The sequence below is a fragment of the Pleuronectes platessa genome, chromosome 5, assembly GCF_947347685.1.
Source record: "Pleuronectes platessa chromosome 5, fPlePla1.1, whole genome shotgun sequence".
In the NCBI taxonomy this organism is placed as follows: Eukaryota; Metazoa; Chordata; class Actinopteri; order Pleuronectiformes; family Pleuronectidae; genus Pleuronectes; species Pleuronectes platessa.
Window position 1 is genome coordinate 16,966,929 of NC_070630.1, and position 119,415 is coordinate 17,086,343.

At 40.6% G+C, this 119,415-nt stretch overlaps 2 protein-coding genes and 1 non-coding gene across 4 annotated transcripts in view; 1 reads left to right on the forward strand and 2 right to left on the reverse strand.

Annotated features, from left to right (window-relative positions):
* LOC128440340 (uncharacterized) overlaps nt 1–707 on the reverse strand; it is an 8,557-nt gene extending 7,850 nt beyond the window's left edge. For both annotated transcript variants that reach the window (XR_008338517.1, XM_053423028.1), the window contains exon 1: nt 639–707. Coding sequence is in view for 1 of the 2 variants with exons in the window: in XM_053423028.1 (XP_053279003.1) it covers nt 639–668 (30 nt within the window). In the remaining variant the exon portion in view is untranslated. The remainder of the gene's footprint in view (nt 1–638) is intronic.
* Nucleotides 708–4,706: 3,999 nt separating this feature from the next.
* Nucleotides 4,707–108,742, forward strand: LOC128440342 (cytoplasmic dynein 2 heavy chain 1). Its single transcript, XM_053423031.1, has 96 exons — nt 4,707–4,817; nt 5,548–5,737; nt 6,123–6,296; nt 6,594–6,732; nt 7,135–7,253; nt 7,622–7,766; nt 8,108–8,253; nt 8,378–8,464; nt 9,150–9,284; nt 9,608–9,721; nt 9,817–9,928; nt 11,437–11,561; nt 11,743–11,918; nt 12,012–12,207; nt 12,318–12,413; nt 12,567–12,728; nt 12,865–12,963; nt 13,214–13,353; nt 13,628–13,856; nt 14,579–14,706; nt 15,394–15,509; nt 15,712–15,839; nt 16,212–16,361; nt 16,537–16,742; nt 17,301–17,456; nt 17,561–17,675; nt 19,707–19,877; nt 20,508–20,666; nt 21,967–22,035; nt 22,250–22,404; nt 22,907–23,039; nt 23,128–23,245; nt 23,326–23,438; nt 23,546–23,659; nt 23,934–24,084; nt 27,111–27,316; nt 28,088–28,270; nt 28,567–28,749; nt 29,022–29,245; nt 29,521–29,636; nt 33,286–33,485; nt 33,641–33,772; nt 34,244–34,376; nt 34,603–34,810; nt 34,889–35,018; nt 35,140–35,295; nt 35,463–35,722; nt 36,088–36,334; nt 36,507–36,658; nt 36,841–36,985; nt 38,447–38,549; nt 40,785–40,949; nt 42,366–42,490; nt 42,887–43,135; nt 43,488–43,596; nt 43,919–44,032; nt 44,530–44,672; nt 45,033–45,099; nt 45,629–45,792; nt 46,279–46,416; nt 47,485–47,598; nt 48,110–48,270; nt 48,703–48,826; nt 48,972–49,093; nt 49,291–49,377; nt 50,318–50,444; nt 51,774–51,915; nt 53,154–53,263; nt 54,311–54,409; nt 54,577–54,700; nt 58,776–58,939; nt 59,278–59,397; nt 61,043–61,177; nt 62,508–62,651; nt 64,467–64,556; nt 68,068–68,133; nt 68,969–69,019; nt 69,112–69,165; nt 69,320–69,451; nt 70,473–70,545; nt 75,942–76,102; nt 76,917–77,042; nt 81,251–81,361; nt 84,198–84,267; nt 84,492–84,577; nt 88,170–88,245; nt 88,560–88,786; nt 89,630–89,734; nt 94,792–94,908; nt 97,519–97,626; nt 98,250–98,351; nt 103,181–103,270; nt 105,672–105,781; nt 105,886–105,967; nt 107,506–107,622; nt 108,096–108,742. Exons 2-96 carry the CDS (start codon nt 5,555–5,557, stop codon nt 108,261–108,263), a joined length of 12,906 nt encoding a protein of 4,301 aa, XP_053279006.1. The 5' UTR covers nt 4,707–4,817; nt 5,548–5,554; the 3' UTR covers nt 108,264–108,742.
* trnam-cau (transfer RNA methionine (anticodon CAU)) lies at nt 71,358–71,430 on the reverse strand. The gene has a single exon. It is a non-coding gene; the product is annotated as a tRNA-Met (tRNA).
* Nucleotides 108,743–119,415: the final 10,673 nt, after the last annotated feature.

Genomic DNA, 119,415 nt, shown 5'->3' on the forward strand with positions numbered 1-119,415 from the left:
ATGAGCGTCCGGTCTTTTTAATGTGGTGCCATTTCATGTGGGTAACATCTTGCAGCACAGCTCAAGATTTACTCATCACGTGCGGTCTTTCTCTTTCCTTTCTCATATTGAGTGATGTCAGAGGCAAAAAATGATTTACTACAATGGTGAGATCACAATTATAGTTAGATATATCTGAAATATATGTTTCCTTACATCTAACCACAGTATGTTATCTTGTACACCCGAGAGCACATATCTGCTCAGATATACATTTGATAAACCAGATAATCTTTTAGTGATCGAGGGGATTTCCTCATATTTGTAAGGGTATTAGTTTACTTGCAGATAATACTTGATTAATTGTTCTGCTGAATGATATAATCTAGCAAAAGGCACACGTGTGAAGCAATTGAAACCACACTGTCTAGGAATGTTTTGAATTTGTTTATACACACACACACACACACACACACACACACACACACACACACACACAAACACACATGTAGCATTCACGGGCAACTGCTCAATGGCGCAAGAGAGATTCTCTGTCACATCAGTATGACTTTATCAACTAAAAGTTAGCCTTAATCATGGCAATACAAATAACTGTTAGGATTGATAAGACAAGAGAAAAGAAAGTCAAACTCTCTCACCATGCGTGCGTCCTTGCCTCCTCTCTTCATACAAATGACTGACTGTGTGTGTGAACGACTTCCTCAACCGTAAGTGAGGGGTGCGGCACCGTGCATGCGTCACAGGCTCAGTTAGTTTTTTTTTTATCAGGGCTTAACCTGAGCATTTACACAGTGTATGTAACTTATTTTGCTGAGGTCAAACTTGTTGACCTGTGTACTTTGAAGAAAGAGGCCTCCACAGATTTATGTGGTTTGTTAGTGTGTCTGTCTGTCTCTCTCTGTCTGCGCGCACGTGTGTGTATGTGTGTGAAAGATTTGCATTTGTGTCTTCATTAGGATGATGACGCACACAATATGAAACCCCCGCGTCAACTAAGACTTATCAGCACATACGCAACTGGAAGTGATCCCAATCATTTACCATGACAGAAACGATACAGTCGCATCCCTTTTTCTATTTGTATAGATCCTATATTCTGCTGTATGTTGTTGTTTTGAAATCATGTATTTACATTTGTACGACTCACTAAGACAGTTCAGAGTTAACCATAGTTTAATGACCTCATCTCATATATAAGCCACAAGAGAGGACACACCCTCTTGCTATGAGTAAAATGTTCATCACTAGTTCAAATTTTACCTTTAGATATGAGTCTTTTACTAGTACAACTGTCCCCTGTTTTCTCATTTTAAGAAGTTGCTTTGAATAAAGCAGAGCATGGAAAGAGGAACTAGTCAATTTCCTTCTTGAAAAAACAAACCTTTCAAAGTCTGGTTATGCAGTCAGTAAAGTGATACATCACTGAAGACTGCATGAAAAAATGTGAGATCACACAACATGCAGTTTAGCCATCACAACCATGTCAATGACCCCGTCCAGACCTCGTATTAACATTCGATCACAAGTGGTCAGAGCTAGGTTTCGGTGTGAAAGCACCCAAACGCGTCCTGAGATCCTATCACTATCACACTTTATTGTGTGAATGCAAATGCCACCCGGTCCACATATGAAGGACCTCCTATGCTCCTATACTCAGCTATCGTCCTATGTCCCACTGCACTATGAATCAAACCCATTTTGACAGTTTGCATTTTGTATATGAGTATAAAAGCTATACAGAATCTCTAATGCATTGACATTTGATTTGTACTTTCATATTTGGCATTAATAAAGTCTTGCACCATGAACTGAAGTGTGTCCTTTGGATGATTCACAGTTCATGTGAGGCACTAGTGTTTCAGGGAGATTCTCATTTCAGTTCATGACTTCTCCTTTAGTTGTTTTTTCCAACTGTCACTGTACTCTCTCTTTTCCACTGAAGCCAAGGAAAGGTGTTGTGACCATGAAGAAGTAACCTGGATGGTTCAGTATTGCACAACCAGCTGGTTGGAAAAAAAAGGGAACAGCCTGAACGGATCAACCTCAGCCTCTGACACAAACACACACATGAATAAATCTCTATTGCATGTGACTTTTGTGTGAGGCTATGACGAGCATGAATCAAATACTTTGTGGGGGAAGTGCTTACTACTGGCAGCAGCAGAATTGAAGGAAAGTTGTGTAATTAAGGATTTCCAAGGATTTTCCATGTGTGTCCCTGATCAATTTGAGAAAACTGCCCAGAAAGTAAAGCTTTCTCTCATCATATGCCTTAGTGTCATTCGTTCATATTGAAATTTAGACTGTCACAGCACTTTCTATTATACCAGTGTAGCTGCTGGGCTTCTGAATTATTAGATTGCAAATGTTACCAGTAATCATATTTATGCGCATTTAAAGTTAAATAGCTAGGTACCGTAATGTGATGTAGGGCACGCTGTATTCTTCTAAATGGGGGATTTACTTCAACCTAAAAGGGAGTTGTGTACCTCATCAGAATAGACTAGCGAGAGGTGGTGTGAGTGTTTGTGTGAGAGGCTAGAGTTTTCAACATAGAAACATTTTTAAGATCCAGAAAAACTACACAAGGAATTGCAACTGAACAGCTTGCATATTTTCCACAAAACATATGTTTCTGTGTTATCTAAAACCACAGGTTGACCTACACACAGCCATGTGGGCAGTATGTGGGAGGAGAGGCTATGAGACCGTATTTCCAGTAACAATTTCTAAAACAGTTCATAAACAAATCAGTTCTCATCATTCGGAGGGATTCAGAAATTCAAGAGTCATTTTAACGCCTGCCAGCCAGGTGTCTTCTTTAACTTCCTGTCTGAAATGTGGAGGATGTGAGGTCATGTATTCTTCTGCAAAGTCTGTAGCTGCTGTCTGTCACAAAGCTATTAACACTCGAGGACCTGGATTGAGTTGCAAATATAGTATGTTTGAGTGTGTGTTTTGCTCCAGAAATGAGCTTGTAACCAACTGAAAGTTCAAGAGTTATGAGGAGAAATAAAGAAAACAGCTTTGTGGCACTTTGGAGAAATACACTGGCTCCAGAAAGTATTCAGACCCTTCACTTTTTACAAAGTTTGTTGAGTTGCAGATTTTGTCTTAAGAGGATACAATTGTGACTTTGACTCACCTATCTGGTCTATGGTGAATACATGTTTTTAAAATGTTAAAAATGGTGGTGCTGCTTGAAGATATGAAGCTGTGAGGAGATTCTACATGGAACTGAATTTAGGGTCTGAATATATTTATCATTAAGAGATGTCAGATTAGATTTTTAGGTCGGAGACAAATCTGGACACATTATTTTCACTGCGTGAACGAGAATGAGTCACAGATCCACACACATTTTGATGTTACTCGGAACCATACATTTACTCTCACATTTCGAGAAATTAAACTACACATACGTATGAAGTGAATCACTGTTTCAGTGGTTTTTCACAGCTTTGAAATATAATAAGCACGATATTGTAAACAGGGCCCGGTTTTTGAAAACACTACACAAAATTAGCACAACCACAAACCCAATTAGCAGAACACCTCAGATCCTTTAGAAAATGAAACAACTAAACAGTAATTTATCAAAACAATATTTTGTTACCGTAACATGTGTTGCATATGACCTCATTCTGTTTGAACCAGTTACACACTGCTGTTGCTAACCTAAAACACTTAGCAATTCTACTTCTCAATGGTTAGAGTACTGTTAGTGAAATACACAGAGAAAGAGCAAATATACAATAAATTCACCAAACACTACACAAGACCAGTGCCACAGACTGATGAAATTATAATTTATTTCTCTCCATCTCCCCAAATCAGTCAACATGTCGACATGGAGAATCACAACAGAACATGTCCCATTTTAAATGCTACTACAGGAGTGTAACACTGTAAGCTCAGCAAGTATCAGACAAATAGAAATGCTGTATCCAGAACAAGTTACAATGACAGATTTCACTGTATATCTGCTAAGATCTGGCTGAACTCTTAGTGCAGCTTCCCTTAGCGTCAATCCGTGGTTCATGACATGGTCAACTAGTGTTTCATTTGATAAATTTGGTCCTCTTCTTCTTTGAGCACGTCTTCCTCCTGCTTCAGGTCTCCCTCTTCCTCTTCCTCTACCTCCACCTCTGCCTCTGACACGACCTCCACCTCTTCCTCTTCCTCTACCTCCACCTCCGCCCCTGGCATGGCCTCCGCCTCCTCCTCCTCCTCCGTAGATTCCCCCTCTCACGATCAATCTTCTTCTTCTTCTGACTCCTTCCTTTTTGGTTGAAGACAGGTGAACTCACCTGCTGCACTGTTATAGTGCTTAAACCTGATTGGTGTGTCTACAATTAAGCAATCATGTGGGGGGGGGGTCATTTGACAGTCGGTGCTTTGGAATTGCAAGGAAGTGACATCTTGATATACGTCTGTGTCCAATGTATACAAGTGTGTTTAGTGTTTTGCTAATCACTGTGTGTATTGAGTCTGACCTTGTGCTTATAGTGGTGCAGATCTGGGCCCATGTTTTGCTCCTTGAGTTTAATGTTTTGATAATTGTGTAATACTTTTGATTTGAGTGTTTGTGCAATCGAAGAAGGGGCTGGTTGCTCCTCTGGCCTCTGAAAGGCTCGGCGTTAAGTAAATAGCGTAGATTGCTAACGCTGCCGTGTCACGTGATACAAGAAAACGGCGTAACTGCCTGGTAACCACGCAAGCATAGTAGACACGGCCACTAGCAACAGGCTGCTGCAGATCCTCTCCATGGAGTAAGTCTCCAGAAGCTGCAGGAGACGAACACTTGCCAGAAAACGGTAAGAAGCCAAAGTTGTCATTGCTTACCTAGCATGCTAAAGGCGAGCCCGCTAGCTAAAATGCCAGCGCTTAACTCACGGAGGCGGTTAGCTAGCATTAGCTTGCTAGCTGCCCTGAGCTGTAGCCGTCGCTAAGGTTCGCTGCGATGCTGCAGCTGCTCCATAACTTTGCTAACAGTTTAGTCCCGTCAACGCAAGAGAGGCAGTTCAATATAGATAGAGTGATGAGACGGTAGCGAAGAGTTTAGCAACGACACGAGCACTGATAGCACACCGGTGTATTCATTATAAAGACGTCAGACTTCACTGACTTGAAAGCTCGTAGAGTTTGACCAAAGCTGGTCCATTCCCTCGTTCCTGGCTCGACACAGTGCAAACCTGTACAGCCAAAATGGTGCTTTTAATGGGTTATCAGGATCTGACATTAGCATTAACTGGCCAAGTTCTAGGATGCTTAAACATTCAAAAGTCCTAATCTGTAGAAACAGCCAAGTGAGATGATCTGTATTTGTTATACACCACAGCAGCTCTAAGCTTTACATGTCCCACACAGTGTTGCATGTTTGTCTTCTGTTTTCCTCCATACGTTTATTACTACCTCTATGGTGTTATTTTATTTATGTGAAACACTTTGTGACTTTGCTATCTGCTTACACGTAACAAATATACACACACATATTAATATATTACAGTGTATGTACTACAGCTCCCTCACTGTCATTGCTTCCAGCTCAAAGATGCCCCATGGGTCAGAGGATGCCCGCAAGAAATTCATCCTGACCACAACTGGAAACTTCTACGGGATAACGCCGTCGCCGTCCCTGGCTGACAGCTCCGAGCTCAATAACTTCTTGGATGATGGAAATGAATTTGTCCTGTCGGTCAGCAGACACGACAATGATCTTCACCTGTCGAATAAGGTGACGCAAATGCCGAACGCACCATCACACCGTTAAAATGAAAAAAACATTCCCTCAAGATTCAAAGGGCAAAATCCCATTAGACATTGGTTCAATGAAAATAGGTTTTAAAGCACCACATCTATAATTTATTTCATCAATAAACACAAAATGAGGTATTGCTCTTTGGTAAATTTGAAAGATAATAAAGACCATCTAAAATTCTCTAAATAACAATTCCCTGAATGATGGTTTGTTAAAGGTCCTTGTTTTTGTCACTTATATATTATATTTGAAAGAAAACATTATAATCAAAGTGCTGTACAATGCACGACCATATGCTAACTTTATGATTCCATCAACTGTATTTTGTGAATTCCTTGATCGTCTTATCCTCTTTTGACAGGTTGAAGCCTCTGGCGGCAGCAGAGAGAAGGTGTTGGTGTTCTTCAAGCTGCAGCCCACAGTGATCACTGAAGACAACCTCGACAGGAGCATCCTGGTGTCGTCCATGCTTGAGTCTCCCATCAACACCCTCTACCAGGCAGTCAGACAGGTCTTTGCACCTGTACTGCTAAAGGTGAGCCCATGAATGTGTACTGAAGAATTCCATATATGCTTTTTGGAAAGATGTAGGCTTTGTCTATCACATTAACCACAGTGAAAGGTTCTGATAGATGAGCATAATCTACCAGCAAATATGAATTTAGAGTGAATCAAAATGCTCCTACATTTGTGATTAGGAAAATAGGCTTGCTAACTCTTTGAATAAATACAAATTGCTTTCTCTTATATCGTTTGATTTAGAGTTTTGAGTGCCTAAAATGGTTTTGCAAGCAGGAGCAGAGAATATGTTATTATTTTTTCTTCTCCCAAGGATGAGCGCTGGCGTTCAGCCTTCGACCCGAAGTTGGCAGACCTGCTGAGTGAGCTGGAGCTTGGCCTGGGTTCAGTGGTCCGTCAGTCTGGAGCACAACCCTCTGCTAAAAAGGGCCGCGAGGAGGAGGATGTCCTTGGTATGCGTGAATATGTTGTAGTAGTAATCCACAGGTCAAGGCCTGCAGAGTGGTCAGAACTGTGATTGATGGTTTTTCAAATATTCCAAAATTAGAGGGTGATACCATTATTTATTCCATTTAGTAAAATATATTTCTAGTATGTTTATTATTGATGTTACTTTGATATACACATTACTCATGGAAAAGTTGTAGTGATAAGCTCAATTAGTTTTTTACTTTAATGAACAACTGCACTTGAGTAAAATATGCACTTTAACCCTTTGTCTCAAGACTATTTACTGTTTTAGACTAATGTATGGATACCAGCATCATTTTTATGCACCTCTCAGTTTGCTGGTATGAATATTGCTAAAAATCATTTGTATTCTTTAAATGTCATAATTCATCCACTCTGTGCAGGTATCCTGACTCCTAGTGATGAGTTCCAGTACTGGGCAGACCTTTCTGAATCTGCAGAGAAGAACAATGTGATAGAAAGGGCGACATTTTTCACCGAGCAGTTTAAACCCATACAAAAGGTATGATGGCTAATGGCTAACAATTATGTATCAGGATATTGTACATAAACAATTTAAATTAAAGGGGGGGAGTAGTATATTCCCTGTATAGTAAAGTATTGTACAGTTTTTTATACATCCTTGTTGCTGATGAAATTACAGTTATTGAGAAGTGAACTATAATCTGTACACAGCAAAGATTCCACAGACAAGTCGTTCATTTTGTTGGTATATTTTTGTATTTTAAGTTATGGGGTGTAAGTACTTATTGGTATTAACAAACATTGTTTCACTAACAGCTTTAAAGTTGTTTAGAGAAGCTGATATTTAAAACTATGAGGAAGAAAACAAAGGATTTAAGCTACATTGTGTCTCTGTGTTTCCATTAGGAGTATGGAGGACTTGATGGCTTGTCAATGTCTGATGTTGTGGATCTGGTGGAACAGAGCAGAGACGCTCTGGATGATGTGTGGAGGCAGACAGATTTTGAGCCTTATCCAGAAACACGCATGATTCGGCTCATGGATATTATTGGTGGGGCTCTCTCACACCCACTCAACAAAAACAGGAAATGGGAATTATTTTCAGCTGAAGTTGTTTTTATGTTTGAATGTCAGTTAGCAACCGGTTTTGATGAAACACAAAGTTATGAGAACTCAAACCAACTTTGATTTCCTAAGAATTTCTCATAATGTACACTGTGCATGTGGTTGGTTTACAGAAAATGTGGTATTTTTAGTCTTGACATCAAAGTAGCTATGCGTGCGTATGTATAATTTGTGTATATGTATGTTTGCATACACGATATATGGATTTATAGTAGTCATTTTGCCCCTTTTTCTTTTTTTTATTTGTTTTGTGCGTATGTTTACAAGGTGGTGCTCTGGGAAGATTTGTGCAGAGGAAGCTGAGCGGTGTCAAAATCTTTGAGGAGTCATTTGCATTGGTGAGAGAGAACCTGAGAGTGGGTGTTACCATCTGTGAGCAGTGGGTGGCGGCCTGTGATCATCTGACAGGACAGGTATGGAGTCGATCAAAATGGAGAAAACATTATGGATCAAGTTGTTTGAAAACCCGCTGAAACCCCCCCTCCATTAACTACAAAGAAGGTAGATCACCACAGAGATTTTGATACATTTTCTCAGGTGTGGAAGAGATATGCACCCCATGCCTGGAAGGGAAACAAGCACTGCCCGCAGACCCTTCACTGTCTTGCAAAGAGATTGGACGAGGTAAAATATGCTTCTAATCCAGGAGCAGAGTATAAGTAGACATTGCTTTAATTAAAATGTTGCATTATATTATGTTCTTAAAATGTATTTACAAGTATTATTTTCATTGTCCTTGCCTTTTACCTACATCTTTGTAAATGAACAAACGTTGCATGTAATATTAATAATAATAGTAAACTTTTCTCATGTATGAACCGCAGCTCAAAGTGCTTTACAACAATACATTTACATAAAAGAAATGAAGACATACAATGAGTGCAAAATAAGATTAAAACCCATTAAATAAAATGTGAGTTGAAACTTTATATATACAGTCTATGGTTGAAACTAGAGTCTGTAAGTTGATCTAGTGCACTGCCTGTCGAGCTTGAGTGTTACCATGGTATCAGCCACCATTTTGATAAACTGAATAATAAAAAAAAAATCTTAAATGACTTGATAAACTATCTCTCCCTAGCAGTTATATGTATGCATGACGATGATCATTCTGATGGACATATTTGTACATATTGTCTTTAGATCATCAGTCTGTCTGTGACGATGACTGCCACTACCTTTATTCACAGTATCTGAGTTACTGCAACAGTGGAAAATGTCACTGTCAACATTTCTGATGCATAGATAAAACATAGCTATTGGACATAGACAACATGTGAATACAGTCTCCTTGTTTTACGGCGAACAGGTGGTGACTCTGCGTATGGTTCACGAGAAACTGCTGCGTTTGCTCCCAGGAGGGAAACAGCAAGCTCTGACTCCAGATCGCGTCTTTGAACCCTTCTCTGGACTCAACCCTCTGCATTACAACCCTTATACTGAGGTTAGTTTTGTGCTATTTCATGTGCATGTGCCCTGTGTGTGCGGTTGTGATACGTCTGAATTACCTATTAACTGACTGCTTAACCTCTGCTCGGTTATTTGCAATGTCTTCATGGAGGCAGGATATGCTGTGTGTATGTTTTCATTGAGTGACTGCTTCCTGAATTGTCCTTAAGCCTGTGTGAGCACCTGGCCTACAGCTCCAAACTTGGAAAGCAGTAATTTTCTTTTGCATTTGTTCGTTCTGCAGAATCTATTTCTGTTTATATCACGGCAACTACATATTTTATACACTCAGACTGTAACTGTTGTATGTTTTTCTAGCCTCTTTGGAGAGCAGCAATGGCTCAGTTTGAGCGCCTAATGGCTCCGTCGGAGCAGGAGGTGGCTGGGAGACTGAAGAGCTACATTGCTGATGTACAGGATAACCCACAACAGGTAATAAAACATGTCTCTGACTCAGGTTATAAAATACTGTGAGTAGTCTGTGCTATGTTAACTTGCCGTGTGTGTATGTGTGTTTGCTGTTGTAGCTGCTGCAGGTGTTTCAAAAGCATAAGGAACTGATCAGACGTCCAACCATCAGCAAAGAGATCCAGTCAGAGAGAGAGACCCTTCTAGCCAGACTGTTGGATTACAACAAGGGTACAAAGCTCTGTCATGCGATTAATTCTCTGTGTTTATGTTATTACATGTAAATTAAATGTTCTCTTCTGATTTGGCCCACTATTCAACATATGTGTATACACTGTGAGTTGTGATGGAGGCAATTAAGGTACGTCTTATGACTGAGTCAAATCTGAACCCCATTCCAGAAAGTGAGATATTTTAGGATTATCTTTAGACACAGTCTAGACTTTGAAAAACTCTGGTCCAGACCCGAGACTGTATATAAGGATAGACGACACGTCTTGCCTTCATCCCACCATCCAGAAATTAAGCTAGAAATGTCCCAGATATGAAAGCTGCCATCTTGCACACTTGGAGCCAGAGTCTGTGCAGTAGTGATAGAGGGATGGAGCAGGGGTCCTGAGGTCCTGTCAATACACAGCCTTGAACAATCATGAGTCAGTCTCAGCTGTCCATCATGTTGTTTCAATTTGTTTTTGCAGCATAAGATGTACTAGAAAACAGAATACTTCTTAAAGTAACAGTAACCATCTTTGAGAAATCTTGATTTGACGTGTACTTTGACTATTTTGGCCCATCTCTCATTCATTGACATAGAGGAGGTGGTATTTACGACTTGTACTGTAGAAACCAGGTGACATTTGAGATGCTTTGGCTTCACTTTAAAATAAAAAGTGTCCTTTTAATGGGTACAATTTTAACAGAGAAAATAATAAACAGGGAGATCTCAAAATGTCCAAACTGAAGAAACCAAGAGCACCCAGGGGAAAACACCAGGAACTTACCAGAGACGGATATAGAGGATGAGAGGCACAGGAGACGAGGCATTTAACGACAACAAACCAACAAGGACAAGGGGAAGCACAGAGACTTATATACACACAGGGAAGGCAGCGGCAAATGAACACAGGGGGAACACATGAGGACTGGTGCAGGCAATCACAAAGACAGAAAGTGAAGAAAGAAAACTAGCAGAAAACTAGCAGAAACTACAAAATGAAACAGGAAACAGAACACAGGGAGTGGAAAACAGTACACAGAAACAGCTCACAAACATAAACACGGGGATAAACATGAAACAGATAATAATTAAATTTAAAACACTCTTCATAAAGAGGCGGAAAACAAACATTCAGATGACAAAACCATGACACCGTTTTTATAAACAGTCTATTTTCCAGACAAAATATGTTTTTCCAGATATCAAAATACCCATTGTCTTTATTTGTTATATTTAGAATTAAATGGCTAAATAAAATGTCGTAGTCATAGAATATATGTATTGTCAAGAAAAGGCTCTATACGGAAATATACAGAAGCATAACATAAATAATCTCCACCACTACCTGCTCAGTCATAGTAAGTGAGTGTCAGCTGAATAATTAATAGAAGGATGATTTCTTACTGAACAAAAATATAAATTATAAATAATTTCTTTAGAGTCCCTGGATTTATGTAGGAGTAATATTCAGTATTGCCACATTGTTGCTCCTCGTCCTCACTGGTTTATCGATTTACTTTAGGCCTGAAGACCGACTTTGAGAGTCGTTGTCATGGAGGACCTGGAGAAAAGTCTGGACCGCTCATTGGCAGGAATCTTCCTGAGGTTGTCAACAAAATCGTGTGGGTTCGACAGCTCATACACAAGGTAACTAAGTTTTTTCACTATGTTTGGCTGAACATGCTTACATGGGGATTGGGCACATAGTTTATATGTGGCTGATCATCAAATAGTATGAACTTTATGATATATCATTGATTTGCCGTCAATAATAATCAAGGTTTCTGCTTATGTCACATGTATTTCTGTGCTTGTATTCTACCATCAGGTGGAGGACTCTGTCCGTATCGCAGAGGCTCTACTCTCAGACCTGTCTGCATTCAAAGGGTTCCTGCATTTCTGTGATGACCTACTGGAAATTCTGAGAGTGTATGAGCAGGAGCAGTTTGAGGACTGGTCCAGAGATATACTGTCTGGACTGCTTGACTCAAAATCAGGGATCAGGTTGGAAACAGTGGACATTGTTTGAGGATGGTTTATCCTCTGCTAGGTGCTATATTTAGTTTTTCACCACTTTGACCATCTCCATTCTTGCAGTCTCCAAGCCAGTAACCGTGTGATGGACCTGGACCATGTGGATGGCACGCTGAAGGTCCAGTACTCAGACAGACTGATCAGCCTGATCAGAGAGGTCAGGCAGCTCTCCGCCCTGGGTTTTCCCATCCCAGCCAAAATACAACAGGCTGCTAATACTGCAGATAAGTTCTACAGACAGGCCGTTGTCCTAAAACAGGTCAGAGTGCAGGTCACAGCACAAAAACCCTGACACATTTTCTCTCTTCATTTATCTATTTCTAATATTGGCTGTCTCAAGCTAATGCTGTATTAAAATGGTGGTTGCAGGTGGCCCATTTCTATAACACCATTGACCAGCAGATGATTCCCTCTCAGAGACCTATGATGCTTAGTCTGGCACTGGCCTTTGAACAGGTCATCAAGGTATGACTTTAAGCTTTAAACAACTGTTTTTACTATCGCTGCTTGCATGTTACATACTGTAATATGCTGTTAGAGTTCTTCTAGACTTATACTTGTGCCTGATGTTGATTTCTTTCCTTGCACTGGAGTAAGCTTTCTGATTTTCTTTGTCAGAATCCTCGCTCTCAGTCGACAGAATCGGGGGGTAAACTGCAAATCACCTGGGACAACCCTAAAGAGTTGGAAGCTTACATCGCCAAGCTGCAGTCTGCTGCTGAGAAACTCTCCACGGAGAACAGGAGGCTACGCAAATGGCACATGGACTTCATTGACAAGGTTGTAGCTTGCCGACTATGTTTCTCTCAGTTATTTAGCCATATGACTGAATTCAAAGAAGAACCACATTTTGTAAGAACATTTCGTTTGGAGCACAATCTGGGATTAATAAATAACATATCTGTGCATTTCTCAGGTGGTGACACTGATGAATGTGGACTTGCTGAGACATCCGCAGCGGTGGAAGGACGGACTTCAGGACCTGCGCACAGGCTTTGCCACTCTGGAGGCTCAGGTATCAATTACAGTCAAAAGCCTGTGTGTGTTTACCCCTGCACTTCATATAATTTGTTTTACATACAGTTTATTCTATATTCTATTCTATATGAACATTTGGATGAATCCAGAAAAGTCACGCTGAGTACTGTGATTAGCATTGTAAATAACCATTTTAGAAAAATATTCTAATGCTATGATGTGTGCAACCTCTACAATACATTTGATTTCTCTTCCTTGGAGGCTAATGCATGTGTGTGTATGTACAGGGCTTCAGGTCTGATGACATGCAGGCATGGCGTCAGCACTGGAACCATCAGTTGTACAAGGCTCTTGAGCACCAATATCAGATGGGACTGGAAGCTCTGAACAAAAACCTGCCTGAAATACACATAGACCTAACTTTCAAGTCAGTACACAAACACACAAACACTCCCTGTCTCTTTTTTCTTCATTACACTTTTTGCGTGGGCTATCCATTTCTCTTCCTCAAACATTCTGAAGATTTTCCCAGGAACTTGAACTGCTTACACAGACTTTTGTCCTTTCCCCCCCCCCATCTCTTCTCTCATATTTGACCTTTGTCGATCTATCTTTCTCTTTCTTTTTCTCACCTACAAAGACAATTCTGATAAGAAATCAAATTTAACTTCCTTTATATCTCCTGTCCTTCTTGCAAATAGACAAGGCCGTTTGCAGTTCCGTCCTCCTTTCGAGGAAGTGCGAGCACGCTACTTCAGGGAGATGAAGAGGTTCATCTCCATCCCAAACCAGTTCAAGGGGGTCAGTGCCCAAGGGGAGGAGCTTATCTTCAGCGTCATGATTGATAGAAATGCCTCTGGGTTCCTCACCATCTTCAGCAAGGCCGAGGACCTCTTTGGCCGCCTGCAGGCTATACAACACAAATTTAAGGTGCCTGAACAGATTTTTCTAACATTAATACTGATTTATGTCTGTGATCACTAATAACCTTCCTGTAAAAAGTTTGTAAAATGTTAAAAGATCTAGTTTTCCTTAGTAGGGTAATGATCATTATTTAGAAGGAAAGCTTTCTCTAGAAAGGCTGTTATTCCTTGACACTAGAGTTGACATTTATAATCATTTCTGACACCTGTAAAACATGAAATCATGAATAATTTGCTCTAGTGGCTCAGTATTTAGTTTTTCTAACCGTTATAGCTCAACTGTAAGGCTGTGTTTCCCCTGTATACTGGCTGATTGACCTTTTGTCACAGATTGTTCAGTGACGCATTGCAATGAGTCACTGCTGTGATGTTTTCTTTGAAAGAGCGTGGCTTTAATTAGTCTCATTTCTCTATTTTCAGACTGTAGCGCTGTTGTTTTTTTGTAGCAGTCTGCCCTTCATACTACCCTGATCCTCTGCAGCCATGCATGTCTAAAATACAGGGGGAAGCCCTAGGCCACCACCCGACTTCTCTTTTGTCAGCCCCTTTCTTTAGTTCTCTTTTCATTTAGTCATCTACTCTGTGTCATTATGAGAAGTTTACCATTGACAGGGATACGTTTTGAAACAGAAATATGAACTGCACCCAGCATTTAAACGACTTTTGGGGTTTTTGTGTGTGTGTGTGTGTGTATTTTGTATTTTGTATTTTGTATTTTGTATTTTGTAGGAGTGGGTGTTTCTGGGCCAGGTGGATTTAGAGAAGTTGGTGGAGAAGCATTTGATCTCTGTACATGACTGGGAGAGAAACTTCAAGGCCCTAAAAGCCAGAGGAAAGGAGTCAGAACGTCTGCCCAGGTGCACATCACACATTCTAAACATGATTAAATATGATTGAATTATACCCACTCAGTAGAAAAGCAAAGACATCCAACAGCCTTTCTTTTAGAGACATGATCAATATTTACTTTTTTTTTTTTTAAATAAAAAAACATTAATATCAAAACAGAAAGATTTCTAACAATAACACATTTTATGTCATATCCCACATGAATGATTAAGGTGAAACCAAATGTTAACATCAGACTAAGAGATGCAAACTCCTATAAATAAAACATATGTGACCCAAGAATAGATAATAGGTGAAACCAAGGTTGAAATGAGGGTAAGAGGAAGTCACTTTACATTACATTTCATCGTATGTGAACCTTTTAACCAGGATGACAAAAGATTAATAAACCCTTTAACATTTTGTTATTAACACAATCTGGTACTGTTGACACAGATGACAATGTAACAACATTCAATAGTTTGTGTAGTAGTTAATGGCGCTGAGAACCAGACTTCAAAACTTGACATTGTTTGCAAAGCCCACAGCTTTTAAAGGCTCAGATCTTGTCTTTAGTTCCCTGTGATGATTCAGATTCTGTTGAGGTCTCAGAGCTCTGGGTTCCTAATTTTAAAGGTCGTAAATTGAATAGGCCTCTTGTTATTTGACACCACAACAACTCACAGTCACCAACCCTCACCCTCTTCCTCTGCCAGTCAGGAGAAAGTCGACTGTATTACAGTCAACTGTGAGCCAGTAAAGGCCGCCATTGATGACCTGATCCAGAGGCTGTTTGACCTGCTGCTCTTATCACTCAGGAAGTCAATAAAAGGTAAACACATAAATCGTCTATTTAATTTAAGATTCATTGATATTATTGTTTGTAGGCTGATATATATACAATATATATATATATATATATATATATATATATCACAAACCAAATTCAGTCTGTTTCCATTTTACTTTCCTTTCTTTTGGCCTAATGCCATCACTTTTACTCTTGTATATGTCTTATTCCTCCTGTCATCCAGGCCACACTCAGGCCATAGAGAGTTTTGTGTCAGAGTCAATGGAGGCCTTGTCCATTCGACCAGACAACATGGAGGAGATCGGTGCGGCCGCTGGCAAATATAGTAAAATACTAGCCAGCAAAATTGAGGTAGGTCAAACATGCACCTCATGGGTGACCTATTGAATGGCGGTATTAATGCTTCAAATCTGTCCCTGATTCAGTTAGCATTGTGTTTTTAGAAAAACAGATAAATTATCCAACATTTAGTTGAATCGTTTGCTATATTGTCAAAGAAAAATAAATCAAGTCTTTGACATTGTTGCATTTGTTTTTTACGTTTCGATGGAGGTGTCTTTACAAATCAGAAAGTAAATTATGTTAGTTCCTGTTCCTCATTAGACTGATTTAGTTAAATGTATGGGAATTCCTGTTGTACTGTTATAACAGTGCCTGTCATCTCATGTCGGATGGGCCAAAGGTTGGACCTGACTTCAAAACTAAATAATTGTTTGCTTATAGATCTTAGCTCAGTTCCAGTGTGTCGAAGAGAAGAACCGCTTGCTGCGAGCGGTGGCAGGATCAGGCCTGGACTCACTGTCCTCCCTCAGAGCCAAGTGGGACAAACTAGAGCTTATCATGGAGAGTCACCAGCTCATGATCAAAGAACAGGTAACACAGAATTACAAACTCACACATCTTGGATCACGATTTAAAAACTTAACATCAAAAGGTTTTTCGAACAGTAACTTTCTGATATTAATTATTTACCTGAATGCTTTTCTCTCTTCTTTTCATTCTAACTCTGGCTTTGCTCTTATGTTCTTTTGCCTTGTTCTTCCTGTAGGTGGAGGTAATGCGAAGTAATGCTGCTGGTCGCATCGACATCTACCGGGCAGATCTGCAGCGGTTTAAGGCCCGCTGGGACCAGCTGAAGCCTAAAGACGAGGCGCTTGAGAGTGGTGACCATGCTGCTCTACTCGCATGCCTCCAGACCATCAGGGACAAGCAGCAAGAGTTCCAGGAGCTGGAGCTTGTTCGCAGTAAACTGCTGTAAGTAAATTTTTAATAACTGAATTCATGCCTTCACGCAGCAATTCTTGTGTCCAAAGGCGTTTTCAAGTTGTCCAGCCATCTGCATGTCCATCCCATCTTTTAATTTGAAATTTGAGGAACCCTTTTAGGGATTTCTTCAAATTTGGCACAAACATTCACCGAATCCTTTTTCTGTTTAAATAATTTTTAATAATTTTACAAAATCTGATGTTATAAGATTGAAAAGATGTAACCATTTATATTAAAGGCACTAGGTTGACAAATTGATACAAGTTTTTCAAAGGAACCAGCATTTAAAAAATATGTTAATGTTCTTTTGGTTAAAATGTTCTGTTTTCTATTCATGTATTTTGCAAAGCTACTCAGCCTTATTATCGACACATTTCATTCTACAAACACAACCACGAAACAACGAGAAATACTTTATTATTCATGACTTTTATAGTTCAATAAAAGCTTACATGTAAAGTCTCAGGTTTGACCTTAACTACACAATCAAAGAAAGAAAAAGTGTTTCTCTTAATCCAATAATAATCCTTCCTCTCCTCTCCTTAGTGAGGACTGTGGCTATTTTGACCTGGAGGCTCCAGACTTCTCTCTGGCGGAGGAGACGAGGATAGATATGGAGGAGTGCGGCCAGATGTGGGGTCTGTATGAGGAGTGGCAGCAAGGCTTCACAGAGAAGGCCCAGGAGGACTGGATCACATTCAGGTAGAGGGTCAAGAGCTCACTATTAACTTTTAGTTGTTTTTGCGGTTTGGTCATTACTGTGTTTTCACTTAAGTGGTAATATATATGTTTCTGTTATTTTACAGGAGTAAGACGTACGTGTTTGAGGAGTTTCTGTTCACGTGGCAAGAAAGACTTAGGAAGCAGGAGCAGCCAACTGCCATGTCGGTCAAACTACAAGCCGAAGTGGACAAATACAAGGTAGACAGTAGAGTTACAGGAATCATTTATCATGGTTTTCTTTTTACTTTTATTGTGTTTATCCTGCATACTCAATAAGAAGACTCTGGGCTAGGTCCGGATGGAAATAATAATCTATTTGAACCTAAAGGATATTTTTATTTTCAACTTGACTTGGACACAGTGCTGTCATGATCATGTTACCCTCCACACTCATCTGATAGTTGGAATCAACAAGAGCTAAAAGCTTCAACAATAAAAGTGAAACATTTATTTTTAGGAATGCACCGATTTATCGGCCGAACATCGGTAGCGGCCGATATTCGCCTCGTTTACTGATATCGGCTTATCGGTAATAAACTTGACTTTCACCGATATAATTGGCCGATGTTCAGATTTGTGGTAAAACCGCTGGGCACGTGCCGCGGCTGGGGGAGCAGTCGCTCCGTCGCCTTCCTCTCCGCGCCGCCGGAGGCTCAGTGTGCGGCACCGGAAGGTCCTCATCTGGTGGCACCTCACGGCGTCGCTGGTGCGAGGGCTTTCTTTCTCTTGGACCGCGGGGCGGTGTCCATTGCCGGCGCGGAAGGCGGGCCGTTGGAGGGGACTGGGTACGGAGGTCGGCGGCGGCCACTCTGGACGCGTGTCGGGCCCTTCTCGCGGATCACCTCAGCTACGGCGACCGCTGGGGGAACCCTCTGTTCGCGCGGGGGGGGCACCCTGCGGTGCGCCTCGGCTGGCGCCTAGCAGCTGACTGAGAACTGGTGCGGACCAGGGGAATCCGACTGTTTAATTAAAACAAGCATCGCGAAGGGCCACGGTGGGTGTTGACGCGATGTGATTTCTGCCCGACACTAAAAACAGGTCAAACTGAGGAGGGCTTGTTAAGTTATCTTGACTCACGCAGTTTAACTTGGCGTAGAAAATATGAGCGTAGCGTCTGTTTAAGTACTTTATTCTCATGTGCATCGGCTCTATTCATCCGTCTCATGCACAGGTAACAAGGGAATTGACAACATACGTCATACACACAGAAGCCGTAACACATCTAATAAACGGGCAATACTGCTACCGTAAATCAATGAGAAGAGCGTTCTCTATAATGATACTTTAACAGGGCTGTTTTAGACAGGGTAAAAAGGTGCTGTTTTAATTATCCTTGTGGTATTTTGACCAAAATATGTTACAGTCATTTCATTAAGATCCCAAGGAACCATTTCAACCTGCTGTAAAATGGGTACAATATGTCTCTGTTAAATAAAGTTTAGTTAAATCAAAGATTGTTTCATAAATCTGATTAAATTTTTGCTCATTAACAGATAAGAGTGATGAAGGGCTGAACATTTTTTAAATAGTGCTTTTTAAATAATGATTTAATTATTTTTCTGGCACAAAAGGGTGAATGAATAACAACAAAAAGAAAATAAACAAATATCGGTATCGGTATCGGCTATCGGCCAGATTGTTATTTTAAATATCGGTATCGGCCAAGAATTTCCATATCGGTGCATCCCTATTTATTTTAGTTTGGGGAAACCCCTTTGCTTAATACGGCGTAAAACTAACACATAACAAGCCTAAAGTAATATGCAATTTCAACTTCAAACCTCAATCATAGTGAAAAAGCACAGGAAAGTTTAAAAACATAGTTACACTATGAAGGTAATATCTCTCCAAGAAATATGTATAATTTAATTTAAATTCCTGTATTTGAATCATAAGGTCCTCCATCAGTGCTTGGAGGTAACAATTTCCATTGCACTCAACAAGATAAACATTTAGGAGAATATGACAATAAAACAACTGGCAATGCTGAGAAGATTGTTAGAAAGACTAAACTGTTTTTTAAAAACTAAAAGGTTGGTCTTCTCTGGATCATAACATGCACTGATAATTTCATGGTACCAAAAATATAAACCAAAACTAAAACAAAAAGTATTGTAACCAGTGTAGGTGCAGGACAGTGGTCAGAGCATTGCATTTGAACTAAGACGGAATATTTGATCTCATACTAAAGCTTTGGTTTTTCATACCTGTTTCTGTTGCTATGTCTAGAACATGGTCCCAGTGCTGAAGTACGTTCGTGGGGAGCACCTGTCCCAGGACCATTGGTTGGATATGTTTCGTCTGCTGGGTCTCCCACGAGGGACAACCCTAGAGAGACTCACCTTTAATGATCTGCTCAGTGTGACAACTACCATAATAGAAAAGGCCTTGGAGCTCAAGGTTTGTAAAAACACACATATGGAAGTGCATGTACATACTGGGTGGAAGCACACAACTCTTTAAATGGTCTATATATATATATATATATATAAAAAACATTGATCATCCCATACCTAATAATGATATTTTTTTAGGTTTGGGATGATAGTTGATATATATACGGATAAAACCATGAATATTGCACCAAGTGACAATGGACATCAGAGGGCAGCAGCAAGTCAGAAACTATGAATACAGTATATTGTCATTTGAAAGGCTTCTATTTGTAAGTTACATTTGTCTGTAAAGATTTACAAGCATATTCACATACAATGAGTGTTCATAAAATAATAATTATGCAAGTACTTCTGAGCTGATCAGTAAAACAGCATTGGAACACAGTGATTTTATTGTCTGACAACCAATAACTTTAAAGAGAAATTAAAAATTATATTGGTCAGCACACTATTTTGTTTTGACTTGGATCTTCCCTGAAAATGTGGGTAACCATGACAACATAGTTTGTGCTGAGGAAAAAGTTCTTGCCATCCACCATAGAAAAATGTATCTTATACAATATTTTACTGGTTTGATAAAATGTATATAAAAGTCGTAAGTGTACAAAAATGATCAAGCTGCACTTGCTTTTAGGACCTGAACAGCCGGGCCCAGGCTGAGGTGACGATCAGAGAAGCCCTGAGGGAACTGGACTTGTGGGGAGCTGCAGCCACCTTCAATCTCACTGAGTACACAGACAGCAGCGGCCGCACTCTCACCCTCATCAAGGACTGGAAGGATATAGTCAACCAGGTAGCAAATATTTACTCGCATATATAAACACCGAACACAGACATTTAGTTTGTGTTGACCCAGTGATTCAGGTTTTATCTTTTGCACTTGAAGGGTTTTATTCAGTAAAGTAAAATACAATAAACTCTAAGTGGTTATAGTACTATCAGCCACACTTTGATAATGACCAACTTGTTCAAAGCAGATAATGGCATCCACCCACAGGAGAGAGGTTTGATGCTACTGGGTTTTTAGGTTTTGAGGAGAGTTTTGAATTACTTGTTTGATGTCAGTCTGTTGTAGATTTACTTTGACATTTATGGTCATTGTTCTTCTGCATCTCCCAATGTTTACTGATCCTGAGCTGGCAAACATCCACCCTGATGTTATCCTGTAAGATCGTCTCTGTTTGGAAAAAGTGTCTCTTACTGGACTGATGAATATCAAAACTCTTTGAGATGACTTTATAACCCTTTCTAGTTTCATGTAAATCCACCTTTCGTGATTATATAAGTCTGAGATGTCTTTTTAGTGACGCATGGTTAATATCGTGAATATCTATGATGAACATCAGACCATATTCAAACATAGTTTTATACATGAATGCAGGTAATTCCAAGCGGTGCACCTTTTCCTTGCCACTGTACCTTGTGAGAAATGTAAATCAGGGTTTAGAGCTGATCATGGTGCAGAAATTACTTTTCACAAAGTTATTACCGATTCACTGCTGGAAGCTGACTCTGCTCTATCTTCAGGTAATTCTTTTGGATGAAGGAATGAGGAAACATGACATGATTTTATTACTGTTTTTACACCGGCTGCCTTTGGGTTGTTGAAGTAATTTGAAAATGTGACATTTGAAAATGAGGAAAGCAAAACTGTACCTGTTCTCTGAATATATATATTTAGGTGTTCTACCCCTCACTGAACATATATGCATGTGCAAAGGTTTCTTATGTCTGAAAAGAAATGGCAAAATGTAAAATGAAGGTAGCATAACAGATAAAACAGTTACAGTTATGAACCTTATTACTGAAGGAGGTTTTTTTCGTTGAAATGTTATATTTAGTATTTATATATTTGTTTGTGTATATATATCTATTCAGCTGTTGTCAGTGTTTGGTCTGCACATCCTCTTGCCTCATTACTTTTGTTAATCATCATTCCAGGCAGGTCATTTAACTTCTATCGACCGCTCTGTAGATTTACTCAGGAGGAATGAAAATGTCGTGAGGAAAATGCAGACATAACTGAAGGCACATTAAATGAAATCTTAAGGATTAGCAAACCTTGGCTTTATCACCGCTCTATCCTCATCCAGGTGGGAGATAACCGCTGCCTGCTGCAGTCTCTGAAAGACTCTCCCTACTATCGCAGCTTCCAAGACAAGGTCAGGTCAAAGCCTTGAATCTATGAATACACATTTTTAATCTTTAAGTTGTTCACTTCTTTTTTTGGAAAAAGTCAATTTCCTTTGGACTTTTATGAAAGATGCAACTAATTTAACTTAATACTTTGTTTGTGTTTTACCCACATGTCAAGATTTCTTAGATTAATGAAGCAGCACGAACCATTGTTAATATAATTTGCTCTTGTATATCCAGGTCAGTCTGTGGGAGGTTCGTCTGTCAGACTTAGATGAGTATCTGCTGAGTCTGAATGCCATTCAGAGACGTTGGGTTTATCTGGAGCCTATTTTTGGACGAGGGGCATTACCCCGGGAGGAGGCCCGCTTTAAACGGGTTGATGAAGACTTCAGGTACTGTGTGTGTGTGTGTGTGTGTGTGTGTGTGTGTGTGTGTGTGTGTGTGTGTGTGTGTGTGTGTGTGTGTGTGTGTGTGTGTGTGTGTGTGTGTGTGTGTGTGTGTGTGTGTGTGTGTGTGTGTGTGTGTGTGTGTGTGTGTGTGTGTGTGCGTCAGTGAGAGAAATACTATCACATCGAAGCAGCTCTTACTCTTTACTGTAAATTGGTTTTGCAGATCAAATATAGATTTGCTGAATTGTCCAATCCATCAGATTTTAATATGAACATCCTCAAAAGCAGTTTCAAATTCTATGTATATTATATATAATGGTATTTTTTGTCATGCTGCAAATAACATAATAGCAGATGTTATTACAGTAGCAATTCTATTTTCTTACATATCAACCAACAATATATTGGCCATATGTAACACCAAGATTGGGAGAATAAATACATTTTATTTTTCATTTATTTTAATATTTATCTTAACAAAACATTTTCTTACTATGTCTAACAGGTCTATAATGTCAGACATTCAGAGAGACAACAGAGTTGTTTCTCTGAGCTCGAGGGCCGGCATCAGAAACTCCCTGGTCACCATACTGGACCAACTGCAGCGCTGCCAAAAGTCCCTCAATGAGTTCCTGGAGGTATGCACATGCATTTTTCTGTGCATGCATAACATGTCGAGGGCATTGCAGCTTCTTTTAATCATGTGTTTTTGTGTGGTTACTGCAGGAGAAGCGTTCTGCCTTCCCTCGGTTCTATTTCATAGGAGATGATGATCTGTTAGAGATTCTCGGACAGGCAACCAACCCGACAGTCATCCAGTCACACCTCAAGAAACTATTTGCTGGTGAGAAACCTTTTAAATTTAAGAGCAACCTATATTCTCTTGGACAGGGAACGTAATCTGTGTATGTATTATCTGTGTAGGCATCCACAGTGTTGTATTTGATGAGCAGAGCCAGCACATTGTCGCCATGTGTTCTTTGGAGGGAGAAATAGTGCCACTCAGGAACCTCATTCAAATCTCCAGCCTTGTGGAGGTAAATCAAATATATATTTCATGTTCTGTATTCCATCTGGGTTAAGTTTGGACACTATATATTCATGTTTGTTATATCAGTGTAATTAATGCAGAAGGTCTTTCCAGGTATGGTTAAGGGACCTGTCTGTAGAAATGAAGGAGACTCTGAAGCACCTGCTGTATGAATGTGTGTCAGCAGGGAAGAAAGGGGGGGTGGACCCCTCACGCTACCCATCACAGGTACACATGCTATTTATATTAATTGTTTAAATAAACATACAATATGTTTTCTCCCTATATATTCCCAAAGCCTTTTGAGGTACCGGTAACTGAATGGAGTCTGATTTTTTTTTTTTTTTTTACCACAATACCAAGTTCAAGTTGAGATCCAGGACCATATGTCGGTATTTACTCAGTTATAAGACCGTGTGACTCAGGGTGTGAAATAACTTTTTCTCTAAGAACATTTTGTTAAATACCCTGCAGTGTCTGAACTTAAGTGCTTTTGTTGTAGATTCTGTGTCTGGCCGAGCAAATCCAGTTCACTGAAGATGTGGAACGAGCTCTAAAAGAGCAGAATCTGCAGCAGCTGGAGCTGGAGCTCCGTGCGAAGTTGGAACACTACACCACAGTGGACACAAGCTCTGAGGATCAAGCTAATACAGGTAGGTCTGTGAGTGTGTGTCTGCATTGGTAAATGCATGCGTGTCCTTTCAGACTCTCACACAAATACTCTTCACTAACTAAAACATCCATACCACCTTTAAAATTTGCCTTAAATTTAGTCTGAACACCCTGAGTATGGGACGTTTTTGCTAAAATATTAAAATGTAAAAAGCAACTACATAAGCTTCTCCCCATCCCTAAATTAGCTTAGCCATGTTACCTTTATTTTCCTGTCAAATTGTGATCATAATCTGGGACATCATGAAACATAGAGATCACAACAAATTTTGACCTCCTTTCTTAGTCCTTTCTTATTTCTACAGCAGATTGTTCAACCCTGTCCTTTTCCCCCCCGGTTTCTGTTCACATTCTTCACGACAATGACCTCTCTTTGAAAGTCCTTATAAACTGCTACTACTTGACACTTCGTTCCACTATCTGGCTCCCTCTCGTGTTCTTCATGATTGCACCCTGATCATAATCTTGGGTTGTTACTCAGCACTGAGAGATTAATGCCAAATGCCTGCTCTTGTCTGAATCTCTTGATAGCCAGTCACACACTAGAGCCTGCAGAGTGCCGGTAACCTTTAATGCCACTAACACAGTAGCTGGCAGGCTAATTTGATGACCTAGGGCTGAATATACAACTATATAGACTTATAAAGCCTTTATGTATAATATCTAAATGTCTTTCAGATTTTAATAAAGATGTATTCATGCTTGTGATGAAAAGATCTTCAATAACCCTGTTTGAGGCATCATTTCATGGGACATTGCTGCCAAATTCCAAATGTCTATGCCATGTTGTGCATGTATATACATATATACATATATATATATACATATATATGTGGGCATTCAGGAAATATTGCACACAAAGTTATTCTGGGGCCAAATTTTTGTTTTTCATTATTTTAGCAAGTCAGTCACATTTGTAGAATAGACAACCAGAAATTTCACCGAAGCAATTTTATAAGGACTGTTATATATGTTCACGTGGAGCTTGTTTCCATGATATAATCTAGTCAAGTTACTGGCTCCCTTAACACAAGCAGGTAGCCTGAAGAGGCTGTAGACGACTAGTACTGATTAAAGCAGCTAAAGTAATAACAGGAAGGATAATCTCATTACCCAGTCTACATAATTGAGCCATAAAAACACTCAGGCAGTGGGAGCTATCCCCCTGTTCTGGCAGAGAGATAAGACAGGATGAAGAACATTTGACATTTTGTGAGCCTCTGGGTAAAGACTAATGTCAGTGATGCCTTCCTTCATCCAAGAAATAAAAAGCATGTTAAGTACACAGGAGATGGTATTTGAACACATAATAATTAAACTATCAAGTCCCAGCTTTAGAGAGGGAGATGGCAAAACTGTGGTACTGTTTTTTTGTGGTTGTAGCCAAAGTTTGGCAGTAAAAATAAATTCTGTTGATTTTGTATATATATATATACAAAATCAACAGAATTTATTTTTACTGCCAAACTTTGTTGATTTTGTAAATTCTGTTGATTTTGTATATATATATATATATATATACAAAATCAACAGAATTTATTTTTATATATATGGACTATCAAACGAATCATTTTTTTTATGTGTATCTATATGAGTCTGTGTAGTTGCATGTGCTCTGCCTTCCTCCTACAGATTGAGGTTAGGTTGATTGGAGACTCTAGATTTAAGTCATTGTACAGTGGGTGTGCCTGTGGGTGTGCATGTGAGTGTGCATGTGAGTGTGCATGTGAGTGTGCATGCGAATGTGAATGGTTGTCTCTTTATGTTTTTGGCCTATGCGATACACTGGAACTGGAAAGCTCCTACGAACCTTAAATAATAAGCAATTTGGAAAATGGATGGGTGGATAGTTATATAAACTTAATCTATCATTCTTAATATAATTATTATAATCATTTCATTTTTGCTCAGCTGTGAAACCCATCCTCTGCCCTAACTACAGAGAAACTAAATTATAATGGATGCTGGACAAGTTAGTACAATGATACTTTCATAAATTGCCTAAAGTGTTTTTTTTTCCTGCATTTTGTACAGCCATAAACCATGTTTGTTGATGATATTGATTTTCCAGGATAATAGTGTGGTTGCTGCATTCATGCCAGTCAAATGGTACCTGTTGTTTAAAAATATCACCTGGCATGTTGGGTATGTTTACACAGTAAGCGGCTCCATTTATTCTTCTCACTGATCAATACAATACTGCAATTTCTTACTCGACAAGAGCTGATGCTGTTTTGTGGGAACACAGAAGCTATTGTTATTCTCTCTGCTTACAGGGAAGGTCTACCATCCTATTCACAGCCAAGCAGCCTGGCAGGGTTATCTGTCTAATTATCTAATGACCTGGGGTTAATATCATGTGCAGAACACTAAATAAAATTGTGCCAGTGTAAAGAAGAATAAGACTTTTTAACATTCAACGTAACTGATCAAGAATAGGGAGAAAGAGAAACTAATGTTACTTGTAGTGTATCATTTAAACCAACAGGACTATTAATGGGCAGAAACAGCACTGAGTATTATATAGGACAATACAAAAGGTTAATATATAATAAGATTTGTTGAATTCTGTGAAATCCTCTTTTAGGATTTTATGAAGCTTGTTTCATGTGGGTATGTTACAGCCACAATAACACTTTTGACCAGCAATATATAAATATAAATAGAAGATATTTTAATTTACAAACCATTACAAAAATTCATCTGGAGGCTGGCCAAAAAAAAAACGAGATGTAAGAGGTGTGCGGCGGCTGCATAGGTAAAGAGACGTAGGACCAGAGCAAGCACCTAAACTAACCAAAATAAAAAAAGTGGCCAACACAACCTGCGAAAAGATAGATTGCCAGAAGAGAAGAAAGAGATCTCCCGGTCCCGCCTCCCTGATTTAGGTTCCACTCCTATTGGATCAAACGCACCTGAAGAGAGAAGAACCGGATTGGCACGTAAATAAGTGTGATTTTCCTGCTGTCCTGCTATCCTGATACTCATTCATATCTCCCTTTTGCAGAGTCCAGTGTCCTGCAGCTGAAGCTCAAGGCCCTAATTCTGGACATCGTCCATAACATCAGCGTCGTGAAGCAACTTAAACAGGCTCAAGTTAGCAGTCCTGACGCCTGGGCCTGGAAGAAGCAGCTGCGCTTCTACATGAAACCAGACAAATGCTGCCACATACACATGGTGGATGCACTGTTCAGCTATACATATGAATACCAGGTATGTCTTTCTCTGTAACTGATTATGAGACAAACATGCATAATGTTTCTGAGGCTGCATCTCAACTTTATTTTCCTAGAAGGATATTTCTGATTAATTTATAATATTTTCAAAAATACACAAGGTTATATTAATACCAAGAGGTTATATGCTTACTTAGCATGCCTTTATTAATGGAAGAAATGTGTTTCTACAAAATTAGATTAGATTAGTAATTTTCATAACTGCATTAAATTATTATCTGTAGTTTGAATAAATCCACCTGATCAGTCAAGTTGAATAAAGTGCAGTTTATTAACAATATGCTCATGCATGTCTGTCCTGTAAAACTATAATGAATATAAATATATACATCATAGTGCCACCAGTAGTCCATACACATTTGTAAATCATTTACTTTAATCATTACCCCGGTACAGTGAAGGAAACTTGAAAATTCAGGTCTACTTGAATTTTCTTATTTCATACCTATTGGGGGCGCTGTGAATGCACAGATGAGGAGCACTGACACTATCTTGCTGTATGTCCCTCCTCTGCAGTTTCCTTTAGAAAAGTCCTGCATTCGGCCACATCAGTCATTTTCATTTCCTTTTGCTTGTCCTTCATTTGTTTTTGCAATCCTCACTTTTTAAGCAAACATCTTTCTGTTTGACTTGGCTTCTTTCTCTGTCTCTTATGCCCCATGATCTCTCACTGCGTTTTTATCATACTCTCTCTCTCTCTCTCTCTCTCTCTCTCTTTCGTTATCGCTCACTTTCTTCTCCATCCCAGGGGAATGCAGCTAAGCTGGTGCACACGCCGCTGACTGATAAGTGCTACCTGACTCTGACCCAGGCCATGAAGATGGGGCTCGGGGGAAACCCCTACGGACCTGCTGGCACAGGGAAAACCGAGTCGGTCAAAGCCCTTGGGGGGTTGTTTGGACGCCAAGTGCTGGTGTTCAACTGTGATGAGGTATTAAGTTGCTCTCGGAGATTATATGAAGGGTTTAACTTTGAACACTCAATTTAAGACGACACACTATTTTCTCGGCCAAAAACTTTATCACAGCTAATTATTCTGGAAGCAAAACACATATGCAGATCTAGTTATTCACATTTGAATGAATATCTCTGTGGTATAGAGAAGACAGGCACAGGGTCTTTGAACCCGTGGGTACACACACATGCACATGCACAACAAGATTGGTAAATGAAAACAAATGTCACTGAGAACGCATCTTTTCTGGTTTGCATCCGTCTGTCTTTCAGGGCATTGATGTGAAGTCAATGGGAAGAATCTTTGTGGGCTTGGTGAAGTGCGGAGCATGGGGCTGCTTTGACGAGTTTAACCGCTTAGAGGAGGCAGTGCTGTCTGCAGTTTCCATGCAAATTCAGGCCATCCAAGACTCTCTCAAACATCACAAGTACACGTGTGACCTGCTGGGGAAGGAGGTCAGGAACACGAGATGCAGAGAAACACTTTTCAGAAGCCAATTACTCCTTACTTCTCAAGGCCACCTTATGTCCAATTACATCTACATTATATAATATTATGTTATATATGTTTATAATGGCTATTTTAAACTCATACGTAAACACATAATTGCATTATCATCCATCACGAAAAAATTTGGTTGGGTCAATAATCATCAGCAATGGTTCAACCTGTATTCATGTCAGTGTAAAACACGTCATCACTTTTCCTTCCTCTCTCCGTCCTTCAGGTGGATTTGGACCCAAACTCTGGAGTGTTCATCACGCTGAACCCGGCAGGAAAAGGCTATGGAGGCCGACAGAAGCTTCCAGACAACTTAAAGCAGCTGTTCAGACCCGTGGCCATGAGCAGGCCAGACAACGAGCTCATTGCAGAGGTCATTCTGTATTCAGAGGGTTTCCAGAGTGGAGAAATACTGGGACGCAAATTGGTTGCAATTTTCAACCTGGCCAGGTAGAAATGTCTGTGGTTAAGTCGGTTTCTGATTTGGTTTAAGGTTGGCAATATTAGGTATAGCAGTGTATTTCACTGTCTGTGTGGTTCGCTAAGTGGTGTTATGTGTTTCAAACAGCATCATACTCTCTGTTGAATTTATTTTAAGTTACCTTAAGTGCCACTTCCGTCTATTACATTCTATTGATTATGTAGATAATTTATCCTCTCCCCCCCGAACCCTTAATTCTGCTACCACTGGAGGTTTTTGAGATTGTCTGTTTTTGTCTGTCCAGGGAGCTGTTGACTCCCCAGCAGCACTATGACTGGGGTCTGCGTGCTCTGAAGACGGTGCTGAAGGCCTGTGGCAGTCTCCTGCAGCAACAGAGGAGGAGTCACGACAAGGACAAGAGTAAGACACACCCACCCCACGGCTATTTGTTTATTGAATTTTGGGTGCAACAAAGTAGGTGCATCAAGGTTGAGGTCATGGCCTCGAGTCACATTCATAGCTGCTGAGTTTTCTTTTTACTGATATCAAACTTTTCTTTTTTTTTTTACAGAATTAACAATTTTTTGCCATTTCATTCATTGTTATTTGTTATCAATTATGGTTTAACTGTAAAATATCAAGCCTCAAATACATTTCATTATCTTCTATTGTTGATATATCGGCAGATTCATTGGGATTGGAAATGTTTAATCTCCTAAAATCAGTATCGGCATCGAACCTCAAAATTCCATATGAGTCGGGCTCTAGACACAACACATTTTTGCTATAGGGAAACAAAACTACACAACACCAGACACATTGTACATCCAAGAATGGGGTGTGTTTTTTACATTTGTTGATATTGCAGAGCATGAGGTCATACTGGCTGGAAATCACATTTTACGGTCTACAGTTAATCACAGACCATCACAGTCTGAAAACAGACAGGCTTTCATTCTAGGCCAGGGGTCTGCAACCCGCGGCTATGCAGTGACTTTGTTCTGCATGAATATTGATATTTTTCTTGAATGATGAACTGAACAAATCATCATGGTATCAGGCCATCATGTGAAAAACCAGAAGTAAGAGAAAATGTGTGTGCGTATGCTCCTAGACAGCGCACACGCACAAAGGCCCCCATAAAAATGACAACACATCTTGTACTGCTGCATCGAGTTTGATCTTCTCTTTTTATATTCCATCATAAGTCCCATATGTTATAGGATCACAGTGCAAAATTCATGGGGCACTGTTATGTACTGTCTCGTAACAAATTTCATTGACCCTGCTTCACATGATTTATGTGTTTAAAATTAGGCAGGACACTTTTAGAGATTTTGGTGGGAATATTTTTGAGGCAAGATCTAGAAACTGATGTGTTCTGTCGCTAAACAAAACATATTCAAGCTATCATTCTAGATAATTTATACAATGTATGCAAAGTATAACTATCCATATGATTTTTGTAAGGTGTTTGTAAGAGGGTAGAGAATGTTGCCCTGATTGTTATTATGTGACATTAGGTAATTAATGTAAATAAGGATTTCAAGGATCTTAGGTATCTTAAGGATTTTTCAGTGTTAGTTAACACATTAAGTGTTTAGGTTTCTGTATTGGTGTCTGATGGTGGAAAGTGACTATAGTTTGCACTCCCAGTTTGATACAACTCATCAACTCAATATGAGATTTTATTCATGCTTCACAGGTGGAAAAGATTGTAGAGTCAAATCCATCAAGTAGCGCAATTAAGCAGAAACGACTAAATGACCATTTTACCCGCAGCAATCTCTCTGAGACAGCCTAACTTTGGGTTGTCATTCTGTGCTATTTTTACTGTCTCAGAGGATTTGAAAACAACTATGTGTGTCATAATTCATGGCAAAGAAACACAAACAAGCCCAGTTGAGATGTTTGAAGTCTAAATGTTCTAACCCACAGTTGTGAGTGGAGCCAATATTAAACTTCTGCCTTATAATTGCACAGCAAATGATGATGGTCAGAAAAGCAGGAGCACTCAATTAACACACACCTGTTTTACTTGTATGTGCTAAGAGCTGTTGAATTAATTCCAATATAATAATTGAAAAATAATTAGCAGAAAGGTCAGTTGTACTGAACTAGCATTTTACAGATAATTTATAAAATCATTGTTAATTGCTCACTGATAAAGAAATCATATATTTTTTTAATCAATAACTAATTTACATAATCATTATTTACCACTTACTTTAGTATAGTTATATAACTTGTAAAGTCCCTATAGGGCATTATAGTTACGATAAAAAGTTGTAATGTTTCCAGCTTATGTTTTAATATCTCTGTGTCTGAGACAGCCTGTGACTGAAGATACTATGTTTTCAGCTTGTCCATCCGTTCTTCCCATTCTTGCGAACATGATTTCTCAGGAACACCTCCAGGGAATCCTTTCAGATTTGGCACAAGACTCACTGATTAAAGAATCCGATTTGGGAGGTCAAAAGTCAAGGTCATGGTGGCCTCACAAAACATGTTTTTCGGCCTCTTTCAGATGGTATCTCAACTCTGCCTTCAGGGAATTTCAAAAAATTTCGACCAGTTGTCACTTGGACTCAAAGGTTAACTGATAATATTTAATGGTCAATATAACCAGGGGGCAGTTATTCTTGTTTTCCACATTAAGTCAATAATATGAAAATTCACATTTTGTCATTTGGTTGAAGCGTCTTTAAAGGTCCAGGGTGTAAGAAAGGGATCTATTGGCAGATTGCACTAGTGTGTAATCATTGACATTTTAAGATTTTTTCTTTACCCTACAATGGGCCCTTTATATTTAAACACTTTATATTAACATCGAGAGTGGGTCCTCTCTATTGAGGTTGCCATGTTTTTTTATAGTAGCTCAAACTGGACAAACTAAACATCTTTTGAGTTTTTATGACATGTTTGGAAGGGGAGGGTGAGGTGAGGGGTATTCAGCTGCAACATGAAACTTCACCACTAGATGTCACTAAATCCTACACACTGAACCTTTAAAGCATTTCTCCTGGGAAGACTGTGAGCTCCTGACCTGGAAGACAGAGAGTTACAGCGTTAATGAAACAGACAGTACGAGCATGTGATGAGTGGACATTCTTCTGGTTTGTTGATGCTCATCCTGCAGCCAATGCACAATGCAGAGCGTTTTGTTTATCTGTGTCTCCCTGTGTGGATATCTCTTTAATGCAGTTTGATCAACACTATACATGAGTGAACTCGAACATCAAAAGGCTCTTTTGAACAGCACTTCTCTCCTTCTCCCCTGCCTTCGTCCTTGCCCTCTAAATCCTCTAATACAGACACATCAATTGACATTTAGCCCAAATGCTCCCTCCTGAAAACTTTCCCTCCCCTGGGTTTTCACTCGTCTGTACTTTTGTCCTTCTCCATTCTCCTGTTCCCAGACACTCAGAGTTCTGTTGTTTACCGCTTCTGTACGCCCCCCCCCCCCCCCCCCCCCCCCCCCACACACACTTCCTTTCACGTCCTCCTGACCTCTTGTCAGCTCTCTATCTGATACCTGGCTGTCGATTCCACTCTCGCAGTTCCTGCTCACCGCTCTCCATTTCTCATCTCCCCATCTTCCCTTCATGTCTCTGCTTTTCAATATTTTCACTGCTATCTTTCTCTTTCTCATTTTCCTCTCTGCCTCTTCTTGAACCCATCCCGCTCTCCTTTAAATCCTCTTGTTGTAACACCAGCCCTTGATCTTGCCAACGGACACCACATGGAACCCCTGTCTATCAATGAGTCCCCAAGGTGCTGTGTTTGTCACTCTTTGTGTGTAGTCTGGGCAAGTGCTCCTCTCTCTGCACCACGGTCGTGCTTGAGGGAAAGGCGAACATCTTTGGAAAACAGAACAAAAGTATTGACAAACCTAAAAATAATGAACATTTTTGGTAATTATCACTTTTACAACAGGGAAAGGTTACATTTCATAACCCGGGTTTTTGTCTTCTCTATCAAGCCTGTGTTTATGCTCCTCTGCATATAGTCTGTTTTTACAGTGGTAAATCACTCTGATGCTAAATCAATCTCTTTCCTCTCCATTCAGTTCAGGAGAGCAGTCTGGTGGTGCAGGCCTTGAGACTGAACACCATGTCCAAGCTGACATTTGCTGATAGCTCTCGGTTCGACGCTCTGGTCAAAGACGTCTTCTCTGGGGTTAATTTCACAGACGTGGAAGACCATGTACTCATGAATGCACTCGAGCACGTCTACAAGGAAGCACGACTGGAGCTCATCCCCAGCCAGGTGTGTGCGTGCAATTAGTAGCTGGATATACACGTTATTGTCATGATACATGGTTTGAACTGGGATCACTCCATTAAAACAATCTTTGACATGAATTGATTTTGATGGTGCACAAATCACAGATCAATCGCTAATTGTTTTTCCAATCTGTGTAGCTGAAGAAGGCACTGGAGCTGAATGAGCAGCTGAGACAGCGCATGGGTGTAGTTATTGTCGGGCCAAGCGGAGCAGGGAAGTCGACCCTCTGGAGGATGCTCAGGGCTGCTCTCAGCAAGACAGGCAAAGTGGTGAGTAAGAGACGAGCTGCCTACCTGCAATTTCATTCATTGATTCAGCATGTATTCAAAATGCTTTTTATTATATAGATATGAAGGAGCATACAAATAATTAATGTGAAAGTTTATTGATCATTTGAAAAAACGTTCCTAATCAGGATTCCTGCAGGTTCTTAAATAGTCTCAAATTCAATAATCTGGATGAAATTCAGAGTACGTTTAGGTAGGTTTAAAATATGTTAACTTTCATTGACCACTAGTCTCCGCTTGTGGTTTAATACATAAAGTGGCTTTTTCCTCTAGGCTACCTTACCTTATCTTTTATAGGGAGGTGTAAGTAATTCTGACACTGATATTCCTTCATATCTGTTGTACATAAATTTCAGTCATTATAGTCTTAAATAGTCTAAAGAGTACCTTATAGATACCTGCAGAAACCCTGCTAATGTTGTTAGCCTTCTTTCTGACCATGTATTTCTGTAGGTGAAACAGTACACAATGAATCCAAAGGCCATGCCCAGACAGCAGCTGCTTGGACACATAGACATGGACACCAGGGAATGGGCTGATGGTGTCCTCACACACAGTGCCAGGAGTGTGGTCAGGGAACCACAGGGTAAGAAGGAGACACCTTTCAAATTCGAAAACCAGCATGAGATTTATTCCACAGTATTTTTTAGTTTAACTCGAAAAGTTCTTGCACTGCTCCCAGTACTCTCTACAGGGCCTGAATATAGTGAGCCCGAGGGAAGCTATACTTTCGTTATGCTCTGCACTGGATGTATTTGGATTGAGGTGTGTATCTACAGCATATGAATGTATATGTATGTTGTTTTTTCCAGAGGTGAGCTCATGGATTGTGTGTGACGGCGACATTGACCCAGAGTGGATTGAGAGTCTAAACTCTGTGCTCGATGATAACCGACTCTTGACCATGCCAAGCGGAGAACGCATCCAGTTCGGCCCCAATGTGAACTTCTTGTTTGAGACTCACGATCTCAGCTGCGCCTCACCGGCCACCATCTCTCGTATGGGGATGATCTTTCTCAGGTCTGTGAGCCTTTCCACACATCTAATTGTTTATTTATCACAGATTTTGATTATTCTTATTACGACTTATATGTTCAGCGATGAAGACATTGATGTGGGGGCCTTGGTCAAGTCGTGGTTGAGGGGTCAGCCAGAGGAGTGTTGCAGCAACCTGGAAAACTGGCTGGGAGACTATTTCCAGCGAGCCCTAGACTGGGTTGTCAAACAGGTAGTGTGTAGAGGGTGGTGCTATTCTGCATCTACTGTGTTTCCTCTCACTTTCACCGTAGGTTATTCCAAAATCCTTAGTTAGATTTCTAATTCGCATAACCCCTTCTCTCCTTCATCAGAATGACTTTGTTGTTGAGTCCAGTCTGGTGGGTACAGTGTTCAATGGTCTGTCCCATCTCAACGCTGTGACAGAGAGAGGTCAGTTTATTGTTGGCCTTCTTAGAGGTTTGGGTGGAAACCTCAACTTCAAAACACGACAGGAGTTTGCCAAGGAGGTAAGGACTGCTGTCTTTTTTATTTTGTTTATTTTAAGCATGGGAAAAGGGCGACAGTAAAGAAGTTACATTTTAAGATTTACATTCATGATTCCACTCAGGGGGGGAACCACTGGGGTACCACACCAGGTCCTGATGTGTGCTCTTATGTCTTTGTACCTCTGCAGTTGCTGAGCTGGGCCAGGGAAAGTCCACCAGACGTCAGAAAACCACTTGATACCTATTATGATACGGACAGCGGCCAACTAGCAGCCTATATATTCCAGCGTCCTGAGGGTCTCACACTGGAGCAGCTTGCTCATACTCACACCCTACCTGTTATAGAGACCGTGGACATGCAGAGAGGTCTGCACTGTTTTTCCCCATGGCTCACCGCTCAGCACAGGCAGCCCTTCATGGTGGTGGGGCCAGAGGGCTGTGGAAAGGGGTAATGTCCCATTTGCAGAAAATAAACACACACAAAGGGCACAAATATTTGCATAATCATAAATGTTATAAACATATATGTTCATGATTGCATGTGTCATATATACACACTTGCAAATTATATATATATGTAGATGCCTTGTATACAGGTATACCAGAAATTACACACAGAGCTACAATGTACATCAAATCATAAACTCATAATGTAGAGATTGATGAACAACAAAAACAGCTTTTATTTCATGGCGCCTTTCTGAGCACCTTACAACATATTATAAATAAAGCGGCATCTGTCTCCTATAATAGGACATGTTTATAATAGGATGTTTTTCTTGACGTTCTTTCTCTGCGCTTTTGTGTGTCTAGCATGCTGCTGCGCTACGCCTTCTCTCGGCTGCGCTCCACCCAGGTCGCCGTGGTTCACTGCAGTGCACAGACCTCTTCCCGCCATGTCCTCCAGAAGCTCAGTCAGACCTGCCTGTTGCTGAGCTCTAACACTGGCCGGGTGTTCAGACCCAAGGACTGTGAGAATCTGGTCCTTTACCTGAAAAACATCAACCTGCCCAAACCGGATAAGTGGGGGACAAGCAACCTCACTGCCTTCCTGCAGCAGGTAGAGCCGATACACTGACACAAGCTCAAATAGGCAAATAATGAATGTGTGAAGGGAAGCTGAGACTTTGATCATCAACATTGTTAAAATATTACAAACTCCACACACAAAGAGTTTGTGTTTTCATAATTTAATCAGACACATCTAACCTCACTCGATGTCACTCCTACAGGTGTTGACATATAAGGGATTTTATGATGAAAATCTGGAGTGGGTGAGTCTCGAGAACATCCAGGTGGTGGCCTCCATGTCAACAGGGGGTGCTGTCGGGAGCCATTCGCTCACCTCCCGCTTCTCCTCTATAGTACGCATCTGCACCATTGAGTAAGTATGTTGCAAGAACTCCAACTTTAAATAATTCACAAACATACCTTAATTCTCATGTCCAACATCGGCCCTCCTCTCTCTCTCTCTCTCTGTTTTGTTTCTCCATGTTGCTGTTGCTAACCCCAACCCTGACTCACCATCTTGTTTCCTCTTACATTCTCCTCCGTCTCTGCCATCAGCTATCCAGACCGGGAGCAGCTGCAGACTATCTACTCAGCGTACCTGCAGCCAGTTCTTCAGCACAGTCTTGGCGGCCAGGCAGCCTGGGCCAGCACAGGGAAGACACACCAGCTGGCTGGCTCTCTGGTGCAGCTCTATGAACAGGTAATGAATTGGACAGAGTTTTCATTCATGGTCATGTTGTGGCGACAGATTCCTGCTTGAGTTATTGAAAGCATCAACAAGTCACCGGAGACTCCAGAGGTTGAATTTGAGAAAATGGGAGGGACACATACTGACAGACGATTGTAAACAGGAAGAAGTTATTACAGCCATTTTCCGCAAAATAGCACCAACCAAGTCATTGTATGCTTTAAAAACTGGGCTTTTAATTCAATAGAGTGGTTTGCATTCTTCATACGAACACAAGTATAATACAGGTACATACATTTCAGTATATTTAACATCCTTCATGGGCCGTACTAAATTATTGGACACATATATCAATCTTAACTCTCTCCGATGGCTGTAACCACTAGTTTTCTGTTAGGTGTCCGAGGTCGGATGGTTTTGATGCTAGGAGCTCCCTCCTGGTTTTAGCAAATAAATCAACAAACTCAAACAAATCATCGCTTTTGGTTGGGACAAACATGGCTTGCAAACAGAGCCCTTACCCCACTAGACAAACTTAAACTTTGGAACTCAGCTCACAGTGATAACGTGGTTCTATTGTAGAAATTCTTAATGCGGATCCAACTTCCGAGCTATTAGCTTGCTCACCAAAAAACTTCCCTGCCTCTTTGTCATAATTTGGTCTTGTGACATTTGTTTGTCTTACACCCAAATCCAAGTGCATTTGTCCTTGTAACTCATCCAGTTTATCATGTTTGAATCTGTGATGATGCTCCAGATCAGGCTTTTTCATCACTATAGCTCGTCTCTGCAAATTAGGTACACTGTTTTATCCTTTATGTCAACAACAAATAATTGTTTGTCCGTTTCACTGCATTTACTTTCCAGACAGTGATGGTTTTTGGTTTCATGTGTGCCTTTCACTCTGACTGGGATCAGACAGGCATACAGTCAAAAAGATCTGAGCTGTAAAACCTGATAGTCTTCTTTTTAATGTTTTTTTTATTTGATCACAGAAAAAAATCTGTAGCTGTTGTAATAGTATTCATGAATTTTCTGACAGAGCAGATTAAATAGTCTTTTATTCGGCCCGGAGGCTTCAGGTTCCCCTCTCCTGGTTTAAAGATTGGATTACAGAGCAAAACGTCTGTGTTGTCACATTCTAGCTTTTCAACCAAACTAGAATATAGGTGTCAGACAATTATAAACGCATATCAATGTAATCTGTTACAAAAAACTAGAATGGTGTCGTACAGTAGAGTTGTTTTGTTCTACATGCAGGCACAGACCTTCAGTGACTGAAACACCATGATGCCGGTTCTAAATTACAGCTATGGCGTGAACCAAATATGAACTTTTTCAGTTATTTATCCGTCCTATTTAATGCTCAGGGCAGGAATCAACCAAAGTTTGGCTAAAGATTATTCTTATCATTGAATTATTTAATTAATTCTGGTCCTGTTTGCTATCATCCATGTGTTTCTCTCCTCTCAGGTGAAAGCCAAGTTTACAGTGGATGACCACAGTCACTACCTGTTCACCCCCTGTATTCTCACTGAATGGGTCCTCAGCCTGCTGAGATACGACCTCACTGCAGGTAACTAAACACATGCACAAACATATCAATGTCTATGGTTTAGAGAACTTTTTTAAAATGGGTTTAAATGCTGATTTATGCTGCCTGTATGTACAAAAAGTGATGCGTCCCGCTCAAACAATATAACTGCCCCTGCCCATTTACCTCAATGCATCCTGCACATTGGCATGGCACTAGAGGGCAGCGCAAAGATTTTCCTGATAAACTCCTGTTGTTTCTTACAAACTAGCCAAGTCTCTCCTTAAAGTCTTTCACCATTATTGAATGTTCTTCGTCGTGGCTTATGGTCGTCTCACTTGAACAGTTGGCTACACTGTTTTGTGTGTGTCGTCCTTATCCCAATACTTACAGAGCACAAATATGGACGAAATGAACGCACAGTACGGACAGAAGGCTCTTGTTTGTTTTCATATCCGTGCCTTAAGATGGATGCAAAAACCAGGCACATCCCACGCTTCTCCAAGTCAACATTTTCTGGCTTTATTGGGGACCAGATGGATTAAAAATATGTTATTACTTTTGTAATATGAGAAGTATTTAGAATCAGACCCATGGCCCGTAAGGTACTCAAGTCAATGTTTTCAGAAGCACTGCTCTATGCTCTTTGATTTAATGACTCACTGGTTTCTGCTTATTCTTTAGAGTCCACATGTACATTTCAGCTGCGGCTGAGGAGCATGAAGCTTTAATAACTCTGTCAGTTTTGTTGACAGAATCAAAAAGACAGCAGCAGATTGCTTAGTTTCTTGTCAGTATTCTTTTGGCTCAGAGTTACTGTCTCCAACTCTCACCTTTTTTAATTCCATCTCTCTCTCCTTCCCTGTTCTCTCCACTCTTCCCTCATGTCCTCTGTCACTAGTCTTGTCTTCTTCCTCATTCTCCCCCTTTGCCGTCTTTCCATATCTCCCTCCGTCACTCTCTCTCTACAGTGTGTTGCTGTGGTGATAGTGAGTCCGATCATTTATCTTAATTAACTAAGTCAGCAGACAAACCTCTCTTTTCCGGTGCTCATAATTTTTTTACTGGCCACTAGCTCTCATTGTTAACCTTCATCGGGGCTCCTGTAAAAACTCTTCCAATCTGGATTCTTTCACTGTGTTGATGTTTTAAATGTTGAGTATGAGTGTGTAATTGCAATAACTATATTTACAATATATATTTAAAAACATTCACAACCTTACTGTTTGCAATTCAATCTAATTTACAGAAAAATATAATAAGAGTTAAGTTTTATCATCTTTTTTAATTTAACATAGTTGACGCTAAGATTGAATTTATGCCCACTACCAAGTGTGCTTGTGTATTCACATATCAAGGTGGTCATCTGTAATGAACTCTAGCTTGCCGCCTTTGTTGTGTTGCACTCAAATTACATTAGGAACATAACCTTTTTTTTCCGCCACCAAGGAGGTTAAGTTTTCATCTCTGTAAGATTACACAAAAACTACTGGATGGATTACCGTGAGACATGGTGGAAGAATGTGGTACAATGGGCCATTAAATTTGAATACAGATCCAATAATCTGGATCTAGTGAATTTAGATGTGGTTTCATAAAGGACTGCTGGGCGGAGGTATGCACCAAACTAAATAACATTTTAGTTTACTTTGTGTCTTTGAGAGCTGACTAATGCATTGTGATGGCGGATTTCATCAGTCTGTTTAAGATGATCAGAGATGGTTGTGACTGAGTCTTTTTCTATGTGATTATTTATGCCTGTATGTTTTTTTTAAGCTGTAGAAATATGAAATGCGCAGCATGATGACTTTTGTGTTTCTTCTGTGGTTTTAAAATGTTTGTATGTCAGGAAAACCCCTGAGTGTCAGCTGTGTCTCCACTAGATTCTCTTCTTCAGCTCTTTCAATATAATGTGACAGAAACTTTTGAAGCCAGGGGCCTCTGAGACCCCAGTTAAGGCTGGTCCCTCTGGCGCTCTCTTTTTAGCTTTGGTGCTTTGGTTACGTCTTATCCCATCAAAAACAGACCTTAGACTAATGGTGAGGTCTGAGTCAGGTCGTAATTATTCATCTTTTTTGTTCTTTTTGAAACTATAAAATACTCAGCCTACTTTGAAAAAAGGAAAAGTTTCCTTTGCCGATAATTCTCTGAAATGTAATGTGTGACCAGCTGTCAGTCTTTATGCTAAATATTTAGTCAGTAAATCTCTTCCTGCATTTCAATGCCTTATGATAACCTATTGAGTATTTATCCCCCAAAATCTTGTTTGGTTTGCAGCTCAGTCTAATGTGACTGACAGCGTGTTGGAGGTGGTGGCGTATGAGGCCAGGAGGCTGTTTAGAGACCGGCTAGTTTCCTCCAAAGACCTTCACACCTTCGATAACATCCTCTCCTCCATCATACGTGGCGACTGGGGCTCTGACGCTCTGGACAACATGACTGGTATGAGATAGATCCACACTCACACACCTATTCCCTAATTCAAATCCTGAAAGGCTGTTTGCAGGCTCATATGGATCCAACAGTCAAAAGAATGTACAAGATGTAGCTCTGGGCTGCCTGATGCCTGAATGAAAGCAACATCCGGAGACATGTTTTGGCTCTGTCCTTTAAATCTGTTTGCTTGTTATAAACTGACATGACATGAATAAATCGTTTCCTTTTTCCAGTTAGTTTGACAGCTCAAACCAACTTAAATATTACCTAACAATGTGGGTTAGTACATTTCTTATTCACTCAGTGAGAATATAGTATCTCCCACTAGAAATAACATTTCCATTTCTTAGTAATAGCAGTGTTGAGATGTTGGCAACTGGCTTCAAATCCTAGCCCAAGCTGTCAAGATTCAAGCGACACTTCCGAGTCTGCTACCTCAGAGTGTGAGATAAATGAGAACAAGTCAAGAATCAAGAAAGCTGTCTAGTGTTGTTAACATGGTACATGTCCCCTTACGAGTGTTGGAGAAATAAGACAAATTCAGAGTTTGTCCTCCTTGCATATAAAGGTACACACTGTAGCACTATATGCACTCTAACATATATCTAGCATCTGCACAGCATAATGCAGAAAGGCTGGGCCAATCCTGAAACAAAGCTATGGTCAAGGTTTTATTAGAAACTACTAAAAAGAAAAGATACAAAGTTAACTACCACAACTGTAGCAAAAAGTGTTTTACAATGAAGAAACGATGACAATAAAATAATGGCACATAAGCAAAGTGGTAGAACAATAACATATAAATACTTATATAAACAAATAAATACATTGGATTAGTCAGGTTCAATAACCACCAATGTTAATCTTTTGTTAAAATCTTTCATAAGAAGACAACTTTTAAAAGAAGCTAGACAATGAGTCTAGGTCACCCTTTACAACGTGAGACCTGGGATTAACTAGCAGGCATTCATCTGCAGCTCTTAGCAGGCACTTACCAGGTCAGTTACTCTGACAGATACAATAGCTCTGTTTTTATCAGCCAGTCGTCTACACACCTTGCTCCACCAACTTGTTGGCTGCATTGGTATCTAATGTGTTAAAAAGCATCAGTTAAAGTCTGTTGCTTTGTAACCTTAGTGAGAAATGCCTCTTCCTTACTGTGGCCAGATGTGCATTCTGCTTGTACAACACCTGCCTGCTTCTCTACAATATCTGGTTTGTTAGCTGTGGGATTTGAAATAAAGTCAGTATATCTATAGGTTTAACGTTGAGACATATATTTGATCCGATTTCACATTCATTTGACTGGTGTCAGTTTATTTTTGTGACAGTTCTGCCCTGGCTGTGCTCAGTTTGTGTGCATTTTGTAACATACAGCATGTGTATGTATTACTGACAGTGCATGATATTTCTTGTGTGCAGAGGGTTTCTATGTGACATGGGGAGCCTCTGAAGGGGCTGTAATGGCTCCAGGCCAGCCACTTCCTCCTCATGGGAAACAACTGGGATGTCTGGATTCTGCCGACTTAAAACAAGTTATACAGAAGGTACTCAGTGAGGAACTGTTGTGTGTAGTCACACTTGGGGGTTGTGTGTATATAAATGTTGGAAATTGTTTAGGAGCTTTATTTTTTGAGAAAGTTGTGTTTTTGTTATATTTCAAGTTTATTCTCCTTAATCCTTCTATTAAATTACATTTTGTATGAATTGTGTTGACTGTAACCTTGTATATACTTGTAAACACTTATATATTGAATGCACTGCTTATTATTATGAAGGTTTTTTCCTTTTTAGTGTTGTAACTTAGCAAGTTAAGGATCTGAATACATGTAAAAGCAAAGATAACTGCTGTTATCTTTGTATCTCATTTGAGATTGTGTTCGTTTATGTGTTCTGAGTTGCACTTCCTCACGTGTATCGGTTCCTTCCCATTTCACCTGTAGGGAGTCGTGCTGTACAGTCGCGACAACAAGGAGCTGGATCTCCTCCTGTTCAGGGAAGTGTACGAGTTCGTGTCCAGGGTGGATCGGGTCCTGAGCAGGGCCGGCGGCTCTCTGCTGCTGGCAGGCCGGAGCGGAGTTGGTCGGCACACGGCCACGTGCCTGGTGTCGCACATGCACGGATACACACTGTTCACACCGAAAATCTCCCGTGCTTACTCTCTTAAGCATTTCAGCAATGATCTCAAGACGGTAATGGAGGATTGCCTTTATACGATTTTTATCTGCTCAAATGGCTCACATCATTCCAACCACTCTTTTAGCATGGGGCACTTAGAGATAATAGCATTCTACTGGCAAGCACTTTCATTGTCTTCCCATTAGCAGTCTATCAAGTGTTTTATTTCAGATTTAAATCGACAGAGTGATTGTTGAATGACACCTGTATTCAACCATTAAATAGTATATGTACCTACAGTGTCTAAAGAAAGTCTGATGTCTTCTCGTGTCATTTATATATATAAATACATACTTACTGATGATATACGTGTTACAAATTCATAATGTGTGTGTGTGTGTGTGTGTGTGTGTACTGTGTTTGTAGGTGATGCAGCTGGCAGGTCTGGAGGGTCAGCAGGTGGTACTGCTGTTAGAGGATTATCAGTTTGTTCACCCAGCTTTCTTAGAGATGGTCAACAGTTTGCTGTCGTCAGGTGTGTAATTGTGTTATTGAGCGTGTTTTCTTATCTTATTTACATCTTTATGAGAACCTATTTGACTAGTAGTGCCTCAGGAGGTTACATGTTTTACTGATAAGAGTAGAATTTTGAATTACCTAGCGGGCTTTTCAGTAGACATGATTGGAATATGAGCAATGCAGTAGAGTGAGGCATAACTATAATAGTGCTGTACAACCAATCATAGTTTGCCCTTTTGATGCATGCTGGCCCTCCGATCTTCAGGATTTAGTTCCCTCTTTGAGATGCTACTATGTCAAAAAACACATATAATTTTATTGTGCGTGTTCTGTTAAAGGTGAAGTTCCAGGTCTGTACTCCCCAGAGGAGCTGGAGCCTCTCCTGTCCTCCCTCAAAGATTCTGCCTCCCAGGATGGATTCACAGAGCCACTCTACAACTACTTTTCCCACAGTCAGTACTGCAGATTCTCTCTTTGTTATTCATTGTTCTTCTATATATCTGGAACTCTGGTCGTCTTCTCACTGTAAAACCCGGCTACATGTGTCATTCCTATCCAGGGATTGTTCTCACTACAGTATTTCTATCTGTCTATACAGTATTTCAGTTTATCCTCTATGATTGTATCTGACTCCGTCCTTCTGCCTCGCTGCTGTGCAGTGGTGTGTGGACTGCAGATATCTTCCAGTGTCACTGAGGTTAATGTAACTGCTGGAGAATCAAATCAATAGCTCTGTTATTGTCAAAGTAAACCCACTAAAGAGCTCCCTGCTCACCCTTCACTATTCGATTCTGTCAGGGAGATACCAGCTACCAGTGAGAATATCAGAGATACAATAACTCATGCACATAATGACATTGTCCCTCACTGTCTGTTTCCTTCTCATTTACTGTGTCCTCATTCTGTGCTAAAAACCCTTCAACAGTTTTTTGTTTAATACATCTCTTAGGAATCCAGCAGAACCTTCACATTGTTCTGATCATGGACTGCTCTAACACTAACTTCACCATCAACTGTGAGAGCAACCCAGCTTTCTACCGCAAGTGTTCTGTCCAGTGGATGGAAGGATGGACCGAAAGCAGCATGAAGAAGGTTAGAGCAGGATGTTGAGTAGAAGAACGAGATAAGAACAAAAAATGGATATTAAACGGAAAAAAGGAATGACAAAGTACATGCCAGTGTTGAGCATGGAGATTCACGAATCTGAAAATGTTTAACACTAGCAGTCACTGCAAGAGCCTCGACACACTTGTATGACTTAGGAGTATCCAGGGCCTCGAGATCCAATATTAACCCCATACCCATGAGGCCTTTAAAGTAAATTTGCTTGCCAGTGGTACAGACCTGGCACATTCATTTTAAAAATGCAGATAAGAGAAAAACTGTTCTTTTTTTTATACATACAATGATTTCTGTCTAAATTTAACATCTGGTCTGTGTTAACCTGCTCAGATTCCTGAGCTGCTGCTGGCAAAGACAGAGGGAGGAGGGGCTGAGAATGAAAGAGAAAATACTAAAGGTGAGAGCGCATGTATGTGAAGCCAAGCATGATTTGTATTAATGAAAAGACTCATTTTCTTCGAATTACTCTTTTGAATTGAATGTTTTTGTCATTCATTAAGAATATCAAGATTTTTATTTAATGACTATTGTAATGTCACATCAGCTTTTAAGTCATCAGAGAATATAAGTTTGTATCAAGGAGTTATCCAATAGCCTAAAGTATACATACATAGAGACACGATTCCCTTTTTAATTTGAAAGACTTGAAAAAGCTGGAAATACAGTTATTTTGAGAGTGTGAATTTCAGTCCTTGTATAAAGAAGGTTTGTGTAGGAATTGGCAAACATTTTTATCTGTATATTGATCAGTACCTCAACTCTAATTTTTCACATTTGAAATACAAAAAATAAATCCTATACTGTGGAAACAATGAGATATTCAGGAGTTTATTAACGATATTGCGATCACATTTTTCAGTTTAATGTAATATGAAATACTTTATAACTTCGAACAATCTGTGCTCACACACTTCTTTGTCTCCCAGCAGGCTCTGACCAGGGAGACTTGTGCCGTTTGTTTCTGATGGTCCATGAATCATGTAGAGAGCACGGTGCAACACCCAGCCAGTACATGGCCTTTCTGAATGTTTACACTGCTTTATACAGCCGGAAGAAAAGTCAGCTCACAACGCGACAACAGCATCTGCAGGTAAAATATCAGCTCTACTAAACAATTCAAATTCACAAGAGAGTACAACTACTTCTCCTCGATAAAGATTTTCCATACTTAAATGTAGGCAAGGCTGAAATAATTAAAACTCACATATAACATAAATGCAGTAAATGCATCATCCACCAAGCCTGATTAATTTGCTAGCCTGTACTGTTCTTGCTAGCAAGCTGATAATTATATTACGCTTTATAACTGCTATAAAAAAAAAAGAATGATATTCAAACTATCTTTTGTTTCAGCCCTTTGCAAGCTGAACTAATCACGTTCAGTCATGTGTATGTCATGTCACTGTGGTGACCAGAGTTCAGGATGATAACTGACTGAATGTTGAGCAGTGATAAACCTATAACTAAACTTTCAACACTATTAAACTTGGTGTTGAATTTAAGGTTGTCTTTACTCATATACTGTATAAGTCTGATGTTATTTGTCAGACGTGTTATGTTGGACTTGTCACTGCAGGCAGGTGTGTCTAAGCTGAATGAAGCTAAAGCTCTGGTGGATGAGTTGAAGAGGCGAGCTGCAGAGCAGAGTGCACTGCTGAAGACCAAACAACAGGAGGCAGATTCTGCCCTACAGGAAATCACCACCTCCATGCAGGTGTGTATGTATATATGTTTGTCACTGAATGTGTGTCTGTGTGTGTTTGTGTGTGTCTGTCTGTGTGTGTCTGTGTGTGACTGTGTGTGACTGTGTGTGACTGTGTGTAACTTAGACACTCAGTGACCAGCAGGACAGTTGGGTCCTGCAGGGTTTCACTTCTCCTCTAAGTGATATCTCAGTCCTCCTCATGTCTCACCATGCCACTCTTCTTGTCTCTCCTCTCCTTCTCTGAAAACTTTTTCTGGATTCCCACAGCTTTCAACCCACTGCTGTGAACTCACTTGTTATTTTGTGGATGCAGTTGCATTTGTTTGTTCTTTGAATTTTCATCCAGTTTTCTATTTAGCAATTTGGGGTTATGGATGGATGGATGAGGAAAATGAAGCAGACGTTTGTACATTAGTTATTATATCCTTCTGTATTTCTCTCTGTGGGGAATCTGCTTTTTGAGTGAGATGGACGGAAGTAGGGAGCGAGAAGAAAGGAGAGAAAAAAAAAAGAAGAGAAAGCCAGTCAGTTTTCAGAGTGATAATTAGTAACTCCACTTATCCCTTTGGGCTGTGGTGACTATGTCTCCTGTAGAGAAGGAGACAGCAGGGAGGATGGGAGGAGATGGAGGAAGTTGGGCAAGAGAGAGAGGGTAAAAGATGCTTGGGGAAGAGGGAAAATACGATTTGGAGAGGAAACAAGAAAAGTGCTGCCGTATATGGAAGAGGTCAAGGCTTAACTGTGGGAGAGTTTGAGGGATGGGGAGACAATCAATGACGAGATTAGCTTGAAAGAAGATTTGATGCAACAAGATGGATAGATTTTAGGGGTAGAGAGGTGAGAGAGGAAGTGTGGGAGATAATGTTCAAAGAGAATCACGCCTGAAGCTGGTAAATTGAAGTACTGAGAAACAGGCTTATTTGAATTGGTTCAGGTTGTAATATATCCCGGTCAGGGGACAGGATTTCTCTGTGAATATCAGGTTGAGTAGAGGAGATCATATAAGATATAACAAACTCGAAGGCTGTCTTTTTAATTAAACAAATCAAACATCACATGATCCTTTTCATTTTCCAGAATGCTAGTGACCAGAAGACGGAGATGGAGAAGATAAAGGGAAAGATGGCTCAGGAAGTTTCCAAGATTGAAGAAAGGAAAGCGAAAATTGATGATGAGCTGAAGGAAGTACAGGTGAGTTGACTCTGTCCTGAGAGAATCCGATCACAAGTGGACAGCATTATATTTGTTTATTCAGACCTGACATTAGAATGCACCCTGAAGGGGTCTGTGGTGATCACTTTTGATCAGATCTCACTCCTTCGCTCTATATGCAAATATTTATAAGTTCGTGAAGACCAAATTGTGTTGTTTTACCCAGTCTGACTTTACAGATGAGTCCAATGACAATGTCACAGTCAGAAAGGTTTCACCCATTAGAAAACATGATCAATCATTCTGTTTTGGTCACTGAGAAGAGTGAAGACATGTTTTATTGATGCGTCTCAGACCACCTCCACATGTGGTATGAGTGATCGGATCTCACCACTTAATACCAGGTGTGAACAGGGTCAGTATGATGTTATCTGTCAGTTACTAGAGATACACACCTACACAGGCCCTGTACCTTTTCTATTCTTGCGATCCCTGCTCTACTTATCCTCCCTTTGTGTTGCTCCCTCTGCTTACCATTGCCCCCCTCTAGCCTTTGGTAGATGAGTCAAAGCGTGCAGTGGGAAACATTAAGCCTGAAGCTCTGTCTGAGATCCGCTCGCTGCGTATGCCCCCTGACGTCATCAGAGACATCCTGGAGGGGGTGCTGAGACTGATGGGCGTCTTCGACACATCTTGGGTCAGCATGAAGAGGTGAGAAAGGGAAAGGGATGGGAAGAATGGACAGAAGAAGAGTGGAAAAGAAGGATGGCTAGATAGTTACCACGTATTAACTAATTAAACTGACAAGGCTCTTCAACACTTCTCGGGTTACCAACGAGAGGTGAGAGGAAGTGATTAGATGTGATGGCAGAAAGGAGAGGACAGGTTTGACACGGTCAGGAAATTTAGGAGAAATGAATGAGAATCAATGTCTGTTCAAGTTGGACCTGTGTAAAAGATGTAATATTCAAACTTGTCATCTCTTCCCAACACTTAAATTCCCCCACTACATATTCATATGGCTTTATTTAAAAGCCTGCTTTCCAGTGAAGTGTCAGATTATTTAACACCATATAGCTTTTAATACCTCAGTCATCACTCTCTTGCTTATTGTTTTTTTTCCTTTACTCATGTTTTCTGTAGTTTTCTGGCTAAGCGGGGTGTGAGGGAGGACATAGCGACATTCGAAGTGAGGAACATCACCCCTGAGATTCGTCAGAGTGTAGAGGAGCTGCTCACCAGGAACAAGGCCTCCTTTGACCCCAAGGTCAGCTACCCATGGTTATAGAAAGATAATCTCTGTGATCGCATTAACCTTCTGATGATGTGTTCACTTGGTCTCATGATTGTTTTGGGGCTGTTGTTTTAACCGTCTTCTTTCTGCCTTGTGACGCTGTCATTGCTGCGGTCAGAATGCAAAGCGTGCGAGTGCGGCAGCTGCTCCTCTGGCTGCCTGGGTCAAAGCCAACGTCCAGTACTCCCACGTCCTAGAGAGGATCGAGCCGCTGGAGAGAGAGCAGGCCGGATTGCTTGAGTAGGAACCTGCAACCCCCACAAACACAACCTCACACCTGGTCATGAGCTATATTAAGGATCAAGTAAAAAGTTGCAAACTGAAGTTTCCAACTTTGCTCATATTAATTTTGTGATTTATGTAATGACCCCGTGCTTCAAGCTACGTGACACACATGTGAGATATTTTTCCGTTTCTGTGCGTGTGTGTGTGTCCAGGAACCTGAGGAAAACAGAGAGCAGGAAGAATAAGCTGGAGCACCAGCTCAACTCTGTTGGAGCCAAAGTCAGCGAGTTGAAAGAGAAGTATGTATCTTCCTCCAAATCTATTTTTCTGCCTCTGATTCTTTCCATTTCTGTCATATTTCACCTGGCATGGAAATCTTAGTTTGTTTTTTATTGTCATAAATAACCATTGTAATGTTTTTGTAATAAAACATAATTTCAAAACTACTGAAATAGAAAAAACTAAGCATAAAAGTATAAAGAGTAAAGAATCCCTCATTCACTGCCATTCATGCAGCATCCCTCCCTCTGTTCTGTCTGTATACTTCTAGCTTGCAGCTATATGAATAAAAGATGTAAATAATCAATACTGTTTTAAGGTCAAGTGTCTTCCACCACGTTTTAATGAATGGACATTGGCCAGTATGATTGTTTATCAGGTCAAAGTTCCACAAAGGTGTACTTCAAACTGCCCTAACCTTTTATATTCTCGATGCTGCCCTTCTTTCCTCAACCTTTGCTCTTTTCAGCCATGTGTCGTTTAGCTCTACCAACTAAAGAAAAATACATTTTACTTGCACCATCCTCCTCCCCCACCTCAATCTCTGAACTAAATAGCGTTTTTCCTATATTTACTATCTATTTAACCCTTAAAGTTTTTTTTTATACTTATATATATATATATATAAGAGTCACAAATATGAAGACATAATTTTAGGCTGATATAACATAAAGTCGTATAGGTTTAAAAGCAGATGTAATCATATACTATCTTATACGATCACATCTCTAGAGTCTCTAGTCAGCACTCCACCTGAAGTTGAAAGCACTCCAAGTGGATCTGCTATTAACAATGTGATGTAGTGAGTCGTGATTTGATCATGTCATCGGCAACTCCTGAGAATTAATCTATCTTGTAAATTAAGTTAATGCCTGAATGTTTCTCAAACCTTTAATAATCTTGCATACAACACATTTCTCTACTGAATGGTCTCTTTTCCTCCTCTTGCTCTTTCTTCAGGTTTCAGTGTCACACTGCAGAAGCAGCTAAGTTGGAGGCTGAGGTGAACAAAGCCCAGGATACGATCGCTGCTGCCCAGCAGCTCATTTCACAACTCGACGGAGAACACACACGGTGGAACACTCAGGTACCTTGATGTATGGGTGTGTTGATGTGTGTATTGGTGCGGGAGGTTATACACATTTATTCAGAAAGAGGCTAATTTACCACCTAAGAGCAACAAGAAGTTGGTGAAGGCGTGTGCGTGTGAGTATGACAGGGGGATGAATCCTGCTGTCTTGGGTCCCTTCTGGCTGTTTTTACTCCTCTCCACAGCATCTGTCTGCACCTTAATTAAAACACTCAATCTCTTCCTGACACACACACCCTCACGCTCACTGCCTCCCTCAAGGCTACCACCACAGAGTTTTGCTCTCTGCTCACGTACAGTATCTCCATATACTCACACATACACACACGTGATCACATACACACTCTGTCCCTATTTCATCTGCACAGTGTGCGGTAGATGAAGTTTACTATATGTTAATGTCTTTAAGATGCTTAAATGCTTCAGGGGAAGGTTGAAGCACATGGGGGTGGGGGGGTGTGTGTGTGTGTGTGGGGGGGCTTACACAACAATAGTGTAAGTGTTTCAAAGAACAAGTTTTGAGTCCCAGTTTGTTGTTCTTGAAAGACTTAAGATCGGTCATGTAATTAAGAGCAACTTCATCAGCATCCCATGGAAAAGTTTGCCTCATAGACTGGAGCGAATCAAGCAAACCCAGATTAATCCCGCCAGTACTGGACGTGTCCTGATCATTTTCTTGTTAAAGTGCAATGTGAGCGCAGGCCAGCGGAGGAGCAGGGAGTGACAGCGCTTCTGCTTCTGCTCTAATCCTGAAGCAGTAGTGATAATAAAATGTACACAGTGGAAGCCCCGAGTTTTTATCACACTTATGTTGTTCAAGTCTCCATGTTTCTGATAAAGTGGGATTTAATTGGTTGTTGTGCAGTGGTGACATGGTGCTGAAAATCTGCATCTTTATAGGTGTGAGTATTCAGTAATGAAGCTTGCCGAAGAAGTCTGATGTGCAGTTGTCTACCAAACATTAGTATCCTGGATTAGAACTAGACCACTCATCAGATCACATTTATCTCGAATTCTTGTCCAAATCAGGGTGGACATTTATTCCTTATTCTGGGCTGATAGTTTGGATGAGGAAATGAGGAGTCTGCCCAATGTGGCAAGTGCATGACTGCCCACATCTGTCAGACTCATCTTTTCTCCGCATGAAATAATTCACTTTTTCCTCCATCTTCCCCCTCTCTCATCACTGCTTCTCTTTACATTCCAGTCGTAATGGCTATTCCCTCATGGGTCTTTCTCTTTTCGTACTTTTCTCCCCCAAATCCCTCACCTGTCTGGCCCATCTCCATCCAGTTTCTTTCTTAACCGTGTCTCTCTTCCAATCAGATGTCTGAGATAAAGAATGAGTTGGATACGCTCCCAATGAGAGCCATGCTTGCTGCAGCCTTCATTACCTATCTGTCTGCTGCCCCCGAAGACCGGAGAAGACACTGTCTGGAGACGTGGATGGCTCAATCTGGACTTCAGAGTAAATATACAATTTAGGCAAAAGCACTATTGCCGGCAAATGCCAATTCCAACACTGAACACTTCTACCCACACACCTAACCAAGTGAACTGTGTTGATAAATAAGTGAGATACACAACACCTTCAAGATCATGTCTCTTGTAAATATGAGTACTGATTCAATACTTATAAATATAGAGTTTTAAGATAACCACTCCAAGACTGCTCTTTACTTCTTCTCCATCATGTTGATACTTTGTATTTAATCAAAGTCAAAAAGGATCCTTATGTCCAATCACATAATCAAAAAACCTAACAAAAAGTATTTACATTTTTTGTATAATTCTAACCCATAACCAACTATTAATCATTAACCGACAAAAATGAATGAGTCTCTGACACATAAAAAAATACCAATATACATTTTTACATCTGCAAACAGCAGCATAAACATGATGGATCCAAAACATCAATTTTTTTCACAGTTCTCAGCGTCTAGGGCAAACAGACGTCAGCATTACTTTCCGCTTAAGCTCTGCATGTTCCTGCAGTCACTCTAATGGAAATGAGAGTAAACTTCCTTCATGTTCAGTAGGCAATCATAGAAATCAACGCTCATTACCGGGCCTTGCTGTGGGGTCTGTCTGATCCACAGTTTGTTCACTTTGAGACTTGGGGTAGAGAATAATTGCTCAGATAGAACCTCTGTCCAAGGATCTTTTTTTAACAGAGCAACCCCAAATAGTAGTTGGTCAAAATTCTTGTTGTCGGTTAACGGTTAAAATGTTGGTCAAAAAGTCAAAAACAGGAAGGAGAGGATTGAAATGAAATTTCCCTCTAATCCCTGTCAGGAACATATAAGTAGACAAAATGTAGCATGCAACACATTAAGTACCCAACACAACATATTAAGTGTTCAATGCAACATACTAGGTACTCATATACATAAGTACCTAGAATACACAATGAACACCGTTAACCTAAATGTAAACTTTAAAATCAGCTATTAAATTGAGATATGTTTGATCCACATGAATAAGCTGTAAAATGATGCTATCTTTCCACATTAATTGCTGACTCATTACTACCTCCTATCATATAATTTGTCCCAGCAACCATTGAGATGTGCTTGAGAATTGCACGTGAATCCCAAACAGCTGAGTCATCCAAGTTAACTGTCAAGTGTTGAATTGAGATCTTTTCAGTCAACATATTAATACAACAAACAATCATGGGTATGTTGTGTGTCTTTGTGTCAGAGTTTGACTTGAGGTCATTCCTGTGCTCGGAGAGCGAGCAGTTGATCTGGAAGAGTCAAGGGCTGCCGTCTGACGACCTCTCCATGGAGAACGCACTGGTCATACTACAGGTCAGACATCAGATCACCTTTCAGTCAATCCATGTTAATCTTTCTACTTTTGTTTTAATCCCCTAAATGCATGGAATCATTGAATGAACCATGTTATTAAAGCTATTTATTCTCCTGTTTATTTCGTCTCTCTTCCCTCTCTATCTTAAAATCTGTCTTAGTTTTATGCTCATCAGTTAAGACACATCATTGTAACACCAGCATTTACGTCCGACCACCAGCATCTATATAAAGCATAATTATGCACTTGCCATTGCCATTTATTTGTCCTCCATTCGTCCTCCATTTGTCTGTAATGTGCGTGTGTGTTTCTTTTGCCTTCACTGCATTCAGATCAATGCTCTCAAGTTACGGGTAAGAAGTGATACATCATTCATCCTATTAGGCCTCACCTAGTTCATTTAGCATTTTTGTGCTTTTTTGTTTTAATGTGTGTTAGTTGTGTGTCTTCCCAACAAATAGTCATATGCAGAGATGTTTTAAATATAGTTAGTTTTTTTGCTTTTAGATGTCTTTAGCTTTTCTTTTCTGTAGTGTTTGACAGCTGACAACCAGGTTTATACAATGGAAATCAACGAAAATTCCAAGATAATAAATAATCACCTCAATGATAGTAGTTACTGAACATGTGGAGTTTCGCTGAGGGTTGATGTGTGTCCCCAACACACAAACACACACACACACACACACACACACACACACACACACACACACACACACACACACACACAAAAGAAAAAAAAAAGACACTACTTAAGTTACTTCTATCAGTACACAGTGTAAGAAAAGATTATGGATGAACTGAAAAATAAACGGGCGTAGAGAAGGTGAAGAGAATCCTTGAGCAAGAGACCGTGAAATAGACGAGCACCGGATGAAAGAAACGGTCGTGGGCTTTGTGTCTTTGCCTGGAGTAATGCTGATGGATGTCGATAAGGATGACAGCAGCACACAAAGCTCCTTTTCCTCAGTAGCTGAGCCTCTTCCTAAGTCAAACTATCCCGTATCAACTGAAACAAGGATCTTTGTTGTCGTTCTGTACTCCAGAGTGTTGCCTGTCCGTTCCTGATCGACCCGTCATCCCGAGCTACAGAGTGGCTGCGCACACATCTCAAACAGAACAGACTCGAGGTTATCAACCAACAGGTATATAAACACACACTCTGACACACTTTCACATTGCATGGATACAGGTGATATGTTTTGTTCATATTAATTCACCCTAATCTGGAAGAGAAACGTTATAGACAGCAGGAGCCTCTAAAGCTGATCATGTTAACAGTGCGTCTTGTTTGCGTCCTCGCTCTCTGCAGGACAGTAACTTCATGACATCTCTGGAGCTGGCAGTCAGATTTGGAAAAACTCTCATCATCCAGGAGATGGATGGAGTTGAACCTGTGCTCTATCCGCTGCTGAGGAAGGACCTCATAGCACAGGGTAAGCAAACACTCTCACAGGCACAAACACCACTCAAATACCAAGTGGGGATGGGGGAAATTATATTAGGTGTAATTTAGAGGCTTCACCATCCACTGGTTGCTCATGAAAAGTTTGACTACTGTCCTGTATGTGTCAGCTGTGTTTCAATTATAAAGGGCGATCTATGCATGGATTAAAGTTTTCCGTCGCTATGACGGATTTCCGTCAACTCCGCTCGCATAAGGCTAAAAATGAGATCGATGCAGATCATTGGAAATAAATCCCCATGCGTTGTGCTTGGTTTTTTTGTGTTCGGCGTTGTTATTGTCAGTGGAGCAGCAGCAGTTTAAACTCTCTCTCCGCCGATGCGGCGGGCCAGCTGGATGTCCGGCTCCCATCCACTCCCAGCTCTGTGCGGGTCCCACCGGAGGCTGAGGGGTCGCGCTGCGCCAAGGCTGCCTCGCGCCGTGCAGCGATTGTTTCGGCGTCGAGTCTATTTTTGTTTGCGCTTGATGCGAGCGTATCGCGCCAGTAAACACACTGAAAAATGATTTTAAACGATATTGATGACATATTTTATATGATATAAATGATAAAGTATGCATCCCATAGTTTGTATTCCCCTTCTGTTGTCCTGGAGTTTTAATTTTACCAATTTTACCAATCACATTATTAAATGCCCCCCTCTGCCCATCCACTACAAGCAGTCATAAAGATAAAAAGAGAGGGGGGGGGGCTCCCCATTGGCTTGAGTGGAGAGTACGTAATTTACCCTCGACACCCGACATTGAACGGAGCAAACAGCGGAGAAGTTCTTGACCAACCAGTTCCAACCAATTCTGTTGGAACTCCCTCTTCCTCCTCCTCCTCTGGCTCATTTAAAGCCACACCTGCAGGAAAACCCTTTTCCTCTCCTCCTGGGCCAAAAAAACCTCCCCAGAAACGGGCATCAGGTGTCCTGAAGTTAGATGACTTTGGATTCACCACTAAAAGGCCAAAGAAGTAGACCTTTTTATTTTCTCTTCTTGGGTCTCAGTGTTTTAACTTATGTAGTACTGTTATCTTTTAAGTTTTAAGTTATCTTTTTGTGTTACACCGTTTTGTTCAAACATTGTTCTCTTTAATATAATTGTTCTTGAAAGCATTGTGGAAATAAATGCTTGCTCTGACAACTTGTGCAGATGTTTTGTCATTTATAGCCCATTAACACGAATGGTGAAGTTTTGCAAAAAAATATTGGTTTTAATGCCCTAGCTTTAAACTAGTAAGTGATAATGGACCACGTGAAGTTCAAATATCGAAGCGGTAAGCAGCCACGACCCAAAGTGAGTGCCGATTTTTTTTTTCAGTCAGATGATTTTTTTTTGCTTTAATCCCTGTCTATGCTCTGTGCACCATGAAAAACCTTATGATATGTAAAATATTAAGGTAAATTGACACTGAGATATTGACTGTTTTACTGAATACCCACAGCACCCATGTACATGTTCATATTAAGTGTGATTTAGTAGAGACAAGACATGGTGGTCTTAATATCAATTTTTAGGATATTTTTCCACCATTTCAACTTGTCTAGTGTTGAGACATAAATATATTTTATTATCAGCTGAGACACAAGTTCAAAGGAAGAATGATAACTCCCACGACTGGGAGTAAAATGTCCAAAGATTCCACGATCTTTAAAAAGTCTGTGTTTTAATTTATTATTGTTTCGGGGACTTGATGAACCTACAGCTTGATGAGACAGTGGCAGCTTAGCAGCTTTATTAAGTCACAAATTTACAGATCAGAATTCTAGAAGGAATCCCTTGGTCCTATGATGGACGTAGGTATAAAGCTCAATCCTCCCTTTGTTCACTTGGGTCACAAAGATCACCTGGTCATAACCCGACTGGCTTGGTTAACTTTGCTCTCTGGACACAATTGGCATTTTCATTTCTCTGACCTCGACAAAACAATTGAAGAGAAACATGCAGTTTGAATTCGTGAGGACTCTCCTGCAGAAGGAGAACAGGAGAGAAATCTTTAAGGGTTATGCTGGAAGTGAACCAGTCGTGTTCAAGATAAAGCTCAAAAGAATGAAGAAGCATGGAGCTGGTTAAACCGAGCTGGTCGCAGGTGCTGCCTCCTCTGGAGAGCCGCCACAGGAGGAAGGTGGTGTTTAATCCACCCAAAAGCACTGAGGAGGAGACGCAGGCGATCAGCATCCAGACTGACTCCACTCTCGCTCTCCTGGAGGAGGAGAACAGGAGAGAAATCTTTAAGGGTAATGGTGGAAGTGAACCAGTTGTATCCAAGATCAAGCTCAAAAGGAGGAAGAAACGTGGAGCTGGTCAAACCGAGCTGGTCGCAGTTGCTGCCTCCTCTGGAGAGCCGCCACAGGAGGAGGTTGGGCCGGTTCCTGTGTCACATGTCGAACACAGGGAAGCTGCTGGGAGACGTCATGGATGCAACTGTTTACGTTGATGAGGATGTGCCCGATGTTCTGGCTCAGCCTCACTGAGGGGATCTGCCCAGAGTGTCGTGACTCCTCGACCGGCTGCAGCCATGACTCAGGTCAACCGTCACCTCCTGATCGACTCCCTACACCCCCCCCACCCCCACCCAAATACTCCTCCAGCCCTGTTCTCCTCCTACTCGTCTGTGTTCATTCTGTGTTCTTGTTAAAAATGTATATTTCAAATTAAACTGTCAGATTGAAGAGTATATCCTAACATCTTTTTTGTTCTTTCCTGTAAATTTCATAAGAAAAACACATATTTTGTGATAACCACAGGTTCCGTGTTTTTAATTTAACGCACATCATGATTACCTTGAGCCCTTGAAATGTTGTTTGTATAATGTAAATTTGAATTTGCATATTGGGCGTCTGTATGTGTGTCTGGTACCAGTTGAACTCTCCTGAATCTGTAAATCATTTTCTATACACTTTCAAATATGGATTATACTGAACCACAGGATCTGATGTCTTTTCCCAAATGTCAGCATTGACCCTTCATCAGGTCAAAGTACAGAAAGTGAAGAAATATCAGCTAATGGAGTGATTTAATTTCACACATTTTACTGTGGGAACAAAGTTTTCAGTTTTATCTTCAGTGTGTCATAATTAACTCACTCCAAAGCTCCTGTAGATTCAAGCTGCACCGAATTCCATATAATCTTAACAATGATAATACAGACTTGTCTCTACAGTGTCTTTCAAAACCAGTTAGCTTATTATAAAAAGTCAGATCTCACTCAGCAATGCAATAAAGCAACAGTGTGACTAAAATGTGATCTTTGAGTTAGTTTGTATCTCCATCTTGTTGTGATGACACTCATCTCAATTTGAAGTTGATCTGATGAAAGCCCTGGTACAATTTTTACTCAAAGTAAAAATGTGGAATATGGCCAAAATGGGCACTAGATGCAAAATAGCAATAAAGAAGAAAGTGAATGTTTTACACTGTCGTTGCTGATATGTAATACCCCTCTTTAGTACAAAAAAGTTTCCCTTTGAACTTTTAGAATGCAATTTTTTTTAATTTATTCAATTAACGGATTTAATTCATTTGAAATACTACTTGAAATGATCTAATGAATAATAAAGAATATAATTATATATATATATATATATATATATATATATCATTTAAAAGATATTATCAACCTCATCCTATGTGAATCTTGCACTTAAAGTTTTTATATAACTGGTGATATTTCAGTGTCTTTGTTTAGTATTTTCTTACCGAACAGAGGTTGGAAATGCACCTAACTCCGGAAAATGAGGGTGATTCATAAGAGTCTGGTTCATCCAGGGTGAGGTTGTTGTTATTTGAAGCGCGGAGAGAGTGGGCGCAGAGAAAGTGTGAGAAAAGGGCAAGTTATTCACTTAAAAGTTGTGTCGAACAGGATTGAAAAAAAGAGGCGAGACAAAGAGATGGCAGCACTGCATTGCAGACATCTAGAAGGCCGAGACGAGAGCCGAATGTAGACGAGTGAAGACAGAATTTAAAGTGGCCATTGAAGACAAAGCTACACCACTGTTTGATAGTGTATGTTGTTAACAGAGACTCCCTGTCTTTCTGTCTAACTTCCACACACACACACACAGGCCCTAGATATGTGGTGCAGATAGGAGACAAGGTTATCGATTACAACGAAGACTTCCGTCTCTTCCTGGCAACAAGGAACCCCTCTCCCTTCATCCCCCCCGATGCTGTTTCCGTGGTTACAGAGGTCAACTTTACTACCACCCGGGCAGGCTTACGAGGACAGGTAATGCACACCCACACCCACACTCACACATAAACAAATCTACTGTAACTGCTTGGCAGGAAATGTTACCATCTTGAGTCTTGGTTCAGTTTTGCTCACACTTTGTTGCAGAAGTGTTAATAAGACTTCAAAGTGTTTAAGGCCAAAGTCTGTGGTGATGTTTTGTTCAAATACAATAATGAAATAAAAGTTTGAACCAATTTTTTTTTTTTTTATCCATGTGAAACAAGTGTTTTTATAGTAGAATACTACAGTGCATATATATACTATATATGTGTATATGTGTGTGTTGTCATGCTTTGTGTCCACTCTGACCATGTCTTTATGCGTGTGTCTAGCTCCTCGCCTTGACCATCCAGCAAGAGAAGCCAGAATTGGAGACAGAGAAAACAAGACTTCTGCAACAAGAGGAAGACAAGAAAATACAACTGGCTCAGCTGGAAGAATCCCTGTTAGAGGTATACATGCAGACACACAGCATATACTGTTAGAGCAAATATAAGTAAATACTACAATTTGGGTACAAAAGCTGGGGCACGATCATCTACTGATATAATACAGTTCAGATATGTGATATAAATATACCTGATTCACTAGTGTGAATCAGTAGACATGATGGTCTTAATATTTAAGGGTATTACTAAATTGACATTTTCCACCATTTCAACTAGTCTCACGCGACATGACATTAGAGACACAAGTACAAAGAAAGTAAAAATGTCCAAGTCTGAAAGCCTGAGCTAAACACAGGCAGTTACTGGGGAATTCTAGTTATTTCCCCCCAAAATACAGTAAAGTTTTGTGACTAATAATATTTGGGCAAGGTCGATGTCACAGGGGCAATAGGAAATGACTGATGACATATATACATTGGACCAAGTTACCCACGAGGAGCGCTTTGTAAGTGTACTTTGGGGAGAATTACAGATGACTCAGGAAAGAAAAGTGTGAAGATATAAGTGGGGGAATAAATAAAGAAAATAAAGAAGAAAGTGAGTGTTGTGCTGTTATGTAATAACCCTCTCTGGTACAAAACAGATTCCCTTTAGGACGCAATTCAGCAAGTTCTTCATAATAGTCAGGTTTTTTTCTTCTTGGTCTAGAATGGTAGAACTTTTAGAAAAAAACGCTACAATACCTAAAGAAATCAGGCTCTGAGTTCATGGATGTGGTTCGAAATCCATAATTTGACAACCAAGAACTTTCAGATTCAACCCCCCCCCCCATTAGACCATTTGTCAATGTGGAATGCTCAGTTCTCGCTGTTGCTAGCTCCCACTGTTAGCCTAAGGAGCATGTCAAAGCCAGAATGAGATAATATGTACAGAGCATGCAGGAGGAGGAGGAGTCACTGTTGCATCAAGGATGTGATTTGTCACTGACAATTAAGTCAGTTGGCAAAATTGTCCCCCTTAATTATTCTCCAGAAACCTTAGCGTTTGAGTAAGAATGTTTGCAGTGAGTACAATCGCAAACTTTCTTTCATTGTTTTTCTTTTCACTTATTGATGCACGTCAAACTTCTGAAGAGAAATTCGCCAGCAGTCATTTTACATCCCCGGTAGTGAGTCTGTGGAACCAAACATCAGACAGGTTGTGGGCTCCCTCTAAGTCCTAAAACATACAGAGCTTTATGTATATATACACTTTCACAATGGAACACAGTGCCAAAGCAGGATGTCAGTGCCTCACTGCCACTAGACATGTAATTAATCTAGAATTGTGGGAGCATATTCAACTCGACATTTCCATGCTCCACTGCTTTCTCATCTATTTTATGTGAGTTTATTTGAAAACATTTTAATCAGTTAGTTTCAGAGAATAGATTCCTCAGGGTGAAGCGGGAAACTCGTGGGATTCGATGAGAGATTGAATAGAAGAATAAAAAAGTGTTCAGAATCTGACCATTATAAAACAGCATCTCTTGCCTCTGCAACTGTTATAAGATCACACTCTTCAGCAAATTGAGCGATACACAACAACCTACCTGTCCCATACTCCTCTTTTCATTTATCTAACTTATTAATGACACCCTCTCTTCCTCCTCGCTGGATCTTTTTGTTTGTACCTGTCTGTTCATCCGTCTGTCTGTTTCCTATTTCAGACACTGGCTACAGCTCAGGGGAATATTCTGGAGAACAGGGAGCTGATAGACAGTCTGAACCAGACCAAGGCGAGCAGTGCCCTGATCCAGGAATCACTGCTGGAATCTCACAGGCTGCAGGCATCTCTGGACCAGGTACTTGACCTCAGATATCCACACTCTCACAGACACAGACGAAAAAACTGGAAAATGTCATTTAAAGCCTTTGCTGCCTAAACTTGTAAGTAGATTCATTAATTACCTCCACCTAGGAAGTTGTGTGTTCACCCCTGTCAGTTTGATTGTAAGCAAGAAGGCAACATTTTCCGACTCTGTTGTGATTGGTCAAACACTTCAAGCAAATGTAGGAAATGTCGGCCTCTGAGCTTGCTTTACCTGGCTTTGTTTGTGTTTGTGCATTAGGCGAATGTTGGGTATTGTGCTGTCACATGACATCACGATAATATGGAAATATCGGCAAGACTGCTGATGAGGCATTTTTCTGGGGGAGGGGAGCTTTCTTCACCACACACTTTGTGTGGGGAATTTGAACTTTTACGTATGCAAAAAAAAAAAAAAAACACACTAAAGGACAGAAAAACTGAAAAAGCATAAAATGTCTTCTTTAGTGGCTCGTAAGCTTACATGTATGAGTCGAGGTCTTATACTTTTTTTAAACCTGGGTCAACCAGATCCTGAAAAACCAAGATATATTGTCAGTAACAATTTTACAATTAACCCTCTTCAGAAGTTTGGAAGCTCTCGGGTATTTCCCTTCATATCGACTGCTGTGCTCTTCTGAGTCACTGATGACAGAGAAAGAGAGAGGGGGCATTGAGACTGAAGGGTGTGACGGAGACAGAGCGACGGAGGTAGAGGGAGGCACAGATTACAGTTGTCAGAGATACTGTCTCAGTCTGAATATGTGGAATTTTTGGGGACATTTTATGCAGTCTGAGGCTGTAAGATGTCTCCACTTTTGTACCCAAGTATCATTTCTGGAACCAAACATCATCTTATTTTGAGCATTACAAAAATGTGAGTTGTTTATAAATACACAAACTCCACACACTGCGCTCCAATGTAGATGCAGTATATAACCGCCCTCTAGGGTGCAGTGTTACACCAGAACTGTTGATGTACTTTTCGCTCTGTTCTTTTTATGTATTTATTTTCTCAACCCTGGTTCTGTCTTCCTCTTATGCACCCCCTTGATTTTTTTCTCACATTTCCTATCTTATCACACCTTGTGCTGTCTATCCTCATCCCTCGCTCTCTCTCTCTCCCTTTCTCCTTCCATCTTGATTAAAATAAATATTAGCTTCTCTTCTGGTCTGGTCATGCATCTTCAAATAAATCCCTCTGCCTGCCATCTATACATATTTTGTATTTTCTTGAATATTTTGTGGTCTTTTTTCTGTTGCTCCTTGGTTCACTTTCATGACTGTCCTTTTCTATTTTATCTTTCTCTTTGTTTTTACTTTAGGAGCGGGATGCCTACTTACCTCTTGCGGAGAGTGCCAGCAAGATGTATTTTGTCATCACCGACCTGTCGAAGATCAACAACATGTACCGCTTCAGCCTGGCTTCTTTTCTACGCCTCTTCCAAAGAGCTCTTCAGGCCAAGAAGGTGAGGTGATGCCAAACAACTCTTAGTGGTGCTTTCATTTATTTTCAGCACGGTACAGTTTGAACACTTTCGAAATATAAATAAAAGCTTTCATGCAATTGGATGAATAACCAACCAATAGCTAAATTAAATGCTAATACGCATATTTTGAAGTAGTTTTCCCACTCATATATCTGAGTGTGGGTGAATGGATGATTGTTACTTGCACTGTAAAACGCTTTGAATGGTCAATAAGACAAAAAAAAGCCTCAAATAAATTCTATCCCAATGATGCATCATCATAATTAATTAAACACTGTTTTGTTCGAATTTTACATGTTTCCTTTAACATTAGCCAATTCAAACTAAGGTAGCACTAGCTAAATACACCTATCCACTCTCTGTTTGTTAATTATAAGACTACCGACAGCAACTTGTTAGCTTAGCATAGCACAGCTAATTATATTTTCTTGGGGGTTTTGTGCAGGACTTTTATTTGTGCATTTATTGTTTTTACTTCTTACATTTTCCTTTCAGTAGCTGTGTGCTTTGGGTTGGCACTGGGTCATGAAACACAACAAAAAGTGTTGGATATATGGAAGTTAATTCCATTTACTTCTAGATTATTTTTAGATGATTTTGTTTCAGTTGAGGTCGGCTTGTTTTTATCAGCATGTTTATCTCAATCTGACCTGTGCAGCTGGAGAGCTCCACAGAAGGTCCATCACACTGCAGTTCTCCATCTGAGCCCCTAAACGCTGTCTGATAACCAGAGTACACACACACACACACACACACACAGGGTTGAGAGAATGAGCACTAATTCCCCAAATCCTCTGTGGGTTGTTAGAGCCACTGCTGTCATCCAATAATGTCACCAGGCAGCAGCTGGTCACCACTGTTATGTACTGTATGTGTGTGTGTGCCTGTGTGTGTGAGAGGGTGTAATAAAAGGGCATTTATTCATCGACTCTCTGTCCCTTTGTTACTTTTGGCTGTTTTTGTATTGGACGAGCAAGTTTAATTTGCCATGAGTTACAGATGGTGGTAGAGATCTAAAGGCGAATTTTAATGTTGCATGTCTGACATGACAATATGAACATGTGCACACCAACAAATCAGTAGACATGCAGCATGACTGAGCTGTGTCCTATTCTTCTGGAATGTATCTGTCTGCTCCTGTGTTTAATTCTCTTCCTTTTGTCATGTCTCATTGTGTATATACATTCTTTGACAGTTACACACTGTGGTCTGATACCAGCCTCACAGACACGGTGCCCACGCTACCACTTGAGCTGGTGGGCTCCCTCTCAATAAAGGCAAAAGACCTTTTATTGACAGGACAGTGCAAGTGTGAAATGTGGAAAGAAAAGAGGGGCTGCAGACATGCTGCAAAGGACCGGACTCGAGTGCTCTTCAGAGGCTGAAGGTTTGGTTGCAATCCGGAACTTGCTGCGTGTCTTCCTCCAAAAGTCAAAGAATGTATATACACAATGTCAAAAAGGTGAAATGGAAAAAGATGTCTTCCCCAAACCTCTCCCCAGTTCACTCTTGCAATGTCCTTCAGTAACGGCGAAAGTCCCAAAATATTTTAAGACACTATAAGACAAACGTCAACATTCTGGTCTGATCTTTCTCTGGCAATTTGTGTCTCAGAGGTTAAAAAAAAGACAAATAAACAAAGAGAAGATATACAAGTTAACCATTTTTCATTGGGTCTGATTACCCTGATGTGACCGAAAGTCTGGGCGCTTTTGAAAAAAACGTTGCTGCTAACTTTTAACTTTTCATTTGTTTTTGCACGTTTGTGTGCGTGTGTGTTTGTGTATAATTTAGGAAGTAGAGAATACTGAAGCCAGGATTGCTGCTTTGGAGTCCAGCTTGAAGAATATGGTGTATGAATATGTCTGCCGGTCGCTTTTCAAGGTAATACACACACTCACATACATACTTGAACAAATGTGGTTTTGAGGATTTTTAAGCTTCCTGTCATCACTGCAGTGGTTGCTCAGTATAGTGAGTGGTGGGATGAGTGGGAAAATAAGGCATTTTGCTTATCAGTTTATTTTGAAAAACATTTTTATTTCATTTTAATTGCCAGGTTTATTTCTCTATAAATGATTCCTTGGGAGATCAGGGAAAATGTAAAAAAAAAATTGCCCTATCTTTATGAAAAATCCTTGATCTGCCTTTCGATTGAAACTTGAGAATAGATTTAGCGTAATCCACCTAAAAACAAACCATTTTACAAACAGACATGGGTGACAACAATTGAAAGTAGGTGCTTCTAAGAAATTTGAAGATTTATTCAACAAAATGCATTACCATGACATGTTTATTTCTTTACATGAATACTCCTACATTACTCCAATCCTCTTTTCCTCACTCTACCATCAAAATGTGCAATGTCTTCTCTACCAGCCATTTAAAAATGAAAGGTTAAAGTTGACATTCTTTAAGTGGTCAGTTTGGTGTTTAATAGAAACAAGGTTGGTTGTTTTCAACTGGTGCAGATCCACTAACTTTGTGTATGTACTAAAGCAAAGAAGTAGCATAGTAGTATTCTTATTGATCTTTTAGACCGAATGCACAATTAGAGGAACACACATTTACAGACTTATCCAGTCCAACCTCTGCCATTAACACACTGATTAAGTGTCAAATATTGACTAACACAGCAGTTGTTGCATCGATCAGGCAGTAAATAGTAAATGTGATTCCTCTGTCTTTGTGTGTCTGTTTGCATGGCTGTGGGGGGGCTGTGAACTGCTGACCACCTCTCACACATACCTACATACATGCAGACGCTGCAGCCCAGTTATTAGCAGACAGGAAACACTACACTACATTATCAGTGCTCTTGTTGACACCCCCATCTGTGTTACCAAAGAGGTAACTCCAGGGAGAGAAGGAGAGAGGTGAAGGAGGCGTCCAATGAAAAGATAAAGGTGGATAATTAGTGAGGGAGGACAAGAAGACGATCTCAGGGAAAAAGAAAAAAGAGTAGAGAGCAATTAGAGAGGGATAGATAATCAAGATCAGGATGTACCATGTACACCTTTTTGTAAATATCTGAGTTGCTGTTATGTCAGTGGGAGGCACCCCGACGACTGTTGTGTTTTTGTGTTAAACTCCACCACAAGCACAACTGATTCAGCTTAATAAGGTATTGATTGAGCATAGCTGGATACATCAAAGCTGTAATAAAGAAGCAGGGCTACTCAACTAAATATTGATTGTTGAACCACTCATGAAAAAATATATTTTGTATTTGTTCACTCTCAAGGCCTGAAATATTTTTTTAACATTGTGTAATTTGACCTATAATGAGATGTTTTATATTTGCAACACTTTTCATTTTCTTCAAATAAATGTACTGAACGAAACATGTGGGGATCATGGTTACTCGTACTGCCTGGATCTAATATTAATAGCTTGTGAATATCAGTTACAGCTATGTTATATTTAATAGTATTTTTGTAATTGACAGGGTAGTGTATTGAAATACAAATATATGCCATTAATTACCTCCGCCATGGATGGTTTGATTTTTTTCCCTGTCCATTGGTTTGTTTGTCAACAGGATTATGCAAAAACTACTAATTCAATTTCAACAAAATTCTGTGGAAAAATGAGACCAAGAAAGAATCCATCACATACAGATCAGGATAAAGGGGCAGATCCAGAACTTAGGGGACTGATATCAATGACTATGCGATATTTGGTGCAGCTTGATTAGATTTAAATTGTCCATAAAGTGTTGACCCTCCACGCAGTCAGACCTCAGAGTGTCAGCTTTAACTTCTCTCTCAAATGTGAGAATTTCTCTTTCGGTCGTTGGTGTGTGTACCTGACACTTGGGCTCAGTTGCGCGTGAGAGCGGACTGCGTGCACGTGCAGGTGAACCCGTGCTACTGACACAGATCTAATTAATTCTGTTGAAAACACTGCAGTGTGTATAATATTTGAATATTTGTCCATCTTTAGAAAAACAAATTAATTGTTCAATGAAAAACTAAGTACAGACGGAGGAAGACAGTGTTATTAAATTCAACCCTGATTCTGTGACAAAATAAGTAGATCAGATGCAACAGCCGTGGGCTTTGTCACTTCACTAAACTCTGCGTAGCACCCTAGTGAATCTTCCTACTTTGTCCATAGAGAAGATGCAACAACAACAACAACAATAACAACAACATTAAAGCCTTTCTTTTCAGCACATTGCTGCTCACTGAAGGGTTGTTCACTCAGGAGATTATATTTTTAGAGGATAAAAGTCGTTAACACTCAAAGATGGGTAGAAATAAGATTGTGCATTTGTTTATTGATTGGTGTATATACAAACCGTTATTTCTATATGGACTCAATGTGAGTGTGGTGACAGGTAAATCATTCAGGGCGTTGACTTTGTGTTTGAGCATATCAATACATCTCTTGTGCACATGCAGTAGTTTGAGATGTCGTGATGTGCTTAAGTATGACAAATAACAGGTTGTACTGTCTACTGAGGTTCCTGTCAGAGTGTCAGGATGGCAGCAGTACACACACACACACACACACACACACACACACACACACACACACACACACACACCGTCTCTCTCTGACACATATACATTCACACTCAACACAACCACACCTTGATGCACACAGACGCAGTTGTCTTATGATTTGATCAAATGAATTTTCAACAGAGCCTGTACAGAGCAGTGATAGCAGCTACTGTGGATGTATGAATACAGTTAGACAGTTTAACATGCTTGCTTATACGTATATGTTTTTTTTTTAAACATTTTTCTACTTTTCTTTCTAAAAAATGTCACCATATATTAGAATTGTGATTATAGAAGGGTTTAAGCTTGTGATGGGGAAAAACTGATTGATTAAACTCTTTCATGCATCATCATTGTGTTTGCATTATTGTTTGTGCGTGTGTGGACGTGTGTGTGTGTTTGTCTGTGTGTGTGTGTGTGTGTGTGTGTGTGTGTGTGTGCATAAATGTGTATATACTTGCTCTGGTTTCCCTGTTTCTCTCCCTGCCATATTTACTGGGCGTTGAAGTTTCGTGCTCAAAGTCTTCGTGTTTTCTTTCAAAGGTGGGGGTGGGATAAGCTTTTTTATTAGCAGCTTTTTTCTGTTATCACTCCTAAACTTGACCAGTAGATAAGAGAGAAAGATAGACAGTGTCGGGATGATACAGCAGCCAGTGTAGTTCTGGAAGTCCTCTGGGCTTTTTGTCTGGTTGTAGCAAACCCTTAAGATAAATTGGCTGAGCTGCTTATCATGCACTGGGAATATGAGGGCCTCATGGGAATAAGATGCTAAAGTTTAATTTTCTTCTACCATGACTTTCACTGTTGGTAGTTAGGCTTTGTACAAGGGGGAAATGTTATGTTCTCATATGTGTCATCCCTCTGTCTCCTTCTCTCTGCCTCAGGCTGACCAGTTGATGTTTGCTATGCACTTTGTGAAAGGCATGCACCCCGAACTCTTGCAGGAGAACGTGAGTATTTGCTGTATCTGTATTAAGGCAACCTTTGATGCTGATTTCAAGGCATTTCTTTTCTCCCAAACATTAAGTAATCTTATTTGTTGAAATCCTCCTCAGTTCCCAACAGCCATCAATAAATATAGTAATCAACAAAAAAAAAGAAGAATCCTACACTGTGGCCCTAACAGGACTGTAATAAATACGACCAATCATTTCATTCAGGACAGGGGGTGGACTAGTGGCAGAAATTTGGACTATGGGCAGAAAAGGTCTCTGGTTCGTCTCTGGTTCAACTTCACGGAGAAACAACAAAAAGACGAACCTGGATTGATCTGTCCAAAAATCTAAGAGGATTCTCCCTACCCTGTCTAGTGCCCCTGAGCAAGGCACCTTACTCCCCCAACATCTGCTCCCCTTGCGCCGTACATGGCTGCTCACTGCTCTGTGTGTCCTGCACCAGATGGGTTAAAAGCAGAGGCTAAATTTCCCTTCCATTGCATGAATGTGCCTTTGCATGTATGTGCATGTGTTTGGGATAAATAAATGTATCTTAATCTTAATCTTAAATATAATTTATTAGTTAACAAGCTAGTCATAGAAAAGTTGGCTTATGTCAGTTGTCAAACAGCGCACATTCACGTGTTTTGGGGGCCTAGCCTTGATCAGAGACGGTAGGAGAGGACGGGATTCATCAGTTGCATTTTTTTGTAGTGTAGCCTGCACCTGCTAGATTTTCCAATATTACCAACCTCAGCTTTAAATATAATAATGGATGCTTTGAATCTGCAAAATTTGAACCTTATCTTACCTTCTACTTCAACTTATTATCATTATTCCTTTGTTTTAGGAGTGGGACATCTTCACTGGGTCCATCGTCGGAGAAATGTTTAAGAAGGAGGTAAGAATGCAGCTTTTAAAAAATGTTTTTTTGTTCAACTGAGAAAACCAGTCAACGTTATTTCTGAATTTGACTTCACCCTCTCTCGGCAGGAGTTGCCTTCCTGGATTGATCTGGAGAGACATGGAGCAGTCGCTATTTTTAAAGTAAGCATCCATCCATCCATCCATTATCCTTTCAAAGAAAATGTTGACTGCAGTTTATAAAGAACACTAATAATTTATTCTTTATTGAATTGCATGATTACATGTTTTAATCTGTCAGTCACCTGTTTAAACGTTTGCCATCCTTCCTTCACAGGCTACGTTCCCAGCCCTCTACCAGTCTGTGTGTTTGAGTGACTCAGACCTCTGGATGTCCTTCTCGCAGAGCTCACAGTGTGAACAGGAAATCCCATCTTCCATTGCCAAGAAGATTACTCCCTTCCAGCAGGTCAGCTTTCAATCAAAACCACTCATTTCATTTCATCAGCCAAATTGAAAAAATCGTATCATTATCTATAGACCATTTCAGAAAACCACGCACACTTTTGTGTTAGCTCGGCCAAGAAAGTACTGCTTTCAGCTCAGTTAGATTCCCTGTCAATTTGCATATTTGAATAAAATTTGTCTCAAGAACATAGGTCAGAAAAAAAAACATGTAGTTAGCTTTAGTTAGTGCAACCATGTGGTTGGGGTTGTACATTTATAAAGCACATCACATTTCTTATCATACTTCTTAACTGTGAAAAAAATAAATTCCATTCTTTTCCCTCATGGATTTGTCGGTTAAGGATGAAATGTTGAGTACAGTTCATATCCATTTCTGCTTAAACATATTACCTGCAGAACAGTTTTTGATTAACTCTTAAAAATACATATATGATCTGTTGTGTTTTTCTCCATGTGGCTTATGTGATATAAACTCATTTGGCCTGTTGGGATTCTAAATGACCATAACTCAACTGTCATTACATTATCTTTTTACAAAAATACAACATCACTTACAGGTTCAGTGTTTAGAATGTAGTGACATCTATAGGTGAAGTTGAATGTTGCAGCTGAATATGCCTCACCTCACCCTCCCCTTCCAAACATCACAGAGAACCTGTGGCAGCCTTCAGTTGTCTTAGAAACTCAAAAGGTTTTTACTTTGTCCACTTTGGGCTACTGTAAAAAATATGGTGGCCTCCATAGAGAGGACCCACTCCCGGTGGAAATATAGTATTTAAATATAAAGGCCCATTCTAGAGTAAAGAAAACAACGAATCGTACAATTTAGGTGAAACATATTTCATGTATTGTGCTCTAACATATAGTAATTGAAAATCTACAATCTCACAATCTCTTACTTTAATACTGGGTGTGTTTCCAAATTAGGCAGTTTTTTGGGGGCTTTTATGACATGTGACGTTAGTCTTTGATATTTACTGTCACTTTTTTCCCTTCCTTTCATTGCTCTCCCATCTCCTTAGCTTTTATTGGTTCAGGCAGTCAGACCAGACCGGCTGCAGAGTGCCATGGCAGCATTTGCCTCTCAGGCTCTGGGTAAGTGGTTCATTTTAGAATTAGAGACTTTCTTCATTATTATTACTCATTGGTGTTGCTCAAGTCTGTTGGAGTTAAGTGCGGAACTGTTTCAGCAGTTGTAACCAGAGTACAACAAAATGTTAAAATTATTATTCACAATATCCTACTGAAAACTACGATAACACAAACCACATTCACAACATAGTGATGCAGCACACTCTGCACCTACCTACTCTGTACATGGGGCTCACCGTACAGTTATGATGTTGCTTGAGAGCGGTTAGTTCATTGTGCTTAATGAGCCCCGTTCATTCAGTTCAGATAATGCTAATGTTGTGCTGACTTCTGCCAGTAGTATCCGGGACACCGCTAATTAGTGTCAGGTGAAACTAAGATGCCTCTTTTTCTATAAATCTAGTATTCAGTTATATGTAATTTGTTTCTGCCTCTGTTAGCTGTGTGGGATTGTTTTACCTATAATACCACTTACATTAAGCTTTCCACTGATAGATCATCATTTGTTGTGTGGGCTTTTAGTGTTTGCGTGGTCTCTGGTTCTGAGCTGCTTGCGATCCAGTTAATCACTATTCCTAATACAGTCGTCATTCTACAGATAGTTAAACAGGCAAGTTAAAAAGAAGGAAAGCTCTTAATAATTGTAACTGCAAAAAGATTCATAAACATGACTTTAGTTCTTGAAATTGTTTTACAACATGCGACTTTGTTATGGATCCAACCAAACCCATTTGGTTTTTGTTTCCTTCGTGAACCTCTCAATCTTTAACCCTATATGTCATCATAGCTATGACTTGTGCTCCGTCAGAAAAGGCTGCCCCGTGTGAGGCTCGAACTCACGACCTTCAGATTATGAGACTGACGCGCTGCCTACTGCGCCAACGAGGCTTCTACAGCACTAAAGAATGACAACACTAATAATAGATGTTAAAGATGTACACAGCAAAAAGCTCGGGCAAAGCTTCTATTCACCTTTAAATGCTTTGTGAAATGGCCCAGGGCTAATCCATGCCAAAAGAGGGGGGCTCACATGTCTAAAGTGTGATCATAGCAAGCGTTTGTTTACAGCAGCAGCGTATTGTGCAAATACGTTAAAAGAAGAGCAAACAACATCAATAGAGGGTTTTCTCACTGGAAACTATTTTAACTCTCTCTCAAGAATGGTACAGCTTCCTGCATCATTCATAGCTGTTTCAATGTTAAGCTGTATATTTGCAAGGCTCATTTCAAAGCCATAGTTGTTGTCATTATATGGGTTTTCTTTTCAATAATAAAGTATATGTGCCCTGTGTGGGGCTTGAACACATGACTTTAAGGTTATCACACAATGCCCCACTCACACAATTTTATTTTATTTAGTGCTCATCATCTATCTACAATAAAAGTAAAATGCATGCTGGAGTTAGTTCAGTCTATTGTCAATGTGTGTGCATGGATGAATGTGAGGCATGTGAGAGATTTACACAGAATCGCATAAAACAAACAGGAGAGATGTTGGACTGCTTCCCTCGCTCACATCTTTGATTTGCCTTTGAACTCCTCCCAACAGGGATGTGAGCGAGTCACATGGAAAAGCTTTGACGAGAATGTGAGGACAGAGAAATTGCATTTTCCAAATAGGACATACTGAAAAAGTTTTTCGGCTGATTGAGTGAAGTTGCAAGTTTTTGTGAATCATTTATATATTGGCAGTCAACCTTTGGATTTGCTGCACAGAATCACATTTGATGAAGTCAGGATTAATTGTCAGTCTGTAGCATGTGTCACCCCTGACTCGTTTGTCTTCAATGCAGTATGGAACATGCCTGCCTTGTATGAGGCGCACAACAATCACATTATGACAGTGATGCGCTGCCTAATGCACCAACAAGGTTAAAACAGGATCTGATGTTGAAGAAGGAGACATTTATGTGCCAACAAAAATGCTTTGTCAGATGCTCTGATACGACCCAGCACTAAAGGCATGTCAAAAAGTAGTCGTGCAGATTTAGAGAAAGAAAAGATTGATACAGGAGCAGCCAACACTGTGATTTGATTTTGCTTCCAGATAGACAGTTAAGCTCTAGATGGACTACTTTTCCATCGTTAAACAACAGGACTCTACTAATGTTAGTGTGTGAGCTTTGTCTCCACTATTCTGTGTTGTTGTGACATTTGAAATAAGAAAACCACCCTGTGTTCTTGGCAATATGGGGAATCCATGTATTTTTCAACAGGGGCCCTTAGTTTATAAATGTTGATGTGTAAATTAAAGATACTTACAAAACCTTTAGGAATCGGTCCAGTAGTTTGCCTGGCAGCCATGTCATTGTGTCATTGGCTACAACAAAATCTTACGGAACAACTGCGACAGTTCATGAAACGTTCGGTTTTTCCTCAAATAAAAGGCTCAAGTTGTTATTCTGGGTCAGGGTCGGTAATTCACATTATTATAGTTGACCTGGTAGTTTGCAACACAAAATCCCTTTAGCCCCTTTTCCACTGGGCAAAAAAAAACCACAAACACCCACTAGGTTCAGGCTTTTGTCTGTAATGTGAATGCCTACGATCGGCATTCACTCCCGGGTCAAATGTCTCTGCAGCAGTCACAGGTTTATTTATCGGCTCTGGCTCAGATCGGCAGTGATGGACACATGAAAAGCAAGAAATCTAAAATCCTTCCACTGAGTTTGTAAGAGGGACTGACATATGAGAAATAAAAGTGTCACTTGTCTCCACGCTGCTTTCCTCTGGGGTTAGGGTTAGTTTTGTGTTTTTCCCCCGTTCCCAATACGTTGCTGGGGTTTAGATGAACATGTCTTACTGCGGGGAAAAAACCGCAGAGCTGAAATCAAGCGACATGTGTACTAGATGATTTGTGTAACAGAGGTATCACATTGCGGACTCAGCTCTGTGTGTGCTACAGTCTGAATAATCCTCAAACCAAACTAATCTAAGAATGTAATATTCGTTGGAGTTTGCTCTATGTTCTGGCACTTTACTTCCAACAACATGTACCACATTTCCCTCATCTTTATTTCTGGAACTGATTGGCAGCAATTTTAGCTGTAGCGGTTTTCTCAGCACTCAAACTGTTTTGCAAATGTTAGAAATTGGACACTCAATAGAGATTCAGCCAAAAAGAAGTGGATGCAAAAAGGGATGAAAGGGAGGAGATGTAGGCAGAGAGGGAAAGATCCCAGTCCACTGACTGCCTTGCTTTCTACTTATAGCAGAAGCTCTATTGACTGAAACTCAGTGTCAGCTGTTGTGCAGCTGCTCCAGAGTGCTAATAATTATACCGGCTCAGTGAGGACGAGAATCTATCTGTATTTATGAGTGTCAAGTAAACTGTTTTTCTGTCCTTGAAGGTTTGTGTTTTTGTCATGTTATGTGTGTTGTAATTATCTATTTTTGCCAAAACCTATATGACACTGACACACTGCTTATTATGTAAATGAGGCCATCAGAGAATCAGCCATACATGATGAGGGTTCAGGCTTTGTGTGTATTACAATGTGTTTGTCTAGGTTTCTTTGTGCGTCTCGTTTTTGTACTTTTGAATTTGTGCGCGTCTAAGAGTCTCTTCTTGTTTGTCTGTGACCAGTTATACTAAAACACACTTTTAATATATCACTAAGCAATATCACTTTATTGCACTAAAACAAAGTGAACCCAGTGATAAAGGTGCTGTGTGTGTGCGTGTGTGTATACAAGTGCATGAGGTGGCTGAGAGTGTGTCTCTGTCTGAATGAAAGAGAGAGAGACAGATACAAAAAATAGCAAGAGTGAAGAAGATTTTGTGTTTATGTGTATGTGTTTTTGGCAGTGAATCAGTATGCTAATGAGGCATGGTCTGTAATCCTCTTACAGCTAATCTCACTCAATCCTCCCGGTCCAGGCCTGGGTACTGCTCATGCACACAGGCATGCCTGAGTGAACACATACACACACACACACACACTCAGACAGTGCATGCTCACTGACTTACTAACTCTACTCCTCCAAAACACAAACCCCCGTTCACGTAAGCATAACAATTTCTCTCTATCAGTCTCTCAGTATCTTATCAGAAATCAGACCTTTATTTTTAAAAGACCAATCAAATATTAAATAAAATCTATCCTTTCCATTACACTGATTGTATTAAAACGATAGAACACTTCTTTGATTCTTAACCTCTCAGTGCCTTTCCCCCTAAACTGTGTTTGAACCATAGCGAGACTGCACAGTTTTTTTCTAGGCTCCTCTTTGGCCTGATTGTGTGTCATAAAAGCCAAGGTGAACTTTGCTATTCACAGTCAGACGATGCCGCTCTGCAGCACGAATACTGATTACCTGCCCTGTCCAAGGTAGTTGTGTATGTATTTGTGCACGTGCACGATCTGTACAAGCCCCCCCTTTTTTTTGCAATCAGACATCACAAGCCATGTGGTCAGATGACTGTTTTTCTTTGTGTTGCCATGGTAATGCGGCAAAAGGTCTCTCTGAGATGTTGTCTTCCAAGACCTTACGTGCACAAATGTGTGTACTTCAGTGCAGCAGATTGCATTTGGCAGCAGACACCAAAAGAAGGTTCAGTCGGGGGCAGTTGTTTTTAACCAGGAAAGACAGCTGTGTGTGTGTGTGTGTGTGTGTGTGTGTGTGTGTGTGTGTGTGTGTGTGTGTGTGTGTGTGTGTGTGTGTGTGTGTGTGTGTGTGTGTGTGTGTGTGTGTGTGTGTGTGTGTGTGTGTGTGTGTGTGTGTGTGTGTGTGCGCGTGCGCATAAAAGGTATGTCTGCTGATACGTGCAAGAATAACGTCACAGAGGAACTTCTAACCTCGGCTGCTCACACTGTGTGCGCCCGTATCGCTGCTTGTGTGTCACTATTAACTCATATCTGATGTGCAATACAATATATTACAGCAGGATTAGAGCCCAATGCTCAGTGAGCAAACGCACACATTCAAACACTCGCACACAAACTTAGACACAGATACAAAGAGCCTGGCTTTTCAACACCAGGGGGCTGACAAGGTATTCTTCTGCTTTGTATGTTGCATACTGCTGCATACCTAGCACTCAGTATGCACAGCACATTATCCTCATAATCTCTCTCACTCTGTTTCTCAGTGTCTTCCTCTTACACCCTCTCTCCATCATTGCCTCCTTTATACTCTCCCTCTTCTTCTTCTACACCCCCCCCCCCCAACCTCCATTTCCCATCATCCCCCATTAGGCAGTGTCTACCCCTCCCTGTTCTTGCCCTGTCTCTCTCCCTGTCATCTTTTCCCACTTCCCCACCCTACTTCTGCTTTTATCTGTTCCCTCTCGTTGCAGTATATCAAGTGACTTTGAGTAGCATATCAAATTGAAATATCCACTCCCCCCCCACCCATCCCTGCATTATCTTCCAATCTACTCTTTCTCTCCTCTGCAGGTATGAAAGAGCTATCCCCCCCTCCGCTGAACCTGCGGCGTCTCTACATTGAGACCCTGGAATTGGAGCCTGTGTTGATCATCATCTCTCCCGGGGCAGATCCATCCCAGGAGCTTGCAGAACTAGCAGCAGAAACCATTGGCAGAGATAACTATCACGAGGTAATGAATAACAGAATAACATTGGAGATGATGTCATTCAGATTAACAATCAGAAAACCTACCAGCGCCGGTAACAATTAAAACATCCATAAAGATGTTGTCATTTTCAGCAGGTAGGCAGGATTCAGCATAAACTAGGTAAATACTTCTTTCACCCTGCGGCATCAGTTCTCTATAGCGGTGGCCTCTACACCCCCCACCCTGACCGATCAGCTAAAAAAAAAAAGGTTTAATCTTGGGAGATACTCTCCCAAGTAATATTCACTCTAAGTTTGGTAGTTGTTGACCACCCCCCACCCCTAGTGGTCAAAAGTAACGAGCACAACAATCGCATACTAGGTTTCTACATTTCAGTTTGAGTTGTATTTCTTTGGGTTTTTCCTTCAGTTTTAAATGACGCCAATAAGACCTCCTGCCAAAGACATTATCACCAAACTGCATTTTTAAACATTTTTCAATTTAGAGCTAAGATTATTTAATCCATATAGCCACTATGTGTTTTAGTCTGTGCAGTTTACTGTCGTTTTTTTACTGGACTTTATATAACATTACTATAATCACGTCAGTTTCATATGAATATAAATCACATTTGTTACGAGTTACTGGCTTCTATCTGGGGGACCCTATTGGGCAAAATCACATTGAAAATCTCACAGTTCAGGATACTCTCACTGAGGAGAGCAAGGAATTAAAATATTGAATCAGATTATCCAACCCTAACTTCTGACAAATTACAAGGTCGAATCGAATCGTATACGTTTCCACCTCCCGGCCTCACACAAATCCATAATCACAACTCTCTCCATCTGTCTAGATCTCTATGGGGCAGGGACAGGCCGACGTGGCCGTAGCTTCACTCAGGGAATGTTCCAGAAATGGAGACTGGCTTTGCCTGAAAAACCTTCACCTTGTCACTGCATGGCTACCGCTCCTGGAAAAAGTAGGTGCTTTGTGTGTTTAGTGATACTTTGTGTAAATTTATTTATGTGTGTGTGTGAGAGAGAGTTTTGTTTTTACTATGTATTTTGTGCTTTTTGATTAGTATGATTCACGCACAATTTGTGCTGACCAAGGGGTGTTTGTAGCCAAGGGTGGGGAAAGGGAAATTACAAGATGGACAAAAAATGGGTAATATGTTGTAGAAATAAAGGATGCACTGATCCAGAAAATTTGATAAAACAATCGCAAAACATATACAGTTCAAGTCATTAAGTCATTAAGTCATTATAATGAAGTCATTATAACGAAAGAAGGTCGGAGGTTCAATCCCAGTCTTCCCCATCTGCATGCTGAGGTGTCCTTTGAAACGATGCTGAACCATGAATGGCCCCTCATAGATGTTGAATGCACTCATTTGAATAAATAGAAATTTGGATAAAAGTTTCAGCGTAATGACATAGAATGTAATGTAATGACAGGACATTTAAGCAACTGCTAGGATTTTGTACTATATCCTATAAAATGTATATATGAAAATAAGTTCAAAAATGTATTCCAGTAGAACTAGTCTAATGTCACCTAGTCTAATGTTATTCTCATCTACTATATTTTCACCTGAATCTAGGAAAATGTTTGTGAGCAAGTGTCCTCTTCCATGGAGCCAGCAGTGTAGCGCCACCATGCAAGTGCAGTAAACAATGGCTCTATAATGGGCCAGTGTTTTTTCATTTTAACTAAGGGCCACAGTAGGTTCTGCTACATGCTGTAGGGGACGGTGAGGAGTATTTAGTTGGTTGCAAACTGCAAACTCACTACTAGATGAAACCAGTATCCTAATCCTACGCATTGAATCTTTAAGTGTGAAGGTCGGTGAAAGGGGGACCCTGGAGGATGTTCTGTACTAAAAAGTATAAAAAGGTACTCGGTGGACTTTTATTGTAAACAAACAGAAGTTATTTTAACAGTCAGTGTTACTCACCAAAACACATGGTTTGTGTCCTCAAGCTCTAACAAGAAGGTCAAATGGATTTCTTTCCCCATAAAAGAGAACTAATAAACCAAGAAGGTATTTTAAAACCTACATTGTTTTCATCTGTTTATTAACTGTCCTCCTTCTTGGCAATTAATGGAGGCCTGCTGCATATCGACACATGCTATCACCACTTGTTGATGAGAGGAACAATATGAAGCCATGTGCAGGACTGTTCAGGTGCATTTATGTGTGCATGAGACAACCTAAACAGAGATCTGCTCTAACAATACCATTTTTTATAAGTCCAAAATGCCACAGGGTACCTCTGAAGTTTGCAGGCAATTTTCAGTTTCACTCTGCTTGTCAGTGTTTATCTATAATACTGAGGAGTAAAGCACTGTTTAACACGCACACACACACACAAACACATTTAGCTGGCTGCTTAAATTTCCATTTCTTAAATTACCTTTGCCTGTACGTACACATTTTGTATTCCCCCCGTCAGCTCATCTTAGTCACTGTACTGTTGTTTGTGTAGCTGTTTTTGTGGCCAGGTGTGTTTGTCGTTTCTCTCTTTGGACAAACGTGTGTGTGTGTAATGTGTTTGTATCATTCTTGCTTGATATGTTATGAGTGTATAACTGTGTGTGTCCCTCAATTAGCTTGTTCTGTATGTTTTTATTATTGTGTGTGTTTGTGTCACATTGAGCAGGTTTATTTTTGTGTGTTTTTTTGTGTCCAGGTGCTTATTCTAGGGTTCAGTTTAGTGTTGTGTAACTGTAGCAGGTCATATCTCACTAGGAGGCACAGCTGTTGGCAGTGATTGGCCCATGTGTGTGTGTCTCTATTTTTATGCACCCTCACTTGTTTGTGAGCGTTGCAAAGTGTACACGTTTTTAGTGTTTGTGCGTGTGCGTGTCCTGGGGTTAGCCAGAGATCCCTCCTGTCCAGAGCTGTGCTCCCAGCGTCACTTCAACAGGAGCTTAGTACAGCTGTCATCTTCTACTTTTGTCCCTCCTCACCTCAACTCAACTCTGTCTTCTTTCCACCTATTTAATTTTGCCTTTTCTTCCTGTTTTTTCCTCCACTTGTTTCCGATACACTACATGTCAGCTATCTTCTCCAAAGTTTTTTCTCAGCACTCCTTTTGTACCCCTTTATGTTTTTGAACTAAAACTCTTGCCCTGTCTGTCTGTCTCTGTTTCTTCCTCTCGCTCTTTGCCCAGCCACCGATGAGGTTGAGGTCCCAGCAGTTCGAGCTTGAAATGAAAAAGTGATGCAACAAGGGGATTGAGGGAGACAGGAAGCAGTGAAAAAATGAATTAGGAAACAGTAGATGTGAAAGGAGGGAAGTAGTAAAAAAGATGAACTGAGCCTCAGCAGGCAGGCGGATATTCTACAGAATAAAGGGCTTTGTTTTACTCTTTCAGTCAATTTACTCTAACTCCTAATGTAGTTTCACAATTTCCCATCCTCTTTTTGCCATCTCCCCAGTCCCTCCTTCCATCCGTAAACCAGTTGGTCAGTTAGAGAGAGGAGAAGGGAGGAAAGTAAAACGGGGCAGAAAGTGTTCATAATTGAAGTTGGCAGTGCAGATGTCCTCTTATCCCTGTCCACTCATATTCATCCACTTGTGATGTTTCCTGTCGCTCATTTTTCACATCTCTGCCTCCATCCATCCACTTATGGATCTATCTTTTCAATTCATTGCTCAATCTAACTTTCAGGCGTACGCCAAATTCAAAATGATGAATATAGCACAGAGTTACTAGCACAATAACTAAAGGAAATAATGTTTATAGCAGCTTTCAGAATATAAACTGTATTGGTATAATTGTTCGATTGGGACTCTAGCGTCAGGAGTTAATACTCAATCTGTTTATCTACAGTATATGAGTGCAAATAGCTGTGTTACCCAATCTGCATCTGAATAGTAATGCCTGTATTCTGACAAAGATAGTGTTTGATGTACTGAATCCCTGCTCTTTCTTCTCCTCTCTGACTTCTTCCTTCTCTATCTTCCTATTTTTCCTTTTTCTTTTTTTCTTTGGCAGTGGCTCTGCCTTGCATCTTCGGACAATACCATTGTTGTTTCCAGTGGAATTCTGGTTGAGGACACATTAGCGACAGAGAGATTAGAGAAAAGCGAGACGGGAGTTTTCTTAGAATCCCCCGTGTTCTCTGATTTTTCCTGGATTGTGTTTGCTACCATGAGAGAAAGAGCGTGTGCATGTGTGTGAGAGTGTTTGTGTGAGTGTGTGCACGTGCTTGTGTGTGAGAGTTCCCAATAAGATGACACAAGACCCTAAGTTGCCCGTATTCTATTTTTATCCATGTCTTTGAGAAAGATAGAAAGAGAATGTAAAAAGAGAAGAAGGGGGTGAGACAAAGAGATGGAGACGCTGAGCAGAAAGAGATAACGAGAGAGGGAGAGGAACACATTTATAAAACTGAGGTATAAATGGTATTTTATTGAGGACAATTAATCAATATGCAGGGAATCTAATAAGAAAAATCTAAAGAACGAGAAAAGGGAAATTTATTAGGTTCATATTCCTTTTAGTGAACAGTATTTACTTTATACTTCCTATACACCGACGCAAACTCACTTTGATAATTGAAATATATATGTATATAATAAAAAAGATTGCCTGAATTGTTGCGAATGGGTTTAAGTTACTGACATTTAAGTCAGTGCATTGATAGAAAGGTTATTAATGTAAAAAGTGCATTCAGTGCAGTGTGAAGCATTTACTCTTGGAATGAAAATTGGTCTGTGCGAACTAGAGTGAACTTTGTGGTTAGAACTTGTACCTCAGAGGAAGACGGCTCTATGTCTGAATCTAAATCAGCTTTGTGGATATACTCCGACTCCAGCCCCTTTCAACCCTAAAATAGATCAAACTGCGTAATACAGTGGCTGACGATATGTCTCAGCAAAGGATGAAGTCTTTTCCAATCGCTCCAGCTCATTAGTGACTTTTATGATTATGATTTGAAATACAGTATATTTGTGTGTGTGTGTGTGTGTGTGTGTGTGTGTGTGTGTGTGTGTGTGTGTGTGTGTGTGTGTGTGTGTGTGTGTGTGTTTATATCTAGGGGGGTGGGGGGTGGGGGGTTTGAGTGAAGACCTTAGCCTGATAAAGCACAAGTGGTCTCATTTCACATTGCCCTCATGTTCCTCCTCTGATCTCTTAGCTGATGAGTCTAATGTGCGCACCGTCTTTCTCTTACAGGAGCTTAATGTGCTGCGTCCCAAAGCGGGTTTCCGTCTCTGGCTGACGGCAGAAGTTCACCCCAGATTCCCTCCTATACTGCTGCAGTCCAGCCTGAAGATCACTTATGAGGTACTCAAACACACACATTCACACACAGTACTCCTATAGCATTGCTGACAGTGAACTTTAGTGTTGGTTAACATTGACTTACACATGGTGTTGAAACTTTTCCTTTAGTTTTCCCGTATACTGTCTGCTTGTTTCTACATAGCGTATGTCTTTTTCACACTCTATGGAATAACGACTGTACACGCAGTGTAGTCACATATGGGCCTTAGGAGAAACAGAAGCCTGCAGCTTGTGTGTTGTGTGCTTTAGTGCGCAGTGTGTTTCTGATGGGAGCTATGCTCACGGGGTTAACTACTTCAGCAGCCAAGCATGCTGCACAAACAGCCTATCCCTAAATGTCTCTGTCTCTCTCTGATACAAACACACACACACACACACACACCCCCCCCACACACACACACAAACAATCTCACGGGCGACATTCCTTATAAGTATGTACACACGTCCTGAATGCATCCCCAAGTGGTAACCAAGGCCCTTTGATATATCATTCCTTGATTGCAAGAAAAGAAAATGTTAATCGCTAATCTGTCAAAGCTAAGATTAATAGTCCTTTGCAATAGTAGTGTTAAAAGTAATAGATGTGAGCTTAAAGCACATGACATTGCATGCTAAAACCACCACACACAAACAAGATGTCAGATCCTACACTAGAACTAGAATCAAGTTACTTCATGTGAGATAAAAAAGTGAAGAAACAGGTACCTGAACGGTTAGTTTGAATTGTTCTGGGTGATAACACTAAACCGTTCTGCAGCTGCTGAAACAAGTTAAATTTAGACGGTCTGGGGCTGTGCGATATTAAAAAAAGGTTTGAGACCTGCAAATGTGCTTAATCGACTAAACTTGATAACATATGTAGTGAATCTGGCAAATTTAGTACATACTCATTATGGACTATGTGTGTTATCAGCACCTCCAGATGGAGCTACCAAATGTTAAGCAAGCTAAAAATGTGTGAACTGATCTCAACATATACTCATTGTTTTTAACATAAAAATAGCATATTGTTGACAGATGGGTCAACAAGAACAGAGAAATATCTATATAAATATATTATGTTTTTTCATTTGCACAGTTTGATAAATATCTTTTTCAGAGGAACAACATCTTGTCTCAGGCAGTAGGAAAAGGCTGAATTTGTATACAGATGTATACACTCTATCACTGTCACTGAAGGATTTAGTTAATATAAAAGAGCACAGACATCATTCTCTGTAATGGGCTGTGGTTCTATTCATCACTGTGGTATAATCCCTGCCGGCGCGTCCATAGAGGCGAACTAGGCGCAACGCTGAACTGAACAAATCAGTTGAACGGCGCTCACGTTTTTTGATTCATCATCATATGGGCCATCATGTGAAACCCCGGGAGCGGGAGAAAATGTGTGTGTGTCCTCCACATACACACACACAGGCCCCGGGCAGCGCCCCCACTCAGTCGCTCAGATGGACACAGTGAGATCAGAGGACACTCATCACTAGTTATTACGACCTGATCAGTACATGAAGCAACTTAGAGTTTGTTTGATTCGCTCGAGAGTTTACGAGGCTGCATTTAAACATCATGAAAAATTCGTCGTCAGTATTTTACGGCTCAGTATAACGCATGCAGTCAGAACTCAGTGTCGAAGTGACAGAAGATCTGGATTAACGATCCGACACCATTGATTAATTAACTAAATACATTGTCATAAGTTTGTCACCTACCTCATAACCATCGCAATAAAAAACTGAACAAAGTAGGAGAGATTTTGTTATTTAAATTAGATTATTTGAAAAATAGTTATATGTACTGCCTTGACTCATGATATGGATCCGCAAAATGCCTGCCTATTGCATCATGCATACTTTAATACTGTTGGCACTTTGAGCTTACTAGCATTGCCCTAGATTGCACTGATCTAATGCACTAGCACTTTATGTGTATGGCATATTGGCGTTGTATGTTGTTGCTGGTAAGTGATGCAGAAAAAGGGGCAGTATAAATTTGTTTCGCCTAGAGCAGCAGACGTTCACGCGCCGGCCCTGGGAATGATGTTATTTAGTGTCCATCCCTGACCAAACAATGCTTTTACAGGGTGTTAATAGGATTTCCTTGTAGCTCTCTGACATTAATGTTTGATCCAAGTGACCTACAGTAAACATCAACTTGTCTTTTGCATTCAGTGAAGGACTTCTCTCTCCTTATATGATTTCTCAGCCGTCCTCTTTGCTAATCCAGTTTCTCCACATTATCAGACCAGTCTAATATTTTGTTACTGTAAAATGAGAATTTTGGAATAAGAGAAATGCTTTTTTATGTGATCCAATATTTGATGGTCTTTTGACTAAGAAACACAGAACACAAAGCCGACTGAACAGAATCAACATGACACAAACCCTGAAAGGCTTTCACACCTTCTATCTTGTCTTGCCAGGCACACATATCTGATTAAGGGGATCGCTTAGTGGTTTTTGGATTATATGATTCAAAATTCTCCCAAGTGAGTCTCACAGTCTCTCAATAATGGAAGCTCACATGAAACAGTTGCACACCTTTACAGCTGGCCTGCAGTGTAACTGCTGTTTGTGAAGTCAAACTGATTAAGCATGGTGTAGACAAATTAATTTTTTTTTATGTCATTCATCATCCATGGAGGACACATTAAAGATGGATGGGAGAAATATTTTTTTACTATCTCATTTTTAAATGTCCCTAACAACCCAAAAGTTGGGATGCTGTTTGTGTCCCAGCTTCGGTGTCCTTTAGTCACATGGACTCCCCCCACTTACCCTCCCTCAATTTTTCCTCTCCCGGTCTGTATATCTAATCTCCTTTCTTTTCCCATCTCCAGGCTCCTCCTGGGTTGAAGAAGAATCTGCTGAGGACGTATGAGTCGTGGACTCCTGAGCAGATCAGTAAAGGTTGTTGATTCTTTTCTCTTGTCTTCTCTTCTCTTCTCCAGTTCATCCCACATCTCTCAATGTATCTTCTTTGTCAGTCAGTTTTGAGATTTCTCAAAAGCGTGTTGATGAATAATTACAAATAAGTAGCTTCTCTTCCTGATTGTAAAACAAAGACACTATGATAATTGATTTATTATTGTCATTAGTCGGGTTGTGACATGCTGTTGATTGTCTGTGTTCAGGAGGCGTCCTGGCCAGAGCTCAGTCTCTGTTCTGTCTGGCCTGGTTCCATGCTGTCTGCCAAGAGAGACGCAACTACATACCACAGGTAAAATACACCAATGCACCAATATGAACCAAACTGGTCATAGCTCTCCAGTTTCATCTCAGGACAATAAATCCAAACTATGCTGTAGATTTACAATGCTGTTTAAAGGAGTAAAAGAACAGTTGAAGCAGAAAGAAATGGCACAAAAAAACAATTACATCAGCTCCTTTTCTTGAATTTTGCTGCCACTGGATTATGTAGAACTTCAACATGATTGCTATGAGTATTAGCTGCTGTCATATGTACTTACTTGTGTACATATGTATGATATAAAAAAGAATGACAATATGCTTAAATATCGTGCTGAAGCTTCTTGGTATTTGTACATGTAAGCTTTATTAAGTCACATGTACACTACAGGACCTTGCTGGTTACACCCAGGTAATTAATTGTGCAAGTTGATTTGGATGTTCATTGTATAAATCTTTTCATATACATTTGAGTGTAGTGGCCCTTCAGGTTCCTGGTTCTGACAAAATTCTAAAATGATATTCAGTTTTGTGTCTTTTCACAGCACAGTAAAAGTCACAGTCTGTATGTATAGACTTCTACTGAAAGGGTAAAGGAAAAAGTAGCACAAAGATCAATGATCTTTGTCCTAACTGACCAGCATAAAAAACAGAGTGTCCTCGTTATGTTGTGCCACTGAAAGAATTCTTGGTGTGTGTACGTGTGTGTACGTGCGTGCGTGCATGCGTGCATGTGTGTGTGGCCAAGTTTGTTTGTGTGCAACTGTAAATTTAAGCTTTTGCCTGTTCTTCAACATGACATGTGCAAAAAAAAGACTTTGGAACAGTCCCCTCTCCTCATCCTTTCCCTTTACAAACCCCTTGGTGAAACCTTTTTTAGAAGGGACTATCTAAAAACTGAGTTATCTCCATGTTAAAACCATTATCACAAATCTCGCTGTATGGCAGCAAGATTTTCACCCTGCTTTGGACTGTGGCTGTCCAGAACAACAGTAAACACAGCATGACAAGCTGTACAAACACGTTTTAATAACACAATGTATCTCCTTATTTTAGTAAGTCAGTGTGGTGCAGCCTTCATATTGTGCAGTGAGTAACAAAAGCAATGATGGGTTTGTTTGAATGTTTTCTAAACAAAGTGCACTTTACATAGCTGCCTTATGATGTCCAGTGTATTATATAGTAAGGGAGCATTCACTTCTACCAAATACAAACGGACACGTTGTCTATAGGCAAACATTGACATCTGATATCCAGTCATAGCTTGTCCCCTCAAAATCTTGAAAACCACGTAATCACATTTTGCTTTCCCGCCATGTGTTCTTATAACATAACATTTAGGAAGTGTAAACTGTATATAAGGTGTACAGTTCCCGAAAGTGAAGCCAAATCATTGTGATTGCTTCCTGTTGACTGGCTGCAGTATAGGTCATTAACCCCTGCCTCCTCCATGTTAGTGGATGGGACATGGACTAAACTAAAAAAAGTCCACCTAAAATCAAATTTTCTCATAGATTGTTTATGTTTTAGGTCCTTCTTATAACACAAATGTTGTGTTTAGTTTCGCTGGGACTTTGATATTTTGACTTCATTGTACATTTGTACAACAAGAGGAAGTGGAAATGTGTTTTCCATCTATACACAGTCTAGGAAGTAATTGCATCAAGTAAATAAAGCTTCTTGAATCTTTGAGGTTTGTTTATCAGTGCTGTTTTGCTTGCCATTGAGCATCATTAGACAGAGATATGGACACATTTTCACACAGGCGATAGAAGATGTGGTTGCACCTGTAATTGCTTGCTTCTTGCTGCAGTTTGCTGTGTCATGTTTCCTCTTGTCAACTTTAACAGCTCCTTTTACAAGCATGCCAGTGTGTGGCAGAGTGTTATGCTGCACTGGGACTCATTTGTCTGTGTGTGTCTGTGTGTGTGTGTGTGTATGTGTGCGTGTACAGCAGTGATGCCACGGAGCGGTCAAATTGTCTAATCGAGTAGTAAGAAATGTTTGCAGTTACAGCAGGACGGTTTTTTTGGGGGGAGTTGCTAACCAACAAACAATCAGAACCCTCCCAGTAAACCAGAGAACCCAAGGGAGAACTGTAGCATAGAACATGTATTTCTAATTAAATGCACTCTAGTTTCTTCTCTCGCTGTCTCGCCTATATCCTCAGGCTCTCTCCCAATGCTCTCCCTTAATCATTGCCCCCATTGCAGATTTGTTTTGAGAAAAAACTTATAGAATTGATGTAGACCCACATAACATACAGCATTTATGTGTCTTGTAAATCGCACAGGGGTCTGTTATCCCGTTTTTCCTTCTATATATTACCTCTGCTTCTTTCTCTGTCTCCTAATTTTCATTCTACCAGTATCTCTCCCGACCACCATTGCCCTGTCTCTCTCTTTCTCTTTCTTTCTCTTAATCACTGAATGTCTGGTAAGTGTTGTCATTTGCGATTGTAATGTGGTGTCTGTTCCAAAAACATGATCTTCTCATTACTGAAACAGTCACAGCTCCTTTCATCCACCATTACTCACTCCTTTCCTCGCTTGATCCACTGTCCTCCATCCAATTTCTACTTTAGTCTCTCCGTGTTCTCATACTTTTTGTATGCCTGTGTAAAACAAACTTAATTTAAAGGTTCAGACCTGGTATTACTGTTACATTCATCCTGAGTGATCTAATCACAAGTGGTCAGTGCTATGTACAGGCACAAACACAAGGATACGTTTGAATTTCAGTGCTGACTAGATGCATTAAAGATAAAGACAGTGAATGGTAATCTAATGGTAATTAGTTGTTAATATGCAGTAGTCCTCAGTAGTTTTCCCCTTAAACAATTTATGCATAATTATTTTGGGACTTTATAAAAAATGATTGGTTGCACTAGGTTTCTGAAAGGTGTCATTATTTTTCTTGAACTGTTACATTTGAGATCAAGTAAATATGTGTGAATGTACTATTGCTGATGGATATTTATCCTGGAAACGAGAGCCACTGCATTTCATCAGTTTGAATGATAAGCCAAATAACAACACATTCTAGACTTAACAGTATACAGGTACCTTTACTTTCCCAGGTCTGTGTACTCCAAGATAAACTGTTTTCAGACATGCACTGAATACTGGATATTCACCTATAATAATACAAGAGGATTTTGCCCAGAGAACTCACAGTGAGCAAGTAGGCGCATTGACATTCCTGACATGTGAGGAATGCAACACTGAATAAAACAATACAGATGTATGGTGATAAGGGATTCACATGTCAATGTGCTCGGAACAAAAACTAGTGACTTCATAAGCGCGTCCGACCCAGAGGACCTTGGGCTGCATTGTTCATATGTGAAAGACACAGTTTGGAAATGGACCCAATGGTCTGGATGTTTTCTGGACTGCAGGCCTGACAACAGCTTAAGAAAAAAATTGCGAACATGGTTTAAGGCTCATTTAAGGCTTCACTTATACTGTTGTTATAAGGATGACAAGTTGAACAAAAAATGTTTGACTCTGAATGCCATCTGTTACTCTGTGGTTTTCAAACTCTAAAGTTAACAGTCATGCAAGCAGTGACATGATTGTATAGTAATTGTATTTATTTGCCCTCCTCTCTGCTTTTGCCAGGGTTGGACTAAGTTCTATGAGTTTTCCATGTCAGACCTCCGCGCTGGATTTGAGATCATTGACAGTCTTTTTGAAGGTAAGAGAGCTGGTAACTGATCCCAATGCAGTGGACAGTACTGCTCAATTGTTCATCTCAACACAACTCACATGGTAATGAAAAGTGGAATCTGTGGAGTTGTCAATCATTTACCTCTTATATGAACTCCTCCCGTGATAGAGCATGACCTGAAAAAGTCAGCATTTGCATTTCAATGCCTGTTGTATATATGTGCCCACGTACCCTCTGTTCTGTTCCTTTCTGAGGATGCATGTGTGCATGTTAGCACAGTTCTGTCATTACACATGATTATAGCTTTCTACGTGTACCTGTGTTGTCTTGGTACTTCCAAGGTGGTAAATCTTTCCAGTGGGAGTTTGTCCACGGCCTGCTGGAGAGTGCCATCTACGGCGGACGCATCGACAACCCCTCTGACCTCCGCATCCTACGTTCTTACCTGGAGCAGTTCTTCTCAGCACGCCTCCTCTCACCCTCCTCCTCAGCTGCTCAGAGGAAGAGCAGCGGAGGAACGCGTTTCCTTCCACCTCAGATCAGCCTCCCAGCTTCTTGCAGCATATTGGTAGGTTGTCAGGATGACACAGTGGCGTAACACACAGTTGGAAAGCAACAAACCTTATTAAGCGTTGCAGGCAGATATGTCGTAGGGCTCCCAAACATGTTAGAGGAATTAATTCTAGATACAGAGGCAAACACAAACACTACTCTCTTGTTATACTGAATAGTTAAGGTGCAATGTCTTGCATGCACACCCTAATAGTCCCAAGTGCATTGGCCAAAAGGAAAATGGTAATCAATTAAAGCTCCCCACCGACTGGATTTAGTGTTTGTGTTCTGCATTGTATCGAAATTGCATTAGCCTGTCTTGTGATAGATTCATTTTAAGTGAGTTTATAAAGTATCCACTACAAATAAATGTGATTTCTTTCCCGCGATTTGTGTCACTTTTGTATTGTTGTGCATATTGTTTATATTCTGTGAATGTAGCCTAATATAGACTTAAGTAATATGTGGGCATATATACCTACAACAGTTTATCAGATGCCTGGTCATTGGAGTCCTATTAAGAGTATGTTAGCATACTGTACAGCCACTGAGAGATCGTTTTTTAAATAAGTCTAAATGAAAATCTATATTTTGGAAATGTAGTCTTTGGTTGTGCCAAGGGAATGTTTTTGACAAAATAAGGATCTAACAACACAACTAATTAAAGATGATACCAAACTACCTGCAGGTCTGTAGCATATTATGCATTGGAATTTAAAACTTTTGTAAAGTTGTCTATTGTCTGAGAACCATGACATCATATTTACATCTCTAACCCTATCTCTTACTCTTCGTATCTATGTTACTAAACCTAAACATCTCTGTGTGTGAACCTGCATGTGTCTGCGTGTCTTCTCAGGACTACCGCAGCATGATAGAGCATCTCCCAGAGGACGACAGGCCTGCATTCTTTGGTCTGCCTGCCAACATAGAGAGATCTTCCCAAAGAATCATCAGCTCCCAGGTGCAACTGCACACGCACACACACACCTGCACAAATCATTGTTGATTCACTCAGCTCGCATACACACACATATACACACACATAGTGACAACGGACACATCTGTAAAGTCCGACTGGTTAAAATCAACATCATTTGACCTTTTCAAACAGTGCAAACAGAGCAGGGAAGTGAGATTTGGTCACAAGAGTCACATTCAGGACGCATTTTGAAACCTGGTGTGATCAGATATTTCAGAACAGGTCAGAATAAGGCCTATTAAGTTAAACTGGCTCACCATGTGCATCAGCAAGTGAAGCTGCCCTCTACACCAGGGGTTTTCAACTGGTTTTGTCCAGGGAACCACCATTCTGACTAGAAAGTAATCTGCGGCCCACTGATGTGCCTACGCACGCGTGCCTACATGTATGTGTGTGAGTGCCTGCATGTGGATAGAAGGAAGTTTTAACATTTGGTTTTTCATGTTGGTTTTATTTAGAAACCTAAACAAATGTAGACATATCTACTTAACAATTCTAGAAAAATCTTGTTTGTAGTTGTACTGCATCTCAGAACCATATGTACATCAATATATAACGTTCATGACTTAAATGTATGGGCATGTAGCTGACATGTTGAGAGAACGTTAATGTAACGGTGATCAATAACAATCATGGTTTGTGCCAATTGTAGGGGCGTGCTTAGGCCCGATTTAAGCTTGTCCTTTCATTCTGTTGGGAGAACTGCTACTCGATAGACATAAGTGTTATAACTCTCCTAAGAAATTGTTTCTCAACCAGCAAACGTGGTAAAGTTGACTGTTATTGCAATTAATTGTTTTGGCTATTATGCCAATACATTTTTCTCATTACAAAGTATTTGTTTTTTCGCTCTTTTGTTTTAATTAATATTTTCATAAATAATGCTGCCCTTTTTGGCCTTCTTTTTGGGAAAATAAAAATTCCCATCACACAAACTACATCTCCAACACCTCCTGAGAGTTTTTCTACCCAGGTCAACCGCTCTTCTACATCTACCTTTAACATGCATGCACAGGGTAAAACTACTGGCAGTTTCTAGCCCCAAGCCGGTTTCAAGGTTCCCCTCATCACCTTTATATTATTTTAGACATATTTTTCTTATTTTAGTAATTTTTCACGATATTCAAGAGTAATCGGGAAATTTGTTGAAATTTAAAAGTTAATTTCGCGGACCCCCTGCAATGCCGTCGCAGACCACCAGGGGGCCGCGGACCCCTGTTTGAAAACCCCTGCTCTACACACACTGGTGTTTTCCAATTTATAAAGCTTTAAACAGAGCTCCACTAAATGAGTCAGGTCAAAGCAGTTCCTACCAAAACTGAAGTCTCTGTCTTTACGCCATTCTCTGTCAATTTTACTCCTAAATACTCAAATTAAAGAAGTGATTATTCTACCAGATCGCAGTATAACCTGTTGTTACACTGTATGACATTATCTTTGTGTGTCTGTGTGTTTGTGTTGGACTGTGTGACTTTGTGTGTGTCCTGTAAACAAACCCACATAGCCACAGTCACGTTGCCGGCAGTCCCCTCCATTATGGAGACCTGAAAGCAGTTTATTTTAGGGTCAGGACTTCAATTTAAGGTTAAAGCCTTATACCAGGCAGACATCCGTTTCAATTTACTTCACTACGAACTAAAATTCACCTTGCAGAGACGTGAAGGCAGGTTCAGATGGGTAATCCATCACAGTGGAGATCATGTCAGCTTTTATCGTTGTCAAGGTTATATTATTATGGTCAATATGTGGCGTTGCGTCAATCGATTTTTAAAATGTGTAGACTGCAGCAATAATATATCCAACAGTACAGTGCAATATTCAACAGTCTGCCAAAATGGAAAAGATGATATGTTTAGAGAGTGTTTGGTCAAGAGGTTGTGGTTAGATGTGTAGGTTAGAATGGATTTTTAAACATGGATTTGTTTAAATGGAGCACGTGTAACCTCTAGGATTTATACCCAGATCAGCAACGGCATGAAAACCAGTAGCCTGTTTTAATATAGCTGAATAGTATATATTCAAATGAGTGTCATATAAAATGAATTAGAGAATTTCTAAATGTCACTTTTACATATTACGTTTCAATCCGAACAAAGAATCTGGGCTATGCACAAGAAATTTGAGGGGCCGTGGATAAGAGGCAAGGAAACTAAGCAACGTAGGATCAATGCTCTGTGTGTGCATGTGTGTGTGTGTGTGTGTGTTTATTTGTGTGTGTGTGTGTCCGCCCGCCCGCCTGCACATGTGTACGAATTTGTGTTGATGGCCACAGGAGATTCTGATGAAACTCAACGCAACAGTCTCACACATGTCAAATGTGTTCAGTCCATGCCATAATTGTATGTGTGTGGGGGGGGGGGGGGGGTTGCAACAAAAGAAAAGGATCTAAGGTATAAAAACAATATGGAAGAGGAACAGGATGAAAAGTAAAAAGCGGCTGACTGCTCTGCTCAGTTATTGCAACCGACCTCTTGTTTGTCTCTAGCATGATTCACACTCAATGTAACATAGAGTATTTACTGAATAACAAGAGAGAAATCACTGCTTTCATAACAGAGCTGCTCATGGAACAAAAAATATGGTGGTCGTTTTTGTGTCTTCCTGTGTAATTATCATCAGCAACCATACAAAACATTACAGCTTGTGTGTGTAGTCCCTGTGTGGGTGTTAATGCATTTAGGTCCATTCATATTGTCTGTGTGGTCGACTGATCACAGGAACCCCCAACCTAGTGTCATCCACACAGCTCCCACAAGTGTCTCTCCTCCTATCTCCCCCATATGTCATTGTCTCTTTCTCCCCCAGAATGTAATTTGTCATTCACTTTCATGCTTTTTTTTTCTCTGTCACCCCCCATTTCCCCCTTCATGGCCTTCTCTCTCCCAAAAGGCTGTTTGTGGGTTGGGCACTTAACCACCGTGGGATAATCACTGGGTTTGATCAAAACAAATGATGAGTTTATTGATAGGTCAGAATGGTCTGAAATATAAAGAGAGGATTCTCTTGCACTTACAGACTCACCAGTTGTGCCTTTATTCAGGGGCGGCATCCTACAGAGGCTGCAATTGAAGAATGATGGTATCACAGTTGCACGACTAGACTATCTCCTCTAAATGTGGCCAACAAATGTGTTGCTCCAACTGGTGAAACACAGGCTCCAACAGTAGGATCTCTCTCTCTCTCTCCGATGACGGGATTGATTGCGCTTCTTTGACGAACCGAGGAAATGGCGCTGGCAAGTGACGAGACATCCAATTCTTAAGTTTTAGACCTAAGCAACCGAATACCTAATGGTGCACGTTTTAAAAAAGGGGCATTCAAACTTTCGCCATGTCAGAAGAGCACTTGTGACAGCACTAAGGGCGGGACAAGTGTAGGTCATGTGATCACAGAAATCCTCTGTAGACCAGCCCATCTCATTTTGGCCCAGCCCTCGTGTTCTTAGGGGCCGCATAGAAGGAGGCCCCCCCTGGGACACAGCTGATGGGATGATGATGAGATTGTGATTAGAGATGGGTGACATGAGCATGCAGTAGAAAAGTAGAAAACTCAAAAGTGGAAATCTATCATTTGCATTTTGTCATAAGGTAAGTAAATAAGAAAACCATAACCATAAAGTGTATTTTGAATAAATCTCTCATCGTGCTTATATTTAGTCCATATATTTAGGTATAGTAGCATCAATATCTGCGTTTTTAACAAGAAAAATTCTGCTCACTAGCGCCCATTACCTAATGTGGTAGTGGAGGCGGCCCACATAGCCTCCTGCAGCAGTTGCCGGTTCAGTTCCTGCCTTGCCCTTTGCTGAGAAATCTTCCTCGTTTTCTCTCCCTATTTCATGCTTATCTTATATCCATAATGGCAAAATGTCATCAAAATATCTTTAAAACTCTGCTCTTTATTTGTTTTTATTGAATATCTTCTTGACTAAGACCATGAGAAATATTCCTCTCACTAAAAACTCTGATCCACGATCCTGGATTACTCGGAGTTAAAGTGAAAGCCTCATTTGACTGCACCCAGTGAGATTAAATGGACCTCCTTGCACAGCGACATTGCCTTCGAACATTTCACTTTCCAGTCGGTTATGACAGTAAATGCAGCCACTGCCTGGTCGTCACTGGTTGAGATAAGAATAAATCTTAATATCTTTAAATACATTTGAACCCCAATGTGTTTCAAATCACCATCTCAGCTGCTCCCATTTATTCATCAGGATGAGGATCTAGATTAGCTATCTGTTTTTATCCTTCCCTCCCCCTTTCTTTCTTCCTCTCTGTCCCTCCCTCTCTCTCTCTCTCTTCCATAAAAACTTGCATACATTTACTTGAACACACACACACACACACACACACTCTTTCCCTCCTGAGCAGAGAAGATAAAGCAGGTGTTAGTAAAGAGTTCTCCTGGACCAAATGAAAGCCATTTATCAGACACTTTGCCTCCCGCGCAACACACACACACACACACACACACACACACACACACACACACACACACACACAACACACACAGAGTCACACGCAAACTGCACAAACGCACACACTCACTGTGTCTGGATAAAGCTAAGCATGTTTGATAAGGTGTGTAAGGTGCTGATAGGAGATGTGTTTGGTTTCTGGACCTTTGTACACTAATATTTCCAGACCTGAAAAAGTGAGAGAGTGTAGCCAGCAGAAATGTAGATATTTGTTAACAGAGTTTCAAGAGATAATAGTTATTTTTATCATAACTTTTTCTTGTGTTTGCGTAAAATTTGTAGATTTAGCTACAATTTGTAAAAGTGCTTATTTATTCCATTTTATAATTCTTTACAGAAGACATAAGCTTTCACGCAAGTGTGATGTTGCAAATATATATTTTTATGATCATCCCTTTCTAAATTATATGAAGGAAGTTGTCAACAATATGGAAATTTAGATTTATTTTGGGGCTACTTTCTACAAGTATGCATTCAACAAACACATTTACTCTTTTTGTCTATAAAACTTTTATTTAGTTGGACGATTTCCTTGTGTTTATAACTGATTTTTTCACAGGTGATTTCCCAGCTGCGTGTCCTGAGCCGCCCAGTAGCAACTGGGTCCAAGTTTGACAGGGAGCTCTGGTCGAATGGACTTTCACCTGTCCTCAACTTGTGGAAGAAAATCAATCAGGTAAGTTAATAATTTTTTTTAACAATTTTTTGTTAACTCTTTCTCTCTCTAAGATGAAAGATCACAAACTGTTCTTACATTTATGTAAATTGTGCAGACCACTCTCCAAAGCTTTCTCTATCAATTTGAACTTCATTTCATCATGCTCTGTTATAAAGTTCACCTAGTGTCTCCTCCATGACTCTTGACCTCATGCCATGAAATTGGAATTGGAATCACAGGAATGCTTTGTTAAGATTCCTGGAGATCAAATCCATTAACTGATGCTGTCAACACCTCAAACTCTATCATGTCAGTCCTAAATGTGGGGGCTGGGCGATATGGCCACAATGATATCAAGATAAAAGGTTCATATCAGTTGATATCGATAATAAACCTGATAAATGTCACATTTATATTTCTGTTAGGTTTACAGGTTTTTCTGAGTGAAGGTGGAGGTTTTTTAACATTGACAAACATTTGATAAACAGCAAAATATTTCACAAATCTGAGGTACATCAATGATGCTAATGCATAAGCAATACATCGATTTATTTTGGCCTTTTGGTATATTGCTTTTAATTAGAATTATATTGTGATAACTAATGATATTGTTTAGTTGTCCCAGTATTCCTGCCTGACAGATTGATTAAACTGATTTAAAGATCTCTCTGTGTTAAGATTGCTGGAGATCACAAATTAATTTCTCATATTTGGTCATACAACTCACCCAACCTGCTGAGTGTTTATGCTTTTCCCTCCTCTTTACTTCTTTGTATTCTTTGATAGTTCCACAAGGGTCTTTATTTGTATGCAAAATCATGTTTTTACATTGGCCGTGCAGCAGCAACTAATCTAAATTAAAAGTTGTGAAAGCTAATTGGAAATTAGTAGAGTCTAATTGAGCACGGGGAGCGATAGTCACTGGCTTGCTCGGGCCACGTAGCTCTACCATGTGTGGTTGCCTGGAGACCAGCCCCTTTCAGAATCAAAAGGACATCTACCTCCACATTAAATAATTTAGCCACCATATTCCTGTTGCCTTACTCTGCCGCTCTTATATTCACTCTCATGCTGTAAATTACGAACCTTCTTGCTCTCCCTTCCCTCTCTCATGTGTGCCTATTCCTCTCTTTCTCTCTCCCCCTCTCCGACTTATATTCTCAGTCCCTCGCAGGCACAGTTTTATTTCCTATTTACTGAAAGGGGAATGATCGAATGATTAACGGTTGTCACTGAATCACCAGCTAGCTCTCCCATAGCTCACAATCCATGTCTGGCTGCTTTCAATTAACGGGCCCTTTGTTGTCAGTGAACTCCGTGTTGGACTGTCAATGGATATTTTTTGCCGCAATGTGGAGCTTGAGCTCTCGTGTTTGTGCATGTTCATCATGAGCCTTTGAAGGTAAATGTTCATGTCAGTGCAGATCTGTATGATTGTGTACCATAGACTGTATGTAGAGAGGGATGGCACGTCTCCATATCCTCCAGCTTTCAAGAAATGAAGGCAAAATATCTTTTAAAACAGAAGTTTGACCATACTCAGGTCAAAAATGTAACCCTGTTTTTCGAATCTTTATCGGGAAAGAAAAACACTTGAACAAACAACAGTGTGATAAAAACTAAAATGACAGAAACCATCCCTGATAAACAATTAGATTTTTACTTTTACTTTAGTTTGGTCCATGTCCCATCCACTAACATGAAGGAGGAGGGTCTATGACCTCTACTGCAGCCAGCCACCAGGTGGCAATCAAAATGCTTTTCTTTTACCTCTGGGGAGCAGTCATGCTGTCCATGCTGTCCATTTTTATATACAGTCTGTAATACTGTATACACCGTATGTATGTGTATATGACCTGCTGTATTTTTCTGGATGCATTTGTGTGCGTGTGTGTGTGTGTATAAACTGTGTATAGAGAAATTATTGTATTTATTTTGGTAAATCTGTATTCAGTCTGGATGGAAGCGAGACTCATGAGACAGCAGAAAGTGTTTATTTGGCTGTTTAGTCACATTTTTGAATAGAGACAACAGCAGAGCCGTAGACAAGCTGAATAACACCCCAGCAGCTTTTTTTCACGTCTTATTCATCTCTCACTTTCCATTGTCTCCACTCCTCTATCCAGACCCACCATTCCTCTCCCCCTTCTTCCTCCTTTGCCTCTTGCTGAGCATTTGTGTGGGAAAAACAAAATAGGGTGCCAGTACAGAGTGTGATATCTGCAACATAATACAACAAAATATCGACATTCGTGTTCCTCTGGTTTCATAAGCACTTGGTGTACCTACAGTAGCTATCTGTGGTAACTAATGTGAACAAATTGTCCTCTCTGTTTACTCTGGAGACAGAGAGAAACAGTTTCCTGTTTGGTTACATATTCTTGTTGTGAAAGGACCAAGTACAGTATTCATGTTTCTTGAGTCAAATAAATGTTCTCCCTTATTAAAATTCAGTGTCGGTCTTGTAAGATTATGTATTTTAACATAACAGTTTCATATCTCTCGCTGGCCCTCTCTGTCCATCATCATACAGTATCTACTCTGTCTATCCACTGTATGTTTCTATTCTATCTATTTGATCTTCTGTCATGGGGCTAATGTGCTCTGTGTCTCTTGTCCTTCTATCAGGGCTCTACACTGATCCATCAGAAGGTGGCTCTGCCTGCAGAGAGTCATGGGTCACCAGTCTTGTCGTTCATTGCTCTGGAGCAGTTCAATGCCATCCGCTTGGTCCAGGTTTGCTAAAAATAAATCTTCTTTAGATTTGTAGGATTGTATAATTTTGAATTATAAAAATGATATTATAAACAGTTAATTATTTGTGGGTTATGCTCACTAACCATCAGTGGCTGTCATCAAATATAATAGTGTGTACCTTGTAATATAAATGAGATAGATTTATAAAAATGGTAAGAGCGATGGAAAGTGTGCTTTGCTTCATGAAGATGCAGGAGATGAGTGTGAATCATAAAAGGCCAGATTATGTAAATCACCTTATTCTGTAATATGCTTTTGTATGAGCATATAACATAGTGTATGTGACTGTTATCATAGGAATCTCAAATGTACATTGTCATAATGAAAAAGGCCTAAACATTACTGTATTATAGTTTTGATATAGTGATTTACATACCATTGCATATGAGTGATTTTTCTTCTGGTTCAAGAATCTCTAAAAACGTTTTTTTTAATATTTAATAACAAAGATTACTAACTACATCTCATGCCACAATTACAGTATATCAGACATTTATTCATGGGAACGACAACTCAGCAATCCTATGATTAATGACTCTGCAGCTACACATCCCCTCAAACTTTGCCATAGAATATGAAATAATATGCAAGTGTTTTCACAGAGTATCCACAAATCCCTGGCTGCACTGAGCAAGGTCATCAGAGGGACGCAGCTGCTGACTCCTGAAGTCCAGAAACTGGCCACTGCCTTGCTCAATCAAGAGGTGAGAAGAGAGAGCCGCTGAAAATATAAACATGCTGCTTTGTGTCTGTAGTATATAAAGTGGGAAACATTTGATATCTTATATCAAATTGTGAAAATAAAGTTAAACAGGGAGATTGACTTTCAACCACTTATTCACTGCCTTACTGTGTCCGTCTGCAAAATCAATTATGTAACTTGATATTGACATTATATGCAAAATATCAACTCAACCAAGGCCAAAATTTCCTTCCTCAGAATCAGGACTATTCTGTGGATCAACAAAAATTTCACCCATAAATCCTGATCCGCATAAATATATCTGATTTGAAGAAAATTGATACACTTAGGAAAGTGGTAAAGATAACACTTTATCTGCTAATTAAACCCGATCTGAAGTGTACATTTATTGGATTACGCCCAGGCTCAGGCTCCACCCCTCAACCATGTTTGGTGTCAATACATTTTAGTAGTTTTTGAGTCCTCATGCTGTCAAATAAATAAACAAACAGACAGAAGAGGGTGAAAACATAACCTGCTTGACCTATGTAACAGATAAATGCAGTTCACCAAAATATAATCCACCATAATGATTTAAATTAAAGGAAATTATTCATGAGTGAAACTAAACAAAAACAGAAATAATTATGTTTTTACAAAATAACACCACAACCATACAGTCACTCTCATCAACTCTATACCCACCACATTAAATCAGAACCCACTGTCACAGTGAACCCAGTGGACTCACATCAACCAAAGGAGATACAAAAAATGTATGATTTCCATATTTCTGCGTTAAGTGTCCATCTGTTATGAGTTTCCACAAATGAGGAAACCTTGTAGTGCAGTTTGGCTGACCTAGGTAACAGCCCAGTATATAAAACAGATGAGCTCTTATTTCCTCTTTCCCCCATTGGATTCATCTGATGAAACACTTCCCATAACCCAACGTAGTGAGCACAGCTTCTCTCCTTAATGACCATGTCTATGATCCATTTTAAATTATTCCCTCTCTCTGTGTTGGGCTTAGTCAAAATACTGCATTTCAATGAGCTTGATAATCAAGCAAGTGTTTTTTTAAGTTCAGTACAACTTTAACTTTTTATAAATTAAGATGATTAATAATGGAACATAAACATTAGTTCAGGCTGAAAGTTAGCGTCTTCCAGATATTTAATATTTCTGCAAATCACAGTATTAATAATATATTAAATCATTGGTTGAAAACATCACGTAACCTTGGAAAAAGCTGCAACAGCTCTTATCTTTGATGATGCTCTGTACGTTTTGCCAAACCACCAAATCCTTAACACAAACTAAGTTAACTAGCAGCACAGTTTAAAAACGCATGTGCTTTGTGGCTCTGATAGAGGCCACTTTCTCCTCACTTAGGAAGAAGAGACCTCACAGGGACAAAGTGAAACGAAGCAACCAAAATTGTATTTGAATACTATTTTGGTAATGTAAATTTATCCTGACTCGGTTGTTAAAATTGTTCTTTCGTATTATATTTGTATGAGTTTATCAGTGCTATGCCAGGAGACTCTTTATTTTCCAACACTAATATGCATTAGAAAAGAGTAAAGCTCTCCTCTTGCCTAATGCTTCTGTGTGTCAGAATGCAACATTGCACATTTTACAACAATACCATTCTCCAGTATCCATCATAGTTGACATATTTTTGCAGCCACAATAAATATTTGAACTTTTTAAATACATAAATCATATAGGTATTCTAAGGAGGACATTTTACTCAAGACTCATCAGACTCTTATGTTTTAATTTTAAACAGGCAGTTCAAGACTAGTATATCTCACATGTTCCGAAACTGGAAATTGTTGAAGACAACAATCTGAAATAACATTCCAATCCTGTCCAGATTTCAAATCCTGAAAGGACAAACTAGAGCTCACTTTTCTAACCGAACAATAAATTAGGGGCTATCAGAGGGAAATCATGAAAAGAAGATTAGTTAACAAGAATGACCTAATTTACAGTCTTTATTTTTTTTTTCCAAAATTAAATACTTTTTTACGTTTAAAATCTATTGTATATTTGAATTGAGAAAAAGGGCATTACCTTTTTTTATTGGAGTATTCCCTCCAGTTCAATGTGAAAACTCACATTAAATGTTGTTAAAGTAAAATTGCATTATGATCATTTTGGTTTGGTGTGTGTGTGTCAGCCTGTTTCTGTGATGCAAGTAATATTTCAAAGTACATTGCACTGAATCATAATGCGACATTGTGATTTTCCTGGTACTTTGCATGAGGAAAGTTTATCTATCTGGAACACAGAATTTGAATGGATTCCCTCGGCTCTACCATTGAATCTCATACAGTCTGACATTTGTTCTCTAGACGAGGCTGTGTATTTAGAATTTGATTACATATAGACATCTGCTGACATATATGATATCACGTGATGTTGATTTAACTAAGCATTACTGATTAGCCTGGTTTCAATCAGAGAAGAGGAACAGAAAGAGCTGCTGATGTGATTTATAATGTACATTTGGAAAAATGAACCTCTTGGAGTTATAATATTGTAAAAGTGTGGCAGGCACTACTCTGGAGGGATCAGCTCCATTGCCCCTGTCCTCAACTGTGCAGTAAAAAATAATTAGATACTTGGAAACTACCCAAGCATCAGAGAGAGGTAAGCAGCGCCACATAACAGAAATATATATCAGCACAGCCTTTAGTCAGTGGAAAGATCATTAATATGAAGACATGGTGACCGATGCAGGGATGGCTCTTTGATCAAAGTTTGAGCATTCTCTGGCATCAGTGAACATTTTTGTGCCAATTGGATTAATTATATCACTAATTATATCTCATGCAAACTGAGGATCAGAAGTAAGAAGTGGTCAGAGGAGTCTTGTTATCACAAAACTTTAGTTTGCCAGCAAACCATATTTTGAACGAGTGTTCGCAGATGCTATATCTACTCTGAAGCCATAAAAGGTTTAGCTTCCATCAAATACAGCTGGAATTAGTAAAACATCATCAAATTAAATATTAGTTTGAAACATATATATTAATATTGTAATTGGTATATTTTCAATGGGTCCTCTGTCACTATTTTCTGAGTCATTGTTTTTGGGTCGCAACCATCCATCCCATTCTTGTGAATAAGATATCTTAAGAGAATTCTTCATATTTTGTACAAATGTTCTCTTGAACTAAAGTGATTAGAATTTGGTGTTGAGAGGTCAAACACCTTGGTCACGGTGACCTCATAAAACACATTTTTGTCTCAACTCTGTCTTTAGGGAATAGCTTCAAATCTTGGATTCAAAGATTAGCTGATTAAGTTTCAGTGGTTCAAGATCAAAGATCATGGTGAACTCATATGAGTCTGGGAAGAAAAATGTGTAGACTGAAACTGCACTGGTTGTCAGAGGCAAACAACTGCAGGGCGGTAATTATAGAGATTTCTGTCATTATTAACTTGTCTAACCTATCATGAGTAGACATTGGTATTTCAACCATAGACATTTCAGCAACACAATATAACCCTTCATGGTTATCTCCTCACACACTAAAGTGTTACACACACACAGACACACAGCTGGAGACTGACTGAATGGTTGACTCACAGCTGAGAGACATATCAATTCCCTATTAGTTTCATTATGACTTAAATCTTGAATATCACATCAAAATTCCCAATCTTTGGTCTCCCACTGCGTGTGTGTGTGTGTGTGTGTGTGTGCCGGTGTGTGTGCGTGTGTGTGTCTAAAAGTGTGTGAAAGGCAACTCTTAGATCAGTGTTTAACCGAGAAAGCAACACAGACCAACTTTCTCCGAGTTTGTCTCCTCGGGGTTGTGTTCTTTTGCCACCTACACACACAAATTGCATTTGTCACTTATGTCTGAGCGAGACCACAGTGTTTGGTCTCCTAGGTTACGACACAGTACTGTGTTTAAATGTATTTATGGAATGAGTTCCCAGGCTCCAGCGTTGTGCTTGTTATCTGTTTGTGTGTTCGAGGGGACAGGAAACCAGGGTGGAGAAGGGGATGACATGCACCATTGGTACGGGTCAAGTTGAGGTCACATGTTATTCACATTCCACACTTCACTATCAGGGCATCACTAAATTACCTCTACCAAGGATGATATGTTCTCATCAGCCTTTGATGGTTTGTTAGTTGGCAAGATTACACAAAACTCACTGAACCAATCTGCATGGAAGTTTGTGGGGGAGTGGAACATGACCCAAGGAAGAACTGATTCAATTTAAGAGTAGATCTAAAGATTTTATTTTCACTTTCTCTGCAGAAGTTCCCAAAGAAATCATTAAATCTATCACTTGTGGGTATATGGGCAACTGCAGGTGAAACCATGAGGTCTGACTGTTTGCGTGGACAGTAAAAACTTTATGGACAATAGCAGGAGAGCCCGAGCGAGCCTGCTGCAAATAATACTTTAAATGGTTCTGCTCACAGCACGCAGGAAAAATTTGTGCATGGCGATAATTTATGAGAAAAACTGCTTGGATAGGGCGAGGTAGGGTTTTTACCTCGGTTGAACAATGCACCCTTCCAGTTTAGTGACTGTTTTAAAAAAAGAATTAACCAAGGCACAAATCAAGCAGCAGTAAAAATGTAGTAACTTTTTAAACAGCTGTTTCCCTTTAAAGTGGTTGTCCTGTTCACTGTGGCTCTCTGGGACAGATGCATGTTACCACACAGCAGCCCGACATCACTAACCGAATCTCAACAGCAGAGAAAACAGGGTTTACTTGCTTTCTTGCTGACACTTAATTTTTTGAGTTTGTAAATCTCCATAATGGCTCTCAGTATATATTTATTCCTGTTGTTTGTGCCTGTTTGTGTTTCAGTGTCCTTCAACATGGCAGAACAAATGGGAGGGACCAGAGGAGCCAATGCTATACCTCAGAGCTGTGGTAACACGGGCTGTCGCCATTCAGGTACATTCAGGCACTGACATTCACACAGGCCTGCTTTTATCAGGCATCTCCACACCAATAACATACTTACTGTGAAATATCTGTTCACTTGCAGCAACTACATTTCTGCATTTTTAGTGATTGTTACAAAACCCAGATGCCCTTGGGAAGAAGCTTTAAGAAAAGTTTTCTAATCAGCATTAGTATCCTGATTGAGGGATCCATTTCAATCCTTCATGCATTTATATCCTACTGAGAGCCTTGTCCACTACTAGTGATAAATATTACAGCGTTTTATAGTATAAAATTCTCTGAATAGGACCTTTAACCTCAGAGGTCTTAAAACATCCTGCATTTGCCACAGACTACAGATTTTGTATTACAGAATTAAATTGATTACTTCAAAGTTATGGCTCAGATTGAAATAGTTTAAGAGGGATTTAGGCAATGTGGTTACTAAAGCTGTGACCAAAAAATTCTAATGTTTATGAAAGCACTTCATAAATAAAATCATGAGGCTCTGGGAAGTACCAGCCTGTGGCTAGTGCCAGGAAACAAAGGTTCTGGCTGAAACGACTTTCTGTCTCCTCTCCACTGTGTCTGACTGCACGCCTTCCTCAATATGCTCTGGCAGATCACAACACACACACACACACACACACACACACACACACACACACACATTCAGAAATTATTTATTTATTAGTGAATTTGAGGCATTTCATTATTTGTGTGGGCGAGCCACGCTCTGTCTGCCTTCCTGCCTACACATCTGTTTGTGCGTATTTCTCCCGTCTGTCTTCACTCGCTCCTCTCTCTGTCTGCGGGCCTACCTGTCTACCTGCTCTCCATCTGTCCTCATGCGTGTCTCTGGAGGCTGCACTGTCCTTAACTGTCTGCTCAGGACTGAGTGATATCTCTGTTAGCAGTGTGTCTGTGTCCTGTAAGCTAATCAGTCTAATAAAGGCGGAGTCGGCCAGAGCTGCTGCTGTGTGGAGCTGCTGAAGAGAAAAAAGGAAAAGAAAACAGCTAACAGTGCAGCACTGCACCCAGACTTGCAGAACGACCTTGAAAACACTCAAATGCTCTCACACATACAGTAATGCAAGTAAACACTCTGCATACCTACACACACCATCCAAATAGCTTTCTCTGTGAATGATGGTGTGTGCACACTCACATCTGCCTACAACTCTGTGCCTCTGTGTGTGTGTGCGTTTGGGTTTTCATTTTATGCTTATTATTTCCTTGGTATAATGTTCAACCCAAGTGATGCATAAAGCCAGTGCCGACTGACACTGTACTAAAACTGACTGCATTTAAAGAGGCGATAGGATCAGTTGTTTTCTCACTCTGCCCTTATTTGTCAGCAATTTACCTCACCTGACCTCCAACTCCCTCCAGTTTCTATGGTGATTCAGACAAAACTACACATTCAAATAGTAACTGCAAAACAGGGCCCAGGAAAGAACCTGAATCTTAGGTAAATCCTCGCAGCTTAAATATGCCTCCATCTGTCTCAGTGTTGTCAGCTGCAAGTGTCATCAGGGCAGTGATATCAGTTGTGGTGCTCCAGAGAAAAAGAACAAAATACAAAATAATAGCAGATCTCTTAGTGAGTTATTTCACCTGAAGTCGTGAGCGTTTTTTATTGAACGTAACTCGTTTCTGCAGTGACACAGAGAGAGGCTGTGCACCTGTTCAAAGCAGATGATGCTGAATAAGGGAAAATGGATCAACACTAAGAGACATAGAGGGCTCCTGTCCAGAGTCATTCAGATTCACTTCTCATGTTTGTGTTCTTTGCTTCTGCACCAGTGATTGTATTTTTTGTTTGTTGTTTTTGAACAGGATATGTCCAGAATACTAATAGGAAATTTCTTCAAATGTAGCTAAATTGTTCGCTTGTACTTAAAGGTGAACTGATTAGAATTTAGTGTTAAAAGGTAAATGGCCCTCATGTTCTTGTTACAAATCAGGAAAGCCCTTTTGTGTGTGGGTTCCAGTGTTATCAGCTTGTTGCTGCGGTGATCAAAGGACGAGAGGAAATTATACACTTGTTACACATTTTATTGGCTTTAAGTTTTGCATGCAGAATTCAGAACTCTTTTTTTTAATTTCTCAAGTACACACTGACTCCGATATCAGCACTGACATATCACATCCTCTACGTAACTTTAAAGAGTTTAATACAGCACAAACATCAACTGTGTGTATTTTCTGTAACCAAACAGAGTCGACTCTATTTGTGTCAGATGAGGATAATTGTGTTTATTCTCATTATCTTTAACAGACCCTCTAAATGTTCCACCTAACTCCTGCCTAAAAATGACTTATTCCCAATTTCTATGTTTTCTTTGAGTGCTTATTTTCTTTTGGTACAATACTTTGTGTGTCTGTCTGTGTACGTTTGTCCGCACAGAGTTGGGTGGAGCGTGCAGGTCGACAAGCTCTTCTTTCAGACACCCTGGACCTGTCTGAGCTCTTCCACCCTGATACCTTCCTCAATGCCCTGAGACAGGAAACAGCCAGGTAACACTGAAACTGCAGGCGTTACTCTGCATGTGAGTCTGAACACACTTCAGAGACGTAAAGAGCATGAATGCTGAAGTTAACCACATCTTTTTGGTTTTTAGGTCCATGGGTTGTTCAATGGATAGTTTGGTGTTTGTCTCAACATGGAGGAGTCCCATTGCACAGGCCAAACTGCAAGTGAAGGTACAATTACCACCCAAGCCACAGATCATGTTTACAGACAGTTGAAGCATATTGACTGGAACTGAAGCCGTTTTCAGACATGACCTCTGAAGATCTTCAACCCGCGTTGCTTTTCTTTTCCATCCTGAGATATTTGATTTAAATTTTTTTGTGTTAGAAACTTAAATCACTCCCCTTATTCGCTCAAGGTGAATCCTGCGGGGGATCTCCTGCTGTGTTCTCACATCAGCTCCTCTGAAGTTTCTTTGGACCTTTTAACTCAGAAGCTAGCCAGAGAAAGTCTTCAGAAAGTCCGGAGGCTATAAGTCGGACATTTGCGTTCTCACACACTCCCGTCAGGAGGATCTCCGGAGTTCAGTGCATGTCTGAAAGCAGCTTGAGTGATAAATATAATGTAACTAGAATAGCACTCAGCAGACTGCATACCTCTGCCAAGGCCTAACAGTCCCCTCATGAAGCCACAGTTAAATCCAGATTTTTATTCCATCCACTCATAAATGTCTTTTAAAAATGCCTCATTTTTTTCATCAAAGTTCATGAGTAATGAGTTTTGAACAAATAAAAGAAAGTGTGGGGGGGATCATTGATCTGCACCAATATCCAGTGGGTTCCTCCTTGACCCACACTGCATCATTACACCAAATGTCATGGTTATCTGTCCAGTGGGTTTTGCATAATCCTGCTAACAAACAGAAAGATAAAGACCTTGACCCAGGTTATATAACACTGTTGGAATAGTATATGGATCCAGATGAGAAGGCTGACACTGAAAGAATGGAGAAGAGATTGAGAAAGAAAGAAAGAAAAGTTTTCAGCACATCCATTAGAGAGTCTGCTGCCTCTGACAGATGTAATCTCTGCTTCCTTGTTGCTTTTTGATCCATTTGACAGACAGAAATTCCTACAATTAAAGAAGTGGGAGCTCATACACACTGCACTAACCCACTCCCGCTCTTCATTTCTTTGCCTTTCGGGCTCTGATTTGAGGGTGATATAATTAATCGTCTGCAATTTAAATACTCCAAGGATATTGTTTCATTTTTAGTCGAGCCAATAAAACTGGGCACGACTTGACGTGAACTTTAAACATACAAATAGAGAGAGAGAGAGAGAGGCGAAGGGTGTGGGTGCTTAGAGAGAGGCTGCAGCTGCAGGGCGGGAAGGGAAACACTCAGACATCTGACACTGGAAGAGAAAGGAGATAATTGTTTAGAGGCGACAAGCTCTCTTCTATGAACACACACACACTCACACACACTCACACACACACACACAAACACAATGCAGCTTTTCCCGAATTTGCCTCTCGCTCCCTCTTTCGTCTTCTCTCCCTCAGATTATGGTGATTTAGTCGTCACTTGTTTTTATCTGTCTTGATGCCAGAGTTCCCTCTTTTTTTTTTTTTGTCTGGCCCACTGTGGAAAATCCCTGAGTCACTGGACTGGTTTCACTGGCGACAGCGAAGTGTGTCCGCCTGTCGCCCTCTCCTCCTCTCACCTAATCTCTCTCTCTCTCTCTCTCTCTCTTCTTGTTTTAAGGTTGGAGGTCTGCAGTTGGAGGGCTGTAGTTTTGATGGTGTCCGTCTTTGTGAGAATCAACACAATTCTCCCAGTGTGTCAGCGGTGCCGCCCTGCTACATGGCCTGGGTTCCACAGGTATGTAATTGTGTTTAAAACATCAGCACATCAGTCAGGTGGCAACTAACTATTACATTAGATAATAATTGTGCATACCTCTGCCAAGGCCCAACTGTCCCCATTTAAATCCACTAGATCCAGATCTAGTTTGCACCAAGTTACAGGGAGAAAAATGCACTCAGGCCTCAAATAATGTATCAATAACCAAAGGAGTTGCCCAGTAGTTTTCTGTAAATTGACAAATCAATTATTCGACTGATCATCTCTGCACTAGATTGTGTAACAGTGTATGAAATAATTATTGGTTATTCAAAACTGAGATTTCTGCACAACTGGATACACTGATACATTCCTCAGTTGTCTGTCAGCGGCAGATTGCTGAACCTAACTTATGGATCTTTGGCGATATCAAAAATTATCATTGTAATACTTTAATTACAGACCAACTGTGAATACATCTATTAATTTGTGTATTTAATGTTCAATCGTAGGCTTCTGCTGCTAACTCGTCTGCGTCAGAGGAGACTATCTGGCTGCCTCTGTACACCAGCTCAGAGAGGGTGAAGGTGGTCACGCACCTCTGCCTGCCCTGCGGACTGAACCCAGACCAGTGGATACAGACTGGGGCTGCGTTCTTTTTAAACCGCTTTCAGACATGAAGTCAGGAAAATTGGGTCCAGATATTTTGCCGGAGATTGCCTTTCACACACACAGCAGAAGATTGCTCAGGTCAAAGGCATTTACAACAACAGGAAAACATCGAGAAATGGGCTGAGCAGGAGGCCTGTAATGTAAAAACAATTCTTTGGAAATCAAGTTTTTTGACTTCAGCCCATCAACACCAGTGTCGGCCCTCACCACCAAAGACTTCCCAATGTCCTTGTCTTTCCAGGTCTGAACCTCCTCTTCACCCTGAGATATTTATATTATTTTTGTTTATTATTCTCTGTTTTGGCTCCATTACGTGGTTGAAATGTCATCATGCTCATTCTCACATTTTCTAGATCTAGACATTTTTCAAGGGGGCTGGAAGGAAAATGTTCTGGAGAATATAGGGATATAAAACTGTATATTTGTAACTGTTGATTTTACTAAGAGCTTAAGAGAAATGATGAAATAAATGTCATTATTGTTCTGATCTTCAGTTGTAGTTGTCAATAAGTGTGTGTGTGTGTGTGTGTGTGTGTGTGTGTGTGTGTGTGTGTGTGTGTGTGTGTGTGTGTGTGTGTGTGTGTGTGTGTGTGTGTGTGTGTGTGTGTGTGTGTGTGTGTGTGTGTGTGTGTGTGTGTGCGAATCCTCCACCTCATACCATCAGTAGTCACAGTTCACTCCACCCGCTCAGCCTCTCCCTCAGTTCTGCTGAAACGGGCTTCGAAGGCATGAAACGCCTCAGTGTCTGTTCCCAAAGCAAATGTGGGTTCCCTCTCTCATTCCAAAACACACACACACACACTTACATTCACAAGCACTCCGTTAGTCCCTAACCTCTGTGTGATTGGCTCTGAGTTGTGGTTGAGCGGAGTCAGTGAAGCTGTGATGGATGGCCATGGAGCTGCAGGGGAGGGAGCGAGGTGCGTAAAGTGTGTACGTGTGTGTCTTTGTGTATGACTCCAACCAGGAGCATCAAATTTGATTGATAGGTTAATTTAGTCTTTTTTTCTTTCTGCGTTTGTGTTTGTGCAGTTTTACAAATGTTTGTGAATGCGTGTGTATTCACTCTTCTGTGTCTGAATGTGTGTGTGTGAGTGTGTGTGAGTGTGTGTGAGTGTGTGGCGAGACAGAGAAAGGGGTTGAATTGAGGGAGGAGCGGGTATTGTGTGTGCATCGCAGTGTGACAAAATGCGAGTGAAATGGAACAGCGGGTTTAAGAATGAGAGAGGATTGGATTTCGGCAGAACACGGCCCTCTGGGTCAGAGAGGGAAAGAGAGACGGAGGAATGAAGGAGGAGAGAAAGAGAGAGGAGCAGAGAAAAGGCTATATGAGGGGGTTTGAAAAAAGAAAAAAGTGCAGAAACAGGAAAGTGAGGAGAGCTCGGTGATGAGGAGAATGGGAGAGGGAGCAGGGGGTTAAAAGGAAAGAGATGGAGGGAGAGGGTTCGGACAAGTAGTGAGTGAGTCATGGAAAAAGGAACAGGAGGGCAGAGAGAAGGAGAGGGAGCAGAATGTTTGTCCAGGTGATATTTGACTGACCGTCAGTTTGTTCTTTACCTTCTCTGCAACCTTAAAGAGGCACATGTTTGTTAATCCGTAAACTATAATGACGTGAATGTACTTTGATGAAACACGTCAGTAAATGTTGATACTGACATGTCTTAAAATGAAAGATAACATGTTTGTGAACATCTTGAGTCCCACCTCCCTCAGGACCTGTCCTGTCCTGGGAATCTGTGAAACTGCTCTTAGTTTGAAATATCTTTCGACTCATCACTCGCAGGAGTTCACTGCATGGACTGAGTGTAGACATGGACGACACTGTGGCTCCTCAAAAGTGAAGCCAAAGCATGTTGATTGCCACCTGGTGGCCGGCTGCAGTACAGGTCATACATTGGGTCTCCTCTATGTTGATGGGTGGGACATAAATAAATCTAAAAAAAAAAAAAAAAAAGTTTGTCAATAAAAAAACAGTGTTCAAATGTAAATTTTTCTGTTAAGTTTGGTTTTAATATGTTATTTGATCAATCACTGATGGTCAAATACCACAGCTCTATTCCATGATTGTTACTGCTCCAAATAACCAAGATGGCAGCGTTTGTATACAGCATAATTTCTTTTCATTTCTGTAAAGTGCGAGGAAGTGCCAACACGTCATCCATCATTATATACATAATGCGTTCATGCCTTGGACTCTCTCGACAGCTGTATACGACTCATCATCTGACTCCTCGTGTGGCTCTGCAGTGGTCTGGTGTGGTCGCTCCCTCTGGAAACACAAACTACATTAGACAGCCGCAGCTCTGGGGCCGGAGCCACCAGCTCAGAGTGATCCGGCTCATGACCACCGCGGTCCTCCACCACACTGATGAGGGCTTCAGGGGTTTCTGAAGGGGGGCAAAGACCTGCACCTCCAAAGAGCCCTGGAGCAGAGGTGCTTTGCAGTTGTCTGTGTCGCTCTCCTGCAGCCCGTGGAGATCACTGAGCAGCTCTTACTCCACTCCAAGCCCCCCCCCTCCAACTCCCCTCTCAGCCCTCTTTTTTAATTATAGAGTAGCTTCGAGCTGGGGGTGCACTTACATTTTTAAATAAAATGAGATAACCAGAGAAAAAGCTGCACAGACACACACACACTGGACTTATTTGTTAAATGTCAGCTTTTTAAACAGCAGCAACATTAATAACTTTTTTGTATTTGACTTTTCTCAATGTTCAATGTAGTTTCCTCTTCCCTCTATCCCCAGTCCCTCGTTTGTTTCGTTACATCTTTTTTCCTCCGTCTATTTTTCTGTTACTCCTTGACTTCTCCTCCTCCAGGCAGAGGTGGGAAATTAAAATCAGCGTCACGACGAACACACAATGCTTCGCCGAGGGCTCGTTTCCAAGGCGATGCGTTGACAGATTTAGTTTTTTTTTTTATCACCTTCATGCCGTGCCGGGTTTGAAAGAATATGGATTGGATTTCTGGTCTCAAACCCACACAATATGAGTCACTTTCAGAGCATTGATTCAAATGCATTTACCTATAAACGACAAAACTCTCATCTACCTCATTAAAATCATAGAGCAGCCGGAGAACCCACGCTCAAGAAAAACTGCGTGACAAGAAGAGTTTAATCTTGAAAATCATTACTTTTCACAATAAGAAGAATCCCTATTTCTATATTTTTCTCTTCTCAGTGTCGTATTATTTTTCCTTTCCTCTCTACGATCAGTTCCAGACCCTCCATCCATTCTTCCACAAGTTCCTCCACTCAATGTGTTTGGGGCTTTCCTTTGTTTAAACAACAACACAATACAGTTCTACGACCGATGTGAGACATAGACATAACAGAGTCTGATAATCACATTCAGTCAGAATAAATAAGAGACGTTTTTCGTTTGTTTCTATGTCCTGTAGATTTACAATCTGGCTTCATTTCTTTGTTCCACAACATCCAGTCTCTTAACGCAGGAGTCATGTGTAATGCATGTGACCCTCAGATGAGCCCCAGCTACTCTGTTGAAGTTCAGACTTCACACAACACTGCTGCTAATTATCCAGTTACCATGATAACACTGATGAACAGTATTATCGTGATCATGTTATTCATACTAAGGACAAATCAGACTGTAAAATGACTGCATTCATATACAGGTGTGATGTTCTGGTCTTATCAGCCAACCACAAGTCACATTCACCCACTCACACAGCTGCTTGGTTACACGTCCTGCTGGTGGAACAGTGGGCCTGGGTTCAGTGTCTACCTCAGCATGCCGGGGATCGAACCATTGACCTTCTCATTAGTGGATGACCCGCAGAACCACTGCCGCTCATCTATGTGTCACAGTCTTAGTGATTAGCGAACAATTCGTTTAGATATTTTGTTTTCCAAGCTTTTTGGGATTCAAACTACATTCAATGATTTGTGGCTCAGCTCGAAGCTATAGAAATAACAGTAAACAAGGAAAAGTCAAGTTTGATACATGCTGCAAAATCCTAGATCCGCGACTGCACCATGCACCAAGATGCAGGTCTGTGTTTAGGTCCAGGACTCGTCGTAACCATTGTAATTCATTGTAACTGTGGACACTGTGTGATTCCTAACTCTCACTGTGCTGCTGAATTACATGAGATTCCCCTGTGTGTCTCACCTCAGCAGAGGGGCTGGAAGTGAGAGGAAAAGCCAACACCTTCCACAGGACGCTCAAGAGGACGAGGATGGAAAAGTGCATTTCTGTAGGGAAGACATGTGGACGTGGTGTGGACCAAATGTTTGAGAGGGCAAATGGGATCAAACTGTTTTCCTGTGGGTTTGATCGACCCACATTTGCTCTTCAGATATTAAAGAGTAACAGGAGACTTCTGTTTAAATGCACCTGTCTCGGTTAGATATCATATATCATATATCAAATATTTAAATCAGTAGATGTGATGTTTTCATTTTCTTCTTGTCAGTTCCATGAAGAGAACAAAAGCAGATAAGAATTCATCAGACTGGCGTCGCCTCTCACCGTGGTCAAAGCCCAATAAATCGAATTCCTGCTTGTCATCGACCTTCACTGTTATTCAAAACCAATTTCATTTTGAACAACAGTTTTATTTCTGGCGAGACACTTCCTGCGTTGTGATGAAAATGGTCGCTGTAATTTATTTTGGGTCGGTCCCTCGTACACCATCCTGCTGCCCTCGACTCGCAGTAACACATTCACAGCTGGAAATAGATAAACAATGGATTAAATAACAGTCTGTGTAACAGCACATGGCTACACTTTTGATTTACTACTTACTCTATATTCAATCGCCCCTGTAGCTTTTGTCTGCCTTAGATCATAGTCTTCATCGTCCTTAAATTCTGCTTTTGGTTATTAAACAACACACACGCACACAAATTCAGTGATACATGTTCCTCCTGTTGTATGGTAACCTGTACTTTATTTCCATTAGTCTGCTCCACTGCTGTCAGAATCTCCAGACAGATAATCAATCCGTCCACGTGTCTTAGGGGACACGGCGTAGCACCACACAACATTACCTTCATAATATCTGTATCTGTGACACCATCATGCTCTAATGGACTTTTCCTTATGACAGCTCTGTCCTCCGGAGAATAACGGTTTTAATAAGGCCATGTGTGAGTGGTCAGCTGCAGGGAAATGTCCTGCGAATGCTGATAATACAAAAGATATGATCCCCAATGAACATTAAAATAATTGCACAGCATTTTTACCCACATTGTAAAAAAAAACTGAAAGTCCAAATGATCCCATCTCACAGTGTAATAATGGCAGGACTAAAACAAACATCTGTTCAGTATTGAAGCTGTTTCTTCCACTTTGAAACCCTGCTGGACAGTTTTCCCTCGTTAGAGTCGTTTCAATGAAAAGAGTTGTTTATTTTGTTCATGCTTTTTCCAATGAGACTCTGAATCAAAATCTGACTTGTAGACAGAAAGAAAAAGAGAAGTTTGTGAGAGATGAATAAAGAAAATCTTAGAGAAGTATATAAAACTGTGACTTGTCAGAAATGTCAGTAGTTCACTGTAAAACAACAAAATGTTAAAACAGTCAAGTAAATGGACACTGCATTCTGCATTACACATCTGAAAGTAGCTTATCCAACAAAAGGAGAACTTACTTTGTCTGTTAAGTGTAGCCTATTGGTTGTCTGTTAATGTAAAGGTAGAGGTTAAGGTAAGGTAATGCTGCAGGTTATAGTCCCAGGTTGGTTGGTCGACTTTTTTTGGTTGCGTATCAGCATAGCTCCCAATATGAGAGTAGCCTAAGCTCTAATAACTTAATTGACTGGGTCAATTTCAGCTCTAACGTCACAGTTTCACAGTGTAAAAACTGTTATTATGAGTTAAGCCCAAAAACGACCCTATACTATAGTTGGTGAGTTTCTCCGGATGTCAATGAACCTGTCAGAAGCCTGTAAAATCATCCAACCATTGAAAGTGGGCAAGGTGAGTGAAGTTAACTGTGATTGGCTGAGAGTGGAGGGTGCTGGGCTTTTGCGAGAGGAGGGAAAAGGTTTAGCGAGGTGTTAGCTCAGTGCTAATGCTCAACATGACAGGCCCCAGTAGCTACAGGCGAGTGTAGAGTGGGTTTGATCCTGTTGCAACCTCTTGAAACACCTGAAGCCCAAAAACCTTCCTTACTTTTATTTTGGTAGCTCACCTGCTTTGTGTGTTTGATTTCATTGTAGTGTAAAGGACATAACTATGGAAACAAATCTATCTGCAGAACTAGCCATTTTGTAAATTTCTTTGATTTGAGTTTATGGGTCTGATTTTTTCATTTCTTCATTCGACTTTCTCTGTTAATTTAGACAATAAACTCAGAATAAGGAAATTCAAGTCTTATCTTCAAGTTTATCTAATTTGACATGCAAAATGCAGATAACAAAATTAAAGTTAAAATTAATTCAGACATTCATTAACATTCTGATACATCAAGTAAGAGCAATTTATTGTCTCTAATCCGACCAACATCCAGCCAATTAAGTTACTTGTGACGCTCTTGTTGTCGCCCAGTGGTCATTGGTTTTCAGCCACAGCTGACCGCCGTCACATGACAAAGGACTTGTGTTGCAAGGCAAGTGTGTGTGTGTGTGTGTGTAAGGTAATTTGGCATGAACATTCATGTCCACAGAGCGATGCAATAGAACCCCCACACAGCATCTGGCCTCATGAATCTGTCGTTCAGGGGATGTGTTGTGTTGAGCTCTTATTTGTTCATGTTCCTTACACTGTAAAACTAGCTCCATGGTTGAACTACAAGGGCAAACCACATTTTTGAAAGCGTATGGACAGTATATAAAGATGGACGACATGACAGGTCCCTGAAAGAGAAGTGTAGAGTGTGTACTGGTGGGATCTTGCTGCTGCTGCTCCTTCCACTGGTTGCTACTGCGCAGACTCTAAATGTGCAAGGATTCTAAGGATTCTAGGGATTCTAGGGTTGATTTATTCGGAGTCCAAACATTCATTTGATTGGTGAAAATATAAAGTCCAGAAGTGCATGGGACTGTCTGAAGAAGTTTTTCTTGTGATCCAGCATTGGGCGCTCGCTTTCAGCTTCTTCTATGTTGCATTGTTTTTCTGTGACAATGGAGGATGCTAGCAAGCACAGCCATCGTGAGCGGACAACCACGGCACCGAAGCTCCTGAGAGGCGCATCAAACACGTGTTTGGGGCTCTACACCGTAGATTATAGAGTAGCACAGGTGAGGTGTTTGTCATCTTTGTACATTTCAACTGCGGGGTTCAAGTGTCTTCTAATTAATTGTGAGTCTTTTGAAATTCATTGAAATAGATTTTCTGGCGGTCCATGACCTCTGACCTGTGGTTGTAACATTTCTAGTAAGTGGCCCTTGTGCTCAGAAGCAACCATAGCTTTTGTCATTTATGCAGCTTCATACGGAGCCTAGCGGGCAGCATACGTAGTGAATTATGTCGGTTTCATTTATGAAATACAGGCATGAAAACCTCAGGAGACAGAATATGAGAAGTCGGACAAGGAAGCGTTGACTGTGTTAGTGAGGATGGAAAAGCATTCATGATGTATTGAGGTCATCCTGTCCATCGATTTCAAAACAATACAGACTCACTCCAGAGATCAAAACACACAACTGTTTTGTTGCCCGGCAAGAGATTTCATGCTTTTGCTTTGTTTATATGTGTTTGTGAGTAGGAGCCCAAACTCTGTTTCCTTCAGTATACTGTACAGGGAATGTGTGTGTGTGTGTGTGTTAGTGTGTGTGAGTGTGTGTGTGAGTGTGTGTGTGAGTGTGTGTGTGAGTGTGTGTGTGAGGCAGTGTGTGAGACAGTGTGTTCTCTCCCTGGAGAGATATGCCGCCTGCAGCAGACTCAGAGGGGCTGACAGATGACCACCAGGTCACTCGTCTCTCTGATCTGTGATCCTCTCAGGAGACACACACACACTTCAGGGGAATGTCCTGCTCCATCCCTCTTTGCTGTTGTTTCTCCTTTGTTCTCTCTATCTTTCCTCTACTCCTCTATAACTCTCGTCTCTGCTCACGGCTTTTCTTTGTTCTCGTATGATTTGCTCTCTTCTCTCCTTTCTGCACCTTCACACCTTGCTCTCTCCGTACTCCTTCTCTTCCCCCTGTTCTTTTTCAACCATTCCTTTATCTCTCTCTTTTTCTGTCTTTTCTTCTCGACTGATTCTTTTTTGCAGCGTCACTTACTCTCTCTCTCTCTCTTTTCTACTCTAATCTATGTACTCCCTGCAGACTAAGAGGATTATTGCTGGATGTTTGACAGGATTCCTTAAGAACTTCTTGCCGACTCACACAATATTTGAGACTACTGACTTGTTACAAGGCAGAAATATGTTTTATAACCCAATAGTGCATTGCCTGTTCATGACAGGCTCCCTGTATCATCAATTTGTCCTTACTATATTCATTTAGATTTATATTGATACATTTTGCAGACGCTCTTTACCATGACGGCTTGCAAACGACTTATAACTGAGCTTCAACAGTTCAATCATCCAATAAATCTTCCAATCATCCCCATCTAATTTCCATGTCAGTGCTGTTTTATGATACTAATAATAAAAATAATAATTATAGCCCCAATTGGCAGACGCCTAATTCGATAATAGTGGACTACAAATTCAAAAGCATTGCAATGACTCACACACACTTTACGCCCGTTTATTGGGAACATCTAGACAAATCAAAATACAATAAATCCTTATTTTTCTTTGTAATTTGTGGTAATGTGGAACTGTACTGGTCTACATTAAGAGGTGTTCCAAAGTTTGAGTCCATCCCAGGTAACGCAGTGCTAAACCTGCCTATTTGGAATCGACTGTCGATTTTCTTCTGTTGTTGCTCTGGAGCTACTTCCTTAATTGCCGCCATAGATTAAATTATGATTAATGAGTGATTTGGGACACAGCCCTGTTCCCTGGTCCAACCGTAAAACTCCTTTCATATTGGATTTGTCCCACGTTATCGTCACCTACTGTCCAGCAGATGTTTATCCGTGAAGCAAGATCCTACTGCAAGGAAAAACAATCTTGTTGGAGATTGGACTGTCCAATGTTTCTCTCATAAAAAAAGAAATGGGTTTGGAGGAGGGAAATAAAAATGATTAACTGACAAAGATTAGGAGAGTGAGAATGAAAAACAAAACAAAATATATACGATCAGACCTTCACAGCAGTCCCATTCTCTTCCTCATATTCACCCACACAGACCTTCTGACTCCTCCCATCTACACGACTTCCAAATGTTATGTTCACAGTGCAAAGAATGTTCTGATATAAATATTCCTGGTGCCCTTTTTCTGCTCCTCATTTCTTTCATTGTTATTTGCATTATCATTATTATATATTATATTGTGGCGTGCACTCAGGGGTGTGTCCTCTCACCCAGTGGGTTGATGGGTAATGTTAGAGGCTGTAGCTATATATACTTCCCGTATGGGGAACATGTGCCAGTTCTTCTTTGCTACTGAATAAACGACAGTAAACAGTACCTGCGTCTCTGCCTTTCCTTGTCTTGCCACATTGGTGACCCCGTTTTTTGGACATGTTCGAGGTAGAGGAGGATAGTGTCCCTTCCTCATCGGGGGAAGACGTATTTTCTTCCCCGGCGCCCGTGGACCGTGTCTCCACAACGACCATGGTGCCGCAGCTTCCGCGACCGACCAGCTCCGCGGAGCACGTTAAACTGCCGGAGTTTTGGCAGAACGACCCCGCGCCGTGGTTTCTGCACGTCGAGGCTCTTTTCCATCTGAGAGGAGTAACGGCAGACGACTCCAGGTATTTTTTGGTGGTCGCGGCTTTGGACCAGCAATCCACCCGGCGCGTGATGCAGCTCCTGCGAGCCCCGCCGCTGCGCGGAAAGTACGCCGCCCTCGCCCTGCAAGAGGAGCTGCTGTTCGTTCATGACTCCATATCAGGTAATCAGTTCCTGGTGGACTCCGGCTCGCAGAAGAGCCTTCTCCCTCCTGCAGCTACGGACCTCTCGGCCTGTGGCAGTGGTCCGCGTCTGACAGCGGCTAACGGTTTGGCTATAGAGACGTTTGGTACAAAGTCTGTGACTGTGTGTTTCAATGGACGCAAATGTCTGTGTGACTTTGTTGTAGCCTCCATTACGGTTCCTATTATCGGAGCAGATTTTCTGTGCACTAATGGGCTGTTAGTGGATGTAGCTAATCGCAGGCTCATTGATGCTGTGTCTTTTGCGTCTTTTCCGTGTCAGACAGGGGGACCCGGGCCGTTAACACACGCTAATTTCGCGGCGTCAAAGGATGTCTTCCAGCGCTTACTGGCGGAATTTCCTTCGCTGACAACGCCCGCATTTTCTGCCGCGGTTACTAAACACGGCGTGGAACATTTCATTCCCACTGCGGGTACGCCCGTTTTCGCACGTTCGCGTCGCCTCGACACCGTGAAGTTAGCCACCGCGAAGGAGGAGTTTGCTACCATGGAGCGTTTGGGGATCGTTAGGCGGTCCAACAGCCCGTGGGCTTCGCCGCTCCAGATGGTGCCCAAGGCGGACGGGTCTTGGCGGCCGTGCGGTGACTTCCGCCGTTTAAATAACATTACGGCCCATGACCGTTATCCCATTCCGCATGTTCAGGATTTTTCGATTCGTCTGGCGGGCATGACAATTTTTTCTGAAATCGATTTGGTGCGAGGTTATCATCAGGTGCCTGTGCGGGCAGAGGACGTGCCCAAGACTGCAGTCATTACACCGTTTGGGCTTTTCGAGATCCTGCGAATGCCGTTCGGCCTTAAAGGCGCAGCGCAGACGTTTCAGCGCTTGATGGACTCGGTGTTACGTGACCTCGCGTTTGTTTTCGTCTATTTGGACGACATCTTGGTGGCCAGCCCGTCGGTTGATGAGCATTTGTTGCACCTTAGGCAGGTTTTCCAGCGCCTTGATGGACATGGTCTCATTGTCAACACAGCCAAGTGCCAGTTTGGGCTGTCTGTCATAGACTTTTTGGGCCATCGCATTTCGTCGCAGGGTGCGGTTCCTTTGCCCTCGAAGGTGCATGCAGTTGCGGATTTTCCCCGTCCGGTCTCGGTCAGGTCGCTACAGGAGTTTTTGGGCATGGTAAACTTTTACAATCGTTTCTTGCCTCGTGCGGCCCAGCTCCTGCAACCATTGTATGGTGCTTTGAAGCTTAAGAA

What these genes read in the sequence shown, in the direction of transcription:
- LOC128440342 (XM_053423031.1), top strand. Translation starts at nt 5,555, where the DNA reads ATGCCCCATGGGTCAGAGGATGCCCGCAAGAAATTCATCCTGACCACA. An exon ending in TTGCAAAGAGATTGGACGAG is followed by an intron (nt 8,465 to 9,149) that starts GTAAAATATGCT and finishes TACGGCGAACAG; the next exon opens with GTGGTGACTCTGCGTATGGT. An exon ending in TGTGGAAGAAAATCAATCAG is followed by an intron (nt 94,909 to 97,518) that starts GTAAGTTAATAA and finishes TCCTTCTATCAG; the next exon opens with GGCTCTACACTGATCCATCA.